Consider the following 144,179-nt stretch of genomic DNA (forward strand, 5'->3'; position numbering starts at 1 on the left):
TTATTCTGAGATTTATAGAATCATGGAATAACATATATAGTTACCTTCAGTAAGGAGATTCGGAAAATAAGCAGACAGGTGTTGATATTGCTAGTGACAGCTCAAGAAACAAAGACTCAGATTAATTGAATTGTCCCTAGTCTCATAGCAGAGATGAGTCTCATCCAAGCCTGGTTCTCATATTAGTGGACACCTGTTCTTTGGGCTGTCCAGAATGTTACCCTTTCCTTTAGGGCACTGCCCCTTCACTACATTAAACATAATTCTTTTGGGACTGTCAAAAAAATGTTTAGTTCCTTTTTTACTAGGCTAAAAGAAAATTATTGTTTCTTTAATAATTGCATATATAGTCATTGATCCATTCCCAAGCATGTTAAAATTCAAGTTTTAAAAGGAAGCAAAAAAGGATAAGTAGACAACACTTACTATCTTTAGTTAATAGATGATTCTGTTATATCTTTTAGGGTCTGGAATACACTGACGAGTGAATTAGACAAAAAACGTCATGAGAATTTGCTGGCAAGAGAGAGAATAGATCTATTTGAAATTAAATATGATTTTGAGAGTTAATATCGGGGGCAGAAGTTTGCAAGTCACCAGAATATGCCCTGGACCTGGTGTGTGTGTGAGTGTGTGTGTGTGTGTGTGTGTGTGTGTGTGTGTGTGTGTCTTGGTAGTGATGTTGTGTCATTGCCTCATTCTTGGCACTCAGTCAGTACTCAAGAAAACCAGATTGAAAATTTGGAATCTGTGCTTTAGTGAATTGAAACTGACCTTCAGTCACTAAGGAAAAATCAAAACAAAACACACAAGAATTTAGATAGGACATTTTTCTGCCAAAAAATAATTTTTCCTTGATGTTTTCCCTTAGTTGGGCCAATATTCCAATGAAAAAAATAGATAGGTTGGTCAAGAGTTCAATATAATTTTCTGACTTTTGACCTAAAGTGACATAATAAAAAATCAATGACAGAGAATTATATTTTTTTCATGGATGTATGTGTCACTACTTATCTCACTTAGACATATTTAAGAGAAAAAAGTAGAAAATATAACTAATGGTATTTTGTTTTACTTGAAATGTTAACTCTGAAATTAATTCTAATTTATTCTACAAATCTGTTTATTCTATAAATATAGAAACTAGTATTTATTCTATAAATATAGAAACTAATTCTATTTTTTCTATAAATATTTATGTCAGGTACTCCTGTAGGCACTGGTGACACATCAGTGGACAAAACAAAAATGATAACAAAATTACACGGAGATGAGGGTTTAAAATACTGTTAGGCTTCACACTCTTTTGTGAACTAATTTGTTTGCTGTAATTGCTCTCATAATTGTTGGTTAGACAGCTATTATAATGCCTTGATTTTGAAAACTTCAGTTAGGGTTTAACTTCCTGTTCTTTGTTGTGCCCAGTGGTATAGGTAGGAGAACTAGGGAAGCTAAGAGGATGTTAAATTGATCTTTGTGAAAACAGAGGAGCTGACTCAGATAATTTGGAGGAAATGGGGGAAAAGTGTCATCCAAGGAAAAAAGATCTATGTGACAGGAGATTTGGGATTTTTATAGAACGGACAACTCTGAGGGAAACTGGTCAAGGTTTAAACAAGATATTAGTTATCTTTGTGGTGTGAGGTGCATTATCAATGTCTCAGTGGTACTTAAGAAAACTTCTATTGCTTCAATATTTTGGGTGGGGATATTTTGTGGCCTTTGTTCCTCTTCCTACATCTCCTCCTCCTCTTTTTCTTCTTTTTTTCCTTCTTCCTCTTCTTTTATGTCAATTATTAATATGTAGAGAATAGCCATCGGGGAGGAACAAAACAACCTATCATTAAATTAGTTTAAACCAGGAAGCCATTAGACTGAAGTCCTACTAATACTTTAGCAGCCTAGTATGCAACCAAAACCTAAGCCTGTAAATGCTTCAAGGTTAAGCAATCAAAACCTAAGGATGGGGCCGTTGGTTGGCTTGGTTGGAGTGCGGTGCTTATGACACCAAGGTTGCCTGTTCGATTTCCGCATGGGCCAGTGAGCTGCACTCTCCACATCTAGATTGAAAACAATGCCTTGACTTTGAACTGATTGGTCCTGGAAAAACACCCTTTTCCCCGATGTCCCCCCCCAATAAAAACAAAACAAAACAAAACAAAAACTAAGGATAACCAACCACAAACAGCTAACTAGGCTTTTACAAATAATGCAACCACTTAAGCTATAACTAATCAAGTAATTTCCTTGCTTTGTTTTTACCTCTTCTCTATAAATCTTGTCCCCAGCTCCTGTAGGTGGAATATTCCTAACTTCTTCCAGTTCGGAGTGGCCCGATTAGAATAGATTTTTGCTCAAATGAACTCTTAAAATTTTTAATATATCTGAGTTTATCTTTTATCAGTAGTTATATTTGGGTTACATATAATTTTTGAAAACATTCAATATTGTAATATAATTTTATGTTTGGGAAAGATATTGCCCTCATAAATTAAACATTGTAAGTAATCTAGACAACACATTCTCGGCAGGGATTTTGAACTGGAGGTCAATTTAATATTTTTATAATTGTTTGGAAGAATATGGGTTTAGAAAGGCTGAGACACACTGAGCCACAAAATTTAATTAAACATAAGATTATTGTTCATACCTTGGAAAAACTGCTAGCCTAATCAGCTGCAACCTTAGTAATAGTAGCAGAAGTAGTAATGATAATGATAATAAGAAAAATTGTAGTAGCGAAGGCTTCTATTTACAAGGAGCCTACTGTGTATCAAGCACCGTTCTACACATTGCTTCACTGAATTCTCACAACTCTTCTGTGAGGTGGGTAAATTAGTTGCTCAATGTTACACCGATTTGTAGCCATTTTTTGACACATCTGTTGGGCATGGAATAATAGAGGAATAATATATTATCTGTCATTAGGGATTCTGACCCATTATGAGGATGAGAACAAAGAGCCCTTTACCCTCAGAGGGGTTTTTAGGACTTCTAGTGTTGACCTGGTCTCAGAATGGGCCTCTTGGTTCTATAACTCACCTGCTTAAGAGCCCACATGTGTCCTGAGGCACTGTAGAATCTTTGGATCCACCTAAGAGCAGAAACCTTTAGTCTACTTAGAATTCTCATTACAGAAGAAAACAAATAGCTGGATACTTTCATCATCACTTGCAAATACAACAAACAATAATGGTGAGGTTACTTCTCTTTCTCTTTCTCTCTCTCTGTCCCTCCCTCCCTCTCTCCTTCCCTCCCTTCCTCCCTCCCTCCATCCCTCTCTTCTTTTCTTCCTTTCTTCCTTCTTTCCTTCTTTCCTTCCTTCCTTCCTTCCTTCCTTCCTTCCTTTGAAATCTTTCATGTATCTATTCAACAAAGTATTGAGAGGCCCCTTTGTGCAAAGCCAAATGCTAGATGCTAGGACTGTATGAATGTGATATAATAAGAAATATGTATTTTAATCTTCCTCCCTGCTTCCTAGCACAGAGCTCTTAAAACCCTTGGGATTTCTTGAGTGACAGTGGTGATAGTAACATCTTTTTTTACTCATAATAAGCTTCTTTCAACCATTCCTGACTTTACCCTAATGAGGTGACTCTTGGAGGATGGGGGCTGGTTGCCAGAGGATCCAACCATGTGATTAGAGGTTTGCAACTTTCAGCCCTACCCCCAACCTACAGGTCAGTGAGAGTGGCTGGAGGTGGACTTAATCTCCACAGGCCAGTGATTTAATCAAGCATGCCTACCTAGTGGAATCTCCATAGAACCTCTAAACTATGGAGTTCGGACAACATCCAGGTAGGTGAATACATTGAGGTGCTGGGAGGTCGGTACTCCTGGAAAGGTCATGGAAGCTCCATGTCACCCGCCACCCCAAACTTTACCCTGTGCATCTCTTCCATCTGGATTCTCCTGAGTTGTGTCCTTTATAATAAACCATAAAGGTAAGTAAAGTGTTTTTTCTGGGTTCTGTGAGCCCTTCTGGTAAATTATCAAACCCTTGGAGGGGATCATGGGAAAGCTCAGTTTATAGCCAGTTGGTCAAAAGTACAGGTGACAACTGGGATCTTATGATTGGCATCTGAAGTGGGAGGCAGTCTTGTGGGATTGCTCCTTATCCTGAAGAAAAGGGTTTGTGCTAACCCTGGGCAGTTAGTGTCAGAATTGAGTTAAATTGTAGGATATTCAATCAGTGTCTGCTGAGAATTGGAGAACTGCTTGGTGTGGAAACACGTACACCTCTGGTGTCAGAAGTGTTTTGTGGGTTGCGAGGAAACAACAGTTTTATTTTAGTTAATATTTCTTTTAATGGTGTACAAAACACAGTCCTTGTCTCTTGAGGGGAGAGTGTCATTTCCACAGAGTGTAGAACACAAACACCATGAGGTTAGGAGCCATCCAGCCTTGTTTTTGCCGGATCCTCTGCAGCTACCCAGCTCAGTACATAGCAATAAGCAGGTGCTCCAAAAATATATTGACTCCATAATACAAGTCTAGTGTTACTTCACTGATGAAAGGGTACTCTTGAAGCCTCATCTGGTTCATGCTACCCTACAGATTGCCCAAGTTGGCCTCAGGAAAAACAGAACCAGTGTACATTCAGATCCTGAGAGTGCTCATCCAGAATACACACCTTATGAAAAAGTAAGGATATTCAGGTCTGGTAATGGTATACTGGGTTTGCAAATAACACATGTTCTTTTTCATGTTGCTAAAGAGTCCTTGCTAGGAAACGAAACACTTGTAATTTAATATGTAATGTTCTCAGAGTCTGTAGCCAAACCACCTCAAGCTGTGAACGCCTTAGCTCTGAAGAGCCAGTCAGGGTCAGGGCAGGGCAGTACTTGGCCTAATGCCCCTTTAGAATAAACCAAACAGCTACAGGAAGTGGTTTCCATGATTCAGTAGGTGGCACACTTCCTTTTGAGTCACAATTGAATCACAGCTGTGAGAGGCGAAAAAGCCCTTTCTTTTTTTTTTTAATATCCCATACTTTTCCCCTATTCCCAGTAGTAAATTTGTCACAGTCTGACATATAATATATACCCTGTTTAGTTTAACATGTTTAACCAAAAAGAAAAAAAGGAAAAGAAAAAAGCAAATCAATTATTACAAGGCAAGAAAGGGGGAACACAGCAAACTAAAATGAATCCAGGCATCATTATTTCATCAGAGGGCAATACTCTCTGAGCAGATTGAAAGAAAAGCAATAGGCTGATTTCACTGGGGTTATTAAAGCCCCTGGTTCTCTTGACTCAAATCTGACCCATTTCCAGTGGAAGCAATTAGATCACACTTACATAAACCGTGTTGCTTTAAATGGCCCCGCTCGCCTCTTCACTCACTGACCTGGCATGTCTGCTTGGACGGCTGTTCTCAGTGTTGGCCCAAGCATGGCCCTAGCTCAGCTGTGGGTGAAATGATTCTGTTCTGAATGTACTGAATGCTGCTGGCAATGCTGTGAATTGTTTTGAGGCTTAAGGAAAAACCTCATAGATATCAACAAGTCATAAAAACAGACATATTTCCCCTCCCCTTTTTCCCAGTGTGCTTTTATTCTTCAATATTTAAAGCTCTGGGAATGTAAATATTCATATTTTCACTGATGAATTAGAGTCTGCAGTGTCTTGCTTCCTTCTGCTCCAATTTTTAACGATTGGTTTCATGTTTCAGAACAAAGATTCAGAAACTCGCACTATATGGCCCATACGTACATCACTCTTTATGACTAATAATCAGACTGGAATCAGAAATCTTATGGCCAAGTTAATATTGCACAGCTCCTTCTGTGAACTATTCCTATAGTTTTTTTTTTTTTTCATTGTTTTTTTTTCAATTGGGGAAGGGGAACAGGACTTTATTATTGAGGAACAGTGTGTACTTCCAGGCCTTTTTTCCAAGTCAAGTTGTTGTCCTTTCAATCTTAGTTGTGGAGGGCGCAGCTCAGCTCCAGGTCCAGTTGCCGTTTTCTAGTTGCAGGGGGCACAGCTCACCATCCCTTGCGGGAGTCGAACCGGCAACCTTGTGGTTGAGAGGACGCACTCCAACCAACTGAGCCATCCGGAAGCTCAGCGGCAGCTCAGCTCAAGGTGCTGTGTTCAATCTTAGTTGCAGGGGGCGGAGCCCACCCTCCCTTGCGGGACTCGAGGAATTGAGCTGGCAACCTTGTGATTGAGAGCACACTGGCCCATGTGGGAATTGAACCGGGAGCCTTCGGAGTTAGGAGCATGGAGCTCTAACCGCCTGAGCCACTGGGCTGGCCAACTATTCCTATAGTTTAAAAAGCACAAGATTGAAAGTCACACAGGTCTGTGTTCAGATTCAAGCTCAACAAAAAAACTGTAGAGCTGTGTCCTTGTTTCAGTCTCCTAATTTCTCTGAGCCATAATTTCCTCAGTCTATAAAATGGGATTCTAACATCAGGACAATATACTATGAGAACAAAATACGGTTTTTATATAGTGCCTAGGACAGCTCCCAGCTCATATTTGGTGTTTAAAATAAGCTAGTGCCCTTTCTCTTTATTTACAATACCTTCCCATGGGGAGGAAAGAACAGCATTTGGACACAACAACTGCATGGGTACGCTAAGTCATGTCCTCTCCAAAGACGTCAGTCCCATCCAGCTCCTTTAGCAATTTCATCAACAACACCTGAAGTTCATGTGATACCAAGTGGTATCCTTAATGGAGTGATGAAGCCCAGCCAGGAAGCAGGCTTTAAAACCAAAGCCAGCTCTTCTGGACAGGACAGTTGTGGCTGATAGATGACAGCCAAATGTGAAGGGAGTCCTCATCTGACATGCTGTAGGGAGCGCCTAGAGGATGAACAGGGAAAAGAACCATCAACAGCATTCATAGCCTCACAGACCAGCCATGATAGCCTGGGTCAAACAAGGTGACAGCTGGCAGACAGGTAGAAATACTAACACACTGTTAGATTTGAAAAACCATTCTAAAACGTCTATCCTCCCGTATCTCTTTGATGCCTCCCATATCCCTTCAATTCCTCCCAGATGGCCATTCTCAGAGAGTGACGGATTTTAGAGAAGAGTAGTGGTACCCCCAAAAATTTAAGGTCCAGGACATCATCTTGTACTTACCTGCCATCATTTCTTATATTGTCGTTGCCTGGATACCTGACTGTCTCATCCACTGGACTGTGAACTGCTAAAGGCAAGGAATGCATCTTATTTATCCTGTAACAAACACTTACCTGTAGCTCAGTGCCTAACCCATAACAGGTGCTCAACCAATGTTTGCTGACATGAAAGAAAGAAATACAAAAAAGTCAAGTCAGAAAGATGGAGAAAACTTGAAACAAGAATTGGTAGCCGCGGGGGCCAACGTCCCATTAAGGAGGACTGGCTGGATAGACTCATTTTGAGGAAAGTAGCCAGAAGTCAAAACCACTAGTGTGACAATATGCAGAAAAGAGGATGGAAAGTGTTTTGAAAATCATACGTGTTCGGCCATCCAAGCTGGACACATGATTTCTGGAAGTGGGGCATTCATTGTTGGAGTGCAGTGCTTCTGGTTGTGTGTCTGCTGGAGGCTTCTGCTTAAATAACAACCAAGAGTAGGATGACTCAGCAGCCGGAGGATCCGGTGCTCTTGGGCTGCCTCCTTTAAGTGACAAATCACATTTCCCCGGGTGTCTGTGTTGGTCTCTGAAATGACACACCAATAGCTCCTTCCTTGCCAGCCCATCAGCAGGGGTGCCAAGTAACCCATTACTAATTTGGGAACTGACAGAAATTGTTTGACAGGCATGATCTCACACTCCAAGTGTGGAGTTCCTCTTTAAAACAGGCTCTTATCAATGGGTTTCATTTCTGAAATTTAGAGACATCTTACAAATTTCTGTTTTATCTTCCTATCAAAGCCTCCTGATCATTTTTAGGATAAAGTCAAAATTTGATATCTAGGCAATTGAGGTCCCACAGAAACAAATCTATACCTATTATCCCAGCATGATCGACTCTCACTTTGTTTTGTTTGCTGTTTTCCCTTAAGACTGGCTTTCTTCAGTTTCCTTCTTTGTTTTTGTCCCTGGCAGATAAACAGCAACAGAACAAAGCTTTAAGAAAGAGGCCTGGAAAGAAGAAATCCTATCTAGTAGTTATTTCCTGAAAATTGCAGAAGTTACCATTATGAAAATCTAGCAGCACAGCACTTTCATATTAGTCATCAAAGAGCAGTGTTCTCTGGATTTTTTGTTTGACAAATGCTAGTTACCTTTCAAGTAGGGATCCGAGAATCACTTAGGTACAAGGATCAAGAAGTATACTTGCAAGAGCCCATAAATTAAAGTTGTGAATTGGACTAGCTGCAAAGTGCTCTGCCTGAAAAGAACCAAATACAATTTCAACCTTTTATTTTTGAAGCACTCTAAGTGTTTAAATGACTGCAGGTCTGATTCAACTTTGTAAACCCAGGCTCAGATGAAGGAAGTAACCCATACTGTCCACAAACCCACTCTTTATCTCTAATACCATCCTTCCCACTCACTCCAAACAGATTTCCTGATGAGAATTTTCTCAGCTGCATCAGGTAGGTAGTCCTCCCTTATCCGCAGTTTTGCTTTCTATGGTTTCAGTTACCTGCCATCAACCTCAGTCTGAAAATATTAAATGGAAAATTCCAGAAATAAACAATTCGTAAGTTTTAAACTGCATGATGTTCTCAGTAGCGTGATGAAATCTCACGCTGTCCATCTCTGTCCAGCCTGGAACAGGACCCATCCCATTGTCCAGCATCTCCACACTGTATATAATTAGTCATTTAGGTTATCAGATCTCTGTTGTATATCACAGTGCTTGTGTTCAAGAAACCTTCATCATCTGAGGATCAGTAGACGTCTATGGCTATGTCACAATGCCTAAGTTATTCACCTCACTTCATCTCATCGTGTAGGCATTGTATCTTCTCAGATCATCACAAGAAGAAGGGTGAGTACAGTACAATGAGATATTTTGAGGGAGAGAAAGAGACCACACTCATAACTTTTATTGCAGTTTATTGTAATAACTGTTATATTTTATTATTAGTTTTTGTTGTTAATCTCTTACTGTGACTAATTTGTAAGTTAAACTTCATAATAGGTATGTATGTACGGGTATAAGAAAAACCAGTATTTAAAGGGTTCAGTACTATCCAAGGTTTCAAGAGTCCACTGGGGGTCTTGGAATGTATCCCTCTTGGATAAGGGGGAACTACTGGATAGTCACTGGTGACCCAGTATATTGTTCTCATATTTTGTGTTTCCTCAGAGTTTAGTTCAGTGGGTCCTGTACATGTAGTGGTGCTTAGTACCATTTACTCGATTCGAATTTGAAAGTGGAACTCTCCATGTGTCTCCAACCTCTGAAGATTCCACTCAAGAATAACAGGAAATTGTGGCTTTTGTATTTAACCCTCCCCCCCAAGAATTTTCATTGTCAATATAATTATTATTGGCAATAATAATTTCTGTTGGCAGATGGTGGTAATTTTACAAGTCCATTTTGCCTAGACAGAAACATTGTTTTACTTGAGATAAATGTTGGATAACAGAATTAAAGAGAAAAGATACTCAGAACTTTGTGTGATTCTAATTCACTTGCAAATTTTACTTTTTCCACTTTGAGACTTGCTATAGTTGTGAGTCCTTAGGAAATCCATTCGGATTGCTTATAATAATTTTGAACACTATAGAAAAATGAAATGAAACAAAACACCTTGTTTCATGAGTTTATTGTAGACATTTTATAACATGTAAATAAGCACACAGAAGAAACTGAAACATCTGTATTTTCACAACCCAGAAATAACCACAATTAATATTCTGGAGTTTTTCCACATATAAGGAATTATGCTGTTGATATAAGAAATGCACAAACCTGTAGAAAATTTTTATGACTTATTTGAGCTAAACTGACAACATTTGCCAGGGAGCAAGATCTCAAATGCTCCAGAGTATAACAGCTTTGCAGTTTCTTTTAGGCATTTGAAATTAAGAAGGGAACATAAGGAAGATTACATTAGGGTGGGAGAAAGCAAGTCAGGGACGGGGATTAGATTACAGGATAAAGATTATGTGCTCTCTTGAGGGGTAGTCATGCATTAGAAGGAAGGGTCTGAAAAGGGGCATTTCAAAGGTGTGTTAACCTAGATGCACAGAAACAATGGACAGGGTTTGCTTAAGGCAGATAAGCCTTTTATTAAAGAAGTTATAGGCCTGGGGTGTGACTACCTACCATGACCTGCCCAGTTAGGAATTTATGATCAGATCACCCTGTTAGGTTACTTTTCATAGAACTCCTTTTTCGTCCACATGCTGACCGTGCTACTTTGCTACCTACTTTTAAAATGTAATAATAGGTGATGTGCCTCTTTCTACAGCAATTTAATTGTTATAATGATTTTATTATTTTATGACTTTTTTAATATATTTAACCAAGCCTCCTTATTTTTCTCATTATTATATAAATGTTACATACACACTTTTGTAAATAAGTATCTGTCTGAATTTCCTATTCATCCCCTATAAGTAGGTTTTCTGAATCAAAGGTCATGATTTTTATTTTTTAAGGTAGGTAAAATTTCTCCTTAAGTAATTTGTATCAATTTATACTCCTACAAGTAGTATAGATGTTTTAGAATCACCATGACAACCTCCACTGCCAAATAACTTTAAAATAAAAGATTGTGTGTGTGTGAATTAAACATTTATTGAGCGTCCTGCTAAGTGCCAGGCACTGTTTCAGGAAGAGTGAGCAAGAGTGAGCTCACTCTGGAAGAGTGAGCAAGGGAGACAAGGGCCCTGTCTCAGAGATCTTAAATCTTGTTGATGGAATTGAACAATAAATAAATAATATAATTTCAGGCTGTGATACATGCTGTGAAGAAGAGTAAAGCAGTATATGTATGATGCATTTGCATAAAAATGGGGTCGGGTGAAGTTATCACTATTTTAAATAGATAGACAGGTAAGCCCAGTACAAGGATATAACATCAAAATAGAAATGGTTTCTACAACTAATACCTGATTATTTCAGAAAATTTTTAGTGTGAACAAGTATAAAGAGAAAAAATAACGTTAACTATGATCTTAGCAATTTGCTTTATATCTTTTCTGTATTTGTTTCATCACACACACACATGAATTCTGATGGAAAAATATGGCGAATGTTTAAATAAAAACAATTTATTACAGTAAAAAACACATTGCCATTGATCCCCCTCAAAATACCCTCCTTGCTTTAAACACACTTACCCCATCATTCTTGCCATTTTCTGAAGAAGTTCTGGAAGTCCTCTTTAATGAGAGTCTTTCGTTGCTCTGTCCTGGCTGCCTCGATGAACTGAATCGATTAAAAACATTTACCTTTCATGGTCATTTTGACTTTGGGGAAGAGCCAGAAGTCACATGTGCCAGATCTGGTGAATAAGGTGGATGAGGACACACTGTAATGTTTTTATTTGACAGAAATTGCCATACCAGGAGCAATTTGTGACACAGCCTTTCCCATTTTGATCAGAAAATATGCTGAATGCTGTTGCTGAGTGCCATCCAATGGAAAGGCAGGGGTCTTCAATACAGGAAGCAGTACATCAAAACTTAATTAACAGTGTGTGACAAGTTTCAACTTGTTTGGTGCAGTCAGGTGTGAGCTACGGTTCAGACAAGGTGTGTTTTAAACTGTGCCGCAAATCATCCTCCATCATGACAACGCTCCGTGTCACATATCGCTTCTGGTATATGGCAATTTCTGTCAAATAAAAACATTACGGTGTGTCCTGATCCACCTTATTCACTGGATCCGACACCATGTGACTTCTGTTTCTTCCCCAAAGTCAAAATGATTCAGCACATCGAGGCAGCCATGACAGCGCAACTAAGCGAGGGACAGGGAGCATTTTGAGGGGGATTAATGATAATGTGTCTTTTACTGTAATAAAGTTTTTTAATTTAAAGATTCACTGTATTGTTTGATTATACCTCATAACACATGTGCACATTTATGTATTATTAGGATATTACTTAAGTACTATGCATATTCACTCAGCATATGTAGTAGTCAGAAATTTGTTCAGCTAGTGTGTCTGATAGAGGATTCAGTGCTCAGAAACAGGGTTTTATTCTGTGGGCTAGTACTTACCAAGAGTTTTGCAATTGCAATATCCCTTGGTAGTTTGTTTTAAAATATTCCCTTTCTCCTAAAATGGCTGTGTGGCATATATACAGGTTTGTGTTTTTATTTAAAGTGGGTTAAAACTCAATCCCTTGGGTAGAAATATTTGCAACAGTCTAGAGATCATTGTGGAAACTGCAGAAGTCTCTAGGAATAACATTTTGAGATGAACATTACCAATAGGAAAAATCTTGCTAAAGCAATCTTGCAGATTCTTGGAGGATATCCTCCTACCTCTGAAAAAACCACAGTCAATCCCCTCTCTGTCAGGCCTCTAAATAGTACTTCTCTGTTCCACAAATTTGTAAAATGCGGAGTCTTCTCTGATGCTATTTTCTCTTCTGAGGCCACATCCATAACATCAGCAAATCTTGGTTTTACCTTCAAGTTAAATCTCGACTCTGACCATTTCCCACTACCTCTGTTGTTACCACCATGGTGCACACACAGCCCTTTATCTCTCACCTGGAGTATTGCAGTCAACTCCTACCTGGTCAAATTTTATGGATTTTATGCTTGCCTCTTCCTCCTGCACACCTCCCTCAAATAATATTTTCCTCACAAAACAGCTAGGGAAACTCAATGTCTATATCAGGATCTGGGCAGGAAACAGATGGCATACACAAATTGGGTAATTTGGAGAGAGTTTAATAAAGGAACGATTTTAAAAGGTAAGCACAGTTTTGAAGGAAACCAAAAAGGAATGGTGGAGTATCTCAGAGCATAGGAAGTGGTTCCCAAAATCCAGACAGGGGAATACCCAGCCCTTACCCAACCCATGCCCTCCTTACAGTCCAATCCCATTCCCCTGAGGCTACTGAGGCAGGGGAGGAGGGTAAAGACAGTGAATCTGGCAGGGCAAATAGAAGGAATTCTCTAAAAATGTAAATCAGATAGTTTCCTTCTTTGCTCCATATCTTCAAATGTGCATCTATCTCAATTGTTAGAAGGATGTACTTTTTCTCCCTTTCTGGTTTCTGTAAGGAGGGATATTCCTAAGTACATCCTGGCTTCCCTGTCTCTAGACACTCTGCTCCTGGGAAGATGGATTGATTTATCTGATGGATAAGTGTGGAGTGGAAAACCAGGCCTGGCCCTTCAGCCCGTTGGGAGTGAGCCTGCCCACAGAAAACAGGTGCTCTGCTCTGTGAGACTTTCTCAGACTTCCATAGATCTTCCTCAGGCTGTCTCAGCCCCTGACATCACTTGACACTCAGTTTTTTTCTGCCTAATATTGGGGTGCAGTCATAGCAAGTCCCCTTGGCTAAGTAACTGAAAGCAGCATCTAACACCTGCTCCTCTATCAGTAATAAAGCTGGTGTGTCAGCTTCCTCTTTAAAACAGAATTTCTTCCTTCATTCACTCATCAAGTAGTTTTTGAGAGCCTACAATGTGCCAAATACTATTCTGCTACTTTGGATACATTAGAGAGGGGGAGAAAAAGAAAATCAGATAAAAATTCCTTATTTTATTTCACCAGTCATTTAAAACCTGGGTAGGGGATAAGGGTACAATTTATTGAGACTTTCTTCTGAGGCCTTCAGCTTTATTCAGAGTAAAGTTCAGATTAAAATAGAAAGTTTCATTATAGCCTACAAGTTTCTTCCTGATACAATTCCTGCTCCTTCTGTCTTCATCCCCGACCACATTTCCTTTCATGGTAGTGCTGTCTTTCTTGCTCGTCTTTGAACACATAATATTAGGTTGGTGTAAAGTAACTGAGGTTTTTGCAATTATCTTTAACCTTTTAAATCTCAATCACTTTTGCACCAACCTAATACATTCTCCTTCTTCTTTTTTTGTACATGCTGTTCCTTCTACCTGGAACACTTCTCCCATAGATGGCCACATGATCTGGTCTCTCACTTCTGTTAGGTATCTGTTCAAACATGCCAGTGTAAAAAAACGTCCAAATGTGTGGAGTATTTTTATAAGGGTTTATTTGAGCCAAACTGATAACAATTGCTGGGGAGTAAGATCTCAAATACTCCAGAGAATCGCAGTTTTGCAGTTTCTTTTAGGCATTTGAAATTAAGGAGGGGCCATAAGGAAAATTACGTGAAGGTGGGAGAAAGCAAGGTGGGGGTCGGATTACAAAATAAGTAAGATTATGTGTTCCCAAACTTTAGAAGGAGGGGTCTGAAAAGAGGGCATTTCAAAGGTGTGTTAACCTACATGCACACAAACAATGAACAGGGCTTGCTTAAGGCAGAGATAAGCCTTTTACTAAAGAAGTTATATGTCTGGGGTGTGACTACTCACCATGACCTGGTAAGTTAGGAATTTATGATTTATTGCCGCGCTCCTTTTTCATCCACAAATGTCATCATCACAGTGAGGCTTTCCCCATCCATCTGTATAGAATGAATACTCCACATCTGTTTCTAGTCCTTCTCTATCTCCCTTACCCAGTTTTATTTTTCTTCCCATCAATTATTACCACCACCTGCATGTGTCGCATGTTTAGAAGAGTGGCTTACATGGAGCAAGCACTTTACATCGACAGTGACCATGACAATGAACGTGCACTTACATTATGTTTAGTTGTTTGCCAGGCACCTGTTCTAAGAGCTTTTTAACTATTAACTCATTAATATCATGTCTATCAGTTCATAACAACCCTCTAATGTAGGAACTGTGATCACCTGCCCTTCCAGATAAAGAAGCTAAGGCACAGAGAGATTATGTAATCTATCCAAGGTCACAGAGCCTGTTAGGGGTAGAACAGAGATTTAATTGTACCCTTGATGAGAATTACATAGCAAAAGAAGGACTTTGTTTTGTTCCTGTTCTATCTCTACAGCTTAGAATAATGCCTAATACTTCATATAAATGTATTAATAAATGAATGAATGATAGTATCTACTTCTTAGAGTTTTGAAGATTAAAAATATTAATACATGTAAAGGGTTTAAATTAGTGCCTGGAACATACTTAGAGCTCGATAAAGACTGAAAGAAAAAGGGAAGCTGTTCCTAGCTGCCTTCTTGTTAACCTTGGCCTATATTAACACCCACTATCTTCTGAACAGCAATTAGATATTGTAATGGGTTCTCAACTTAAAATTAGAAGAACAGTTTTCAAGCTATGTTCAAATCTATTATTGCTGGACTATGAGATGGACTAATAATGTCTTCAGTGCTAAAATCAAATAATGGAATTTTCCCAACTCTTAGAAAAATGTCAAATAAGTGGATAGAATCTTTAAAATGTTAGTTTTCTCTCATGAATGTTTCTTAAAACATCAGATTGCATCTTATCTGCTAGATATAAAAGTGAGTAAACAAGTAGCAAACAAATACTAACAGGAAAAGATAAAAATAGCCCCACTTGGAAACCAGGAAGTAGCTGTGTTTTATTTAGACATGTAAGATCACAACACCAACATTGAATATTCTTGAAAAATAAATAAATGCATAAATATTCATATACCTGTATAGATATTTGTATCTTGATCGTGGATACATAGACAAGTCTTTTTTATACTAAATCAGAGTTTTCTGGACTGGAATAAATATATCTGTATTTTATCGTGTGACACAAAGAGCACCTTGACCTCCAGGATGTTCTGCTTCCTGACCAAATCAGAATCATTGAACTTGGAAAGCAAGAAAAAAGAAAAAGTAAAAATCTGGCAAACCCAATGTCAAAGATTTCCCACTGGTTCACTCATTACTTATATGAGAAAACCCGTAAGGATGTTACTGATCTGTATTTTCAGTATAACTTTCGGTCTAAAGTTTCTTTTTCACCCACAGGGAACTCATTCAAGTGGTTAGAGTGCCAAGAAATGCAGTTGTACATTGCTGTCCAGGCACTGTAAAGATATATATAGGTCATTGTTTTTGTTTTTTAAAATATAACCATCAAAAAAAAAGTCATGATTGGTAAAGCCAAGGTGTATTTTTTTTTAGAAGTTATCCAGCAACCTAGTATTATCTTGCTTAATTATTTTTGCTGAGTAATTGTCTCAATGCAGGCACTGGATGGCAAGAAAAAGTTTGTAGCTTAAGAGTAAAAATGTGAAAATAACATGTCATTTGAAGGGCCTAATTACGCTTTTGGAAAGGGCACTGAACTGCAGCTATTTTCATTAGTGGGCATTGACTGTGCAAATTCCCACTTCAATCAGGCCTTGCCATTGCCCCTAAACCATGCCCTTCGTGTAAATATTAGTGCAATTTCTACCGCAAGCATAAATCAGGGGGATATTAACCAGATCTCCTTGAACAGTTCCACTGAGTTCCTCCTGGCGGTAATGAATCTCACCCAGCAGTCAGCTGAAACATGTTTATCTTAAAATATTTAAACATTTACTTGGTGCAAAATAAGGGAGCAACAGCGACATGTTTAATTGCAATTTTCTCAGCAAAAAGAGGAGAAATAGACCTATGCATTTACAGTAACTCCTTACCTTACAGACAGACACATTCCAAACCTAAAAAAGAGGAAAATACAAGTTAAAAATCCCCCATCTCGCCAAAGTTACAAAGTCATTTCTCAAAAGAATCAAAACAAAACAAAACCCTCAAAACTTGGAATGTCCCCTTTCCTGAATTTTCCTTTCCTCTTCAGTGTTGGTATTCTATTTCTCTCTCCACACTATCTTTCATCTTGGAAAATCCCCTTAGATCTTCACTATATTAAAAAAAAAAAAAAAAAAAAAGTTTCTGCCTTAGGCAGCGTTACTGAAACCAGTCTAGTCTCACCAGCACAAACTAGGCAACCAGGGCAGTAATTTGTCCCACTAACAGAACAATTGCTACTTACTCCAAGAATCAGCCAGGCTCCCACAGCTAAGAGCAATACAGGTTAGCAGGTCTTTAGATCTGTCTGGGACCCTCTTTATCTTCCTGGACTGGTTTCCACATCTGATAAGAATGTTGCACATAATATGCTTCAGAAAGGTGTTTATAGATAGATCTGGAACTGGGGAAACCCTTGCTTAAAATTTGGAAAAATACATAAAATCTCGCAAGCCTTCTCTTATTGTGAGCCTTGTCTTGCGATGACACCACACGAGCTGCTTCTCACTGGTGCTCAGCCTCATGAATGATGTGATTCACCTTCTGTTGCATTTTAAACACCTGGCCACACTGCACAACAAAATAAACAGATATTTCCATAGCTCTACTTCAGCCTAGTCTCATATATTGGTGGTTCATAAAACAAATAGTCTGTTCTGTTGTGACTCAAACTTGCCTAGAACATAACACAAGTGTAAACCTCAATATATCTGAAGAAATTTTATTTCTGCCTACATCTCCGTTCATCAAAAGCTGTGAACATGAAAAAAAATGTTATGTAAAATTAACCTCTATATTTCTATACAGAATGTAAAAGGATAGAAGACTTTAGTTAGCATTTCTAAAAATAAGGTTAGGAATGTTGCTCTTGCAATGTAATTACAAAACCACCAATGATTGTAGTGAGTTTGAAATTGCATTTGTATTATGTAGTAATGACACTGACAACAAATGTAGACATTTACAAAATTCAACTGCTATTCTAACACTTGGACACATCAGGTAATCAATCATAAACTAACTTCTAGGAAACTTTGAATACAAATTCACATTTTGCAGTTGTGCACTGTAGTTCACTCTGAATCATAAGTATATTGTAAAACACAAACTCAAGAATAGTTTCTATTTCTTAAAGATAACAATTTGCTTGGCCAGGACTTGTAAGTCTATGGTCACTTTCAAGCTTAAAATTGGTTGCTACTACCTACCTTCACTATATCTCATCTCCTTTATTTGATATAGTTCATGAAAGTTTTGCAGTGAAGGACATAGTATAGCATATATTCTGGAATCCTCAAGTTTATAGATGAAAATAAAGTTGGGAAGAAAAGCGGTGTCCAGCACTACTTATGGGTGAAGTATTTTTTTTATTTTCCATGCCCTCATATCCAATCGACCACTAAGTCTCGTCTCTTCTACATTAAAGATCTACCTTTCCTTCTCTTTGTTAATCTCCCCCAGTCCTAGTTACCATCCTCTCTCATCTGGACTAGTATAGAGACCCTTGACTGTTTTCCCACCTTTACTCTTGCCCCCCTATAATGTATTCTGCACATAACAGCCAAAGAGATATGTTTAAAATTTAAATCAGATTATCTAATTCCCCTTCTTAAAAATCTATAAAAGCATCCCACTGCACTTAGAGTACAATCTATACCCCTTGGCTTGGCCCACATTGTGCTATAGCCTCTAGCTCCTCATATCCTACCGCACTGATTTTCATTCATGGGGTCCCAGCCACACATTGGCCTTTTCCTTGTCCTTTCAATGTGCCAACCACTTGCTGCTCCCTCTGCCTGAAACAATTGTCCCTCTGATTTTTTTAAGTCACAGTAAATACTAATTGCATTTTCAAGCAGCAAAGTTATTGTTTGGCTTTTTTTTTTTTTTTTTTTGTCCTTTGAGCAGCTGGGTAGATATTGTTGGGACTTTACTTCCTAGTGACTTATACTCAGTTGAAGCCATATGACCAGTGCTAGCCAATGAAATGTGAACATAAATAAGATCTGCGCTGAGGCACTGGATCCTCTGGTTTTTTACAAGACCAATTCCCGATCATCATTCAGGTTTCGGTTCAAATATCACTGACTCAGGGATCCCAGTCACTGCCTCCATGACCCTGTTGTTGTTTTTTTCTCCATTACCTTATTTACTATTTGAAGTCATTTATGTGTTTATTTATTTAGTGTCCTCTCCTCCATTAAAAATATTAAAATATTAAGTTTCATAAGGCAGTGACCTTTTCTATCTTTTGCACAGCATTATCTCCTCTGCCTAGCACAGTGACACGTTCATAGCATTGCTCAGGAAATATTTGTTAAGTACATGAACAAAGTGGAAATAAGAAATATTCAACCCAGTCTCACTCTTCAAGACCTCCTTCAACTATCCTAAACCTCCTTTAGTCAATCATTAATCCATCCATCTACCCATCCAGTGACCAATATATTCAGTACCTTTCACTGATCACTTCCTATGAGCCAGGCACTGTCCTAGACAATGTGGAAGTGAGTAAAATGGGGTCCTGGCCATTGAGGCACTCATATCGTGGTGGGACAGTAAGATGTGTGAGTATGTAATTATGACACTATGACACCATAAAACAGAGATTGGTTCAAAGTGCTATGGGAGCGACATGGAGAGAAGAATTAGTTCTGAAATATTTATTGAACTGTTTCACTGAGAATATTCTATTATGTTATCTAGTATTTTGATATAGTAGAAGTGCTAAATTGTGAGGCTTATGTTTTGCTATGATTACAATGATCCTTCAAATATCCTCAGAAAAGCATTACCAGTCTAATTTAATAAGATGTTAGGAATGGTTTGGCAAATTCAAATGTAAATGACATGCCACTTATTTCAGTAGAAGTGCTATTCTGTTTGTATCCACAGAGTAGGATTGTCATTATGCCTGGGTAGTGCCACTGTATGTTGAAACTCTTGTTTTTACAAAGTGAATTTGTGAGCCTGATTAATAATTTACTGTCTTTGTGCTTTGGTTTTTCCACTGATATGATGCAATGTCAGAAACATTTCTTCTATTAACTTCAAACTAATAATGTTTGACTTAAGGTTTTAAATATTTAAAAAAAAAAAAAAGCCAAACCAACCTTTTGTTTTCTTGGAAGAATGGTTAAGTTGTCTTACAATAAATCCTGAATTCTCGAATCCCACTTTAATATTTAGAGTGCTCTGATCTTGAACAAACTAATCTTGATAAATCTCAATTACTTCAGGTATAATGGTTGTTTTAAGAACTAAGTGAGTTACTGAATGTGATTGGCACAATAGAAGCCCTCAATAAATAGTAGCTGTATTTGTATTATTAATGTTTCAGTTTTGAGATACTCAATTCTTATTATTCATGGATTTCATATTTGTGAATTTGTCTAGTGGCTACAATTTCTAAATAACTCTAAAACCAATTCTTGTGGCACTTCCAGTCATTTCCAGTCACGTGCATGCATAGAGCAGTGTGACAAATTTGAGTTACCTGCAATGTGTGTTCCTAACTGAAGTCAAACCAAGGGGACACTATGCAATCTTGTTTCTGTTCTCCTGGTGCAAAGAACTGTCCTTTTCATGGTCTATTTAGTGCTATATTTTTCTCATTTTTGTGATTTTTGTTGGAGATTTCACTGTTTAAAATGGCTTCCAAAGATAGTGCTGGAGGGTTGGTCCTGAGCACAAGAAGGCTGCGGTTTGTCCTACAGAGAAAATACAGGTGCTAGGTAAGCTTCAGAGGCATGAATAACAGTGCTCATGGTCATGATGTTATGATTAAATGCGTTGTCTTTCAACAGAAAAACACATACACAAAGTTATGCACTGATCAGTTGACAAAAATATTGTGACCAAAGGCTTGCAGTAGCCTAACCCTGTATTTTCCCTAGGAATAATAGTCCCGTGTTCACTGATTCGGAGGGTCCATGTGACTTTATAGAACATAGCTACCACACATTACGAGAATTGACTATATTTGTGTCAGAGCTTTGCTTGAAAAACACCTGCCATTCAGTGGAATTCTAGACAAACAATAATATAGGAATTCTCAAAATAACTTTATTTTTAAAAATATCAAAAGAATCTGCTTATATAAATATTTGCGATAACCCAGCAAATATTAAGGATCAGGGCCAAATCTAATTTGTGCCACTTGAACTGGGGTTCTCCTGATTTTGTCTATGTTGGTCTGGTAGGTGGCGAGATAAAACATAAACATGGTGTCTAAGAACATAGTTTTTACTTCCAAATATATGACCGGAATGAGAAGACATTTTAGAAAGAAGAAATTTTATTTCTCATAGAATAATCCCAGTCAAACCCACACCCAGGCCAGGACATGAAAGAGGAAGAATTGCCTTAAATGGAAGAGGGTTGTCACAAATTCTCTCCTCCAAGAGCATGAAAAGCCTGCAGGCAGCCACTGGCATGGGTTACTGGTTTGCATAAAGGTATTGAAAGCAATAATGGAAAGGGGATCTTGGGAGTGAACACAATAAAACATTATCCATAATTATTGTCTAAACATCTCTCAGAAAATTATCCTTGGCAGAGAATTGGGCCCAAGAAAGTGAAAATTGGGAAAGGAATTTGTACCTGGGAGAAAGGGCAGGAATAATCGAAACTAGGACAGTGGTTCTTAAGTAATAGTGGGATTTAAGAATCACACCAGAATCCAGCTAAAATGCAAATACTCAGCCCCTCCTCCTGAGATTTTCACTCAGTAGTAGTTACCTGAGCTCCAGGAATCTGCAGTTTTACAAGTGCCCCAGGAATTCTGATGCATATTGTCCTAGACCCCAGTTTAGGTGCTGATGAATGGGCAGCCAGCTTCGAGGAGCTGTGATACCTGAGATTGGATCCTTCCTCACTATTCACCCAAATAGATTCCTATGCATTATCCCAAGCATATAATGAATAATAAAGTGCTTCTCTGGGGAAAGAAAACTTACAAGGATGTGCTGAGCAAACTGGAAGGATGAAGGGTCCTGAAAACAAAATTTGTCTTTGTATAACTTTTCTATAACTGTTTCTGTTTCTTTCGGGGGCCTATAAGGTGAATGGAAAGAGGGTATGTGGATATTATACTGGAATGAGACATTCCACGATACAAGTGGTAATATTCACTGCTTCTAAATTTATGTTTTAATCTTGGTGATTCATGGAGAAAAAAAGTTAGGTCCCTATAACCCCAAACACTTATATCTGCAGGCCAAAGAACTTCTGTTCCCAATAGTAATACATTTCATATACTTCCCTGGACAATTGCCTGACTTTAAAAACCAGCTAACCAGCTGCACTCTTTCCTTACGGTCATTAACTATTAGCACTTACTCTTTTGTTCATTCATTCAACAAATCTGTGTGACACTTAGGAAATATTAGTGTTGACAAGTTTAAATTCTAATAAAGAATTTGTCTTCTTTAAAAAGAAGACAATAAATATAATAAAAGCTTGCGTGGAATATTTGAGGAGAGGAAGAGCAAGACTTCAGGTGTGGCTGGATGGTTTCTGTGTACGTGGGAGAGCGGGAGGAGATGAGGTCACTATGAAGAGGGAGGAGGTCCAGATAGTACAGGATTCCGCAGACTATTGTAACAATTTTGTCTTTCACTCTGACTGAAGTAGGGAGCCATTGAATGGTTTTGAGCAGGGAAGTTGCTTGATCTGACTTGTGTTTTTAAAGGATCACTCTGACTTCCGTGTTGAGAATAACTTGTTAGAGGGCAAGGATGGAAGCAGAGAAAATGTTTGAGAGGTTAGTGCAGTAATCCAGTAAGGAGGTGACAGTGATCTAGACCAGGATGTTAGTAGTGAAGATGGTGAGAAGTGGTTTCAGTCTTGGTATATATTTTGAAGGCAGAGCCATGGATGTTTCCTGACAAATTGGATATGGGATGTCAGAGAAACACAGAGTTCAAGGATGTGTCTCTGGATAAAGCAAATGTAGGACAGAGTTGGCATTAACTGAAATGTCATCCTGTGTTTTACCTAGCACGTCATTGTATTCAAAAGCCTACCAATCAGTATGAACTTAATCAGATAGAAGCATGAATGCACACGGGTTAAACATATAGCCTCTGGAGGCTGGTTACCTATGTTGAAATCTTGACTCACCACTTACTATCCGTGTGATTTTAAGCAAGTTACTTAACCTCTCTGTGCCTCAAATTCTTTTTCTGTGAAATGTGCATAACGATAGTACCTGTCTCATAATGTTGATAAAATTCAGTGAACTGATATATAAAAGCAATTAAAAACAAAACATATATATGTGTCCTAGCTAACAGTATCAGTTAGACACTACATGTAAAAACATTGTTACTCTTGTTCCCATACCCTATTAGAGTTGGTTTTTCCCATTTCTTTCCACAATGAGTCACTTGGAGACTTTTAGTTAGGAAGTTCTAAACCTTTCTGGGAACTTCAGAGTAAAAAGTAAGTGATTTTCATTTGCCAATTTGTCAGATGAATGTTAAAGGAACAAAAGAAATAACACTTGGGCATGCCAGAGGAAATGTCTACACATTCAAATATGACAATTAAAAACAATTATTCTCAGATTCATACTTCAGCCTTTAATTATTTTGGAATGAATAAAGAGGGGAAATGTTTGAAAAAGAGACCTTAGATACGATCTAGCTTAACCCTTCCTTTAGTCATTCCACATTGTTATGTAACCCAGATGTCAGTGCCCAGGTGTCCCCTGCTTGGGAGCAACTAGACCTCTAGTATTGACATAAAATCAACCCAAGCCCTTTTTCTAAATATGGGGGAAACTCAGCATCGATCTCAATATCTTCAGTAATCCTCGAAGGGGCTTACGTTTCTCTTCATCCTACTCCAATTTGCTGTTATCTGTTGAGATCTCAGTCTCCACCTTCTCTGATATCTTTTTTCCATCCTGTTTCTAACATTGGACACAGCCTGGTTTACTCCCATTTCACAAAGCACCACTAATACAAGGTCACATGTACAAAGATTATACTGGAATTCATATTAACAATAGTTACAGAGCTGCACAGTACAGCAAATAACCTCAAAATCATTACCAATCACTCCTCTAGCAGTTAGCCTCTGTCATAGAGATTTTCTATGTCTCCTGAGTTTATTGCTTTCCGTTATATTTTTAAGGTCTCCGATCTCTCTTCTCCCAAGTCATCTCCCACCTTCAAACCTTCTAATTTATATTTTATTGTGCAAAGCAGTTTAATATTTGAGCTAGGCTCTTCCTATCTAAACTATGCTATTAAGTTTCCCCTTCCATAGCAAGCAGATGCATTAAGATATATTGATAAATACAAGAGACATTTATTCTAACCCCCATCAATTGCATTAATTATCCTAGAAGGCAAAATCTGAGATTGATTCATTCAATAGTATTAATTGAGCTACTGAATCAGGTTTTGTGCTGGGTCTTGGAGAGGGAACAATGAGCAAATTAGGGCATTGACTGTATGCTCACAGACTTTTGGTCAACTGCATAGATAGATATTATTTTTAAAAATGTACACAAATGTGTAATGACATTATAAAGAATATTAAAAGTACAGGGGGCTAGGAGAGTTTATAGCAGATTGACCTCATGTGAAACTGGATTAAAGAAATCTTTCTGGAACTGAGATTCGCTCTGAAAGATAAGAAAGGATAAAGAGCGGTGGGGGCAAAACAGGAAGGACCTGAGGTATAAGAAATCATGATGATATGAGCAACTAAAAGCCCAGTGTGGCTTGAGAGGAGAGAGAGAAAGAGAGAGAGAAGGTAGATCCTGCAGGGTCTCGTAGGATATTGACCTTAAAGCAGTCTACAGCAAGGGAAACCACCCATCATTCAAGCTACTCTGGCTGCTCTAAGAATGAATTAGAAGGAGCAGAAGTAGAAACAGGGAGACCAGTGGGGACGCTATCGGAGAAGTCAAAGCAAAAATTTATGGTAGGTAGTCTAGGATGCTGGCAGTGCCCATGGAAGAAAGGGTCTGTGTTAAATTGTTTTCTGTCTCTGTGCACTAAATTATGTCCCAAGGGCCCAGTGGCACATTGCATATTTCAAATAAAGAGAAACAAAGATCTGTCTATATCAAGGTTTCTCAAACTCAGCACTATTGACATTTTGGCATCTCCTCCTCTCACCCAATTATGACAACCAAAAATGTATGCAGACATTGTCAAAAGTCCCCTGGGGTTTGGCAAAGGTAGAGGAGACATAAAATTGCCCCTGCTGAGAACCACTGGTCTATATGAACATAGATATTCATTTGTTTGAAATTATCTGGAAAACGTTAAGAATTTCCAGACGAGTTTTTCTGATAATAATTGAGATGAAAATCACAACAAAACTGAATGCTTTTGGAAACATTCTATAAAAGTTCAATTTGTATGGATAATATGGAAAATGGAAACTAATCTGGAAAAGTGGTTTTGTTCATTATCAAATTTGTGTTTCATAATTTCAAACTAAGTTTTTTACAAGCCTTCTATTCCTATGGGGGAAAAATACAGCAAAAAACCTGTTTTGCCTAAACTTTTTAAGAAGATATTTCTCAAGATTTTCTTCTTTTAACTCTGACATAATCTCCCAGAACGATTGAGATATGCTCCTGATTATTTACATAACATTTCCTTAAGAGGAAGCAGGCACATTGCAAACACAGATACAGACAGTAACTTAGAAGAATTTTGGCAGATGATTGTTTTTTCCTCTTTCTGAACATGGGGCCTGGATATTTTAGATTCATGCAAAAAGTAATCCATGTTTAAGGCATTAGAGATTCCATTTAACACTTTATAATTTAGGACTGGCAAAAAAAATAGTGTTGAATAAATTACTACCTAAAAATATATAAATTTGACTAGCTATTGTGATCACAGTGGGGAAAAAATTTAGCCCTAAATTAGTTTTGTAAACAGTTAATAACTTACTTTAAACAAAATAAAATTAAATTAGTATAAGGATTTTAATATAATTGGTCTGACTGAGAGTGGATCTGTTAGTGTTTTTATATTTCCTAAGGCTTTCCCTTGTCCCTGCCCCCACCCCAAGTTCCTACAACCATGAACTGTCCTTTTGGCAAACTGCTCTCAAAGGACTCATAGAAGGAAAAATTCTCTTGGATTTTGTCCTTTCCCTTCTATAGATGTGTTCAACTGAACAGTCTTATGATTCATGTTCTAAATCATTATTGGCAGTTAACTGGAGTTTACAAAGATTTATTGTTTTTAATTTAAAGCATTGCATTCTGAATGTAGATTACAAAATATAATCTTTGATAGGTCTCTTTCTTAAACCCCAAGTACTTCAGCACCATTACACAGTCCAGGAGCTCCTACCTATATTGTGTGAACTCTTCTACCAGGACATTTTTCCCTTTTAAAGAAATATTTGCTTGCTTTCCGTCAGGGACTTATAAGAATCTGAGCTTACAGACACTGTGGGATCCAACGAGAATTCCCTTTAGGCACTTACAGAATTTAAAAGCTTGGGAGATTTTGATCACTTGTTTTAAACAATTGATCACTGAAGTTAAACACTGAAATGTCACCTAGAGAGCATTAGAACATTTTGCACTGTCTTTTGCACGTCAACCTAGCAAAGCATGTGACTTTCTCTAGGGGCTGACAGGCTCTGATGAAACATACGTGTCACAGCAGACAGAGCATGTGTGCACAATGTGGCTTTCCCTCTAACATATACAATCCGTGTCTCACGCAACTGCAGTCCCTGCCTACAATCTGACAATCAACTTCTTCCTTCACAGTGATTTACATTAAGAGAAAACACTATCCTTGCCATGTCATTTTATATTTCATATGCACTGTGTCTTAGGGAAAAAATGTGCATAACTTTCCATGGGTGGTAAGTAGTGTCTCCAAATTGAATCCTTGGATCAGAGGGAACTTTCGGAAACTGGTTCATGACCAGATACTCACCAAAGAAGAGGCAAAAATACCACGTTGCGTAGAAAAGACCTGTTTTCTAGCCCTATGAAAACTCTGTGTGTGTGTGTGTGTGTGTGTGTGTGAGAGAGAGAGAGAGAGAGAGAGAGACATTTAACCTTTCTGACCCTGTTTGCTCTTCTATGATTAATATATTCATATACTTCAAGATGTCATTGACTTGAAGATGCACCATTTTTTTAGGTATTATTAAGAGAGAAAAAAATGGTGACAATTAAAGTATGACACAATTCTTTTTATCACTTAAAATTTTTTATCTTTGCTGTTTGAAAGAAAAAGGAAAATAGAAGCCACATAATTAATAAAGGTATTCCTAAAATTTCTTTGGAGTCTAGCTTTTCAGATTTACTTTTGAATGAGATTTATCAGTGCCTGCTTATCAGACTGCTTTACTACTGTTGTTACACATTTTTGCCCTAAGCTTCTGACACCTATTTACAAGTTTCAATGCTGTGGCTTTCTTCAACTACCAAAAGATATCAGCAGAAAGCTTTTATATAATAATTGCAACTCAGGTGGTCCTAAAATGACCACTGGAATTTCCCTGTCTTGCCACCAGAAATAACTAAAAGTTTGTGTTTGTACAGTCAGTGGCATCTGCATCCTGATTCCTGCCTGGCAAACAAAGGTCGCAAGATACTATCCGATTTCAGAGATGTTAAAAGGTGAAATAAACGTGTGTTTCTTAGAATCAAAATATTGATTTAAAGTACCAAATGTGGTTGTTGTGAGTTTGTAAAAAGACTTAGTAATTTAAAACATCATGCCTATGTAAAAATTTTTTATTTAGGTATTCCTGTGGTCACGGGAATAAAGAGATGTTACCACAGAGAATGTTATGCTTGCTAGGTTTTAGAAGAAAAATGTCAGACACAGAATCCAAGGGAGCTTCTTAAGTGATGTTATTTTACAGGGTTAAAGTGGTCACCTTGCCCCCCAAATATCTCTTATATGACTGCCAGGATCTCTGAAATTCTGAAGTATTTAAATTCTTTTAGGGAAGATGTATGTTAAAAACATACACTTTCCGGAAACAGGGATGTACTAATCTATTACTGGTCAATACCACCTTGGATTAAGGTTGTTTGTCAGAATAATTACGGAATTGACAGCCTCGTTAGAACTCATCCTTAGACATGTAATAGGGAGAAAATACTTGAAAAGTAATAAACATATACACAGTGACAGAGTATAGCACAAAGTAAATGTAAATGCTGTACATATTAACAATATCACAACTTATCTAACCCCAACAAATGACCATCTTAACTGACATCAAAGGACTTGAGATAGACAATTGATTCTGGAAATGTTTTGCATATCTATCAATTCATATCTTCAGGGCATTAAAAAATAATTCTGTGTTCTTTTTAAATGGGACTATTGTAGCATATTGGATAAAGAATAGGCGACTTTCTGAGTGTAACTTTTCGAAATTTCCTGTGCCTGTTTTATTCATCTGCTTCGTTCTCTACTGGCTTCTCTCATGATTGCCAAATGCACACTGCAATTTCTGCCATCACATCTAGATATAACAACAACTAGTGCAAGCAGATAGGCTGTTTCTTCCTTCTGTTTTACTTTAAGAGAGAGGAAACATTTCCCAGATGCTTTGAGGTTCCTTGGCCAGAATTGATTCACATGCTCTTCCTTAACCCATGACTGGCAAGGGGTGTTTATTGTGATCACCTTGCCAACTACAATTCACTCCTGAGTCACTTTTGAGGAATGGATGTCCCGAATAAATAGGAATTCTGTCAACAAAGAAGTAGGTAGGAATAGCTATAAACTGGGCCACCTAACAGTTCTGCTGTACTACCTACAGGATTATTAGAAAGCTACATGATATAACTTCTATGAAGTATTTAGTAATGATGATGGCTGATGATGGCAGTGACAAACACTTCTATGGCAGTTACTGTGTGCAACACATTGTCCTATACACATACAGCTTCATATATATGACAAGCCTCACAAAAATCCCATGAGGCATTTGTATTATTATTATTTCCGTTTTACAGATGTGGAAAGTGGGCACAGAGAGGTGAAGCAACTTGCCCAAGGTTTCACAGCTTGTAAGAGGCTATGCTGGGATTAGAATCCTGAAGTCTGTACTGGCACACATGTGCTTAACATATTCCTGGAAATAGTAAGAGCTCAACTCCTGTTGGCTATTACTATCATCTCTGCTCACCAATATTCCCCAAGCAACATTCACAGATTTTTTCTTCTTGTTCTGTCCTTCGAAGAGATGGAGAAATACAGGAAAAAGATATGATAGAAAGGGTTTGAATAAAAATTGACAGAACTGTTTTTTAAGTTTTATATCATAACTGATTAGTGGGTCATAAAATCTATTTAATAAGTCATGACCCGCATTTAAAAAAAATTAAATACACATATAAGACAATAGGATAGGATAAAACAGTGGAATCAAATAAATATCAAGGTACAGTCTATATAATAAGGTCACTTTTGTCTTTGTTTCAATTATATGTCTGTTTTGTATATGTGTTATACTTTGCCAAGTAAAATGTATTATTTTAGGTTGTGGTAAAAAAAAAAAAATTAACAACCTACTCTCAGCTCTTGCTTTTGCACTGCTGACTCCCATTCTGCTGCTAAGAAAAGTAGGACCCAGGATTTTTTCAGTAGTCTTACAAATATTCCTTAATTCTTCTTCGTGGAGTTTTGGTCTTCCTAAATATGTCTTTGCATTTCTCCTTTAAACGTTCATTCTGTTGTTCTAGTTTTCTATCAGAGACTTTAGTTTGTTGTTCTGAGAGGACAAATTAATATCACTTCGGTTTTGAGCACTCAAAACCAGCCTCAGGCTATGGCACTGACCAACACTCACAGATACACAGTACTGGAGAGTAGTTGCAAATGTCCTTACAAAGCATTTGGGATATGAATTTGGTCAGAATGAGAAGGTCTGAATTTCCTGTAAATAATAATTTCCTCACTGTAATGGGCTTAGCTCTCCTGTCTATAAGAAAGATGTTTCTGGTTGTAGGTAATTGAAGCCCAGAATCAAATTGGCAGTGAAGGAAACTTACCAGCTCACAGAGCCAAAAAGCAGGGGGAGGGCAGGCTTCAGGCGTAATCAGATCAAGTCTCCTGCTCTACTTCTTTTTACAGTCTCTCAATGCGGTCCCTGTCTCTGTGTCTGCTTCATTTTTAGCCTGGTTTCCTACACAGTAAATAAACAACTGAAGTAGTTCCACATACAACAACTTCCTGTGGAAAAGAGAATATCTGTTCTGACAACTCTTTGGTGAGAGCAAGGAAGTTTCCCAGAAATCCTCACAAAATTCTTCTTATATCCCTCTACTGAGCACTGGGTCATGTGCTATTCCTTGAATGCTTCAGTGTGGCCAAGCTAACCAGGGCTTCCTCTTTATTAGCTCATCCATACCTCATGGCTAAAAGGTGTAGGGTAGGGAAAACTATTATCTCGAAGGACATATAGAAAACTGGACTGAGACACCTCTTTTAGAAGTTATACAGCCAGGAAGACCCTTCATTAATTATGATCACTTTTTCAGTTGCTACTTCACATACAGAAAAAAATAGTTCGTATTGTAGGCTTTCTTCACAAAGATAACACCTTAACCGTAAAAGGGTAAGGAAAGCAGTACTGGTAACACCAACTTCTCTTGGTGCCTGTCAGCTCAGGCTGCCATATCAAAATACGATAGACTGGGTGGCTTAAACAATAAAAGTTTGTTTTCTTACACTTCTGGAGGCTGAGAAGTCCAAGATCAGAGTATCAGCATGGTTGGGTTCTGGTGAGAGCTCTCTTTCTGGCTTACAGATGGCTGCCTTTTTGTTATTTTCTCATGTGGAGTTGAGAGAGAGAGAGAGAGAGAGAGAGAGATCATCCTCTTCTTATAAGGCCATAACCCAGCCTTACGATTTCGTTTACCCTTAATTCTTTTCTAAAGGCCCTATCTTCAGAGAGTTACATTGTGCATTAGGATGTCAACATATGAATTGGAGGAGAGGCACATTCAGTACAGAGCAGTGCACAAATGTTAATCATTGCCCAAGTATTTTTGAGCATCTGTTCTGTACTCAGGCCATACCAGGCATTGTGATAATTGACAGTAGGAAGGGATAGAATGAAATACTCATTTGGGAGGCAAGACCCATAGATGATAAACTAGAACAAATGCTGTGAGGTAGAATAAATGCTGAGGAAATTCCAGAGTGGCAGGTATCAATGAGGGTTCGAATGGTCCAGAAAACGTTATGGAGGAGTTGAGGCTTAAACTGGGATCTTGGAATGTGTGGAAGGAAGTAAGAAGTGTGGGACAGGATTAAAACCCTAGGCCAGGAGGGTAGCAATGGGGATGGAGGGAAAAGGCCAGGTGTCACAGAGGTCTTAGGGCAGACTGGGAAAACTTCGTAACTCATTGGTATGGAATACATAAATGGGTCGGGAGAGTTCTTTTTAACAGAAATCAGAAATTCCAGAAGGAGGGAAGGTGTGGGGGTTCATAGGGAAGAGTGAGGCATTCATTTTAGAAATATCCATTTTTAGAAACTGGAGAATTTACTAAGTAAAATATCTGTAATGTCATTGAGAATAAGGGCAAAGAGATGAGAAAAAAATAGGACTGGAGATAATGGATATTTCAATCATTATCATTACATTGATAATTGAAGCTAAGGAGCTAAATGATCTCTTTGAGAAAATATGTAGAGAGATGTATGGAGAGAGAAGAGCTAATAGCCATTATCACCACCTGGCAGGGTCTAGCAATAGCAAATGGCATAATGGTGTAAGCCTACTGGAAATCTAATGGATTTAGCTCTGATTTTCTCAGGGTATCCTTAGTGATATGGAAAATGAACATTGGTTGGTTGGCTTGATGATTGAATGAATGAATGTTAGAAGTTTAAAATCCAAAATGCCTAGGGTGCATCGAGATCTTTTGAAGTCAAGGGGCTTTCCCAGTTCCACTTAAGTGAGTGTTTGGAGCATCATTGATGACTCAGACACTGAAGAAATGATTAGCTAAAATAAGGTTCTCCCATCACATGAAGGGGTTAATTAGTTTGATTTTCAGAGGAGTCATCTGACTGTCAGACTAGTCCAGGTACATTCAGTGAGGCATGCCCAGTGGGCAAGGCGCCTGGGAGAGCATGGCGTTGCACTGTGACCTAGTTTTCCCCTTGGAATCAGGTCCTCTCGCAGTTATTCTGCTCTCACTGACTTCTCTCTGTGGAGCAGCAGCTGCTGCTGACAGTCAGGCCATAGTTACCTCTGCGAAGACTACGTGCAGTGGTCAGCCTTTAAATTCCCTCCTCCTCCCTTAGAAACTTAAGGGTGCTCACAGTCGCACCCAGTATTTCACATCCTTCAACCTCTTCTCTCCTGCTAGCAATATTTACCATTCTAGAGTCTGGTTCTTGTGGGGGCCTGGTACAGATGAATGAATTTTATGCGAACTGAAGGCTTTCTGAAGACAAAGCCTTGGTTTAGACAAGGGTTAATTAGTAATATATGTAGTGTTATAACATAACGCTAAGGCTTTAAATCCAGACAGTCCTGGATATGAATTAGCAGTCTTTAATTTGATTGGTGTGTGATTTGAGATAGTTGCTTTCTTAAAAACGGTTCCTTCAAGTAAAAAAAAAAAAGAAAAAATAGACATAATAACTATCTTTGAAAGTGGCTGCAGGATGAATAAGACAGTGTACATAAAGAGACCTTGCACAGTACCTGGCATATTGTAGGATGGTATTTATATGACAGGCCAAAGAAAAATATACAGGTGCCATTTCTCTACTTCACAAATCACTCTGCCTGGGCTTAGGAAGAAGAAGATTAAGGCAGACAGACATACAGTCTTTCCTCTTCCTTAGGAATATATACTCCAAGCTCTACCTGGTCAGAGCTTTTCAATTTCTATGATGTTATTTGTAAGCTAGTACTTCCGCGTACTGAAGGATAGTACCTTAGAAAAGTAAATGAGTTAATAGACTTTCCTTAAATTGGAGCAATTTTCTTCTTCTTTATTGAATCAAGAAAGTAACTGTCAAAGAGACATAGAATACCCTAAGGTAACAAAACTCTCTTATGTTGTATTCCATTAGAGCTGAGCCAAGGGTATTTTGGAAGGAAATTTCACTGTGTAATAAGGGGGGGATTGTAGCCGAAACTTTATACAGCATTTTTCTCCAGGTTTTTCTACTTTGTATCATAGTACCATTGTTCCAAATGGAAATATCCCAGGTTCACCGTTTTCCTCTTGAAAGAATCTAGTGTTAACACTAAATTGGAGATTATCTTTGAAATAAACAATAATAAGATGAACAAAGAGATATTCAACTTTCCCTCAAAGGGACATTTCACCTTGCCTTATCATCTTCCTCCCTCCATTTATGTCAGAGTCACCAGTATCTTTACCATACATAAGCAGACAGGTGACTTTGCCATTGCTCCTGAGTATTGGCCAAAACTTCAGAAGTTTTACTGTCTTCAGACGTTTATACCAATTAAGACTCAGCTGCTCTTTCTGTGAATTAATGCTTGCTGTCGTTTTATAAAACCAAATATATTCCTTATTTACAAGTCATGTCCTGAGAAATTTTAAGTCTGTATCTTAGCATTATGAGTACATACTAAAATTGCCAAATACTAGGTATAATAAAAATAACGTATATTCATTCTAGAACTGGGAAGATTCTAGTTACCTTAAGTAAGAAAGAAATTTGTTCCTAAATAACCGAAGCAGTCCTAAATTACATAGTTTATGGGGCATTCTAAATGTAGGATCTCACCTGAATTTCATCCCCATTGAGTAAGACGTAAACATTTTTGCTAGAAGAAATTGCAGAAGTTTCACTTTTAATGATAAAGAATGAAGAAACTGAAGTCCATAGAGTTTACTGATGAGTGCATTGTGATCAGCTCGCTAGAGGAAGAATGGGATCTAAGGTTCTTGATTCCTGACACAGTGTACTCTGTAAAACACTGTGGTTATTAGGTGATATTGTGGCTAGCTTTAAAAGAGCATGGTGAACTTTTTGTGTTTTGAAATAAAGTAGTGGCCTACATAGTACTACAAACTGTTCCCTAGAGTGAAATTCAATTGTGTAAGTTTTAAGCTACACTATTACTTTAAATATAAGGACATTTAAAAATTTACAATAACATAAAATCTTGAAGACCAGAGAATGAACACAAAGCTATGGTATTTTAACTCTACTATATCAGGTACCCTAAATAGAAAGGTATTGCTGGAGGGTCCCAAAAGGCCTTAGGCCAAAACACCTCATCTAAGAAATAGACGAAGAAACAGGAAATGGGGTCCCAGAAAACTCAAATGACTTGTTCAAGTTCATTCAGCCACTTAGTTTCTGTGGACCGGAACATAGGTTTTGTATCTACCAGACGAGTATTTGCCCACCACAGTATCTCATCAGGCCAAAAAAAAGGAGGCAAGGAGAGGGTTTCCTTTGATTTATATTTATTTTACAGTTAAGGATGAAATCTGCTCTGTGATGTGAGGGATAGCTAACTGTATTTACTTGAAATAGGTAGCTTTTCTTTATAGGTACTACACTGTTTAGAGGGAAGGAGGATGTTCTAGGTTCAAAAAGATGTGTTGAAGCTCTAATCTCCAGTATCTCAGAGTGTGACTTCATTTACAAAAGGGTCATTGCACGTGTAATTAGTTAATATAAAGTCATGCTGGAGTAGGGTGGGCCCTTATTTTAATAAGACTGCATCCTTATAAGAAGAGGAGAGATTTAAAGAGGAGAATTGCATATGAAAAGACAGTTATACCAGGAGAAGATGGCCATTAGGTAACAAAGGCAGAGAATTCCAGGGATGCATCTATAAACCAAGGAAAGCCAAAGATTGCCAGTCACCACCAGAAGCAAGGAGAGGCAAAGAGTTTCCTCTCCAGGCTTCAGAAGGAACATGGCTGTGCCCTGATTTTGGACTTCTAGATTCCAGAACTGTGAGAGAATAAATTTAGGTTGTTTTAAGTCTCCTGGTTTGTGATACTTTGTTAAGGCAGCCATGGGAAACTCATACAGGGGCAATGCAATGAGGGCATTTATTGGGTTTTTCCTGATCAGTCTGTCTGCTCAAGGCACTCATAAAAGCTCACCAGCCAGAGGCATCTGTCCGTTGCTTCCTACACATCATGCACTCCTATGGCTGTTTGCTCACAAAAATTTCCTAGAGTTGGCAGTCCACATGGGAGGAAGAATAGTGCAGGGGAGGAAACATTTTCTCCTCTGCTTTTGTAATTTTTGAATTAATAATCTGGAGAAGAACGCACGTGTGATTTTGTTGTTGTAGGTTCTGGGTATGCTTTTATAGGTTGCCAGTGTACTGTTTGTTTCCATGATGCATATGCTATATCTTAGTTCCCTGTTATTTTCCTATTATTCTAAACATGTTGAGTATTGCTCTTTGGGATTCAGACCTGGCAAGATGTCTAGATTATAAAAGTATTCGTTGCAGTAGAAGGTGGAAATGTTGATTTCCTTAAAAAAAAAAAAACACAGCAAATAAAGCAGACAGTGACTGCTTATTCTAACTTTTTTTGTATTTCTATCATAATTTAAGCTACTAATTCACATCACAAAAATGACCTAATAAGTTCAAATTCCCATATTCAATAAGGATCAGATAACTTCCTTTTTGCAAAAATTCATATCATCAAAATTAATAACATTAGTGGTATCATCTGTTATATCTATGAGTTGGGAAAATTAACATCATCTTGTAAGGTTAAAAATTAGGGAAGTATATTTTAATCTTTCACATTCTTCTGTTCACATTGGTAAGACTGTCTTGTGTAACTAGTAAACAGAACTCTAAATTATAACAAGCAATGTTCTAACTCACTATTTTAACTTTATTAATGTTCCCTGAGACTTACCAGTGCCAGAGTTAATAATCGTTTTGTTTGGATTGGAAATTGATCTTGAGAATTTATATAAGTCTTGAACTTAGAAGTAGCAAAAATCCACTTTCAGTAGAACTAGCTTTGATGTATCAGAAGTTCTTAATATAAATGTTATAAACATTTTTTTTTTCTTGAATCACCTTAGGTTATATACTTTTAACATATAAATGCTAGAAACTATTATAAAGCAACATTGTTACTTTTTGGCTTTCTGTATTATCTTAACATCATTTGTCTAAATTGGTATCTGTGAAGCTGGTTTGAAAAAAAATATTATTTTCCTTATATGTTTAACTTCATGCTGTTCAATAGCCAAAGACAGTGATACTGGTTCTATTTCTAGTTGGGTGTGTGCTTTTGGATTTTTAAACTACTAGTTGTCTTGGATTTGAAGTGACCTTTCCATATTCATGTGTTTACCACATCTCCTGGTTATTTTCTTAAGTTTTCTTTTTTTAAAAGATTGCAGACTACATTCCTCAAAAGTCAAAATAAATTTTCTTACAGAAACAGTAAGTCCTCACTTAATGTCCTCGATAGGTTCTTGGAAATTGTGACTTCAAGCGAAACTATGTATAATGAAACCAATTTTAGGCTAATTGATATAAACAGGGCTTAAGTTCCCATGGCATATTTCTGGTCACAAAAACATCATCAAACTTCAAAATGAAGATCCCAAACAATAATAATATTATTTTAATCACAATTAAAATAAATGTGAGCTATATATACATTTAAGAAAGATGAATAAAAAAAAGTAAGATTATTATTTTCCAACCTGTTTATTCCAGTTCAGGGTGGCAGGTAGTGGGAGACTGCCGAAGCAACTCAGGGCTCAAGGCAAGACCACACCCTGGATAGAACACCCATCCATTGCTGGGTGCACTCACACAAATCTCCACTCACACTGAGACAGTGTAGACATGCCACTTCACCTCACATTCACATCTTTGGGTTGTGGTAGGAAACAGGAGGACACAAAGAAACCCACACAGACATGGGGAGAGTGTGCAAACTCCACTCAGACAGTGGTCCTGGCTGGAAATAGATTCCGCCCCCCCCCAACATTTTAATGAAACAATGTTATTTGAGAAACTGCTGAATCAGTAAGATTTTTTTCTCATGAATTGAAAAATTTATCTCCCCTCTGTATTGGTTTTGAAATTAAGAAATGAAAAGGCAAAATATTTCGTCAGTCATGGAAGTTTTGAGAAATGCTGATTCTTGACATAGGAACTTGAGTCCCAGGGGTTTGTAATTGCCATCATCTCAGTAGTTATGACATCCTAGCTAAAAAATATCAAGCCATAAATATGCTTTGGGATTAAAAATGGCATGATTATTTTTTATTTATCAAGTGTCCCAAATCCTCAACTCAGTTATAGCGTGGGATTTGTGAAAACAAAGTTGCCTATTCAGTGTTTTCATCTCACTTTTCTTTGGTGTGCTGCAGAGCTTCTCAAACTTTACTGTACTTACAAATCACCAGGGAATCATGTAAACAGGTATTTTGGGTAGATATTCTGGGATAAATCTTGATATTTTGCTTTTCTAACAAGCTCCCAGGTGATATTATTGCTGCTGGTTTGGACAACACTTGAAACAGCAAAAATGTAGTGACCTCTTTTCTCCCTTCTTCTGGAAATAGAATTCTATTGGGAAACCCATTTTACGTGGCATGAGATATGACCCAAGTATTGGCCAATGAGAATGTCCCCTAATAAGTGATTTGGGGATCCAGATGGTATTTCTTCTGTGAGCTATAAAAGTTGGGGTCATCTTTCCTGGCTCATCTAACTTGAAAGAAGAAGGTGAATATCAAAAAGGATGAGTGAACAGAGATGAGAGACAAGTGTGTCCCCAGAGTATTATTTGGATTTCTAGATCTAATATATTTTAAATATAGTTTATTTCTGGAATTACTAGTTAATAGTTTTTACTTAAGATAGTCTGTGTTTCTTCGTTACAATCAAAAGTCCTAATATACTGGGGGGGGGGTGCCAAAAAAAAGTATACATGACTTGTATTCATCTTTTGTTATCGGTATATATTACAATTTTAATGGTTTTTTCCTTTCTTAAAATGTTTATACACTTTCTTGGCACCCTCTGTATATCCCATGCTTGGCCATTCACTAACTATGATGACAAGGGTAGCTTGATAAGTATAGATGATTTAATGCAAAAGCAGAACCAGATAACCCTCACTCTTAAACTTGAAACGTACTTAAATCAGTCTAGAAATATTCTAATGTAAATGTAAAAGCAATGTGGTTAATTTCAGTGTTGTAATAATGGAGTTAGAGCATTCTTTCTTTATCTAAAGATGTATTATAACCTCATACTTTCAGTGATGAAAAGGACTTTGGATAGCTCGTACATTGTAGATGAAGAAATAAAAATTCACACATCTGTTCAAGGAACCTGTTAGTCACAGAACCCAGAACTTCGGTCTCCCCTTCTGATGTTGTAATTCCTCTTCCCATTCCTCATTGTACTGGACATTGTGTAGATCGTTAGCTTTTAGAAGAATGACTGTACTTCTACGAAATTGATTATAAACATATTTGTGTAAATCTTTCTAACACATTTTTACATGTGTATGTACATTTAAGAATATGGCAGAATCATGTTTAAGGCACAAATACAACTCAATAGCTCATCTATATATGTATAAACACTGAAAGAAGATAAATTCTAAATGTGACTATAGAAGTACTTATAACATTAAAAATCACTATAAGATTCAGATTCTTGAGACAAAGACTTATTTAAAGTTAGAAATTGTCTTCATAAAAGTAATGTGATAGCTTTTAAATTTGTGTGCTCTTGAAATACTACCTAGATACTTGGACATAACACAACAAGAAGAAATTGGTACCTAAGTAAAACTACTTTACCTGGTTTAGTTTATATATAAGACTGAAATTTATATTTCTAACAAGTTTTATAAGGAAGTATCCTAACTTAATGATTAAGTAAAACAATAATTAGTATTAAAAATTCCTTTAAGCCTTCAGTAATTTTCTAGATACAATTCTTATCCAGAATGGCTTCAAAGAGTTAAATTGTAGTCTTAATAGTGTTTGCATGTATGAGCTACTAATATGATTAAGATTCAAATAAATCTCCAACCAATTTTACAAAAAAGAAAAAAAACAAAACACTTTATTTTCCACAAGGAAGAGCAATAGGAAAAATCAAATCATTTCCCACATGTTTTCTTAACAGAGCCTACAAGGACATATTCAGCACCAAATAAAAAAGGAAAAAGAAAAACAAAAACAGAGAAATTACAAACAGCCATAGAGTATAATCTATAAAGCAAACATTTAATATTGCACTTTGTTTTGCTAACATTTTGGATTTTACTTTTCCTAATTGAAAAATCAGGAATCTATCTTGAATACTGGAATACAACTGTGAACCTCACATCTTATTATCAGGAATTGACCAATATTTAGAAAAGAGCAAAGTAATGCCTCTAAATAAGAAAAGTAAGGAAATACTTTAATGGAGAAAATAAAACTTTATTTGATAAAGTTTTATATATAGTTAAAATTTTATCATTTTTGTGACCCAGTGCCAATTACCAGAATATTGGTCATTCTTCTTGTGTTATTTATAAGAGTATATGGTGATAAGTATTCCAATGCTATGCGTTATCAACAATTGTTCCCTAGATATAAGAGAAAAGGGATCTTCTGACAATCCCCCCCAAACAAAAATGAAACCACCAAATGCCCTTTATGCCAAATATTCCATTAGCTTCTTTTGAGGGGGACATTCACAAAATGATTTAACAACAATAAAAAAATATTTCACCCCCATTTCCTTATTATCTAGTATTAGTTTGCTATGGGAGCCCAACCCTTTAACCGAATCACTTAAAACGCGATTCATTTTTACATTGGGCTTTCTTCACCCTGTCAGCATTTTTCAAACATGAATTGTCTTCCATGTTTTCTTAAAGGCCACTTATGGAAAAGCCTCTTTGTTTTGTATGAAGCTTTAAGACAGTATTTAACCTGGTCAAGCACCAAGCCAGAGTTACTATTACTTTCAGCCACTTTATTAACTGTGGGGTTAATGGCAGGATAGATGTAACAACCATTTCACACGCATGTTGCAACAGGAGATACTGATTTTCATTAAAAATATCAGAGCTGAATTCCTTCTAAAATAAGACAATCACTATACTTGGTATCTTGGAAAACGCCATTTTAAGTGTCATTGTGAATGCTGGTATATTTGTTATGAGCTCACTGTAAATTATCTTTAATATAAACTACAATTTACTGATGTGACCATTTTCCCTATGTTATCTATAATATACTTAAGTATGTAATTTCTTGTTTAGCAAAATGTTCTTTAGATAATGGAAAAAAATGCCTGCATTAAAAAAACCACAAATATAAAACATTTATTATTCCAGCACACATTCTAGCATTTATAATTTTGAAGTTATATACTTTTAGAATAAACTTGGGTTTTCAAGCTGTCAAGCTTGAGCAGGATAAAAAATGTATAAATTGAGCTCTCCAATGATAACCTGAACATATATACATATATTCCTGCTCATTAAAATACTCTGCACCAGGAAAAATGATTTCCAACATATGTGTTTTGGAGGTAATTAAGTAACTCTGTATAAAAATAAATGCACTTTCTCCTTTCTAGTGACTGGAAAACTTCCATACTTTAAAAATAAAAATAACTAATTTTTAAGAGCAACAGCCTTTAACTCTGCTGGTGCCTGCCATACTGCCTTTCTTTACTCCATTCATAGCTCTTCTATTTTCTTCTTATATGTAATGATAAAAAGGGAATGTGGGTGGGTTATCACTTTTGTGTATGTCCCTTTTCCAAATTTCCCTCTCCAAAATGCCAACCAATCAAACAAACAAAAAAATAACTCAACAGTGCAACAAAACACAAATAGCATTCCAACAGTTTGGCAAGTGATGCGTTCACCTGAGATTAAGTGATTTTAGGCAGTCAGTAACAAAATGCTGCTTTGCTGTAATAGTAGAAAGGCAACAAATTCTTAAAAGAAACCAAGAAGGTATACAATCTTGAAAAGTCTCTTATTAGCTTCCTCCTCTTATCTCTTTTCCCACATATCTGTTGCGTATCTACTACAGTAGGCTGCAAAACATACAGCAAGAAGGATTGGCTTGAAGGCATTTGATGTTTGTAAATAAATCCACAATAGGATCCAAGCTGAAGAGGTGATACATGGTCAGCCTAGTAGGACAATTCTGAGCATGTGCATACGCAGGTAAAGTCCAGGCTATATTAAATTAAAAAAAAAAGTCAGTGCGTTTTTTTCATGTTAAAGTTTTTTCAAAGCTTTCTTCTGTTCCTTGTCGTGCTGACCACAAACAAGTTTTAAAAGAATATCAAGAGTCTGGCATAAATGGGGGAAAAAAGCTGTAGTGACATCGAACTGCACAATGTAAGCATTGAGCATGTGCAAATTTTCAAATCAAAAGAAGGAAATCATCCCTCTTTACAACACGGTGTCTTGACACGTATGACCATAGGCTAAGAAGACTGCTCTTGGTATGTGCCAGTTTTAAAAAAGAAAAGCTTAGATCTTCAAGCATGTTGGAGCAGTCCTAGCATGTTGCTGTAGGCTTCTAACGCACGATCACTGGTTGTTTCATGTATTCGCCATTTTTCTGGGCAAAAGCAATTCCACTTCCTCTGAAAACGTGTCTCCAAGATACTTCTCTGTCCTCAGCCGGGAAGAGAGATAGTTCAGAATCCACATCAACTTGATTTAACCAAGTGTTCCTTCAACGAGAGGGGCAGGATGGTCTATCATCTGCTGACTGATCAGGATTTGGATCAATCTAGAAAGAAAAGAGAAAAAAAATTAGTTATTTGATAAGATCTAGTAAGATTGCAGCAAATGACTAAGATTTTGACTTTTGAGAAATTTATTCAGAAAGAGCATACACAGCTTGTATGGGAAGGAAATGGTACAAGTATTATGTACAAAGTGCCTGATATGCAATTATTAGATTAATAATAAAATTTATAAAGGCATGCCCAAATAGTTCTTTTACAAAAGCTAATGGTTAAATTTTATCGAGAATGGAGTTTTACTCAGCACTTAGTAGTACTTAAGACTCAAATACACATTGGAAAACATCTTTATAGGAAAGATCTTTTGTAAAGTATCCCTTTTATTCTTTTATAAAAAAGTCAACTCTTCTGTGGGCTTTGGGAAGAATGCAGTTACGTGTAAACAATGTTCACGGTGCTATGTGAGATAATAAATCATGGGTATAAAACCCCAGAGAAGGCTCAGGAGTAGTGTGTTTCAAGAAACAGCAATGCTGAACCCGAAATGCTCTAGAGGCTTCCTACCTTCTCTATCTCTGGAGTAACTTTTCATATACACATACATTTAATAAAAGAGAATATATTTTAGTTGCTTCTTAGGTACAGAGAGAATGGGCAAGGAAAAGCAAATTGTTGGGTTTAATACATTTCTTTTACTAAAAGATATTTTGGATAAGACCCATTTACTTGCATCTACATATGGGACAAGCCCAAGTGCCTCAGCCACTTTAGATAAAACACTTTTGAAGGACAAAAGCCAAATAAATTTTCTTTTTTTTAATGACTATGCTTTAAAGAAAAAATTAAAAGTAGAAATTTAAAATAGCTTTAATACAATTTAGAACTTTCCCTCTACTATGTGGCTAGATGTTAATTAATTAAATCACAACATGAACCAATTTAGGGTTTTAAGTTTTAAATGATCATCTTTAGTTCATTTCAAAAGGAGGTAGAATTTTCTGACGAATTGCTTAAAAGTGAATACTTAGATTTCCATTCTTTTAAAATGCCCATTGGACAGCTAAGCCTCAGATCCAATCAGAAGTGACTGACTTAATAAACAAGACAGAAATGTCTAAATAAAAAATGTAGTAATCAACTCTGTAACAAGCAGGAGAACCTTTTTAAACATCTAATGGAAAATTTTATGAATAGGAATAGTTGGATAGAAACACTATGTTTCATTAAGAATTTGCATGAATAGATTATGAATATCTTATAATCAACGAATAAAGTGGATCTCATATTAGTTAAATCCAAAGGAAAACTCAACTCTTCCAGTCATGGATTTGGGGGTTGTGGGGGAGAAAAAGAGCAATTTGTTCACGAGTGAAACAATCTCTTTTATTTCTTATTTGGGAGTAACATTTCATTGTAAAATAGCTGTCTGAACTACAGCAACCAAAAGGAAAAAAGTTAACAATTGTAGTGATTTACAGAATTATTTGGTATTATATTGGCATCAAGGCTAACTTTAAAGCTTCTCAAAACGTGTACTGAAATTGCTGGATTCCATCCCCATACCTACTTGCCTTTGCACGTGCCGTTCTTCCTGCCTGAACTATCTTACTTTTTGAGGAGTACTTATTTTTCAAGATTCAGCTTAATCATCACCTTTTCCAGGGAAGTGCCTCCTGATTCCCAAGGCTCAATAAGCTGCTCCTCCAATGAACTATGCATTCCTTTCACATTGTTATGTAATATTTTGCTTCTAAGTTTGTTGTTTTTCTTCCCCAGACTGTGAGCTTCTCCCAAGTAAATGCCATGTTTTCTTCAAGTAGGGCTTAGTTGTCATCAATATGAAATAAATAAAAATAATCTAACAGTGTAGGAATGTTGTTTAGATATTATTGCTTGCAAACATGTTATTTTCCCCTATGGCTGAGAATGTTAAAATATGCAAGGAATTAAAATGGAAAAGGATGATGAGTAGATAAATTCTAGCTATTTAATCAATGCTTGCAAAATACTAGTTCTACTGATACTTTAAAATATAAATTACTCCTTTAACAGGCATTAAGAAAGCACGAAGAGAGATCATTATCTTTACTTCCCCAATAATACAAGTGAACAGTCCTACCTCGGGGTCAAACTTAGTAAATACTGACAACCCTAATTTAACTTTTATTAATCTGTGGTTTTAAATTATTTGTTTCTCTATTATTATGATAATCAAAATCTAACTGTATTTTTAAAAAGTCTGCAATGCTGTTTCCAAGGAGAGCCAGCCCATTTCATACTTGAGTTGGTACTTACCTCTGAATAAAGAGGTGGAGGCAAGAACCGAAACTCTTGGATATATGCAAACAGTGGTCCTTGAAGAGCTCTTTCAAAGTCATCACAGGCACTCACTGGTGCAAGATTGTTTCGCCTTTGTTCTTCTGTTACCACTTCTGCATAGCTGGGTGGTGCTGAAGGAAAAAGATACACGCAATTCGAACAGCATGTTCTTATGCATGTCAAAATACACAGAATAGTAGATATTAAAAAGAAATATCAAAGTATAATAATAATTATTTGTTTTGTCCTCAAAACTAGGGGAATACACATTTTAAATCTAACATTAGGGGCACATTTAGTCTTCAGGTATATTCTAAAGTTTAATCATAAAATATCAGAATTATTTCAAAATTATGTTCTTGAAATAATAATAAGAGGCTAAGCTTAGATATGCATTATTAAATTACCTTCAGGTCTTTCAGGTAGGGATAAACCAAGCCAGTTCATATTCATGCTACACTGACTGCTTACGCTTGAGGTTCTGCTACCAAACGGATGTAGAGGAATGGTACCGATGACAAGAGGCAAATTAAGAAATAAATCCATGGCTCCAGGAATATCCACATATACCTAAACAATGAAAAGAGATGTTAGTTTTAGAATGCCAAATACTATTTCCTTTTTAAAAACTAACTTCCCAATTATAATGTCATTTGAGGCCCTCATTTACTTCATTTTTTACTTATATACATGAAAAGTTTCTCCATTATGTATAGTACTGCATAGTACATTTTCATATAAGGTACAATTAGTAGTTACAATTCAAACTAAAGTATATATCATACATGGAATATAAAAATCAAATTCTGTATGTAAGACAGACAAAATGATATCTTCAGGACTTTAAGACTTAAAAAAAAACCCTTAAGTTTACACATACCATTAGTGAATATTCCACACGGATTATACTACAGTCGAGGATAGATGGAGAAACAGGTGGAATTTTCAGCAACTTGCCATTCCACGTTTCTGTCTTTCCAGATGATAAGGATTCCCCACGCAAGTTAGCTACAAGCTGTTTTACTTCCTTCATTTTCCCTTTGGCATAGAAGGCCTGTGTTTGGTAAATGGCTGCCTTTGGCACTACCATTCGGGAAGAGCAGTTCTCAATCTCAGCAAATATCTGAATTGATTCACCTAGAGGGGAAAAAAAGAATTATCTGCTGTTAAAAAAAACCCAAACAAACAAAAACTCCAAAACAAACATAGATTCTGAAGCTAAAGTATAAAAGTTCAACAGACTACATGGATGAAAAGCTGTCTTTAAGAGTGATAAGTAACTTTAAGTTATAAAAATCAACTACTCACTTACAGTGGCTATTTTAAAAAGGAGACTATATTCCAATTTAGGAAAGCAAATTGGATAAACACAATTTATGTTATTTTACCAAAGAATGCTGTGTTTATGTTTAATTTAGTAGAAATATTGTAAATTTAATCAGAATAGCTAAGTGAAGAAAGATTATTTTGGGTGGGAATCCATTTTATACCTACCTGGGGTATAGCCCTTCCTTTCAATTTTGGCACTTAAGGATATTGGGCCTGAGGTACAGAACCAGCAACAGAGAGTCTTTTCTTTTGTGCCTGCTTGGGGTGACTGTAAGAAATAAATTTAGAGAGAAAGATCAATGTATGAGTTGGGACAGCTTAATAGAATGTTTTAAAATACAATCCTAAATTCTTAGAGAATTTAAAATTAAAAGCAGTGTTGCCTTTTTTGGGGGTACCCAAATATACTTTTTTTTTTAAAACTAACCAATGGCTTTGAATTATATTATTATTTTTGTTTTTATACAAGTTTCCATTCAATTAAAGAAAAAAAGAGTACAGGGCTTAATACCATATTCCATATACATAGTTTTAGCCCACATTATTTACATATACAGTAATTAAAAACCAACCAACCAAACAAAAAAACCCTTTCCACATTCCATTTAAACTGCCTTAAATAAAAAGGCAGATTGGAAAGCAACATGGTTATAATCTCAAATGTTAACATCTTTAAGAATGCAAAAATCAGTACGTAAAAGGAAACTATTCATCTAAAAAATTCTTATTTGTTTAAAGATGTTATCATTTATTTAAATCAATTAAAGTTTTTGAAGTCAAATTTAAATCTTCTGAAAAAATACAATTAAAAAATATTTCTTTTAAAACGGAATTAAGTTTTCTCATGAAAATGGTAATCTCCCCATTGTTTGACAACTATCCCTATATTGGAATAATGCAAAATAGTATACATTTTAGATTATGGTATTTTCAAGTTAAGTGATATTGTCTTATAATAATTAATACTACTGTTCCTCTTTTACTAAAATTATCCAGGGAACAGATTTATTCTGTTACTACTGTTATCTTCTAAATAAGAGATATTTAATACCACATATTGGTTTTTTAAATTTACTTAAAGTTATTACAATATCAGAAAATATGAGCATATTCTTTAATAGTTTGTATACCTTTGACTGTATTTTAAAAAATTATTTATTTATGGAGTTTAAACTATTATACTATTTTAAAACTATAAAATTATAGTTTAGGTAATTATTCTTTAGTATTTATATACCAAAAAGAAAGGATGAAGAATTCAGTCAATTCTTACCAGTAATGAAGGAGTGTTGATATCTATATGCTCAAAGACTGTAAATTCCTTCTTTAATTTTACTGGTAGAAGCCAAGGCCTGTGCAATTCGGCTTTCACCCAATAGCGCACACTGCCATGTCTGCCTTCGAATGAGGTAGCAAGTGGTCTGTGCAGAATATAAAGGTCAATATATTAATTTTATACCTCTTTTTAATAATTATACAGGTCAGCATAGAAGTATTAATATATTGTACTATTTATCAATGAGGTATCAAATATAAAATTTTAAAAAATTTCCAAAGGGATGTAAGTCATTGGGGAAAAAAACCTATTTCCAAATAACAATAGGTAATAGTTAAATATTACAGAAATTTTGCTTAAAAAAGCCAGAACACCACAATTCATTTAAACAAAGAAGAGTCTACTTTTAATGCTGGTGGCAAAATTATAAATATTTGGAAATGAACAATTCTTGAAAAGGTCAAGAATCTAATTTGAAAAAAAATTAAAAATGGCTTAACTATTTCTATCGAAAAATTCTAGACACTGACCTGTATCAAGAGGATCAGAACTGTTTTTCAGCTCTCCCAGATTTTATTACTTGTGAAAGATTTTCATAAGTTTAGCCTCTTTTTCATAATTTGACTAGAAAAATGCTCAATGTTCAGTTATTGACAACATAGAGACCTAGCTTAGATTAGTATGAGAAGTAGTGGTGCTTCTCCATTTTTTAAAAATTTTAGACTCTTGCATTAACTTGTATAGCACAGAGAAATAAAATGCAGTATATATGCTAGTCTAGAGTTTATTTTAAACTAGTTTGGTTTACAGATAGAATTTTAAATATGTATATTAAATTACTTCCATCCTTTTAAATATTCAGGCCCAACATGAGCCTTACTGTATTAACAAACTTAAAATATTTCTCAGAAAGTAGATTAGGGTATTATATTCAAAATGATGTTCCTAAGTACTATGGTAAATACTCTGAAAAATACCATTTATAAACTCTATCCACATTAACAACTCAAGTACTGGACTTAAAAGTATGAAATCATGTACATTTGGCACTTGATAAATTCTTATGTAATGTTTATTCTCCAGAACAATAAGTACAAGTACCACTTTGCATGTCTTCGTATCCATTAAAGGCATTATTAAATTTTTTTTATAATCTCTTATTAATAATTTGTTATTACATGAAGAATATACCACTTTCCTTTTATATAGATTTCAATCCTTATATTAAGGTATCTCTGATGGATGTTTACTTTTAAGTCTAGGTCGTATCTTTTGTGTGACCTTCTCAGTAGTTCTTTGCACAGAAGCTACTGAATTCTTATTAAAAGAACCTCACTTCCAAAGTTAGAATATTCCCAATTATGTTTATGTTCTTAGCTTACTGCTATTGGTTAACATTAGCTAGCAAAAAAGAACACTGAATTTTTATAAATTACTGAATGGGAGACTTGATATGTTCTACCTTTTTTGCTAATGCTAATTGATAAACTAAATATGCTAACTGATGATAAACTAAGTATGCTAAGTGCTTAACTATTTGACTAGAACCTTCCAATTCGCTCACATTAAATGAAATACCATTCAAGTTTTTAAAATCTCATAAATCTTGAAACAGAGTACTAAGAAGAATTAAGCTTTCCTTTCTATAATTTTGCCACACTAGATTAAAAAATAGCTTCTTTTTAGTATATTGTTTTCCCCTAGCAAGTTTCAGTAATGAAAAGGGTTTTTTCTTACAACTAAAAATATTTAAACTTGGAATAATTTTAAATTTAAAGAATGGATGTCTATGAAAAATGTCTGCTACTTCTAATACTTACGTCTGTGGAAGCTCGAAGCTGAATGCATATTCATGCCTTCCTGAATGAATAGTGTTGAAACCTTCTTCAGAATTATCATCATCTAAAACAAACAAAAAGAAGACAAAAAACTTATTAAACCTTTACACACTCTTCCTGGTGGCAAAACTATGAAGATGCTCATATGATAATTAAGGCCACAAGATTTGGAGTCAGAGAGATCTGAGCTCTAATTCCAACTTTATCACCTCCTCTACGTAAAATAAAAAGTCTTCAGTTGCCCTATCTGTAAAATGGTGCTAATTAATACTTATATCTCATAGGTGGTTTTTAGTGGAAAGTAAGGCATCTGTATCTAACATAGTAATATTCTCAAGTAAAGATTCTGACCTGAAATCTCATACTGAGGTGTTATCTTTGTTTCCAATAATTTACTCAAACTTATCATATTAAGATTATATATAAATGAAAACTGTTCATGTAAACCTTTAAAAACGTCAATATTGATACAGAAGATGTGAATGTTACTATTATAAAACCATTAGAAAACTTTGTCAAATAGATGTTGGAGTTAAAAAAAAGAACAGTGATTTCAATGTCAGTTTCACAGCTAAACATATAAATTCTTTATTGAACCTAAAATGATGACAATACCCAGTCTGTCCTAGCGACAGATAAAAATTTGCACATATATGAAATAAATCTCAGATTTAAAAGGTGTCTGCTTATTACCAGGCAACATTGTCCTACATCCTTGAAAAATGTCGTCTAACCAAGCTGTCCCCAGTTGATTGAAAAAAGGGATTACTTTTCATTTTATAACCAATTTCTTTTGGTCAAATATATTATTTTTTATAATGTCTCCGAAATATATTAACGAAAACGTGTAAGGGGGTTCGGGTTTTTTTTTTTTAAATGTTTTAAATGTCTGACTATGTAATTACATAAATGTCTTTCTTATATTTGTAGAAACCTTTATCATTAACCATGAGTGCAGGAAACTAGTATTACCATTTAATTTTCCCTCACCGAAGTATTGAATATACACAAAAAAAAGTGTTCTCTTACATCAAAGGAGAAAAAAAGCGCCTAATGGAGATACTTTTATTCAATCATGATGATTGCTTTTATCTCAGTACTATCTTCCTTATCCCCTGTGCAAATCTTCTGAACGAATTTTAGCACCAAAAACTGGCTGGTGAGTTGGGGTCTATTTAAATTTGCTGCCCTCGAAAGCACCCAAAGTTTGTCTTCCTCTCCTTTTCATCCTTTCTCGCTCCCTTTTTGTGCCAGCTCAGCAGTCTCATTGAGGCGAGCGGCGGCGGCAGCGCGGTGGTAAACAAGTGCCGGGCTGTCAATCAAGAACTAGACCGGAGCAGGAGAGGACCGGCCTAAACCGGCGCGAGCAGATCCTAGCCGGCCCGCCCGCGCGCCGCCGCCGCCCGCGCGCCCCGCTATACATAAGGCATACGTCGCCGGCGCTCGCGCAGCCTAGCTTGCTGAACGGAGGGCGGGGCGACCGTGCCGCGGCGCTTCCGCTTTATACGCCTCAGCTGGTGACCGGTTCGATCTGGCTCGGGCCACCCTGACACCTTTACAGTTGCGGTGAAGGAAACTGGGGCGGTGAGGGATTGGGGGAGGGGAGGAAAGGTTCCGGCAAACAATGAGGGGGCAAGGAATACTAGTCCAGGTTCCTACCCTGCTTTCCATGTTACTACCACTTTTCCTCCTCCTCCCCGCCAGCCTTTGCTTTCTCCCCTCAGACCAAATTAAGGTAGCCGGTCTGGTGACTACATTGGTCGCGAAACACGCTTTGTTTCAGCTAAGAGGAAAACAAGCGTTAACAGAAGCCACCTGACACTTTCTATCCGAAAAATACTAAAATGGGGTCCTGCGAACCAGGCACATGCAAGTTCCCTCAGAATAGGACTGTCAGCTGAAGTTGCGCCCAGGGCCATTCGGCACCTGTAAGGCCAGCAGGAGTTTCTCCCCTCTACTCCGTTGACACCCGAAGTCGTTTTTTTCGGGGGCCAAACAAGTCGAGGTGAGGGGGCGACAGAACGTGATGTGTGTGACAGGGGCCCTGGACACCTCCAGAAGCCGTGGCATGCCAGTAGGGCGGGGTCGACCGCTCTGGAGGGACCTTTACCGGCGCACGCCGGTTCCAAGCCTCGCCCCGGCCTGCGCTCTCCCCACCCGCCGGCGCCCAATCCAATCAGAGCCTGGCATCGCCTTAGCAACAGGCTAACAAACCCGGCTCCGCCTATCGCCGGTCACCTGGGGCGGGGTCTCAGTTACCAGGCTAGTTTGAGAGGTCCCAATTTTAAGTCATTGAAACTATTCCAGGCTAGGAGCTCGTCCACGTTTTCAGGAATTGTGGGGCATCTAGTGGGGGTACGGGGCACATAATCCCACGTAATAAAACCATGGAGTAACTCATGAAACTGTTTTTTCCCCCCATAAATCGTTATTCTACTTTTACCCCATTGCAAGCCTCAACTCCTTAAAAAAACCTTTGTTTGTTCTCAACCATTTTATAGAAAGCTGCAATGTCCAGAAAGGTTCAAACACAAACTCATGTATTTGCTTTTCTGCATATACCAGGACTGTCATTAGGCATGCATTTCTTACCAGCATTACTGCTTGGAAACATTAACTAGAAATTATTTCAGGATGCAAATTACCTATGTGTAACTGCATACCTAACTAAAGAATTGATTTCATCTTAATATTTTTAAAAATAGTACATTAATGCTGTAACTGAAAGCATCCTTCATATCTACACTTGGCTTAGTTTAATTAGCATTTCCTCCGGCATGTTTTTTAATATTACAAATAAAGGTAAAAATGTGCTCTACTCTTTCAAAAATAGTCAACATTTGAACTAAATACTGCATTAAAAAGGAGAAGTACAAAATTACATAACCAGTTTTAACATTATATTCTTCTTGGTCTAGGAATTAAGTCATCGCCACCACCTGACGCGTGTAACCAATCTGCTGAGAGCTGAATAAGCGCCCCTCCTCACCACCCCCCAGAACTGGTCCGAAACAGGATTGAACCGCTTCTAACAAAGGGTGGAAACTTAGAAAAACAAGCTTAGAGTCTCCTATATTTCCACAATGTAACGATTTAAACAATCGATTGGAAACCTCAGGACCTTTTCTCCCTTTGACAACCCTTTATCTCCCTTTTCTAATCAAAAATCAAATCCAATGTGCCGAATACTTTTCAATTTCATTTGACTTGCAGGGGTTTCATTGAATGCACGTTCCAAAGTTAGGCATGATGCTCGGAAAAAAAAAATTACTGATCCTAAATGGCTTCTAAAACTGATTTAAAACCTATCATAACGACAAATACTGTCCTTTAAAATAGAGAATGTCTGATATAATTTCTAAAGGAACTGGAAAGAATAGGGGGAAAAAACACGTGGGGTGTTGATACCATATGTCAAAATAAGCCACAGAAACCCTTTATCAAAGAACAATGATCAATTCTTTGAAGTCTTGTGCGTGTCAATATTAAAAATGAAATCCACCTATTAACCCACTTAAAAATGTTATTCCATTTCTTCATTGAAGCTTAGTTGTTAAGATCTAAGGTTGCAGAGTACAAGGACAAAATCTCATATTGGACTGCATGCAGCTTTTAGCAATTCAGTTGAAAATATATTAGTAAAATTATTGAATTGGATTTAAGCAGAATGTGTAAGGTGCACATGGATTGCAAATGCGTATGGCACACACCAAGCTGGGTATAGAGGTAGTTGAATAAGTGCAGTTTGCAGTCACTTTGCAGATGCCTGCATGCATTACGACTTAACACACGATGAATGTCAAGGAGAATCCAAATCTTCCAACTTTGCTAATCTTTATCAAACTGCTGTGTGTTATGCTAGGAGTAAAATTATATTAATTCAGAAAAATTGAAAAGGTACTTTCCCAAAGAAAACAGGTTTAATGATTTGAGTAATATAAAAACTTACCTCTTTCGTGTCCAATTAAGATGTCTTTATGGTTGAAATATTCTACTTCTTCAGTGTAATTCTGTGTATAGGCAGTGTTGGAGCCGGCGTTTCTAGATTCGGTCCAGCGTACTTTCGCATGTCCTCTTGCATGAATTTTAAGCGATTTTACTCTGATTTCCCCAGTAACTTCTAAATTCACCCTTCCTGAGACTGTATCCCCACTAGAATACACAGGGACATTGCTGTCATTAAGACAGTCAAAGCTTATTGTCAAACTCTTCACCTTTCCCAGCACCATGTTTATAACAAAATCTATAAAAATATAATGTAAGACAAAAAAGTCAAGATCACATATAAAATGTGATCTTCACTTAACACTGATCGATGTCTTTGCCGTGCAAAAAGCTTGCAGGCAAGATCAGTGATTCCTTACAAATAGTTCATTGAGATTTCTTAAAAAGTCAGGGCAGCTAGAAGCTGCTGCTCCGCGCTTCTGCTAGTCTCAGTGGTCTCCTTACAAAGACGGGCGGCTGGAGGCTGCCAGCTCACTTTAAGAGCAGCTTTGTGAAAAACAACCCCGGTGCGCATGCGCACGCCGCGGCTGTTGCCCGCCCTTCTGGTGCGCCCCCTCCCGCGCCTCGCTCGCTAGTTCGCTTGTTCGTTCGCTTGCTCGACTGCTCATACAGTAGGTGTACAGCTTGGGGAAGAAGACATTGGGGCTGCTGGGAGGCTGAACCTGACTTCCCTTCATTGTGGGCTCCTATTGGTAGGCAGGCAGGCAGGCAGGCTACCGTAAACCCTCGAAGTGCTATCTGGAGCCTGTTACTGAGCACACTCTATTTAAAGATAATGGCAGAGGGGGTCACTAGGGAAGAAGGGTTGGGTGGGGAGTTGTTGGTAAAGCCAAGTAAGGATGAACTGCTGAGTGACCAGCCCCAAGCATGCGTTACAGGCACGGCAGGGTTTTGACTACCGCCTGGCTGGGAGTAGGAAAAAGTGATGATTGAAGAGCGATGGGGGAAGGGGAGAAACCGGTTGGGCAAGCGGCTGGTTGCAGAGTATAATCTAACGAATTTCAAAAGAAAACGTAATAAAACCAGACAAGGAATAATATTCTTAGACAAGAGCATTCTTGGCTTAGATTTTCTTTTTTTGAAAAGCCACTGCTTTGTAGGCAGGGTGGAAATGAACTCAGTCGAGGCCAAAGGAACCTTAAAAGAGAATACTGTAAGGAGCAAGGAAGAGAAGCAAGTATAATTTAATCAGTAGGTTTTTGCTTTTTCCTCAACTTCTTTCTCTTCCATCTCTTAATTAGATAGCAGTGAAAAACAACCAAGTTGTTTGCATGATGACACCAGGGTGAAGAAGGGCTTGACCACTTCCTCGAAGGAAGAAAAAGTTTTTTTAAGACACCACCTACAGCTGGAGTTGCAGGGTATGACATGATTATAACTCCTGTGTCCCGAGGATTAAGAATAGAGTTCGGCCTTAAAAAAGTACCACCTTATAAAAGGTAGTATGACATAGTGTTTTAGCAGACATAATGTTTACAACAAGATCGGCAAATCTTTGTTAGAAATTAGTGAAGCACATAAGATGGTATTTAAAAAACGATTTGCAATATAAGTAGGACTTAATTCTGTAAAGCTTTAATTTTCAGCCTTGGACTTTCTCAACGTAATACTCGGTACATCTTAAAGACAGATAACATTTGTCTCTTTATTGTGACTATTTTGGTAACAAATGGCAATGCTTTTTATAAAATGACACTGGGATTAAAAGCATAACAACATAAATTTACCTAGATTCTTTACAATCAGCTGCCTGTAAGAGAAACAAAAATAATATATGAATCTGGAGCTATCTATACATAACCAAATATACTTTGGAAGAGTTTGGGCTGTTCATGTCTAAAACGTTTTGCACTCTTGTGCATATATTTGGATAACTTGACCCTATGATTCACAATAAACTAAATTCATTGAGCTTGCTGTTTTCTTACTTATTTGGAGGAAACAAAATTTTATTTAGTTGGAGTTTAGTTGACAATATATTGGACTCAACAACCTTCTATGGGGATATAAATATGTAAACTATTTGTACAGTTAATGTCAGGCCGTTTATCTCTGATAGAGTTGAGATGGTTAGGCTTAGAACTTAATTTGTGTATTTCAGTGGGGGAAATAGTCTCCTTTTTTCCCTCTTGGTTGACACCTGGTGGAAATTCTAGTTGTTCAAGTACTTGGGACCTTGTACTAGCTTTGATAACAGATACTACTTGTTTTTTTTCGCCACCTAGTGGTAAAAGTAGTGAATTTGCTAAGATGTCAGCTTTTCAGCCTTAAGATCTAATACAAGTTATTAAACATTCAAGTAACACTGGGCAAGGAATAAATTTAAAAGTGCAGTACACAATAAACTTTCATTATTAAATTTGTTTTAATTATTAAGGGTTAGTGATGAATAGCTGAATTCTTCAGAATGTTTAGTAAAATTTCTCCAGTTGAAATGTAACTTATTTCTGAAGAAACAAGAATCAGCTGTTTAAATAAACTAGACTTGCATTTAACCACAAATAATTCTAAGAGATTTACTTGTAGTTTGGAAAATCGTTTTAGCACATTAAATGATTCATTCCTATCACTATATTACATTATTCTTTCTGAAACTTTTAAGATATAATAAATCATTGTCTTTATGATTTATTTTTCTATTTCTCCTTATTTTCTTTTTACTGTGTCTTTCTAAACACTTTAAAACTGACAAGTTGCCAAGAATTTCTTATCCCATATCATTTTTAAGATCCTACTCACCTACCTTAATTGTCATCTTTCTTCTCTTTGGATTTGGTCACACGACTATTTCTTAAGTGCCTAACCTTGAGTTTGCTTCATTTTGTTTTCCTCCTCCTATTTATTCAAATTATGAAAACACCAGAAACAAACAACAAACAACTCTGGTGTCTCTAAATCTATCTTATGTTTTTATTTCTAAAAGAAGAAAAAAGCAACTAAATTTTGAATGTTTTCTCTTGTGATTTTTATAACCTCCCCTTTAAAGACTCCTTATCTAAATATCAACCTGTTAGTTTGAAAAGCTGTACTGTAGCCATTCATTATCTTGGGCTTCTGGACTTGCTTCACAGGGCCCTTACTGTATTTTGCATTATATTTAAGCTATTCATGTTTACCACCAAGGCTCTTTCCTACCGCATCTCAGCCTACATCTCAAATGCCACTTCCTACTCATCTGCTAACTCTCTATACTACTGTTAAGTACATCTTCTTGACAGGAGATGTTAGCTTGTCTTTGGTAACTTTTTTCTCTCTTGCCAATGTGCAGTTACATTCTGCTTTCTGTGCTCAGAACAACACCCCACTGCTGTATTATCTTCTTTCCCTTCTTCTAACCCCTTTACCAGATTCAGTTGGCACACTGAATAAAATCAACTAGACAGAAAAACTAGCGCCTCCTCCCCTTTCTATAGCTTCTTTGGAGCTTAAATAAATAGGACTCTTCTTCTTTATAATACTTTTTTTCCTTGGATTTTTAATTCAGTGCTGTTCCACCTTACTGTATAAAGGTTCAAACTCAATCTCAAGAACTCAATCTCAAGGTGTATAATATTGAGGCAGTAATATGTCAAAATTATTGCCACATCTGGAGTTAGTTCATTACTTATTAATATATCAAAATATTCAATATTGTTATATAAAAAAAGGCAGCCATGTCAACTGAAAGTTTTGATATGTGGTTATAAGAAAAACCATATTAGCAGTCATAACCTGTTTCAAAAAAAATGTGAAATCCGTGCTTACTTCTTATTTTAACTAACACCTTGAGTACCATAGAAGTTACGGAAGTTTCTCTGGTTTGTTTATTTTTCGGTATTCTGTATTTCAAGATTTTGTAATTGACTTAAGAATTTAACTTCTTCAAAATGCAACGAATTTGACTTTGGTGTGGAGACGAGGTAAGATTTGCTATAGTGTTAGCAAAATGAGTAAGATTTGTTTTTTATATTTGATAGTTAATTATATGGTACGTTCATTGCATTCTTCATACTTAATAGACATTAAAATGTATTCTGGATTTTTGTGAGAAAATTCAATACCAAATTTGGTTTCTCTTCTTGCTCATTAAGAAATAGTGTGAAATGTGAATGTCTTTAATCTTTTATGTTTGGTTTCTTGATTTAGAATAAAATTATTCATAATTCTATCCACCCAGAGATATACCCCACTATTAACTTTTTGGTACATTTCCATCTAGAAGTACAACTAGGAAGAGCCTTGTCAGTTAAACTATGGCAATGCTTCTTAATCGTGTAGACTTCTTTGACAATATATCTGATTAGTGCCTCTAAGGGACAGTCTCTTGAATGGATTTGTAACCCACAGGGCCTGCTAAATTAGATGAATTGGCAGTTTATTTATCCAGGCTCAAGTCATATCGGGCCTGCAAAAAGAATCAGAAATGCTAAATTTCTTTTCTGAACTATTTTTATGACTTGACGTAGCCCAATTTCATGTAATTTTATGTAACGAGGGTAAAAACATTATAAGTATAATAACTAATATTTTCCTGATGATATTGAGTTCTAGTGGCAAAGTATAATTGAAAGGAACCAGTTCTCAGTTTTTTATATCAAATTCATATTTGGCTAAATGGAGTTTCATATTTCATATCTTGCTTGGAGAATGTTGTTCTTCCAATCATCTACATTTTTTCTGTTGTTGAAGAGAAATTTATTATAAATGATTTTAAGACCTAAACTTGTTATTTACAGCTACTGCCTTCTCAATGCTGTTTAATGGAAGCATTTTTCAAGGATCTGCCTCCTAAGGTTAGTTTTATTTACTGTTGTTAATTATTATCCTTATGTTACCATAACTTAAAAATTGTGAGAGAGAATTATTGCTTCTCACCCATATATGATCAGCTCAGTTTACATGTTCCTGTATTTCCTATTGTTGGGGATTTTATTTGCTACCACACTGAAGAAGTAGTTATGATGAAGGAACTGTTTGTTGTGGAAAAGTTATAAGGAGGAGGGACAATTTAAATGTAAAAGTTTGCTGAGCACTCTCTGCCTCCAGAAATCTAAGGTTTCAAATGAACTTTTGTTTTGGGGTCAAGAAATGGGTTAGGTGAAAGCTAAACCTTAAATTCACATTTTTAATCTATGACCTAGTAAATTCACATTTGGATAATCAGCAGTTGGTTTTAGGGTTGTTGTTTGTGTAACATACGATGAATGTTTAAATAAATTTAAAAATAAAAATATGGTGAATATTTAAATAAATTTTTTACAGTAAAAGACACATTGCCATTAATCCCCCTCAGAATACTCCCCCTTGCTTCAAATACACTTATCCCATCATTCTTGCCACTTTCTGAAGCAGTTCTGGAAGTCCTTTTTCGTGAGTGTCTTTAGTTGTAATGTCTTAGCTGCCTCAATGTCGTGAATCAATTCAAAACGTTTACCTTTCATGGTCATTTTGACTGGGGAAGAGCCAGAAGTCACAAGGTTCCAGATCCAGTGAATAAGGTGGAGGAGGACACACTGTGATGTTTTTATTTGAAGAAACTGCCGTACAAGAAGTGATGACACGTGTAACACGGAGCCTTTCCCTTGGTGATCAGAAAATATGCTGAATGCTGCTGCCTAGTGCCATCCAACGGAAATGAGACAGGATAGTTAGCATGTTGCTAGGTAGACAGGGAGGTCCCTGGTGGAATAAACAAAAAAACAGCTATATCCTGAAACTCTAGGTCCTGGAATGTCTCCTTCACTCCAGGACAGGGACACGAGAATACGCCTTGAGGTTAATAAATAATTTCAAATCCCTTCTGCCCGGACAAAGGAGTAGATCTGATAGGAATGGGTTAGTTGTTAATCCCGTCAGGATGGGCAAACAGGACAAACCTAATAGATGAATTGAATTAGAAGGCTCCAGCCCCCTTCCCCAAGCAGGCAAGGGAAGGTATAAAAGTAAAAGCTTTTGCCTCACTCACTGGGCACCCCCATTCGGGACCTCCTCCCACTTGGGAGCAGCAACATCTTCTCCTGCCTCTAATAAACTATCTTCCTTTACGACTTTTTGCCTCTCCCTGGTCCGTGTGTCCATTCTTCGGCTTCACGAGACAAGATCCCAGCCCACACCCAGAAACTGCTAGCAGATCCAGCATCATTTGGGGACCCACAGGGAAAATATTCCTACTTTAGAAAGGCAGGGATCTTCAATACGGGAAGCTGTTCCTGGACCCTCAGTAACAGTATGTGACAAGTTTCAACTTGTTCGGTGCAGTCAGTCAGGTGTGAGCTACGGTTGAGAGAAGGTATGTTTTAAAGTGTGCTGTAAATCTTCCTCCATCATGACAAGGCTCCATGTCACACATGGCTTCTGGTATACAGCAATTTCTGTCAAATTAAAACATGGTGTGTCCTCATCTACCTTATTCACCAGATCTGGCACCTGGCAACTTCTGGCTTTTCTCCAAAGTCAAAATGATTCAGGACATCGAGGCAGCCACGAGAGTGCAACTGAAGACACTCATGAAAGAGGACTTCCAGAACTGCTTCAGAAAGTGGCAAGAACGATGGGATAAGTGTGTTTGAAGCAAGAGGAAGTATTTTGAGGGTGATTAATGGCAATGTGTCTTTTACTGTAATACATTTTTTAAAAATTTAAACGTTCACCATATTGTTTGATCACACCTTATAACCATCTTTTTAGTTCATATATAAACTACTTAATACATGTTAGTGGAAATATGAGGCAACTGAAGTTTTCTGCCACAAATTGATATATCTTTTTTGTGATTATGGATTTCAAATTATTTTGCTGTAGAGAATCTGATAGAAAGAAATTTATGATTATAAAATGATGGTCTGAACTTAAACCTTATTTTTATTTCATCAGTCTCGTGTGTTTTCATGTGGTTATATGGAAAAACTTCCCGTAAGATTCTACAATCTTACAATAAAAATTGTTTAAAAATAACATCCCATTATCAATTTATCACATATCAGTAAATGTTTATTGGGTGTCTATTATGTGTCAGGCACTATGCCAAGTGCTGGAAATATAAAAATGATTAACACTTAAGCACTAGATAAGACATAGAGAGTGACCTTGAGAGTGTCCTTATGAGGGTGAAGGGCAAGAGATCCATCCTCTGTTGGATGTGGGGTCAGACAGGGATGAGGAGAGTTATGGCAGACATAGTCCAGAGATGCCTCAGTGGTCAGGCTCACATTTAAAGAGTGGACATAGCACAGGTATGTCTAGTAATGACAGGAAGTCAAGAAGACTTTTTGGGGAATTGGGAAGCCTGGCTGGTAATAGACGATGGGAGGGAGGGGGTCAGGGTTGGTGGGATGAAGCAGCTTTTTTCTTTTATAGGTGTATAGGACATGTATATGCAATCCAAGAAATCCAGAAACCACCAGGTTGTATACTGAGTGGTGTGTGTGTGTGTGTGTGTGTGTGTGTGTGTGTGTGTGTGTGAGAGAGAGAGAGAGAGAGAGAGAGAGAGAGAGAGAGAGAGATTGATTATAATAGCTGGAATACTAGCATTTTAATATGATTGTTATGATATAACCATAAAATATTTTGTTTCACGTATTATCTTTGTTGGTCTTCTTAATGGCCTTACGTGGTAAATACTGTTGCAGTATATCCATTTTATAAACAAGGAAGCAAACTTAGAATAATAAAGTAACTTGCCCAATCTCATACAGCTAGGAACAGGTGGTGCCAGCTGAGCTGATGCTCCTAATCACTAGGCCATACAGCAAGCAAGCCAGTAGGCTTATTTATCAATGTCTCCTCCAGAAAAGCTTCTGTAACCATCCTCTCCTCCCCCAGTTTGGATTATATGTTTCTCTTAGGTGTTCACAGCACCTTTTAAAAACCCTATTCCTTAACAATCTTTTATGTAGTGTGTACGTTTATTGTCTCTTTTGTAATACTCCAAGACTCTCAAGGGCACTCTCCATGTCTTATCTAGTGCTCAAGTGTTAATCATTTATATATTTCCAGCATTTAGCATAGTGCCTGACACATAATATACACCCAATAAACATTTATTGATATGTGACAAATTGATAATGGAATGTTATCTTTAAACAATTTTTATTGTAAGATTGTAGAATCTTATGGGAAGTTTTTCCATATAACACATGAAAACACATGAGTCTGATGAAGTAAAAATAAGAATTAAATTCAGACCGTCATTTTATAAATGTATGTCGATTGCCACAAAATCACCATCATAATGTATCGTCTAATCGCAGTCGAAGTAAATAAGGATTCCTGGCCTGTGCTAAGGTAGAGTCTTATGGTTATAAAGTAATAATCATATTAAAAATACATATATCTCCTTTCAGCATTTTTCTACTTATGGTACATTTGGACCATTATTTATAACTGATGAGCAAAGAGTCTTCCAGCCTGCTTTTGATTGCTTAGGAAAAATACAGTTGTATGCCATAGCAGAGAGCAAAATACCTGACTGTAAGAATTTGGGGAAGTTAAATGAAATTTACAATATTGTTTGTCTATATTTTTAATTTAGTTTCATAGCTGACATTTAATAAAGTATCCTGAACAGATTTGCAAGTAAGTAATAGAAAGGTTTATTTCAAAGATCTCAATTATATATTTTATTTTCTGTGTATATTGAGATTATATATAGGTGATGTCTCTCCTAGAAATTACAATCACTAAAAACAAATACTTATTCATTCATAGGTTTGATAAATACAACAATTGGGTATGTGAAACTCTAGATACGCACACACATATACACACACACAGATGAGGTTGGACAATTAAGTTCTTGAACTCATCCTAGAAAAAGTGCTACATACATCATCGCTGAATGTCACTACAGTCACCTTCGAAGGACTCCCCTTGGGAAGCTATGCACCAATGCCAGCGCCTAGTCCACCCTTCAAAACAATTTTGGAACTCTTTATCTGAAATGCCCATTAGAGCTGTCATCGTATTACCCTCTATGTCCTGAATGTCATCAAAATGTGTTCCTTTCAATATATCCTTCATCTTCAGGTGAAGAAAGGCGTCATTGGGGGCCAAATCAGGTGAGTAGGGAGGGGTGTTCCAATACAGTTGTTTGTTTACTGGCTAAAAACTCCTGCACAGACAGTGCCGTGTGAGCTGGTGCATTGTCATGATGCAAGAGCCATGAATTGTTGGTGAAAAGTTCAGGTCATCTAACTTTTTCACACAGTCTTTTCAGCACTTCCAAATAGTAAACTTGGTTAACTGTTTGTCCAGTTGGTACAAATTCATAATGAATAATCCCTTCGATATCAAAAAAGGTTAGCAACATTGTTGCAACAAGTTCGCGAACTTAGTTGTCAGACTGCGCGGGTGTGTACAAATACATACATATATATATATGTATGTGTATATATATATATAGTGAGGGTACTAAAAATTCATACTAGTGGACACTTAGGTCAACGTTGCTCAAGCAGTAGTTTGCCGTAATCAGGAGTGTCTGGACGAAGTGTCTGGATGCTGATGGTAACCACTTTGATCACCTCTTATAATTGCAGAAATCAAATGTGACTTCTTATTGGTATATATTTGTTATTGATATATATTGGGTATTACAATTTTAATAGTTTTTTATTTCCTTTTTAAAAATGTGTATACAATTTTGGCACCCTTTGTATATAATTTTAAATAATTTTACATATGTTTTTAAAAATATTTTTTATTTTTAGAAGAAATGAAATATTTAGGTGGAAAATAATGTAGTATTTGCTATGGAGAAGCAAATTTTTGTGGATTTATGATGGAAATGAGATATAACATTCTGGATACTGGCAAGATATCAGAGAGCATGAACAATGGTGAGTGCTATAAATTAAATTTGTATGAATTTAACTCCTGAAAAGATAAATTAGTTTTCCCTTAATAATTAAAAGTCCTAGGCATGTGTTTAGTGTATTATTTTATATACTTACTAGACAAAGGAGATCTATGATAAAATTATACAGGTAGCAAAGGTGAAACATGATAGTTAAATTTAGAGAAAGAATATGGTCAGTGAGTAAACATGTACAATCATATAATTTAAAATTTTCACTTCTGGAAGCCAGAATTTTTAGCTTAAAATTTATAAAAGAAACAGAGTATAAGATAGTTAGAAAATACCCACATATTTTCTTCACAATTATGAGACTCAAAAGATCTTTAAATGTATTATATACAATGCCCAGTCTGTAAAGCCCATTAATTAGTTGAATTATTATTTTTACTAACAATAGAACTTTCCTCTTTGAAACAATGTTTAGTTATTAATAAATGACTATTTAAGTGTTAGAAAACATAGTTTTCCATAAATGTATACATTCAGCCTCCACTGTTTTATAATATGTTTAAGTATATTTTTCTTATAAATAACCATATTTGCTATACAGTATATATGTAGACTTTGCTGTGGGGCTTTGCTGTTTACTTACAAGGACAGGGAGGAAAGAAATACTCCTTACTTGAGTGGTGCTAATAGTTTCTGTTATTATCTCATTTCCCAGAAGATAACTTTCTATAAGAACATATTTTTTTTTAAGGATATAAATACAGTTGAAAAGAACTCTATCAAGGAGAGACTTGTTATATTTGTGTTAAGAAGAAGCAGTCTTTAACTCTATTTGCTTGATAAATAGGATACATAAAACAAAATTAAAAGATTAGATATGAAAAGAAGACAATTTTAAGGAGCTCTAGAAGGAAAAATACATTTGACTATTTACATAATTCTTTAAACATAAAATGATAACGATGGTAGGCTAAGCTCTTTACATGTTTTAGACCATGTGATCTTAACAATAATGCAGTTAACCTCATTTTGCAGCTGGGAAACTGAGGCTTAGAAAGGTTGAGTAACTTGCTCAAGGTCACACCCTAAATGGCAGAGTTACCTTTACAAAATTTGCAGTTTAAGAGGGAATATAAACAAATAGTTACAATAGAGATATGTATGCAATAGATGTTTTACCAATAGGATTAGTATAGGGTTAAGGAGCTACTAGCAAAGGTAATAAACCCTAGTGCAGTGCTGAGGCTGAACCTTCCCAGAAGAGTTGAGATTCACGAGAGAGGAGAGGGAAATCGGGGGATTGCTTAATGATCAATCTAGAGAAGTAAGATTAGAGGCCAGATTATCAGAACCATATAGCTAGCCAGAACGTATAATTGTCCTTTAGAGTGAAAGGGAGGCTAATAATAATTATGTTGGTACAACAAAAATAAACAAAAACTGTCTTGGGCAAACCAGGATGTATGGCAATGTAAGGAGTTTGGATTTTGTTCTAGGAGCAATCAAGAACACTGAAGGATTTTTAAGGGGAATAACATGTTATTTGTATTTTAGAATAACTCAGACTGATGTGTGGAAAATGGGTTGGAAGAGACTTGGAGACTAAAATAGGCTGTTTCAGTAATGCAGGAGAGTGGTGATGGTGGCCAGAATTGTGTACTATCAGAGAAGCTAGAGAGAATGGATAAGTTCAAGAGATAATTAGAATGTAGAAATCAATAGAACTGGTGTGTGATTATATATATATGGGTACATAGGAAGACACACTGATTGGATGTATTATAGTGGAGGGAAGGGGAGTCATGGATGACAATGCATTTCTGGCTTAGGCAACTCGGTGAGTGAATGGTGGAGCCTTTCACTGAGATGAGAAACATAGGGAAGCAGTGAGGATGATGATGAATTTATATTTGTTCAGTTTTATATTCATTTTTAATTTTTTTGATTTTTAAATATTTGAAAAAATAAGAAATGTACAGAATATATGCAGGCACAGTACGCAGACCTTTTTTTCCTGACCCATTTGAAAATAATTTGCCATTATGATGCTCTACTACCCCGAATACTTTACTGTATATTTCTTACAAATAAGGGCATTTGTCTGCATAAGCACAATACAACCATGAAGATCAAGTCATTGATATTAAATTACTACCATCTAATCCTCAAATTCCAATCAAATTTCACCAGTTCTCTCAGTACTGTACTTTAGAACAAACAGATACAGTTCGGAATCATCTGTTGCATATAGCTGTCATGCATCTTAAGTTTCCTTTAGTTGGAAACTAGTAGCAATACAGTCTTTCCTGGTCTTTAGTAACCTTGACATTTTGAAGATTACAGACCAGTTATATTATGGAATGTACATGTGGGCCTTTTCCAACCAGGATTTTGGAAAAGAATTAAGCCTAACATCCTTTTTGTATGAAAAAATTAACTTCTTTCATTACACTTAGACTGATGTTAATTATGTACCATTCTTCAGAGAGTTGAAAAACTAATCACCGTGTTCTGTGATTCAGTTGAAAAAGGCTGAATTATTAGATTTTGATAGGAAGACCTCTTTTCCTCACATTGGATCCTGTCAGATGACAATTTTGATTTGCCCTATTACTGATGGTCTCTTGATTAAGGGTATGTCTGTCAGGATTCTCAAATATTAAGTTAGTTTTTTTTCTTTCCTTGGAAATTAGTAAGTGTTTTGTTGGGGAAGTTCTTTGGGACTCATCAAACTTTCAATTTATTTATTTATTTGTAGTAATATTGATTATTATGGGCCTTAACTCATTACTGTCATTATTTATCTTGATGTTCAAATTGTTCCCAATTTAGCTACTGGAAGCCCCTTCCATGTGGCTTATGTGTTCTCTTTCCATGTCTCCATCATTTTTTGACTACATTCTTTCTTTCTGTCACAAGATATTAACAAGTTCATCTTGTACTTTTCTTGCCTTAGCCCTGGAATCAGCATTTTAGCCCTGAGATTTTTAGTGGAGAATAATATTTAGAAGACAAGATCTGGGCATTATGTGTGCTCTTTGCTTTTGGAGTGTAGTGTTTTAAGCCTTTCTTAATGAAGAGGGCTAGGACACACACACACACACACACACACACACACACATTTGCATATCTATCAAACCATGAGTATACACTGATACCATCAGTTCTAATCCAGTACCTCAGGGTTTGTTCTAATTTTCTCCTTTTCCGTATATGTAACCCCCTTCTCTGACATTGAGAAACCTGGCTCCCTTTGGCCTTATATTTTTTGCTCAATCCCATTGTATATAATCAATCTCTTCTTTCCACTGCTGTTCCCTCGCCTATGTAGATGCATTCTTTACCTGAGTGGGCTCTGCTACCCACATCAGGCTGTGCCTTTACATGGATGTACTCTCATCAACTCAGGCTTAGACTCTCCACACGGGACTGACCTTTGTGTGATGCCATCTTCATCCTGTATCAGGTAGGCTCAGATTTTTCTCATCCTGCTCCCACTTTTCCTTCCCCCGACCCTCCCTGCCCCTTCTTTCACAAACAGGACAGGTATACAACTATTTCAATTTAGTTGTGAATGAGAAGAGAAAGATAGGGCAGAAGCTAAAAGAAGACTCATTCAGGAAAGAATTGTTTTTGACAAGGTGCCAATCTAGAAGGTGAGGTAAAGACATGAAAGAGACAGAGGTAGTTGATAAAGCCGCTTCTCTCAGACAGTAGAAAGGGATGGGATCTAGAGTGCAATCCTGAGAATTCGTATTAAGTATGAAAAAGAGCATGTTCCCAATTCATTAGAGAGTGGGAATGAATAATAGGTTCAATACAGGTTGGCTTGAGAGTTTCCTGTCTGGCAGTGGAGTGAATTTCCATTGTATAGGTTTTACTTTCTCTGTGCAGCCATTGCTGAGAAGGAGTGGTGATTTAGTTGGAGATTTGAGGAAAGTGGAGAGAGTTCTGAAATAACGGTAGATAATGAGAAAGTGAAACAACCAAAAAAACCAGAAAGATTTCTGAGCAATATGAAAGATCTGGGAAAAGAAACTGAAAATGAGTTGAGACACAAACCTGAATAGTTATAGTGTTTTTTCCAGCAGCCTCCAGTGCTAGGAGTGGAGAAGGCAGTTTTTATCAGGCAAACAGTTAAATAGAAAGACATGGCACAAGTAAGTTGAGGATATTGGCTAGAGAGGTTGAAATGAATAGTTTTTTAAACTATCAGGAAAGTAAAGGAGGAGAAGAGGAGTCTGGAAGAGGGACAGTGGATGAGTTGTGGCCTACCCCAAGGTCCTTGTGCTGTTTGGTCTCAAACAATCAAAAACCAACTCTAACTTAAGGGTATATGTGTTGGGGAAGGAAGGGGAAAGATTTATTTTAAGTATATTGGGTAGCTCGCAGAATTAAAAGTCAGGCTGAACAATCATACCTCAGAAATACAGGAAGCCTATAGTTCTGGTGGTATAGGTATTAGGAAGCTTCTTAAGATGACCATGGTTGGGATCAATTGGCTCTACCATCACCTGTTCTTGTATTACTGCTTGGGATTCAAATACTGAGGAGAAAGGTTAATGTTTAAATGGCCTTGCTTGGGTCTTGTGCCCACCCACTTGGCCAAAAGATTGAGGGTTCAACAAGACTGCATCAAATGGGATAGGAGTAATTCTCTCAAAAGAAAACAAAGATGCTATTAAGAGAAGAATGGATGTAACTCTGGCAAAAACAAGAGATGTTCAGCACTGGTAGATTGCATATGGGTATTGAATTTATGCAGGATAAAACATGATTTGATATGGAGAGGAAGATGAATAAAATGCTAATCTTTTTTTTAACTGTTATTTTTTTAAATTACAAAAATAATGCATGTGCGCTGTAAAAATAATTAAAACTATCCCCTTCCCCCAAATGTTCAGCAAATGTGGAAGCAATGACCAAGATGACGGCAAAGGGGAAAAGAGGGTAGAAGGTGACAGCTTGATTTGAAAATCACTGTTTAAACATTTCCTATGGTTCAGATCTGTTATGTATACTGTGGATATGAAAGTGAATAATGAGAGTTTGGTCTCTTGCACATAGTAAGTTAAAGTACAAAACAGTGCATTGAAAACTTTAAGATCTTATGCAAATCCAAGGTTGGTTTTACTAAGAATATCTCTTTGGAAAAGACAGGTAAGTATGTGTCTTCAATTTTTATAATACAATAAAATCAAATGAGTTTTTAAATATTTTTATTAAAATATAGCTAACATACAATATTATATTAGTTTCAGGTGTACACCATAGTTATTCAATATTGCATACCTAAAGAAGTGATCACCATGATAAATTCAGCAACTTTCTGGCACCATACCACACTATCATAATATTATTGACTATATTGCCTATACTGTACATTATATCGCCATGACTTATTTGTTTATATCAGGAAATTTGGACCTCTTATTCCCCTTTACCGTTCCCCCCTTTTTAATTTTTCAATTATAGTTGACAGTCAATATTATTTTATATTAATTTCAGGTGTACAGCATAGTGGTTAGACATTTGTATAATTTAAGAAATGATCCCCCTGACTAGTCTAGTACTCAACTATACATAGTTATTACTGTATTTATACTTGACTATATTCCTTGTGCTTTTCTTTACATCCCCATGACTATCTTGTAACTACCAGTTTGTATTTCTTAATCCCTTCAACTTTTTAATTTTTCCCCCTAATCCCCTTCCATCTATCACCCCAACATGTACAGTACGAATATGACATCATGCATAGTTATTACAATATTATTGAATATATTCCTTATACTGTAGCTTACATCCCCATGATTACTGTGTAACCATCAATTTGTACTTCTTAATCCCTTCCCCTTTTTCACTCACCCTGAACCCTTCTCCCACATGGCAACCATCAATATATTCTCTTTATCTATGAGTTTGTTTCTGTTTTTTTGCTAGTTTGTTTGTTTATTTTGTTCTTTAAATTCCACATATAAGCAAAATCACATTGCATCTGTCTTTTTCTGTTTTACACTCCACTCAGCACAATACCCTCCAGGTCCATCCATGCCACCCCAGAGGGCGAGAACCCATTCCCTTTCATAGCCAAGCAATATTCCATTGTGTATATGTACCACCTCTTTATCCTTTCTTCCATTGACAGACACCCAGGCTGTCTCCACATCTTGGCCATTGTAAACAATGCCGCAAATGAACATATGGATGCACATGTCCCCTCGAAATAGCATTTGAGTTTTTTCAGATATATACCCTGAAGTGGGATTACTGGGTCCTTCTTTGTTGTTATAGCCTTTGTTTTAAAGTCTGTTTTGTCTGGTATATGTATTGCTACCCCAAATTTGTTTTTTTCGTTTCCATTTTCATGAAATATCTTTTTCCATAGCTTTCCTTTCCATCTGTGTGTGCCTTTCAATCTGAAATGACTCTCTTGTAGACAGCGTATGTAAGGATTTTGTTTTCTTATCCATACCCCTTCTATGTCTTTTGAGTGGAGCATTTAATCCATTTATATTGAAAGTAATTGTTGATAGATATGTAGCTTTTGCCATTTTATCATTTATAATTTTGATCTTTTTTTTTTCTATCTTAAAGAAGTCCCTCTAACATTCTCTCTCTCTCTCTCTCTCTCTCTTTTTTTGTACTGTGTGTTCTTTTATTTCTTTCTTTTTTTCTTATTGGGGGATGTTGGGGAACAATATGTTTTTCCAGGACCCATCAGCTCCAAGTTAAGTCTTTGTTTTCAATCTAGTTGTGGAAGGCACAGCTCACTGGCCTATGTGGGAATTAATTGAACAAGCGACCTTGGTGTTATGAGCACTGCACTCTTAACCAACTGAGCCAACTGGCTGCCCCCTCTAAGATTCTTTGTAATACTGGTTTAGTGGTGATGAACTCCTTTAGCTTTTTCCTAGCTGGGAAGCTCTTTATCTGTCCTTCGATTCTAAATGATAGCTTTGCTGGATAGAGTAATCTTGGTTGAAGATCCTTGCTTTTCATCATGTTGAATATTTTGTGCCAATCCGTTCTGGCCTGCAAAGTTTCTGTTGAGAAATCAGCTGACAATCTTATGGGGGCTCCCTTATAAGTTACTAGTTGCCTTTCTCTTGCTGCTTTTAGGATTCTCTCTTTTTCATTAACCTGTGCCATGCTTGTTATGATGTGTCTTGGTGTGAGCCTGTTGAGTTCATCTTATTTGGGACTCTGCAATTCCTGGTCTTGTATGTCTATTTCCTTTGCCAAGTTAGGAAAGTTTTCAATCATTATTTCTTCAAATAGGTTCTCAATCCATTGCTTTCTCTCTTCTCTTTCTGGTACCCCTATTATGTGAATGTTGTTGTGCTTCATGTTGTCCCAGAGGTGTCTTAAACTATCCTCATTTTTAAAAATTCTTTTTTGTTTTTGCTGTTTCTATTGGACGTTTTATGTTATTTCGTCTTCTAAATTGTTTATTCGATCCTCTGCTTCATCTAGTCTGCTGGTGATTCCTTCTAGTGCATTCTTTTTTCCAGTTATTGTATTCTTCACTTCTGATTGGTTCTTTTTTATGGTTTCTGTATCCTTTTTTATGTTTGTTATCTCTCTGTTGCAGTTCTCAATAAATTTCTTGAGCACCCTTATAACCGTTGTTTTGAACTCTGTCTCTGGTAGATTGCTTACCTCTGTATCATTTAGTTCTTTCTCTGGAGTTTTCTCCTGTTCTTTCATTTGGGACATATTTGTTTGTTTCCTCATTGTGGCTGCCTCTCTGTCTTTGTTTCTATGTATTAGGTAGGGCTGCTATGTCTCCCAGTCTTGGCCAGGTGACCTTATGTTGTAGGTACCCTGTGGGGCCCTGGCACAGTTTCCCTGGACATCTGCTCCAGGTGCTCCAGGAGTGTCCCTTGTGTGGGTTATGTGTACCTTCCTGTTATAGTTGAGACTTGATTGCTATTGCATGTTACTGGGTGGGATTCATCCTCAGGCTGATTGGCTGTGGGGTTTGGCCACATCCACAACTTATAGGCTGCTATGCGGGGTGCTTACCCCAATGAGCAGGATTTTGTGCCCAATGGGCTCTTGTGCCTGTTGAGACCACTTTGGGTGTGCTTGTGGGGCTAATTGGGTAGTGCTCTGTTGTGATCTGAGCCATCCTCCAAGTATGTTGGTTCTGGGGCCTCTTAGGAGCAGCTCTGGTGCAGGCTCAGGTCACCCACTGCCTGTGACTGGCTAGGGACTACCTGGTAGGAGCTACAAAGCGATCAGCTGTTGTTTGCTGCCTGTGCTAGACCTGGAGTCCACGCTGTGACTGAGGAGGTTTGCCACCAGTACCAGGCCTAGGGTAGCTCCACAAAATGCCAGAACACCCTGAGATCTGCTGCCACCTGCCGACTCCCTTAAACTTTTCACTGTGTTAATTGATTTCTAGTTTGTTCTCCAAAATGTGTCAGAAATACACAGGAAATAATTACAGTATTTAAGTAAATACAGTTAAGGTACTACATTTTATTAAAATAAATGAATACTTTAAAGTATAAAAATTTCCTATTGTTATTTATTCTTGAAAAACACAAAAATATAGAAAAATATATATCTGCTTTCCTAAACTTCCTTTCTGGAACACTGTGCTTGTTGAGTAAAGTTGAACGCTGCAGTCAGCGGCATGGAAATATTTGACTATAAAGGAATGTCGCAGCAAAAAGGTTAAGGTTCAGCCACTGATAAAGCCTTGTGTGGTACACAAGTTGGGCAAGGTGGGCTTTCAGGGTCATTTGAGTGGGAAGAGTTGTGGTTACCAGGTTAACATAGACTCTGGTTTGGTGCCAGTGCTAAGCCTGAAGCTACTCAGTGAAAATCTCAGAGCACACCGAAACCAGTCGCCACCTGGCTGGGGCTCATGGACTCTGATAGTTTTTCAAGAAAGAATGCAATTCTGGTGGGGTTGGCTGCTTATAGAGAAAGTGCTTCTAGTGTTGGGGGAGTTGGGTGAGATGGGATTCCAGTGAATCAGCAGTGTGGAGCAGCAGAGCTCACTCAGCCAATCAGGTTCAGTTTTAGCCTGTGGGGGAGGGCTCAACAGGGAAGATGGTGCCTGTGTGCCGGCTGCTCAGGAGATGGACCCCACACATGGAAAATGATGATTGTTCTCCAGCCCTTGCTACGAAGCCACACACTTTAGTCTGACCCTCATGAGTCAACGACACCCTCCAAGTTACTGTCCATCTGCCCGAGACCAAGGTGAGTGCCTGCGACTAAGAGAGTCTGTGCGCAGGCTGTTTAAGAGGACATCTGGGTTTCCTGCATCCTTCTGTTACACCTGGGTGGTTGGAACCCCTACTGTTTTTCACAGCCAGCTCTTGTGGGGTCTCCTCTTCCTGGCATTAGTTCTCTGGGCTGGGGAGACTGGTTTGAGGCTGGGGTCTCTTGCTCTTCTGGGGGAGCCTTTGCAGCCGAGATATCCCTCCTAGTTCTCAACTACCGCATGGAGGTTTGGGGCTAGCCTGTTTTGCGTCTCTGCCCCTTGTACCAGTCTCCAGGTGGCTTCTTCTTTATTTCCTTCATTAGAAAACTTCTGTTTAGCTAGAATTCAGATGGTTCTCCAGGTTGATTCTTATATTTAGTTATAATTTTAATTTGTTCCCAGAAGGAAGCAGGCAGTGTTTATCAACCCTGCCATTTTGAATCTCTTAATTGATTTTTTTAAAAAATTCTTTTAGAATGTTCTGTAATCCACACATTTAAGAATTTACTTTTTTTTGTTATTCTTGTTCTTCTCATTGTCCACTACTTTTGAGACAATATGTAACCCTTCCCTCCTGAAAAACAAAACAAAACACACACTCTCCCACCCTGCTTTTTTTTTTGAGAATTTTTATAAGAGTTTATTTGAGCTAAACTGACAACATATGCTGGGGAGCAAGATCGTAAATGCTTCCCCAGCCTGCTTTAGAAAGTCAACATGTTAGTGTAAACAGTTTTATTGAGTAGAACTCTACTTGGTGGATATTAACATAATAATGTTTTTATTTTTTTCCACTCACAATTCCCAATAGTGCTTTGTAGAATCTCCCAAGATAATTTCTTGGGCATGTTCCACAACTTTCTCATCACTTTCAGTTATTAAAAAAACAAACAAAAACAAAGCAAAACCAAAGTAATTTCACTCCAGTGTAAAAATCCAATCACAAATCTGATTCAAATATAATCCTCTCAATTCCCTCTACTATCATCTAAGTCCTGTGTTGGGGAGGAGGAATATGAGAGATGGCAGAGGTTGCTTACTAGAGATGAGGGAAGTACCCCTTCCCACAAGACCTGCATGATTCTATTGCTGCTGGTGGTCACTGAGGGTGTGGTGGTCTCATAACTGTGCAATTTTTAGGGTTAATTAGTTTTACCTTGGTCCACCACATCACTGCAGGCGCCCATAGTCGGGGTGCCCATGTCTTCCTTTAGTCTAGCCATTGATCCATATCCCAAACCCCTTAAGAGGAGCTGTCAGGTAACTTCAGGGCTTGGGCTTTCTCCTCTCCTTGATATTCCTTCATATAGACTCAAACATGGAAGTCCTCCTCTGCACCCTCTGATAGATTAGAAAACCTGGAATGGGTTGGAGGTTGCCTTCACCTCCTTAAATTCCCTATAGTATAACATGGTCTCTTTTTGTCCCATGTTCTTGGGCTCAGCCAGTAAGTGCTCCACCTTTAAAATCCCCAGGAAATAAGCAGGCACAATTCTTGGGGTTCAGATAGGATCCCAGATTTCAAAAGATATAAGTCAGGTTTTCCCACAGACTCCCTCACAGGGCTCACTGCACTTTGAAGGCAGGCTTCGGATTGGTCTCTATGTCTCTGACTCTGCAAGTATCCAGTTAAGTAGTAGGTGGTCAACCTTTTCTCCTTACCAGCACTTATTCTGTATTCCACTGAAACTCTGCCTTCACTTGGCTTCTGGTGGGTTGTGGTGAAATATTTTTCTGCCCACCCAGGGCTGAGCTGTTGGTTGGGAGTAGCAGAAGTGGTTCCCCTACCATTGACTAAGTCCCTCAGGGAAGCTTTTGGTCTAAATGGTCAGAGAGGTCTTTAAAAGCATGGAATCCCTATGCCTTTTTTCCATCACTTTTTGGTCAGAATAACCAATTCCAAGAAAACAGGAAAAATCCCATTCAACATTCTACTATGAGCATAAAACTAGACTAAAAGATATCCTTCATTCTTATTTGATATTGTAGTCTACAATGAAAAGAAAAAAAAAACACAACAAATTCTTAGCTAAAGGAACTAGCAAACCAGATCTTTTCAGTGTCTAAGATTTTAAGTTAGGGATGTTTAAAGCAGCATTGATTTAAAAGGTCATCAGAAGTACTATTAATGAATAATATAGTTGTTTTGTCTGACTTCCTATTGGAATATGGCAGGTATAAGATGGCTGTCAGAGTGACGGAGAGGAGTTAGGCCTGTTATTGACTCATGGCTCAGGCAAGAACATAGCTCAGTAACAATATTTAACTTTTTATTAGAAAGGCTTTGTAATAAACAGGAATAGCATTGACCTGAAAATAAACATATTTCTTCTCTAAGACCTGTGAAAGACATTTTTAAAATTTAAGTAGATGTTAAAATGTACTTGTTAATCTTGCGCCTTCTAGTTCCCTTACCAGAGGTTTGAATAGAGAAGTATTTTAGGTTCTGGCTTAAATATGAAGATGATTTCAAGCATTCCCAATGGCTAACAAATACGATTATTATTCCCACAGCAGTACTGTCTTCAAACTTTCTCAGCTGAATTCTCTCTGAGTGACATTTCTGCTATCCATATCTTTCTTGTTAATAACTCAATAATAGAATAGGTTAATTAGAGATAGGTAATCTTACCTTGCATTAATCATCCTTCTGTCAGAATAAATTAACCTTCTTCACTCCTATTTTCTGGAATTCCCAACCTTCATAGACACTGTTCTTGAGGCATTAGATAGCCTCATAAAATTTTAAACTCATTTGAATTTGGGAATACCCATTATTGATAGAGTTATTAAACTTAATAATCACAGAGATTTACTCTGGGATCATTGAAGATAAGCCTAATTCGGGCACCTCAAAGGATTGTTTCTTCCTAGCTGTGTGATCTGGATAAATGTACTTATCATCTCTGAGTCTTCACTTCCTGACTTATAGAATAACTATATCCAATTCAAATTATGGAAATCAAATGGGTTAATATCTACAGTGGATTCTGAAATTTACTGCTGAAGTTTTTGTTATTTTAAAGTATGTTCAAGTCAGAAGATTTCACTTTTTCCACTGTTGGTGTTAACAGATCCCTGATATCACTGAGTCCTTTTCCCTGGCTTCCCTGTATCCTTGGCAGGGATAAAAATAATGGCAAAAAGTTGTGTGAGATAGTATTCTGACCACTTGGGGCTCCCGTAATTCTTTGGTGTATGTGTGGCCCAGATAGCAGATCAGTTCATCAAAACATGGAGCTCATTGGGCCAGCCACAGTGGAGATTCATGGCACCCCATAACAAACAAACTGAAAAAACTAGCATGCATTGAAATAAATCAATTAACAGTATAAACATACGTTCATCTGCTTCCCCCCATCCTCTGCCTCCCCCTGCCCCACTTCAAGCCGTTGTTTCTCTGTCTAGCTGTGTAGGACACAGCGCCCTGGCCCATGCTGGTATTATGAGCCTTGTGCTCCCCCACTGCTGAGGCAGTTGGCAGACTGACGACGGCTACCGGCACACGGTAGCCCACGGCAGCCCAGCTCCAGGGAGAGCCGTTGTTCACAATCTTAGCCTTAGAGGCGCAGCTCACTGGCCCATGTGGGAATCGACCCGGCGACCTTGGTGTTAGGAGCACAGAGCTCCAACCACCTGAGCCACCGGATGGGCCCAGTTCCTCTGCTTTTGAAAGGCAAAATAATGCAGTGAACTTCATTTCAGATAATTTGGGAAATATTCAAACATTTGGCTTTAATTAGAAAGGCAAGAAAATATATGAGAACTAAGTTCCTTTTGGGCAGGGTTTGTTTATCCTTTTCATCTTGAGTTTGAGCCAAAAATCCTCAGTTTTGACTAGTTCTTCAATGTTTCTCCAAATTTGGGCAGAGTCTTTGGCCTATTTAGAGATAGATGTAGTTTAGTTCAGTGTTAGATAAGAGGGATGGTGGCTCATGCATGTCCATCTGGACCCACCAAAATAAAGAGCAGGAGAAAGTCACAGGGTGGTTAATGCTGTGTTTTGTGGACAGAGGGGCACCACTAGTGAGTGGGTAAATGAGTACTTCATGAGGTGGAGGAACTATCATTTTTTGGAGTTTCTTCTGGGCAAAGAATGTAGCTATTTAGAAAAAAAATACTTCAATAAACTACTGAAGAGTAGTTGTCAGACCCCCACCTCCCACCCTTCCACCAGTAAGGGAGAATTTGCTTTCCACAGAGGGTCCTTGTTTTGGTCACTTCTCTAAAGAGTTGGTATGTAGTAAGTTTGGAGGTAGAATTTAGGAGAGGGCCACATTTGCGGGTATTTATGAGGAGAATGGAAGGTGAAATTCTGGGGAATTCTGGGAGGAGTGAGGAGCCAGCTTTCTGGACCCTTTAGAGAGAAGAGAAGTAGCCACTTGATTAAGGAAAGACTTTGAAAAAAAGCATGTCCAATGAGGGTTTTTTAAAATTAATTTTTAAAATAGATGATAGAGACACATATTTCAACAAAAGTATAAAAACATGGACTGTCAGGTCTCCTCAATATCCTGGTGCCTCAGTGCTCCTCCCTCCCCCCGCACCAAGTAACCACTGTTACTGTTTTCTTATGTGTCCTTTTCAATTTTTTCATACACATATAAGCAGATCTATGAGTAATGATTTTTATTTTACTCCTCTGCTTTGTTTTTTTACACTGAATTTAGCATCGTACATACATTGTTCTGTACTTAGTTTTTTTTTTTTTTTTTGCTATACTACATTTTTTGGACATCTTTCATATCACTATGTAGAGAGGTTTCTAAATATTTTTCATTCTCCCACTGTATTCTATTTTATTGATGTACTATAATTAACCTATATGGACATGGTTTTTTTTCTGATTGTTTGCATTTACAACAATATTGTAATGAGTAAACTTATACAGAATTTGTGCAGCATTAGTACAGCATACCCAAAGAACAAATTTGCAGCAGTAGTATCATTGGACAAGGTATATACAGTTATACATTTGCTTGACATTGCTACATTTCCCTCCTAAGGAGTGTACCCATTTATAATCCCAAAAGATAGGGAGGAGGGATAAAGAGAGAGGGGCACAGAAAGAGGGGGATAGAGAGAGAGAGAAAGGGAGAGAGAAAGAGGAAGAAGGGGGGGGAGAGAGAGAGAGAGAGGTAGAGGCTCACACACATGCACAAGGGTACACACACACACACACACACACACACACACACACACCCCGCTACCTACCACCATAGTTCATTGCTCACCTTGTTTCTTATCTCTTCTGATTCATCTGTTGTTTGCCTAGATTCTTTTTGCCACGTGTCTTCCTCAAATGTGGCACCCCAGTTAAGACTTGACTGGTGTGATGAGAAAGTGTGATGCCTTTGGAGCCAGACCACTTTTCTCGAGTCCTGGCCCTGTCACTTTCAAGCTGTGAGACCTTGGGCATATGATTTAACTTCTCTGTGCTCCACTTTCCTCCCTGGGAAAATGTAGATAAAAATGATACCTACCTCATACTTAGGATGTTGTGGAGTATATGAGTTAATATAATTAATATTTCTAAGGCATTTGAGAAGTATCATAAGTACCAGTGGATGCTACTATGCTGTCCCTCCTGGGATGTAGTGAATCATCCCTTTGTCCAGTGTCTCCATGCCTATTAGTCACTTAGTAGCCCTCTCAGTTATCAGATCAACTGTTACAGTGTTGCAGTGCTTGTGTAATGGCCCCACAGCACAAGAGTAGTGATGCTGGCAATTCGGATATGCAAAAGAGAAGTCATAAAGTGCTTCCTTGAAGTGTAAAGATTAAAGTTCTTGATAAGATAGAAAACAAATTGTATGCTGATATTGCTAAGATCTATGGGAAGTATGAATCTATCAGTGATATTGTGAAGAAGGGAAAAGAAATTCATGCTAGTTTTGCTGCTGCATCTCAGACTGCAGAAGTTATGGCCACAGTGTATGATACGTGCTTAGTTAAGGTGGAAAAGGCATTAAATTTGTGGGTGGAAGACATAAACAGAAAACGTGTTCTGATTGACGGCAGCATGTTACCTCAGAAAGCTTTGACCCAATAGGAGGACTTCAGCAAGGGATCCCTGAAACGAGTGACACCAAGCCATTTACTGCAATAATGAACGGTTACACAGATTCAGAAATAGGTTTGGACTGAAATATATAAAAATTACTGGAGAGGCTGCATCTGCTGATGAAGTGGCTGCCACATTTCCAGCTGTGTTGAAGTTGATTAGGGTTCAGTGCTATCTGAGATTTTAGGCAACCAGTGGGGTTCTTGGAATGCATCTTCTGTGGATAAGGGGGGACTTCTGTAATGCTTTCTTTCTTCAGAGTTACACAGGCTCAAATAACTAATCATTTAGTGCTTAAATAGTGTTATTTTCATGTGACTGTGGTTGAATGGGTTACACGAAAGTAAAAACACAAGTGAGAGTAGCATTACACAAACATGATTAGTTTTCTGCATTTCCCTGGGACCAAGTCTGTTAGATGAAGGTTCAAGTGATAGCCTCCCTACCAGTGGAGGATGTTGAAATACTCTTCTTTCTCATCGCTGAGTTATAGCTTTGTTTATATTGCATTTTTTAAAGACCTATGGAACATTTTGGTGTATTAGATGTTTAAAAACTTTGTTATGCAAATCATTAAAAAAAAAAAATCCTCCAAGGTTGGAGGTGAGGCAGTAGGCTTGTTTTTAAGGTCTCTTTTTCATCTTCCCTCTATAATGACTCTCCTTTTCCTCTTTCTGCATCCTAATCAACCCTGTTTCCCCAAAAAGGAGACCTAGCTGGACAATCAGCTCTAATATGTCTTTTGGAGCAAAAATTAATATAAGACCCAGCACAATTCTGAGTACAATGCAGTCATATATTTATATTTATATTATATTAATGTAGAACAGATTTTAAAATATATAGTGACAACCATCTTTTCTATTCGATAGATTAAACAGCAAAGCAAAAGTGTGGTAGCATCGAATAAAGGAGTCTTGACCTGTAGGAAATTATTTCCTGTGATTCTTCAATATGGGTATTCATAGAAGCACAAAAGTCAGTAAGCAATTGACTAACTTCCAGCTCTAAGTTAACTTTTGAATGTTCTTTGCATGGCACAAATATTTTTGGGAGCTTGGCGCCATCTGGTGGTCAAATGCCAACTTTTCAGAATCCCTTTAGTGACTTTTTTCAAGAAATACTGCAAATTGTTTTGAACTTTCTAATCAATACCATTAAATAAGTAAGTACAATTATTTCAAATGTTAATGTCAAGAACTTGTGCAGGTAAAACAAAAGCATGTTTCTATACAGTATAAACTACCTATATGACAGTTTCAATCTTGTGTGAGTTTATATTTATAATTGATTTATATTTGAGAGCCTTACACAAATAAAACTGCCACCTTTTTCTTAATATAAAAAAGACCCTTTTCCAAAAATAAGTTACACTTGTTTGTGTTAAATAAAATTGTTTTTTCCCCATGTTTCTTTAAAAGATTCAGCCAATGGTGTGTGTGTGTGGGTGTGTGTGTGTGTGTGTGTTTACTATCAGAAATTATTTCTAAAATACAAAGAGAAAGGGAAGGCAGCTGGAAATATCCTTGTTAATGGTCTGCGCTGTATTCAGAATGGTGATGGATACTTTCAGTAGATGGTCTTATTTACTCCCCACAACCACACTTCATATTAGGAAGTGTTGTCAGTCTTACTGCTCAAGAAATAGGTATAAGAGGTTAAGAACATAAATACTAATGTTTTGGGAGAAAGCCAAGTTTATTTTGATAGAACGATTGCAATTGCTCATTTATTAACCTATGCCAGAAAAGCTGAACTAATAGATTTTTTTCAGTTTTTTTTTCTTCTGTAGTAACTCATTTTATCATTTGTTAATTAGATTAGGTGGGTATTTGATTTAATTCTACCTTTAGGATGATGAAAGTCACAGGGTTGTTTATGTTCTTTCCTCCTACACTTTGTTCATTGTTTATCCTCAGTAACCAAAGAAAGCAGTAAGTGTATAGTAGGCATGAAATGGGTTTTGAAGGAGGGAGGGGGGAGAGAGAGACAAAGAGAAAGAGAAAGAGAAAAGGGAGAGGAAGGCAGGAACAGAGAGGAGATAATCTGCTGATTGGCACATAAAAGATACAGTAAGAAGTTTCAAAGTTTCCCCTGTGGCTTTGAGGTGTTGTGGAAATGTGATGGTGGAAAGTTCACATTTATTGGAATTTGCTATATTTCATGCACTGTGAAGCATACTATACCTATAATTTTATTAGTCCTAAAACCAACCAAGTGCCCTATTTATTATTGTTTTCATTTTTAAAGATGAGAAAATTGTGCTCATCATGGTTAAGTAATTTACCCAAAATCACACAGCTCACAGGTGGCACAGTCAAGATTTAAATCTTTATCTGTCAGACTTATAAGACATATTTTTTAATGGGTTATTTACTCATTTATTATGCAAACATTTATTGAATGATGTTGTATTACTCTTCTCAGATGACCTCATTTCTTCTCATATCTTACAATATCACATATAGGATAAATACTCCCCCCAAATATTTCTTTAGTCAAAACCTTTTCTGAACTCTAAACTCATATGCCCAAATGCTTATTTGACATTCCCCATGTGGTGGTCTGTATACACTTCAACCTAATATATACAAATCAAATTCTAGATTTTAGCTCCAAATTTGTCTTTCCTAAGGTCTCCATTTTCTCTGCAAATTATGCAACTATCCATATATTTAATAAAATCAGAAAACTGGGAGCCACCCTTATCTCCTTTGTTTCTTTTTTTAACCCTCAAATCCTAACCTCATATTTTATGAGACTATAAAATTTGTCTCCTGCCTTCATCTCTACCATCATTTCTGTCTTGCTTCCTCTCTGCTAGTCATGCAAGCAAGCATTCTGGCAATTTTGAGAACGGATCAAACTCTTTCATACAAAAGGATTTTGCGCTTGCTATCATCTTTCTGGAATGCTTCCTCTATCTTTTCTCTGAGGTCTCAGCTCAAATGAAACCTCCTCAGAGAAATTTGGTCCTGACACACAATAATTAAAAATAATAAACAATTTCTAAGTAGTCCCCTTGTTATTCTCTTTATTATAGCACTCTAGTCATTTTCTTCTCAGTACTTGGAACAGTCTGGAATTATTTTATTTCTTTGTTTACTTGTTAAATGTCTGTCTCCATAGACTGTAAGTTATGTTAGTCATCAAATTTGTCTATCTGGTTCTTTGCAGCAAACGGGTGACTTAGCACTGGGCTTGATACCTACAAGGTATTTGATAAATATTGGTGGTATCAACAAACAATTTTCAGCAGAACTTCTTGAAACCTAACTGTGCGTTCAGAATGCTTGCTCTAAGGTGCACAATTATATCCATTTACAAACAGGGACACTTTTGTGTCTACCAGGATTTTGTCTTCAGCCTCTTCTGTTTTCCCTCACAGCTCTCCAAGGATTAGAGACTCCTAAATCTTACCCGTTAGCCCAGACATTTTTTTTAATCTTAGGCTAGTACCATGAGTATTCTGGATACAATGCAGGTAACTTAAACACACTTTTTTCAAAGCCAAACTGCTATTTTGTCCCCAGACTTTTTTTCTCTCCTGTATGATGTATTAAGATCAACATCAGCACAATTCATGCAGTCCACCAAGCTAGCAGTTTGAGTTTTCACTGACTACTGCTCCATTCATTCCACATCTAATCAGTGAAGTCCAGCCAAGATACGTCTCACAGTCTGATTCCTCATTTCACCCCTGCTGCCTGTGCTTTTTAGCTCATGTCAAACTCTGTCTCAGAGCCCTTTCATCTCTTTATTGTCTGCAGGATAAATTCTAAATTCCTTCCTATAGCATACTTATCCTTTAAGAATTAGCTCAAATATGATCTATGTGAAGCTCGTTAGTCGCTCTCACTTCTGGGAACCCACACCGCATTGTGTACACATTTAATTGAGCACTTACTATGTTGAATTATTGTGATCTGTCCATTAAGTTTTGGATTTCTTAAAGACAGGATCTCTCTCCATCACCTAGAAGGTGCTTTGTGCATGTAGGTGATGTTCAGTAACTATTTTCAAAATGAATGATGATCATGGAGGTTAGGAGGTCAGAGGTCAGAGGTAGGATAAAGCACGGTTTACACTTGGAAGATTTGTGCTTAGGTCCTCTGAGTCTTTTGCCTGATACAGTGTTGGCAAAAAGGGGTCCTTTGGAAGAAGACTTTATACCCCTCTATAATCTACAACATTTGTTCCCTCTATCCTTTAAATCAACCCCAAATAAATTTACAATCTAAAGAAAAGTTCTTGTTATGCAAACATAAACCAAGACTATCCCCACCATCTAACCACTTCACTTATTTAGATTGTATTATGTAGACTTAACAGTTAATTTAAATATGCAGGTAGTACAATGCATTTATGCCTGATGAAAAACTGTGATACAGTAATTTATATATTTTTTTGGCAGTCATCAGATACAAGAGTACTCTAACAGGTTAGTGAGATGAATGCTATCAACTTTTAAACAAGTCTGAGATAATTTGTATGACTTGCATTTTCATATACATGTTCACTTGATTTAATAACTCATTAGTAACTCCAGCATAAAACAGTAGACTAAAATGGAAATAAACTATTTTCAAAACACTAGGGTTTTTTTTTGTATTAGATTGGTTATTAAATATCATCATATGATATTCTTGTAAATTGAATGTTATAGCCCAGGGGATTTTATAAATGTTTGGTAATATCTTCATAGTCTAAAACAAGAGTTGGCAAACTATCGCCAGTAGGCCAAATCCAGCCTACCACCTGTTTTTGTATGGCTGCAAACTAAGAACAGTTTTTGCATTTTTAAGTAGTTGAAAAAAAATCAGAAGAAAAATGGCATTTCGTAAAACATGAAAATTATATGACATTGAAATTTCAGTGTTCATAAAGTTTTATTGAGAAACAGCCATGCTCATTTGCTTATGTATTGTCTATTGTGCTATAACTGCATAGTTGAGCAACTGCAACAGAGATTGTAATGGCCCGCAAACCCTAAAATATTTACTCTCTGGAACTTTACAGATAACATGTGATTGCCCTGGTCTAACATATAGCAGAGACTGTCCATATCCCCTCAAGTCCCACCCCTGTAGTGCATAGGTCTTGCCACTATCTGAAGGCTGTCTCTGGTCTGCGTACCCTTGTCTGTGTTCTCAGCAGGTCAGAGGTATCCATGAATCAACAGCTTTGAGAAACAGCCCTCCACCAGTGATAGTGGATAAATACCCCAGCTCCCTCGTTCCAAGTTTGGGCATATTCTACACTAACTATCCTAGTCCTTCTTGGGTATCAAGTCTCGTTGCCCACAGTGCTAATTGCTTTGATAAAAGCCCCTTCACTGACTTCCCACTCCACATAGTATTTCCTGGGATATCCTCCCAAATCAGCTACTAGCCACTTGTAGTAGAATCTTTGTCGCAGAGTATGCTTCTGGGGAAAATCCAAACTAAGACAAATGTGAATTATTCATGTACATACATTATTTAGGGTGTCATTTTGATATATAACCTACCCATGTGTGATGAAAAATGTATAACTAAACATTTGGGCCATTTTTTTCTTACTACTAAAGTAAGGACAGGTTTTATTAATTGATAGTTAGATGCTGTATGACGTTTATCAGCCATATTTATCCTGAAAGCTGCAGCTTGATAATTTTCTCATATTTTTGAAGCATAAATGCTTATTCTAAGAGAGTGATTCTTGAAGTACTGAATTAATCTTTCGTATTGCAAAACCTTCCTTTCATCTTTTGTAAAATTTATATTTTTTTCTTTTATACTAATAAAACTTTTCTGCTACCTTTTCAGAAAACTTCTGCTCAGATTTGGTTTGTATTGATAATATGTGGAAGCAACCTCAATATAAGGGGTAGCCATGATAATTTTTTTCCATATAATTAGCTGTAGGTTCAGAATGTTTAAGAAGAAATATTTCATAAGTCTGTGGAAAATGTCCATATATTTTCATTGTATACCTCTCATGTTTTTTCCCTAGTGGTTAGTGAAAAATCAGTAAATAGTGTCAGAACTAAACCTCTGCCATTTATCTTTTGTTCAACCTACTACCTTGAATAGATCTTTAATATTACTATTTAAGTTATATCACATTTTTTTTCATTTGCTTAATGAACATTGTGGGGACAAAGTCCCAGAGAGCAGTTTCCAGGCTCTCGGCCTCACGTGGAAAGGTGCTGACCCGGGTAGTAGATGGCCGTCAGCTGTGCCTAATTGACCGTCAGCTGTAACCAGTTAGCCAATTAGCCACTGATATAACTGCCGCGGCTGCATTGGTTGGTTAGTGAGTCAGTTGGTTGGTTGGCAGGCAGAGAAGCGGACGGCAGGTTGCAGATCGTGTGGCTCCCAGTAAGACTATAGTGGTATGACTCCCCTACCTATGGCTCTGTGGGTGTTCCTTTTTGGCCTAGCCATATCCTGGGTTCTTATGTGGGGAGCGGGAGCAGAGACCCCGCCTGATGCCTTGCATGACAAATGGCGCAGTGAGAAGGGTCTCCCGCACAACATAATACTTGATACCCTTAAATTGTTACAAAGGATAGAATGGATATTTAACTATTTCATTGCATTAATTGATTTCAAGTTTTTTTTTTCCAAAATGTGTCAGAAATCCACAAAAAGCAAAAGTTGATATTTTATAACAATTTGAGCTGCTTTGTATATAAATGACATTATTTTATGTATAAAAATTTAGGATCATTTGTTTACATCATATCATCATGGCAAAATGGTTAAGAGATTAAATTGAAAAAAACTGGAGGAATAAAATATTTGATTTGTTTTGACCATATGAAATGTTTTATTGTTTAAACCAATAGACTGCCTCAGATTACTTTGAGACTTCCCAGTTTTTACGTGTGTGTGTGTGAATGCAGTATATGGCTTAAGGATTTTGGAGATAAATGATCATACTCGTATGAAAAGAAGTTGTTACTGTCTTTAAAATACTACCTTTTTTTTTTTTAAATAAATTTTATTGGGGAGTATTGGGGAACGGTGTGTTTCTCCAGGGCCCATCAGCTCCAAGTTGTTGTCCTTCAATCTAGTTGTGGAGGGCACAGCTCAGCTCCAAGTCCAGTTGCTGTTTTCAATCTTAGTTGTTTGGGAATTGAACCCGCAACCTTGTTGTTGAGAGCTCACACTCTAACCAACAGAGCCATCCAGCCGCCTAAAATACTACCATTTGTGTAAGACAGGATACTTACATATATTTGTATATGCCAAGGACATATTTAGAACAATACACAGGAAGCTAGTAGCAGTGATTTTCTTTCAGAAGGGGGATAGGAGACTAGGATCAGAAGTGAGAGGGAAATGTGCTTTTCACCATACACTTTTTTGTACTGTTGGTGATTTTTTTGGACCATTTATATGACTAGCTTAAAAGGAAGTTAAAAAGAACTAAAAGAAAGAAAGGAAGGAGAGTACTGACATTAGAGGGACCCAGGTTTGGATATCCATTAAGCCACTTACTAACCACATGATTATATTCACATTACTTAATCTTTTGTTAATAATACAATAGGATTTATTTTATATGATCATAATAAAATACAATTATAATACATGTATTAGCATAATGCCTAGCATAGTAAACATCCAATAAATGGTTATGTGACTATATATAATTATTTATATTTAAAGTAATCTTTTACCCTGACTTCTACAGATGGTAGGCTCTTTACTTATCCACTCACTTGACGCGTGATTTTTGAGCACTGTGTTATTGACAGGCACAATAATTGGCCTTGGAAGTCACATTATATCACTTCTGCCATACTGTGTTGGTCATACTGTGAGTCACAAGATTCAATGGGAGCGGATGCAGACTCTGTCTCTCAATAGAAAGAGTATCAAGAATTTTCAGTTATCTTCAGTCTACCACAGTCTGCCTTCTGGTTGTATATTATTTACATCCCTCCCACTTGCAAAATATATGAACCCCCTTCCAAAGTCCTACAAAATGTCATTCTGCTACAGTGGCAGCAAAAAATCCAGGAGTCCTTCATGTAAATCAGATCTGGATGTGGCTAAGGCTCCTCATGTGTGGTTGCTTGGGTACAGCTTCTTGAGTGCAGACCCAGTTACTCTGAAGACCTGTGCATTAGAGACTGGTTGTCTGTCCCTCTTTCCCACTGTCAGTCCTTCCCACCCCCTTCTCCATACATACCCTGGTAGGACAGAGATAGGATCACCATAGTAGACATTACTATTAAAAAGGAGAAAAGAAGACTAACAGCACTTAGTGGATATGATAGGTGTAATAGAAAAGGTTTCCCCAAAGCTGTCCATGTCCTAATTCCCAGAACCTATGAGTATGTTAACTTACATGGTGTGAGGACAGTGTCCCAGAGAGCTGTTTCCAGGCTCTAGGCCTCACATGGAAAGGTGCTGGCTGAGTTATTAGATGGCCATCAGCTGTAATCAGATGGCCCTCCACTGTGGCTGAGGGGCCATCAGCTGTTACCGGTTAGTCATTAGCCACTAATATAGCTGCTGTGGCTACGCTGGGGGTAGATTGGTTGGTTGGTTGGTTGCTTGGCAGGCAGAGAAGCAGACTGTGGGTCGTGTGGCTCCTGCTTCCTGTGTCTCTAAACAAGCCTCCGGCAAGAATATAGTGGTATGACTTCCCTATCTAGGGCTCTGTTGGTGTTCCTTTTTGGCCTCACCATATCTTGCATCTTGTGCAGGGAGCAGGACCAGACCCCGCATGACAGATGGCAAAAGGGACTTTGTAGATATGATTAGGGTTAAGGACTTGAGATAGGAAGATTATTCTGTATTGCCAGGTGGGCCCAATCTAGTAACCTGAGTTCTTAAAAGTGAAAGAGGAAGGCAGAAGAGTGAGTCAGAGAGGGGCTGCTGCCTTTGGAGATGGAAAAAGAGGTCATGGGCCAAGGAATGTGATGACCTCTAGAAGCTGGAGACAGCCCCACATTTATAGTTGGCAAGAAAATAGGGAACTTGTTCCTATAATCTCTCTTAGAGCGTCCAAAAAGCCCTGCCAAAACTGTGGTGGTATTTTGTTGAAGCTCGTGAAGGATTTCTGGTCTAGAGAACTGTAAGATCATAAATTTGTGCTGTTTTAATTCACTAAATTTGTGGTAACTTTTTATGGCAGCAATAGGAAATGACTGCCCTGACGAATAGCAATTCTGAAATCCAGTTGGGCCAGTTGCTTGATTAGGTATAAGTCTGTGCTCTTGGCTCCATCCTCTGGGATCTTTGGTTCTGCCCTATATGTCATCCTTCCTTTAACATGGTCCATGTGGTAGTTGGGCGACTAAACCTGCTTTCCACCCTCTGTAGAACATTTGTGGCATTATGGGCTCTTATTTGTTGTCTCCTTTAGTCTAAGCCAATGGAGTTTCTTCTGTTATTACAATTTTCTTAAAAATTTTGGGGGGGCTTTTTATAAATCTTTTGGTGGTTTACTCCATTAATTAAAAGCTGCGCCCACACATCTATTCAAGACTGGTTATGCTCTGGCTTGATTGACAGTCACAGTGCTGTGGGAAAAGCACATATTAGTTATAGAAGCCATTTGTATAGTGGAGAGGGTCAATTTTTTTTTTTAATCCTGAAGTCTTGACAAAAAAGTCTTATAGCCACATCCTTGCAATAATTTTTATCCTGAATCTTCTTACTTTCAGGACTTCCTGCAAACAACTTTGGTACTTTGTACAGCCTTTCCCTTTGAATTAAATCGTAGCAAATATTCTTAAATGTATTCCTGTCTGTTCCTGCCTGCTAGCTGATTAAGAATATGCTGTAAAGCAATTTTTCTCAACTTTTGACACATATCAGAATCACTTGGGACCTTTAAAAATGTTGATGTCTGGGTCTTCTATGCAAAAATTTTAATTAATTTGGGGTGTGGTCTGGACAGTAGGATTTTTTAAAAACATTTTTAAAAATTAGTTTCAGGTGTACAAAACAATGTACTAGTTAGACATTTCACCCTTCATGAAGTGATATCTCTCCTCCCCCAATCTATTGCCCCTCTGACATATATATCTATTAGAATTCCATTGACTCTATTCTCTATGCTGTACTCCATATCCCATGTATGTATGTGTATATATATATATATATAAAACTACAGTTGACATACAATATTATTCAGCCTCATCTTCAGGTGTACAGTGCAGTGGTCAGGCATCTACACCGTCCATGAAGTGGTCTCCCTAATAAGACATGTGTCCATCGGATATGCTATAAAATCTTTACAACATTATTGATTGTATTCCCCAAATTGTCTTTCACATCCCATGGCAATGTTGTAGTTACCAATTTGTGCTTTCTAATCTCCTCCCCTTCTCCCTCATCCTCACCATCCTCCCATCTAGCAATAATTAGTTTTTCCTCTATATCTCTGAGGCTGTTTCTGACTACTTTGCTCATTTATTCAGTTCTTCAGATTCCAGATATAAGTGAGATCATACGGTATTTGTCTTTCTCTGACTGACTTATTTCACTTAGCATAATGTTCTCTAGGTCCGTCCAAATCATTGCAAATGGTAAGATTTCATTCTTCTTTATAGCTGAGTAATACTCCATTGTATAAATGTACCACAGTTTCTTAATCCAGTCATCTACTGATGGGCGTTTTGGTTGTTTCCAAGTCTTGGCTATTGTAAATAGCGCTGCAATAAACATCGGGGTGTATAAATTTTTTCGAATTAACATCTTGGATTTCTCTGGATAGGTAACCTAAGAATGGAGTTGCTGGGTCATAAGGTAGTTCCATTTCCAGTTTTTGAGATACCTCCATACTGATTTCCACAGTGGCTGCACCAATCTGCAATCCCACCAACAGTGCACAAGGTTCCCTTTTCTCCATATCCTCGCTAGCACTTGTTGTTTGTTGATTTATTGATGATAGCCATTTTGACTGGGGTGAGGTGGTATCTCATTGTTGTTTTTATTTGCATTTCTCTAATGATTAGTGAGGCTGAGCATTTTTCATGTGTCTGTTGGTCATCTGTATATCCTCTTTAGAGAAATGTCTCTTCATGTCCGCTGCCCATTTTTTAATTGGGTTGTTTTTTTTGGTGTTGAGTTGAATGAGTGTTTTATAAATTTTGGACACTAACCCCTTATCAGATGTATTATTGACAAATATCTTCTCCCATTCAATAGGCTGCCTTTTTGTTTTATTGATGGTTTCCTTTGCTGTGAAAAATCTTTTTAGTTTGATGTAATCCCATATGTTTATATTTTCTTTTACTTCCCTTGCCTGAGGGGATAGATCTCTAAAAATATTACTCAAGGTAATATCTGCAAATTTAGTCCCTAATTTTTCTCCTAGGAGTTCTATGGTTTCAGATTTTACATTTAAGTCTTTAATCCATTTTGAATTTGTTCTCGTATATGGCATAAAGAAGTGGTCCAGTTTCATTTTTTTGCATGCGTCAGTCCAGTTTCCCAGCACCATTTATTAAGTAGACTGTCTTTACCCATTGTAAATTCTTGCTTCCGTTGTCACAGTTTAAATGACCATATAGGAATGGATTTATTTCTGGGCTTTCTATTCTGTTCCATTGATCTATGTGTTTGTTTTTATGCCAGTACCATGCTGTTTTGATTATTACAGTCTTGTATGATTTGATGTCAGGTAGTGTGATACCTCCCACTTTGTTCTTATTTCTCAAGATTGTCGTGGCTATTCAGGGTCTTTTATGGTTCCATATAAATTTTAGGGTTATATGTTCTATTTCTGAGAAAACTGTCATTGGTAGTTTGATAGCAATTGTGTTGAATCTATATATTGCCTTAGGTAGTATTGACATTTAAACTATATTAATTCTTCCTATCCATGAACATGGTATGTGTTTCCATTTATTTGTACCTTCTTTGATTTTTCTCTTCAGTGTCTTACAATTTTCTGAGTACATATCTTTTACTTCTTTGGTTAAATTTATTCCTAAGTATTTTATTGTCTTTGAAGCAATTGTAAATGGGATTGTTTTCTTGATTTCTCCTTCTGATAATTTATTATTGGTATATACAAATGCAACTAATTACCAAACATTAATTTTGTATCCTGCTGCTTTACTAAATTCATTTATCAGTTCTAATAGTTTTTGGGTGGAGTGTTTGGGGTTCTCTATATGTAGTATCATGCCATCGGCATATAATGACAATTTTACTTTCTCCTTTCCTATTTGTATGCCTTTTATTTCTTTTTTTGTCTGATTGCTGTGGCTAGAACTTCCAGAACTATGTTAAATAAAATTGGTGAAAGTGGGCAACTTCGTCTTCTTCCTGATCTTAAGGGTAAAGGTTTTAGCCTTTCCTGGTTGAGTATGATGTTAGCTGCGGGTTTACCGTATACAGCCTTTATTATGTTGAGATATGATCCCTCTATTCCCACTTTGCTAAGAGTTTTTATCATAAATGGCTGTGGGATTTTGTCAGATGCTTTTTCTGCATCTATTGATATGACCATATGATTTTTATTTTTCATTTTGTTAATGTGGTATATCATGTTAATTGATTTGCGGATATTGAACCAACCTTGCATACTAGGAATGAATCCCACTTGATTGTGGTGTATGATCTTTTTAATGTATTGCTGAATCCGGTTTGCTAGTATTTTGTTGAGGATTGGTCAGTGAGATTTTTAAAAGCTCCTTAGGTGATTCTAATATGCATCCAAGATTGAGAACAACTGCCTTTAAGTAACGTTTTACTATTGTTTGTAATCAAAGCAAGTTTTTTCTCTTTTTAAATATTAAAAAGCTGACATTCAATATTATATTAGGCTTAGGTGTACAGCATAGTAGTTAGACATTTATGTAACTTACAAAGTGATCCCTCCAATAAGTCTTGTACCCACCTGACACCATATATAGTTATTAAATATTATTGTCTGTATTCCCTAAGCTGTACTTTCCATCCCTACGACTGTTTTATAACTGCTAATTTATACTTATTCCCTGCACTTCTTTTTTACCCAGCCCCCCCCAAACTCCCTCCCATCTGGCAACCATCAGTTTTTTTCTCTGTAGTCTATGAGTTTGTTTATTCATTTATTTTGTTGTTTAGATTCCACATGTAAGTGAAATCATATGGTATTTGTCTTTCTCTGAGTTATTTCACTTAGCATAATACCCTTTAGATCCATCCATATTGTCCCAAATGGTAAGATTTCATTCTTTTTTATGGCTGAGTAATATTCCACTGTATATATGTACCACATCTGTATCTGCTCATCTTTTGATTGGAGCATTTAATCCATTTACATTGAATGTAATTATTGATAGGTATGTAGTTAATGCCATTTTATTAATTGTTTTCTGATTGTTTTTGTAGTTCTCTGTTCCTTTTTTACTCTCTTGCTCTCTTCTATTGTATGTTGATGATTTTCTGTAGTATTGTGTTTGGATTTCTTTCTCTTTATTTCTTGTATATCTCTTAGATTTTTGGTTTGTTGTTAACATGTGCTTCAGCTGTACCAAGGTTATTTATAGCAGTCTATTTTAAGTTAATGGTTGCTTAAGTTCGAACACATTCTAAAATCAGTACCATTTTTACTCACCCCCTCCGTGTTTATGTTTTTGTCATAAGTTTTTACTTCTTTTGTGTGTGTGTATGTGTGTATCCCTTAATCTATTGTTGTAATTAGTCACGCTCTTTCTACTTTTGCCTTTTAATCTTTGTACTAGCTTTAGTGTTGGTTTATCCACTGCTTTTACTATGTGCTTGCCTTTCTCAATGAGAATTTTTTTTCTTTGCAATATTTTTTTATTCATATTTTTCATTTTTTTCCTTTATTCAGAAATCCCTTTAACATTTCATGTAATCCTTATTTGGTGGTGATAAACTCCTTCAGCTTTTTGTTGTCTGGGAATCTCTTTATCTCTCTGATTCTAAGGCCTTGCTGGGTTGAATAATGTTGGTTGTACATGCTTGCTTTTCATCACTTGAATATTTTGTGCCTGTCCCTCTGGCCTGCAAAGTTTCTGTTGAGAAATCAGCTGACAGTCTTATGGGAGCTCCCTTGTAGGTAACTAACTGCTTTTTGCTTGTTTCTTTTAAGATTCTCTCTTTGTCTTTAACCTTTGGTATTTTAATTATGACATGTCTTGGTGTAGGCATCTTTGGGTTCATTTAGTTTGAGACTCTGCACTTCCTGGACTTGTATGTTTATTTCCTTTGCCAGGTTAGGTAAGTTTTTCATCATTATTTCTTTAAATATGTTTTCAATTCCTTGTTGTCTCTCTTCTTATAGTACCCCTATGATGCGAGTGTTACGCTTGATGTTGTTCCAGACATCTCTTAAACTATCCTCATTTTTTAAAAAGTTCTTCTTTTTACTGTTTCGATTGGTTGTTTTCCATTACCTTGTCTTGCAAATTACTGATTTGATCCTCTGCTTTATCTAATCTGCTGTTGATTCCATCTAATTTATTTCAGTTTTTGTATTCTTCATTTATCATTGGTTCTTTTTTATGTTTGCTATCTTATTTTTTATGTTTCTTCTCTCTTTTTCAAAGTTCTCACTGAGATAATCTATTCTTCTCGTAAATTCATTGAGCATCCTTAGAACCAGTGTTTTGAACACTGCATCTAGTAGATTGCTTGCCTTGTTTTGTTTAGTGCTTTTTCTGGAGTTTTGTCCTGTTCTTTCATTTGGGACATGTGTCTTTGTCTCCTTATTTTAGCTGCATCCCTGTGTTTGTTTCTATGTATTAGGTGTATCTCTATGTCTCCCAGTCTTGGCAGAGTGGCCTTAAGTAGTAGGTTTCCTGTGGGGACCAGTGGTGTAGCTGGTGCTTCAGATATGTCCCTTGTGTGGGTTGTGTGTGATCTCCTGTTTTAGTTGAGCCTTGATTGTTGTTATCATGTCAGTAGGTGGGATTTACCTTCAGGCTGACTAGCTGTGAGGACTGGCCATGATTGCAGTGACCAAACTATTATGTGAAGGCTGACCCCAGTGAGTGGGATTAACTTTAGTGGGGCTCTGGTGCCTGCTGAGTCCACCCTTTGGGCGTGACATTTGTGGACTAATTGGGTGGTGCTCTGGTATGATCTGAAGCCAGCCACCAGATATGTTGGTTCTGGGGTCTCTTGGGAGGTGTTCCATTGCAGGCCAAGTTCAGCTGCTGTCTGTGTCGACCAAGGGCTACCTGATAGGTTCTATAAATGGTCTGTGGTTGGTAGCTGCCTATCCTGGGCTTTGAGGTGCCTGGAGGTGGTTATGCTATGAACTGAGGCTGACTGCCACTAGCTCCAGGTTTGGGGTTGCTTAGCAAAAGGCATAGGGCATGCTGAGGCCAGATGCTGCTTGTTTGGAGTTTAGGGACCTTTGAGAGATTTTAGAAAAGTCCTCAGTGTGGGCCCAGGCACGCCACTTGTGTGGATTAGCCTTTGAAAGAGGTTCCAGCTGGGCATGTGAATTGGGTGGGGTGAGGTCTCAGAGAATCACCAGGGTGGATTGAGACAATATTAGCCAGGTTAATGGAGACTTAGATTTGGTGCCAGCCTGAACCTTGTGTGTGGGGAGGGCTCAACCAAGGAACATTGTTGCCTACCAGAACTTCCGCCTGTGCCTGCTGGCTGTGTAGTGAAAGGGCTCAACAAAGGAGCAATGGCTTCTGCTGGCACTTTAGTCCCAAACAGAGCTGCCCCTGTAGCCCTTGCTCTGCAGCCAGGCAATTCAATTCCTGTCGTATGTCCCTGGCAGTTTTTGAGCTACTGTGCTTTTGCTGGAGCTTAGGGCGAGTATGTGTGTGTGAGCAAGTCTGTGCTTGGGCCCTTTAAGAGAATGCCAGAGTCTACAGCAGCACTCTAGCTCACCTGATTTTCACAACCAGCTGTTGTGGAGACTGGTGCTTCAGGCTGGGCAGCCTGGTGTGGGCCTGGGACCCCTTGCTCCTGAGGGGTTACTTCTGAAGCTGAGATATGACTCCCGATTCTTAACTGCCACATGTGGGTGTGAGACCAGCCTGTTTCTACTCTCTGCCCCTTCTATAGGTCTGTATGTGACTTTTTTTTTATATCCTTATTTATAGGCGTTCTGTTCAGCTAGTCTTCAGGTGGTTTTTAAGGATGGTTTTTCTATAATTTAGTCGTAATTTTGATGTGGTTGTGGGAGGAGGCAAGCACAACCTTTACCTACTTTGCCATCTTGACCAGAAGTTCAAAGCAAGTTTTAAAACATCTATTTTATCTTGACCTCCTAAACTTTTTGTTTTTAATAGGCATTTCCTAAAGGACCAAATAAGTGATAAAGAAGTATTTTTTGGTCTCCATGTTTCAGTAAATTATTACATTCAGAGTAAAAAGCTCATGTAGCTTTTTAATTTTTATAAAGTCATTGTGACACAAATCAGAAATTTTGTAGCCATCCTAAGAATAGTGTGAATAGATGCTTTCAATTAACTCTATGGAAATACTGTTTTTATATCATGATTTTTAAATCTACCTTCTCTATTAGTTTCTTTGGAAGTATTATCAATTCTTCAGTAAACCATTTAGTTTTTGGTAGAACATTACATTTTATAAGAATGAAATAACATGAATGGTAGGATGTCCCCCTACAACCTGCAAATTAATGCATTCACATTTGCCTGCATTGCTATGGGTAGCTTTAAATGTAAGACATTCCGGTTCATTATATGCATTCTTTGTGAACAGTGTCTTTTTAAAACTGATTTTGGTTTGAGTTAGAAGGAATACTTTTCTTGTTTGGCAGCTGAATATGAATTTACCTATTGAAAATAAATATGATCGAATGTTTCATTGACTTTTCTGAATAACACGATAATTTGGTCAGCACCGCTATCTAAAAAGGCCTGAAGAAAAGCCAAATTATAAGAAGCAATTGCTCTGTTGAAGAGGAAGTTATTGGCAAATTCATTTGATTGACTCCATTTAACATACAATTAAAAGTGGGTGTAGATTTGTCTGATACTTGAAATGCTTCTGTGTCTCATGACTTGGTTACAGAGAAATGTTATAAAAAGAAAGGCTGCTGATGTGTTCTACATTTAACATGTGGTTTCACAACCAAAGCTACTGTCCTTGTGTAGGAACTGCTTCCTACAGTGGCAAATGGATTTGAAGGTGCAAGACCAGGGAGCATATTGTGATGTGAATGTGTTCTTGGCACTCAAAATACGAGTATGTAGGCAACAGAGAGAAACAAGGTTTGAAATGCATAGAACCAAAAACTAGTCATGTATGGAAAAAAACTTCATGAGAGACTTTGTCAAATTTGAAAAAAAATTGTAAAAATTTACTCGGCATTACATATCAGGCATTGTGAAATTAAAAGAAACTTTTAGAATCTATCAATAATAAAAGCCAAAAATCTGCCAACCTTGCTGGAAGAAAGATTGAATTACTTTTCTCTTCTCTATTTAGAATATATGACCTAATTGTTGTCATTTGAAAAGGTGGTCAAAGAGTACGCAGATGAAAAATGTAGGAAACAGTGTTAAAAAGTCTGTCAGATAGCCAGCTTTTCGAAATGAATAATTCATTATTTATTTTCTCATCCTAAATAAATATTCACTTTTGTGACAATTTTCAAAAACTTATAACTTCACATGACACACAAACATGCATCTGCGCCTGTCATTCTCATTGAAGCAATTCACCTTACTGTATAGACTTTTCCTTCTCTCATTCCAGATCATAACTTACATCTTATACTGTCTCATTCCTTCACGCCTATCTTTAAATCTGTGATTCTAGTAATGACTGGATCATATCAGAGCTAAATGTCTGGGTCTATGCTACGTACTACTTGGGATTCATCCCCAGCACATGACCCTCTACCATGTTAATGGCTATTCATGTGCTAACTTACCATGGCAGCTGTACGTATTTTAAGCGAGTTGATCTCAAGAAACCAGGCCTTAAACTGCTCTTGTGGTTATTAGTGTGGGAGTTTGGGACAGTGTTAACTGTTACATAAAGGAAAAAAGCACCATGGAGGCTTTTGGCACCTTGAAAGTCATAACTATTTCCTCTTCCTGTGTTTGTCTCTATTTAGGGGCTAATTTGTTGAGCTGGGATTGATTGATCCAGAACACTGAAATGGAAACATTCAGAAACTAAAGAGGAGAAGAGGGAGAGAGGGGGAGAGAGGGATGTGAATGTGTTCTTGGCACTCAAAGTATGTAGGCAGCAGAGAGAAATAGTGGCGAGGGGGAGTAAGGAGGGGGGAAGGGATGGTAGGAAGATGGAGGGAACGGGAAGAAGGGATTTTGATTTGCAGATTTGTAGTTGGGCAAAATAAGTAGGTATTAGCTCTGAGGCTCGTAACAGGGACCCACAAACTTACTTGGACATAGGACACGATGATAAGTCTTTCCTACTGATTCCATTAGTTAACCTACCTCAGGAGGTCACTTTACTTCACTGGAATGTAAAAGGCCATTCCTAATAAGTAATAATTAAGGTAAAAAAAAAAGGCAGTGTGAATGATGACAGTTTCATAAATGATCCAGTCAGTTTAGATCGTGGCTTATAAAGCTTTTGAAAACTATTATAGTAGTTCTTTGGGTAAAGAAAAGCAGAAACCTCAAGTAAAAATCTCCTAGGTGTTAAAAAAAGTTAATGAAATTTAATTTCTAATATTGAAGGAGTATGGAAAAGTAAATGAAACCTGTATTGATGTTTTAAAATTTAAGTGGAAAAAGGTTATGTTAATTCAGAGGTTTAATTATATTATTTGGCTCTAGGCAATTTTTAAATTGTGAATGATATGGTATTGGGAGAATATATTTTTTTATAAACTTTATGCCAACGAAGTGTAAGTGCTATAAGTGGTAAATGCAGAGTAAGTAATTTCCATTGTGGGAAATCACTATTTTGGCAAATAGGACAGAACTTCTTTGCATAGTACTTGTGTAAGGATATTAGGAAGCACTGCTTTTGAAAGCGATTTTAAAATTCTTTTACGAAGTCATGATATTAAGTCACATCGATAATAAGGTAGGTTCTCTCTTTAGAAAACATCTGATTTTGGGGTATGATAGTTCAGTAGGGCAAAGTTATTGTTGCAAAAATCCTACACTCAGTCATACTCCAGCTTCATGTTAGCTGTGTTTCGTAGTATGTGGCTGGTACGAACTCCAGCCTGGTTATTGAGCAAATTCTATACTTCTGTAATTTGAATTTTCATGTACTGTTTTCTCTCACCCCTAATTTTCTTAGTATAAGTTCTGTTTGAAGTGTTGCAAAATTCTGTTCATGTGTTAGTATCTGTTCTTTGACCTTTTCTACTTGTGAAATGGTATTGTCACTTACCTACATTGGATAAGTGTGATTGAAAGTTTTGCTTTGCAAGATATTTACAAACATTTTTCCTTAAAGGGCCCAAGTTTATATAATTAACTCATTTAGTAAGAGACTATCATGAGAGGGACTCAAGTGTACAAAATAATATGTATATCACTGAGGCTTCAAGGAACAGTCACTAGTGAGTTTAGGCTAAAAAAGGGAAAGAATTGGTTCAGAAGCACAAGAGGGATTGAACATTCAAGGCCTTGGGAAGATCAAGAACCAGAGTGGCTCCAGGGATCTCTGTGGTGAGAACTCATGGATAATCTCTTTAGGGCACTAGACTTGAAATGCCATGACTCCAGATTTCTTTGATCCTGTGTGACTCCCACGCAGGTTTCAGATCCCATGAGAGAGAGACTGATTGCAAACTTGGGCCAACAGTTTGTTCTGGGTTAACTGCAGTGGGAAGGAATCTTAGGATGTCATTGTCTGGATCATGCACTCTCACCCTTGCTGGCAGATCCATCAGGACTCCATGGAATAAGAACCCTTAGAAAGAGCAGGGTACCATTACCAAAATAAATCAAAAGGGAAGGGGAGGGTAAGATAAATAACAGATACTTATTACAAGTCCACTGGGCATAACACCAGAACTTGAGTCAATCTCAAAAGAATCAGGTAGTAGGGTAAAATAATTTACCTACTAATGGTTTTCTTGAGCTGCCATAACAAAGTACCACAGACTGGGTGGCTTAAACAACAGAAATTTATTCTCTTCACATTTCTGGAGGCTGGAAGGCCAAGTAAAGCCTCTCTTTTTGGCTTGAAAATAGCTGTCTTCCTCTGGTATCTTCACATGGTTTCTCTTCTGTGTGTGTCTGTGTCCTAATCTTCTCTACTTGTAAGGACACCAGTCATATTGGATTAGGGCCCATCCATATGTCCTCATTTTACCTTAATTACCACCTTAGAGACCCTGTCTCCAAATACAGTCATATTCAGAGGCACTGAGTGTCAAGATTTCAACATGTGAATTTTGAGGGAACACAATTCAGGCTGTCATGCCTACCTAGTAAGTTGTAGGTTAAATGACAATGCATTTAAGTCGCCAGCATAGTCTTCAATCAATGATAGCTAAAATATTGTTACATAGTCCAGACATTTCAGTTGACAAGGTGTCAGGTTATTGTGCTGGGTAGTCTGATATAAAGATGGCTAAATGATAGCTCTTGGTTTTAGGAGGCTCAGCAATATGTATTTTGAATGAATTGTGTTAATACACACACACATAACACACTCGTGTGCTACATGTCTACATATAATATGTAGCAACTGGTAAGCATACTGACTTTAGACGACACACATCAGTTCTTGGTTTGGCAAACTGCACCCTCTTTTTTGTTCTCAGGAAATTCGTAATTCTTCATCCATTCAGCCATCCCTTGAAATACCTATTGATTAATGGTCAAGTTCTAGAAAAGGCCCAGAGTTGACACCATGTTAAGCAAGCCAAGAATAAAACTTAAAATGGGAATTTTTTTGTATTATATGTTTTTAAAAAAGAATTAAAATTTTTTTTCAAGTACAGTTGACATACAATATTAGTTTCCGGTGTACAGCATAGTGATTAGACATTTATATAACTTATGAAGTAATCACCCTGATAAATCTAGTACTCATCTGACACCATACATAGTTACTACAATATTACTGACTATATTCCTTTTGCTGTACTTTACATTCCCATGACTACTTTGTAACTACCAATTTGTACTTCTTAATCCCTCCCCCTTTTTTACCCATCCCCTCCCATCTGGCAACCATCAAAGTGTTCTCTGTATCTATGAGTGTTCATTTATTTTATTCTTTAGAGTCTACATCTAAGTAAAATCATATGGCATTTGTCTTTTTCTGACTTACTCCACCCAGCACAATACCCTCTAGGTCCATCCATGTTGTTGCAGATGGTAAGATTTTCATTATTTTTATGGTTGAGTAATACGCCATTGTAAATATGTATTTATCCATTTAACCATTGATGGACACCGAGGTTGCCTTCTTATGTTGGCTATTGTAAATAATGCTGCAATGAACATATGGATACACATGCCCTTTGAAGTAGTTTTCAGTTTCTTCAGATAAATACCCAGAAGTGAGATTAGTAGGTCCTTCTTTGTCTCTTATTATATAACCTTTGTTTTAAAGCCTACTTTGCCTGTTATAAGTATTGCTTTCCAGTTTTTATATTTTCATGAAATATATTTTTCCATCCCTTTACTTAGTCAGTGTGTGTCTTTCGATCTAAAGTGAGTCTCTTGTAGGCAGCATATGTAAGGGTCTTGTTTTCTTTTCCATTCAGCCACCCTATCTTTTGTTTGGAGCATTTAATCCATTTACATTTAAAGTAAATGTTGATAGAGTGTAGTTGTTGCCATTTTATTGTTCATATTTTTTATTTTTTTTGTTTTGTTTTTCATCTTAAGGAAGTCCCTCTAAATTTCCTTGTAATACTGGTTTGATGGTGATGAACGCCTTTAGCTTTTTCTTGTCTGGGAAGCTCTTTATCTGTCCTTGATTATAAATGATAGTTTTGCTGGGTAGAGTAATCTTGGTTGTAGATCCTAGTTTTCCATCACTTTGAATGTTTTGTGTCAGTCCCTTCTGGCCTGCAAGGTTTCTGTGGAGAAATCAGCTGATAGTCTTATGAAGCTCCCTTGTAGGTAACTAACTGTCTTTCTTTTGCTGCTTGGAAGATTCTCTATTTGTCTTAAACTTTGGCATTTTAATTATGATGTGTCTTGCTGTGGGCCTCTTTGGGTTCATCTTGTTTGGGACTCTGTACACTTTCTGGACTTGCATGTCTATTTCCTTTGCCAGGTTAGGTAAGTTTTCCATCATTATTTCTTCAAATAGGTTTTCAATTGCTTGCTCTCTCTCTTCTCCTTCTGGTACTCCTATAATGTGAATGTTGTTATGCTTGATCTTGTCCTAGAGGCCCCTCAAACTATCGTCAGCTTTTTTGGATTCTTTTTTCTTTTTGCTGTTCTGATTGAGTGTTTTCTGCTACTTTATCCTCCAAATTGGTGATTCTATCCTCTCCTTCCTCTAATCTACTGTTGACTACCTCTATTGTAGTCTTCATTTCAGTTATTGTATTCTTCAATTCTAACTAGTTCTTTTTTATGCTTTCTATCTCCTTTTTTATTTTTCTTATCTCTTTGTTGAAGTTCTCACTGAGATCACTGAGCATCCATATAACTAATATTTTGAACTCTGAATCTGGTTGATTGCTTGTCTCCATTTTTTTTTTTTTTTTTTTTTTTTAGAGCTTTGTTCTGTTCTTTCATTTGGGACATGTTTCATTGTCTCCCCATTTTGGCTGCCTCTCTGTGTTTGTTTATATGTATTAGGTAAGGCGGCTATGCCCCACTGCAGGTCAAATTCAGGCACAGGCTGTGCCATGCCTGGGCCATGTGGCATGAGCCACAAATCAATCTGCACATGGCCACCACCTGTGCTGAGCTTGGAGCTGCCTTGAGAGGCTAAGCTGCAAACTGTGGCTGGCTCCCATTAAGATTGGGCTTGGGGCTGCTCAGCACAAGGTATAGAGCATGCCAAGGCCAGATGCTGCTTATTGGGATTTTGTGAACCTTTGAGAGATTTTAAGAAAGTCTGCAGCAGGAGCCAAGACAGGCTGTTTGTATGGAAAAACCACTGGAAGCAACTTGTGTGGACCCCAAAATTGGGTGAGGTGGGGTCTCAGGGAGTCACCAGGGTGGGGCAACCCATGTTAACCAGGTTGATGGAGACTCAGATATGGCAACTGTCTGTGTCTGCATGCTGGGACAGGGAGAGCTCAACAAAGAAAGAATGGATTCTGCCAGGACTTTTGTCTGGGAGAAAGCTACCCCTCCAGCCCTTGCTCTGATGCCATGCTGTTCAGTTCCAAACTGTATGTCTCTGGAACCTTTTGAACTACTGTCTCAGTGCTAGAGCTCAGAATGAGTGAGTCTGTCAATGAGTAAGGCCTTTTAAGAGGAATGCCTGGGACCATTTCACTCAGCCACAATGTCACTCTGGCAATTTCACAGCCAGAAATTGTGGGGATATCTCTCCCCGGCAATGGAACGCTTGGTTGGGGATTCTGATGTAGGGCTGGTTCCCCTTACTCTATCAAGCAGACATCCACAGCCGAGATACCCCTCCCAATTTTTAATCATCATGAAAGTGTGGGACCAGCCTGTTCTGTGTCTCTGCCCTTTCTGCCAGTTTTGAGGTGGCTTCTTCTGTTAGTTGTAGGACTTTTGTTCAGGTAGACTTCAGGCGATTATCTATGATGGTGGTTCTGTAGGAATTTTGATGTGGTCATGAGAAGAGGCAAGCACAGTGTTTACCTACTCCACCATCTTGACTGGGTATTATATCTTTTAATATCTTCTTTTAATGACTTTTGTTCACAGGTTTTCATAGTTCTTAAAGTTTTTTTTTTTGGTGGGAGGGTAGATTTTATTTTAGGTAAGGCATGTATTTGCTTAAGGAAGTCTTTTGTATATGGTATTTCTGTTTCTTAGATTTCTGACATTCACCAAGTTATTTTTCTATGTATTAAAAACTAGTAAACCTGATCTTTAAAAACACTCATATATAATATATTAATACATGCTCATTGTAAAAATTAAAACAATATATAGAACTACACAGAGGAAAAAGTCAACATCTCTGCTCACATTTTCCCTCTTTAACTCTTGCCATCCCATTCTCCTCTTGAACAGCAGGAATGGTTTATAGGTTTGGTTTGCATTTTTTATGACCTTTTAAGAAATTATATTCATAATCACGTAAGAATATACACAGGATTTGGGGACGTTTCATTTGGACAGGAACAGAATTATAATGTTGTTCTAAGTCTTTTTTATTTTTTCTTCCACTAAAAATATTTTCTGTTTTGGATGGAATTTTAATATGAAATTCTACTACTGACTCACCTTCTCTCCAGAACTCTTGACTAAGGAACAACAGCCCAGTTGAGGGTGGGCAAAGTACAAGTAATGACTTCTAAAAGAGAACAGCTGGGCAAGTGCTCACATTTTCAGAAGGAAGGTTTCCCTATGAAATGGCAATTATCCATGAGGAAGAGGCCTAGAAATCTAAGCAGGGCTTCTTGCTCCCTGCTTCCTGACTAAGTGCTATTACCTAGCCAGACTATGGAAAAGCATGGCTGACCTACCTCTGAGGTCAGGCTCCACTCTATGACCTAATAGCATAGGAACAGGAAGTGACAGAAAAGCAGTGGAAACTGTTTTTGTCTTTAAGGAATAGTGGTGTTGCCACTAGTAAAATTTAATCTGAGAGTAAGGCTAAAGACAGTAGCAATTCTTCTTCTCATGGGAGGCATAAAAATAGCTGGGAAATGGGTGGAGAGATGGCCTGGGAGCATAGGTGGGAATATGCCTTTTTCCATAGCCTGATATGGAAAGATGAAGCAGAATGCTAGCAATTTCATCTCTAGCAAATATGTCTTGGAGGTCTACCATTACTGGACACAGACATTTAAATCATTTAAAAGTCTTATATTGCATTTATATAGGATTTAGAGTTTTAAAAACTCTTTAGTAATTTCCCCCTCATTTCACTCTTGCAACAACGCCATGTAGGGCTTCTTTGATAGATATGGGAGTAAACCCTTAAGGGGGTCAAGGCATTTGTCCATGAATTTAAGATCTATGGATGCCTGGTTCAGTTTTCTTTCAACTATAACATACTGCTTCTTCTTGAATTCTAGTTTACTTAAATTAGATGGGAATAATTTGTTACGGATCAAGAGATTTGTTAAGAACCCTTTTCTAATTAAGGGCCCAATTTCAGCACTCTGCTGTAAATCTTATTAACAGGTATTTATTGAAAACTACCATTAACATGTTTATTTTATATTAGTTTTTAGTTTTTGATTCCTGTCATCTGAACCCAACCGTATATTCAGGTTAATTTTCCATCTTATTAGTGTTGTTGGGGGTAGCATTTGCCTATAATTATAAAGCTAAAACAGACACTCATTTATCTAGTGCTCTTGCAGCTAAGATATGTGTACATGATCTAGATTTGGCTAATCTTTTTCACCCACCGGAGACTTTGAATTGGTAACTAGTAGCCCAAGAAATAGGGACAGAAAATCCTCTATAGTGTCAGGTGGCTGAAATGGAACTGTCAATATCTAGCTTGTAGAGGGAGTAAGGGCAGCAGTGGCACTAAATGCCAGTGGCAGCTTTGCATGTTCTGTGGCCTGGATGATGGTGGTGGTGTGGTCTCTGGCATTCAGCATCCAGGAGTTAAGGTGCCTTGTTCTGACTGGGGCTGTGTTCCTCAATATTGATTAGCCTTCTTTATTTCTGCTCCATGTCTAGGCCTAGTTCTCCAACATTACAGTGGTTGTATGAGCTATCAAATAACCTTTCACTTTAAAATTTACATTCAATAAATTCACTCTTGCGGTAGACAGTTCTGTGGATTTTTGAAAATATGTAATAAAGTCTTGTGCCCATCATCACAGTGATGATAATAGAACAGTTTCATCATGCCTCAAATTCTCTCTTGCTGCTTCTTTGTAGTTACCCCTCACTTATCCCCAAACCTTAATCTTTTCTACCCCTGTACTTTTCCCTTTTCCAGAATCATAAGGTATCACTCAATCACCTTTTAATAATATTTCATTCTGATAATGCTGATATCCTTTAAAATTTTTAAATAAATTTATTTTCTATTTAAATAATAGCTAAAATTTTGTGGATGCTTAACATTTGCTTTTTTCTATTCTTACTAAGTGTTTTACATAAAGAAACTCATTCAATCCTTACTACACTTCTAATAAGTAAATAGTGTTTTTATCCTATTTTACATATGAGAAAGCTCAGGCATATAGACATTAAGCAACCTGTCTGAGACCACAGAGGTCATAAGTGGCAGAGTCAGGATTCAGATGCAGGCAGCTTGGTGCCAGACAGAGGCTTTTAATTCCTATCTATAGTCTTGTAAATCAGCCAGAATTAGTTTTTGTTCCTTGCATCTATGAAAATGAAACACAGAACTGGTGAGCAAAGGCTCAAAGGACACACTCTGATGAATGTTTTCACTGAGTTGGGGAAATAGACATTATTGAAATAATGCCATCAATAAATGCATAATTACAAATGTAGATAAGTGAAGGAAAGGATCACAGTCCTTTAGAGTTCATCATACATACACCTGCTCTAGACTGGAAGTCATGGAAAGTTTTCCTGAGAATGTGATACTTGAACAGATCTGAATGTGTTACTAGATCAAGACTGTGGGCCTCTGGAGCAGTTGGAGCTTTCCAGAGGAAGTCACAGGTGCCGAGACCCTGAGGCAGGAGGCAAGATGGCTGCACTGGCGCATGCAGAGTAAGGGGGAGCCCCACTGTTAAAGAAGGTAGGTGAAGTTCGAAGTAGGTAGGTGGCCAAATTACTCAGGTAATTTCAAGTACTCATGGCCATATCAAGTACTCATGAAGCTTTGCCTCCTCTGTTTCTAGATAACACTGGAGAATCTTTTCTAACCCACACAAAGCAAGACAATAAAACACAAGATAATGTGCATAGAAGACTATGCTTTGTTTTCTCGTGGAGCAGGACTCATGATTGTAAGATAACATGCCCAGGATCTCTTACATGTTGCCTGGAAGGTATTGCTGGACCACTTGCCTTACTTCAAGATGTTTCTGGGAATATATTGGGATCTACTGACGTGTACTGGCGCATTATGAGGTTGGCTTCTGCTCATTGTTTGGCCCAAAATTGTTACAGGATTTCTCCAAACCTCATGCCTGTAAACTGTAGGGTATGCAAATACCTTGTATTTGGTGTCTTTGAATATTTGGTAGGTATCTCAATAAGCACAACAAAGTTAGCAAATACACACAATCTCGTCTCTCTGCAGGCTTCATAGACCAAGACTTCAATGAGCCTTGGCAACGTTAGAGTGCAGCATCATTTTGTAGATAAGGACAGGTTAACCCAACACAAAAAGACAGATTAACTTGGCTAGGGTTGCAAAAATAGTGAATTGAAGTGTCAAGACTAATGCTCATGATTTCTAACCTCTAACCTACTTGAGAATATTTTGACACATTCATTTCTAAAACAGATTGACAGAAATCATTGTTTAAATGGCTTAGTAACACTGATGGATGCGTTCCTCTTTGGTAGAAAATAGATGTAGGCATCCAAGAAACATACAGTTGAGTTTTTCCTAGATACTATATGTGCATTTACAGTCAACTAATTTAAAAATCAGTAACAGAATCCTATGATAAATTGTTTTACTACTTTTCATAATTTTACATTTGACTAATCTTTTATAACACCCAAATGTATGGGCATGAGTTTGTGCTGAGAGGAAAACTTGCATAAATCTATGAACTCAGGAGGACCTTAAGGCATTCAAAAATAAGTTAATATTCTGAAGTGTATTAATTCTTTTGACTACCCTGACCAGTTATGATCCTCAGAGACATATACCCCAATTTCGAATCCAATTAAAATGGTATTCACTAGTAAATTAACCCATGTACATTCAAATCTTGATATAAAATGACATAGTCTCAAGACACCAATTAATTAATCAAACATGCAAAAATATGTCAAGAAAATTATTAATCTATCTTTTCTGATATTATATCTCAAAGGTCTTCAAGCCCTTTATATATTAGAACCATTATATACTACATCAATTCTTCTTCACTTCATTTAAAAGATAACATTGAAAGCATATTTCATATGCTTGTTTTAGATGCAGTGAAAAAATGTTCTTTTCAAAGCATATGGTGATATAATTAGGTGTCTGAATACAGCAAGATTGGAAAGAGAACTGTAGGAACACAATTGGACCAATGCACTACTCTGGTGACCCCCCCCATCTCAACCCCTTCATCTTCCTCCCACATCAGTGTCTTCTCTGGGTTGTCATTGTTTTAATAAAGAAAAATCTTATCTAATCACTATGTTGTATACCTGAAACTAATTTAATACTGTATTTGAAAAATAAAAAAATAAAATTAAAAAATTAAAAAAAAATTTTGTTTTATAAAATAAAAATTGTTTTATGAAAAAAAGAGAAAAATCTTAAGCAATTGAGAATGAGAAACGTCTGCTTTCACCTACCGTGTTTCCCCGAATGTAAGACAGGGTCTTACATTAAGGTTTGCTCCAAAAGATGCTTTAGGGCTTATGTTCAGGGTATGTCATCCTGAAAAATCATATTAGGGCTTATTTTCTGGTTTGGTCGTATTTTTGGGGAAATGGGCAGATAGAATTCCAGGACTGCTTCCCTTTCCCTTGCACTGTGTAAAACTATGTGACTCATGTCCCCAGCCTCTCATTGAGGAATTTTGGCATCTCTCCAGCATCACTGACATTTGTATAATGTTCTGTAACTGAAGTCTGCTTTTATCTAGGGCTTAACTACTTTGCTTCATGCCACCTCATGGATTATCTTCTGTTAATAGTGAGAGGCCTTGCATTTCTTTTTCTTCAATAAACGGGTTTGTTTTAAAATGTTTCTTCCTATTTTGATGTACTCAATCTGTGAAGAAGAGAAGAAGTTTGAAAATAGATTCTATATGATAAAATAAACATTGGTTATTTGTTATGAGAAATTTAAATTAAAAAATTCATGTTTTGAGGTCTGGAAAACAAAGCATCATGGTTTCAGCTGGGTTTTAGTGTGATCTTGCATACTATTTTTTCTAACTCATTAGAATATACAAACATTTACCAGTGTATTAGGGGTAGTAGGATTTGTCACATTTTAAACAAATTCATGAGTATATTTGAATAATGAACCTTTTGTTTTAGGACACCAAAGCTTTATATTTTATTGATAACCAGAGTCTGGACTTTTTTTTTTTTTTCAGTTTAAATTTTTTCTTTTAAGTACATGGCTATAATGAATATTATATGTTTATCTTAGGCCTATGCTGTTTTCCATAGAATTCGTTGATAATTGCTATGGTAAGTTTCACTAATTTTAAGTCCTATTTTTATATCATTTATAGTATGTATTCTTGGTTAACAAGTAAAACTTCAGCAAACAAATGTGGATTGTATGGCAATAGAAGATAGATGCTATTGAGAGTGATGACTCATGATTGTTCAATGGATTTTTCACCTTGCTTCTGTGGTACTTTCTATTGTCACAAATGCCTGTGATTGGTCACAGGCTCTAGAGGCCGACTCCAAACTGTGCACTGGGTTCTTTAGTACAGTCTGGACTGCAGTTCGGTGGGCGACACCTTGGGGCAGATGGGGAGACAAGTGGCGACATGGTTGTGGGAGGGGTGGGGAGGAGGACACGGATGCTGCCGGCCCCTTCAGCTTCAGCCCAGAGTCCATGCTGGAGGACATGTAAACCATCCTTGCCCAGCCTTGGTTGAGGACGTTGCCCCCTTTTTCTCTGTTGGTGAAGACTGAAGACATGAATAATGTTCTCTATCTTTTCCAGCACAGTTACTTTCTGTCAGCTTGCTTTTGTTTTGTTTGCACCTTGTATCAGAGGAACAGTACTTTCTGAGGTGAAATGCTATATAATGAGCCAAATCCTATTCCCTAGTTCAATTTTTTGTAAACTTTAGCTTATGTCAGAATCACCTGGAGGCTTGTTAAGATACGGATTGCTAGGCTTCATTCCCAGAGTTTTTGATTCAGTAGGTCAGGAATGGGACTGCCTCATTTGTCTATCAAATGCGTTCCAGGGTGAAGATGACATACTGGTGTGGGAATAACATATGGGGTCTGAGAATGACCCCTGTAGTGCAAATCTCAATATCTGTCCTATGGTCAGTTATCTCTGTCCCAGGGGAGACACTGAAATGTTCTACTGCTCATTGAGCTAGGCCCCAACCAGCTCCCAATCACCCAAGTTCTTTCTTTTTTTGCCATAGGGCTCACCACTTTAATATCTCTCTTTTAGATGCTTCTACTGCAAACAGTGTTATTAAAGATTTTCTTTTTCTCTGCATGAGGCCTGGTTGTTAAAAAGAGTAACTCTCCTTTTCTTTCTTGTGCTTGAAGACAAGCATCCAGGTCCTTTACTCTTTGTGGTTAAAAACTAATCATTCTGGAAAAAAGAATTTAACAAGATAAATACACTCAAGGAAATTCCAAAGTTTGCAAATTCTCCTGGCAGTGATCTCTGATTCACCATAGTCCCAAACTCCCTTTAAAATGGTAGCTGGAAGCCTCAGTGTGGTTTTCTCTTGGCTTTTGTTCCCAAGGATGGAGCTCAGCAAAGGTAAAATTACCTTCTGATCTCGCTACATGGTCTCTTTCCTTCATAAGACCTTATCAGGGAAGAGTGAAAAGTATACATCTTTGAGAATACATCCATGTCTCTGTCTTACTTAAAAATTATTATCCATTTGGTATTTTCTCTCTGAAAGGTAATCAGCTATTTTGTTCTTTGAAATGGCATAATGAGTGGTAAAGTATGATTTTAGAACCAGGCGGGTTCCGATTAAATCTTAATTTTGAATCTTATTAGCTATGTGATCTTGCATGTCAACTAAATAGGGTGAGCCTCATTTTCCTCACTTGTAAAGTGGGAATGCTAATAACTCATATAAGTATTTACAAGAGACAACAGTTACCTCAGCATAAAACCTTAGAAATATGAATTTTCAATGGTTGGCAACTATTATTATTAGTATGATAGTAATATTATTAACAAAACTACTACCATGTTTCCCCAAAAATAAGACTGAGTCTTATATTAAGTTTTGCTCCAAAAGATGTATTAGGGCTTATGTTCAGGGGATGTCCTCCCGAAATGTCATGCTAGGGCTTATTTTCTGATTAGGTCTTATTTTTGGGGAAACACAATAAGTGCCTAAAATGTTAGGAATACTAAATGACTTTATTCTAAATGGACCCCTGGTAAAATTACAGAATCTCAGATTTGGATGAGACCTCAGAGGAACTTTCTCTCTATCATTGCTTCAGCTATTATTCCTTGAGCACTTACTATGTGCCAGTCACTGTGCACTCTCTAACCTATAGTCTTTGATACAGCACGCTTGATCCCCTGAATAAACAGTTATAGAGGCAGACTACTCACTTCTCTAGACTGATCCCCATTCCACTTTCAGATTACTTTAGTGGTTAGATATTTGTTTCATAATTTAGTAAAATCTGTACCCCTATTAACTTCCACCCACTGAACCATTATACGTTAGTCTAGAAAGCAACACAAAGCTCATGTCAGTGTGTGAGTTAATAATATGAAGTAACTTCCTTTAGGAAGTTTGAAATAAAATTTATTCTTTGAGAGTGAAATTTTAAGAACAGTACAAAACAAGACATTTCAGATATGTACATAGCCACCTTAAACATGTGAATAGTTTCTGGCCTTCAAAACTGAACTCTAACCAAGGGGTTGCAAACTCGGAAGCTCCAGAGAACTGGACAGTTAAAAACAGTTCAAGGCCTATATCAAGTAAAATTTTTAAGCACCATCAATCAGGGCTATTATTTTGCTGATTGTTAGAGCCAAGTCATATTGATAGTAGAAATATACTTCCTCAGATACACTAGATTATATTGTCTATGGAAGAAAATTAATACTTGATGTTGTTATGGGTTGAATTGTATCCCCCAATAGGTATTCAAGTCCTTACCCCTAGTATCTGTCAATGTGACCTTACTTGGAAGTAGTGTCATTGAAGATGTGATCAAGTAAAGACGAGGTTATATTGGATTAGGGTGGGCCCTAATCAAATGACTGGTATCCTTACAAGAAGAGGCAAAGTGAGACACAGACAGACACAGGAGAATGCCATGTGACTATGGAGGCAGAAATAGGATCAATTCATTCAAAAGCCAAGGAACGCCAAGTATTACAACTACTAGAACCTAGGAAGAGGCAAGGAAGGATCCTTCCCTAGAACTTGCAAAGAGATCATGGCTCGGCTGACACCTTAATTTCAGGCTTTTAGCCTCCAGATCTGTGAGAAAATAAATTTCTGTTGTTTTAAGCCATCCAAGTTTGCAGAAACCCTAAGAAACTAATACAGTTGGCATTGGGTTGGTGTGTTTGCCTTTAGATAATTAAGGTGGAAATGTGTTGTAGCTACTGTTTGTAGAAAGATTGATATGGAATCTTGGCACTTACTCTCTTTCTTGTGCTCATGGTATCAAATGCCATACCTCTCCTTTTGGGGAAGGCAGAAACTGGAGCAGAGAAAAATGAGCATTAATTTCAGATTGAGGATCCAGGCATCAAAGTTCAGTACATACAAGAAAGGACAATGGCATGGGACTTATCTTGTCCCACTCTATATAGTAGCTCACAACATGGCAGCTTCCTTCTTATCAGCCAGCAAGAGGGAGATTCTCTTAGCAAGATGGACATTGCAATCTTAAGTAACACATCATATACATGTAATCACGAGCATCCCATTACCGTTACTATATTATTTAGAAGCAAGTCCTGACCACATTCAAGGGATTGCTGGGTCATATGATAATTCTATTTTTAATTTTTTGAGGAACCTCCACACTGCCTTCCATAGGATATAGTTTTTTTTTAAAGTTTATTTTGTCTGGTATAAGTATTGCTATGGCAATTTTTGTTTCCATTTTCATGAAATATCTTTCTCCATCCCTTTACTTTCAATCTCTGTGTGCCTTTCAATCTGAAGTGAGTCTATTGTAGGCAGTATATGTAAGGATTTTGTTTTCTTATCCATTCAGCCATCCTATCTTTTGATTGAAGCATTTAATCCATTTACATTTAAGGTAAATGTTGATAAATATGTAGTTATTGTCATTTTACTATTCATATTCTTGATTTTTTCCCCCCATCTTAAAGAAGTCCCTCTAAGATTCCTTGTAATCCTGGTTTGATTGTGATGAATGCCCGTAGCTTTTTCTTGTCTGGGAAACTCTTTATCTGTTCTTCTGAATGTTAGCTTCGCTGGATAGAGTAATCTTGGTTATAGGTCCTTTCTTTTCTTCACTTTGAATATTTCGTGTCAGTCCCTTCTGGCCTGCAAAGTTTCTGTTGAGAAATCAGGTGATAGTCTTATGGGAGCTCCCTTGAAGGTAACTGCTTTTCTCTTGCTGCTTTGAAGATTCTCTCTTTGTCTTTAAGCTTTGGCATTTTAATAATGATGTGTCTTGGTGTGGGTCTCATTTGGTTCATCTTGTTTGGGATTCTCTGTGCTTCCTGGGCCTGTATGTCTACTTCCTATGTTTGGGAAGTTTTCAGTCATTATTTTACAAACAGGTTTTCAATTCCTTTTTCCCTCTCTTCTCCTTCTGGTTCCCCTATAATGCGAATGCTAGTATGTTAGATGTTGTCCCAGAGGCCCCTTAAACTATCCTCATTTTTTTGGATTCTTTTTCTTTTTGTTGTCCCGATTAAGTATTTTCTGCTACCTTATCTTTGAATCACTGATTCAGTCTTCTGCTTCATCTAATTATTGTTGACTCCTTCTAATCTTCATTTCAGTTACTGTATTCTTTATTTATGACTGGTTCTTTTTTATGTTTTCTATCTACATTTTTATGTTTCCTATCTCTTTATTGAAGTTCTCCTTGAGATTATTGAACATCCTTATATACAGTTTTGGAACTCTGCATCTGGTAGATTGCTTGTCTCCATTTTGTTTAGTTCTTTTTCTGGAGCTTTGTTCTGTTCTTTTATTTGGGACATGTTTCTTTGTCTCCCCATTTTGGCTGCCTCCATGTGTTGGTTTCTATGTATTAGGTAGGGCTGCTATGCCTCCTGGTCTCAGTAGAGTGGCCTTATGTAGAAGGTGCGACCCAGTGGTGCAGTCTCCCTGTTCTCCAGAGTTGGGTGCTCCAGATGTGTCCCTTATGTGGGTTTTGTTTGCCCTCCTATTGTAGGTGAGCTTTGGTTGCTGTTTGAAGGCCATTGGGATGGATTGACCCTTGGGCTGATTGGTTGTGAGGACTGGCTGTGACTACAGTGGAGGAGCTGTGGTGCAAGGGCTGATCCCACAGAGCAGGGTTTGCTTTAGCAGGGCTCTGGTGCCTGCCCAGTCTGCCCTTTGGGTGTGTCATCCTTGGAGGCTGCTGGGTGATGCTCTGGCTTGTTCTAAAGCTGGCCACCAGGCATGCCAGCCCTGGGGCCTCTTTGGAGGGGATCCACTGCAGGACAAATTTAGCCGCAGCCTGTGCTCTGCCTGGGTACCTGATATGAGCCACAAAGCAATCCACAGATAGCTGCTGCCACACTGGGCTTGGAGGTGCCTCAAGAGGCCAAGCCTCAAAACGAGGAGGTCTCTTGCCAGTGCCAGGCTTGAGGCCAGACGTATGGGACATGCTGAAGACAGATGCTGCTTGTTTGAATTTTGTGAACCTTTTAGAGATTTTATGAAAGTCTGCAACATGAGCCAAGGCAGGCTGTTTATATGGAAATGGCACTGGAAGTGGCTTGGGTGTGCCCAAAAGTTGGGTGGGGTGGCATCTCGGGGAATAATTAGTATGGGATAAATAACAGGTGATAGCCAGTTTGATGGAGACTCATATGGCATCTGCCTGAGTCTATATGCAGAGACGGGGAGGACTCAACAAAGAAACAAAGGCTTCTGCCAGCTCCACCATCTGGGAGAAAGGTGTTTCTTTAGTTCTCATCCTGAGGCTAGACAGTCAGTTCCTCTTTTTATATCCCTGGTGCCTTTTGAGCTGCTGCCTCAGTGATGGAGCTCATAGCGAGGAGTCTGTCACAGTAAGTTAGTGTGTGGGCCCTTTAAGAGGAGCACCTGAGAGTGCAGTCACCCTTTGTCTCATTCAGTCACAATCTCTGCTGGTTTTCACAGCCAGAAGTTATGGGGACTTGTCTCCTTGGCACTGGAACCCTGGTGCCTAGTGTGGAGCTGGCACCTCTCCTTCCTCTGGGGGTACCTCTGCAGCCTAGAAATCTCTCCTGGTATTTAATGGTCACATTCGGGTGTGGGACCAACCCATTCCGTGTCTCTGCCCCTCCTATCAGTCTCGAGGTGGCTGCTACTGTATGTCCGTAGTTGTAGGGCTGTGGTTCAGCTAGAGTTCAGGCACTTTCTCAATGATGCTTGTTCTGTAGTTTAGTTGTAGTTGATGTTGTCCTGAGAGGAGGTAATCACAGCATTTACTTACTCTGCCATATTCTGTAATCTTTTTTAATAAGGGTGTTTCTTGTCATCCACTCTGCACTCTTTCTCCCTTCCTGCAAGTGACAATGTGAATATGATGCTAGTGAGTGGTGTTGACCCTGCGGATGAAGATTACTCTAGGGGGCGACAGAGGAACAGCATGAAAAGACTGCATCCCTCTGTAACCCTAGAGCAGAGCCACTTTGCTAGTCCTGAAATGAAGAAAGACATCACCTTAAAAGCAAACTTTTATATAAAAGAAAGCCATTACGTAAAAAAAAATGCTTATAGTAAACACTAGATCTTCTAATATTAATCTTCTTGGCATTTTTAAGGATTAAAAAAATAATGACTTTAATAGGTAACTGTTCTAGTTAGCTATACTGCATAACAAATTATTCTACAACTTGGTGGCTTAAAACTACAGGAATAATTTTATTTTTTTCTCTCATGATTCTGGGGGTTTATTGGGCTTAACTAGGTGGTGTTTACTTGGGGTCTCCATTCAGTGGTAGTCAGATAATGTCTGGAGATAGTTCATCTGTAGACTAACTCCCTCACTTGTGTGTATATTGATATTGATGCTGGCTCTTGACTGTGACATCAGAGTGGGCTATTGACCAGAACACCTTCATGTGGTTCTCAACGAGGTCTTTTCTCTTCCTCATGATATAGTGACTTATTCCAAGAGGGAGTGTCCCAAGAGTCCCTGGTAGAAACTGTATTGCCTTTTATAACCAATCCTCTGAAGTCACATCTGTACTACCATAATCATAGACCTGCCCAGATTCAAGGAGAAGGGGACATGTACCCTCTCAGTGGGAGGCGTGACCTCTCAAGGTAACATTGCAAGAAGAGCACCTGGAATGGGAGGGCTTGTTGTGGTCTTGTTGGACAGTACTATCAGTCACAGTCCACCCTTTGGCCATAACAATTTAAATCCCTCCCATGTACAACGTATGCTTATCCCTTCTCTTTCCACTGAGTCTCATATTATAGCATTGTCTCAAAGCCCAGGATCTTGTCATTGAAACTGGGCCCACATGCAGGTGATGTTTCTTGAATGTGGTTCCTTGGGTACATCTCCTTTAGTTCCCTTTCTCTCGATTTGAAGACCTGTGAATTAAAGAGACAGACTATCATCCTCCCACACCCCAACATACAACTGTGGGATAGTTCACTGAGGGTAAATAAGAGGAACAGAGTGGTCACCTATAGCATGTTTCCAGAGCCTGGATTAAGACTCAGTCCACCTGCCTGGCAGGTGTTTCTCATGATTCTTGGCTCCACTCTCTGGGCTCTTGGTTCTGCTCTCTGTCATCATTTTTTTTCCCCAATAAGAAAACTTTAGTTTGCAATTGAGTAGCCTTATCAGCCTGCTTCCTGCCTATAAAATAGAAGGGATTCAAAGTTCTCTTCTTACCTAGTATTTGGCCTTTTTAGTCCAAGTTGTGTGTTTTTGTGTATTTAAATATATAATTTTATAATCCTATTACTTCAAGCTAAGCCCTTCTCCACCTTGGGCTCAGTGTGACTCTCAGTGGGCTCAGGGATGACATCCTTAAGATTCTGAAAGGCTCAGTTATTTAACTGAGAGAATCCACAAGTCATGCTCTGAAGATCCTTAAAAAACTTTGGCCTGATTGAAGGGTTCTGTGAGGTATCACATTAGATCTTTCTAAAATCTTAACAAATAATTTTACTGTTACATGCCCTCAGTTTCAGTTTTAGACCCTGTTTTCCTGCCAGTGCACTGGATTTCATCTCGGCCCAAACGTTACCTTTCATTTTAGAATCATTTGCTGTCAAGAGAAGCTGGGGATATGAAACAGTTTTATTTTCAAACCCAGCAAGTCTTAGCTCTCTATATTTACCAATGCATTCTTTAGTTTATCTCTTTCTTTTTGCATTTTATCATAGTCAGTTAGAGGAAGCCAGGTAACAATTGCAATATTCTGTCTGAAAAGCTCCTTAGCTAAATCTTCAAGTTCATTGGTACTTTTCCCATTTTTCACATTAACATAGGTGACAGTGTTGCTAAACTTTGCACCTCTACGTAATAGGTGCACCCTTTCCACCTTCTTCCACTGACATTTCCCTTACTTTGCTTGAGCCCTCGCTGACAGTTTCCTTGAAGCCCTCTAGGCTTCCATTAATACTTTAATGGAGGTTCATTAGGTTTTCACTAATAGTCTCCTCATTGTTTTCCCCCTTTTTGTTCGCAACCTGGTCCCAAGGACAATGCTACATGTCTTAGGCTTTTGTTACAGGTGCCAAAATCTTTCTTAATTATCTAAGGGTATGAAAAAAATCACTCCAAGGCATAATAGCTTAAAACAACAACAATCTGTTTATTATTACTTCTTAAGGTTCTAGGGTAGACTGAGCTCAGTTAGGCAGTTCTTATTTGAGATCAGTCTTGTGGTGGCAGTCAGATGATGGCTGGGGCTAGAACCTTAGCTCAGGTTATTTTTGTGGCCACGTTGGAAAGTATAATCTCACACATATCTTAAATAACAATCTGTCAGGATAGTTTAAATTTAAGTCCTACACAGAAACACTCAATGGTTAATTACAGCAGAGAAAAAGAAAAATTACTGAAAGTATATAGTGTAAATTGTAGGATAGAATGTAAGGAAAACCAGGCTCAGAAAATGTGAATCGAAAGTTAGCAGGAGGTACTAGCAAGGTTGCACTGGATGAAGGATGAAAGAGGAGAAGGACGTAATCATCAGAGGAGATAATCTACCTTGGCTTTTACCTTGAAATATGGAGGTGAAGGGAGAATGTGCCGACTTTGTCGAAAGCTTACTAACTTCATGATTTCCTGCATTTAAATTTTGCTTTTGCTTCTGCTTTCCGTGTAATAACCACCCCACCATCTCCCCCTGTTAAAATTTACTCACCCTTAAAGAGTCAACTCAAATGACAATATTCCATACTGCTTTGCTAGCTTTGCCAATCAGAATCGATGTCTCTCTCCTTTAATAGTGCACTGTTCTCTTCTTTTGTGAAACTTATTGCACAGTGGTTAGCATTCAACTATGTGTTACCCTACCTTCTCAACCTGACCAGGTATGAGGTACTTGAGGGCAAAGGCCTTGGCTTAGTTTTCTTTACATTCCTAAAGTGTCTCAAAGCTCAGACATATTTGTTGAATGAATAAGATTGGTGCCAAGTTAGAAATTCCACAAATAGCTTAGTGATACGTTCTAGATGAATATTTCCTTTTCGTTGCTTGAAAAACCCATACAGATCATTCTCTTGCCTTAGCGTGTTATTAATTAAAAGCTTTCATATCAGACATATGTAGAAGCTGTTTTTAAATTTAAAAACTACTTTAGTTTGAGATTATTGATTGATTTTACCTCAGAATATTGAATACGATGAAACAGCAAAATCTCTCCAAATAATTAGTTTTCCTGATCTATAATTTTAACCAATGACCTAAAGTGATTTTTGTTTTCACTATTAGGTATGAGGTATGATCAAATATATGGTGAATATTTAAATTAAAGAGAAAAATTACAGTAAAGACACATTGCCATTAATCCCCCTCAAAATATTCCCCCTTTCTTTGAACACAATTTTCCCATCATTCTCGCCACTTTCTGAAGCAGTTCTGGAAGTCCTCTTTCATGAGTGCCTTTAATTGTACTGTTGTGGCTGCCTTGATATCCTGAATCAATTCAAAACATTTACCTTTCATGATCATTTCGACTTTGGGGAATAGCCAGGAATCGCACGGTGCCAGATCTGGTGAATACAGTAGATGAGGACACACCCTAATGTTTTTATTTGACAGAAACTGCTGTGCCAGAAGTGATGTGTGACACAGAGCCTTTTCCATTTTGATCAGAAAATACCCTGAATGCTGCTGCTTAGTGCCATCAAACCTCAAACCGAAAGGCAGGGATCTTCAATACATGAAATGGCATGTCGAACCTTACTAACAGTGTGTGACAAGTTTCAACTTGTTCGGTGCAGTCAGTCGGGCGTGAGCTACAGTTGAGAGAAAGTGTGTTTTCAAGTGTGCCGTAAATATCCTCCATCATGACAATGCTCCATGTCACACATCGCTTCTGGTATACAGAAATTTCTGTCAAATAAAAGCATTATGGTGTGTCCTCATCCACCTTATTCACTGGATCTGACACCATGTGACTTCTGGCTCTTCCCCAAAGTCAAAATGATTCAGGACATCGAGGCAGCTACAACAGCACAACTAAAGACACTCATGAAAGAGGACTTCCAGAACTGCTTCAGAAAGTAGTAAGAATGATGGGATTAGTGTGTTCAAAGCAAGGGGGAGTGTTTTGAGGGTGATTAATGGCAATGTGTCTTTTACTGTAATAATTTATTTTTTAAATTTGAACATTCACTATATTGTTTGACCACACCTCATAAGTGCTTTCAGTAGATTACAAATAGCTTTGCTATTAGATCAAATACATTGTTTTTCTTTAGTTAAATGTGAATGTGTAATTTTTAGATTTATTAAATTATTATGGTTGAGACTTCTATTTACTTTTATGCTGCTATTTTAATGCTCAGTCAAGACAGAAAAATGAACATGTGCAAAATCATATTTTAACCAAATAAAAATATATGTACAATAGAAGGTTATAAATTTGAAAATAAAATTTATTTAAAAGTATGGTAGCCAGCCTTTAAGATGACCCTCAAAGATCTTCACTTCCAATATTCATGACCTTGTAGTACCCTCCTGTATTGTGCCAACTTTGGTTTGTGTGTCTAATAGAATATGGAGGAAGTGACAGCATGTGACTTCCAAGGCTTGGTCCTAAAGGACAGTGCTTCTTCTGCTTTGCTCTCTTGGATTAGTCACTTTTGGGGAATTCAGCTCTCATGTCATGAAGACATTTAAGTAGCTTTCTAGAGAGTTCCACATTAAAAGGACTGATAGCTCTAGTCAAAGAGTCAGTGACAACTTGCCCATCATGAGTGAGCCATCTTGGAAGTGGGTCCTTCAGCCACAGTTAAATCTTAAGATGACTGCATTTGTGGCACCTAAATTGTGACTTCATGAAAGATCCTGAGCCATAACTGCCCAGCCAAGCCACTCCTAATTTTCTGACCCACAGAAACCTCAAGATAAAAAATTATTGTTGTTTTAAGCTATTAAAATTGGGGGTAATTTGTTACACAGCAATAGATAACTAGTAAAAGGAGATGGTTGTTAAACTTGCAATATGCAAATAAATAGAAGGCAAATAACTAAGATGAGATTGAGGACACTGTAAAGGTTTCTTTAATTAGATAACCGTAAAGCTCAAAGCTCATAGTGCAGATATTTTTCCAATAAGTAGTATAGTTGTCAATAACTAAGTAGAAAATGTGTTGGACATAGATTTGGCAAAGAAATCATTGTTTTTTTACTGTATGATGACTTGAAGATGGGTACCATACTGTACATATGTTCAACTGTGATAGCTGAAGTTGTTTTTCTATTACAGACTTTTGCAACAGGTTTTACCAATATACATTAAATATATAGCTCTATAAATAAAAGATGTGTCAACTTATAAATAAAAATGTTTCAGCAAAAATATCGTTTTATTATTTTTGAAAGTTCAGCATCATAGCTAATGATGCATGGGTTTTATGACATTGCTGGATACCTCTCCATATGGGAAGCTGAGCCTGCACAGGCGTGGTAATACATGCATCACCACATATTCACTAATGAAGCAAGGTAAAGAAATAGAAAAGCTTTTCATTCCCTGAACATGCAGCTGGTGTTTGATGCCAGATGTAGAACTGTTGATGTTCTTGCCAAGTTCTCAGGATCATGTCATGATTTATTTAAACTCAGACAATCAAGAATATGTTGATTTTTCTAAAAATAGTCAAATTCGAGACTGAGTAGTAGGTGAATAGAAATATATCTTTTAAAATAAACCACTGGCTGTGTATTAAATATGAAATTGTTATTTACGTCTTTCCTTATTTCTCTGTAGGTTATTGTGGTTTTCCTCTGAAGAAAGAGTTAATGATTCTACATTCTAATCCCTCAACTCTTACAGAATTACTTTATAATGAGGTACATAAATTCACTAGAGCTGTAATTGAAAAAAAACCTCTATGTTCTTTTGAAACAAATGTTACAGATGCCTATCCAAAATGGATAGTAAATGGCATGTCTTCTTTTAATAGTCTCAAGCATTTCCTTTGATACTTTGTAATTTATGATATTAGAATTGATTGTAAGAGAGACCAAGATGTAAGGTTTCTTCCAGAGGGTTATCACCACCATCTGCAGTATTAGGACATGAAACATTACAAGGCTTGGAAATTTTTTCCCCTTCACAGGAAACTTTTTATCTATCAGTAGAAACTACAGGGGACATTCTGGGTGACTTGTCACCATCAGGGTAATTTTGATCTAGAACTATTGAAAAAAGGAACTAACTTTTATCGAGCTTCTGCTATGTGCCAGGCATTCTAGTATCATATATGAAGGTTAAAATAACCTGTGTTTTAGTAGCATAACTTCCCCTTCTAACCAGAGATCTGTAGTGGATATTTTTTTTTTTTTTCAAATTGTGGCAAAATCTACATGATATAAAATTTACTGGGGCAGCCAGTTGGCTCAGTTGGTTAGAGTGCAGAGCTCATAACAACAACGTTGCCGGTTCGATTCCCATATGGGCCAGTGAGCTGCGCCCTCCACAACTAGATTGAAAACGACTTGACTTGGAGCTGAGCTGCACCCTCCACAACTAGATTGAAAAAACAACTGCTTGACTTGGAGCTGATGGGTCCTGGAAAAATATACTGTCCCCCAATATTCTCAATAAAAAATTAAAAAAAAGAATTACCACTTTAACTATTTTTAAAGGGTACAGTTCAGTGGCATTCCATACATTCACATTGTTGTGCAACCATCACCATTATCCATCTCCAGAATTCCACAGCAGGCATTTAAATCATGCAACACTTTTCATAAATCAAGCAGCAAGCCCTTCATCTGTTAAGTGAAAAATCACCCAGGAAAAGAAGAATGATAAAACTTATATATATATATATATATATATATATATATATATATATATATATATATATATATATATATATTTTAACCTAATAGCCACTCAATAAATATTTTGGTACCTACTAGAAAAAAGATACCATAGTAGGCAGTTTAGAGGACATACAGACTAATGAGATGAAAACCCCACTTTCTTGTGGACTGGCATTCTGCATTCTGGTCTTGAGTTCTTTAGGGAACACATTCATTTAACAAGTCTAGAATATCTTCTCCATGCCAGGAGCCAGGTAGTTGACATGTAGTGGAGTGTAGTTGCAGCTAGCTTTCTTGCAACTACATTGAAATCATTATCAGTATGGCCCTCTTTTCCTCCTCAGGTTGTGGGAAGAGAGTTGGAAGAACAATCCCAAAATCTATGCAGAAATAGTAAGAGCAGCCTTTTATTCAATGTTTATTTATACAATGTACTTTGTAAATATGTATAATCTTTTTGAATTCTTACAACAACCCTAAAAAGCAGGTACATATATCATTTTTATTTTATAAATAGTGCATTTTAAGCACACATAGGTTTAATAAGGCCTATCTCTGGTCACACAGTGATCGGACTGGGGTTTAAGCCCAGATCATCTTATTATAGAAGCTGCATATTTAACCCTATCCCACCCTGCTTCTATTACATGTGGACATGTGACTTTCATGGAGCTCCTTCCAACTTAATTATTCAAAATAAATACTCTTCAAAGGAGGAGTGAGTGGAGGAAGGGGCAAACAGAGGCCAGGAGTGTTACTCCATGTGGAAGGGTTTCCTACCACAAAGCAATACTACAGTTATAAAAGGTCATTGGTGAAAGTCAGTAAAAGGTAAACTTTCCTCCAGGAAAGTTTCAATGAAAAAACTATTATAGAATTATACACTTGATACCCATGTAATTTTACTAACCATTGTCACCCCAATAAATTTAATTATTAAAAAAAAAAAAAAACTTCCTGCAGGAAAATTTCCAGTTAAAAAAAATACACAAATTGATGATAACCATGATGTGGGTGACATTCTGGACCTGTGTAGTGCGTAACTGGCATGACCACATGTGGCCTCCTAATACTCTGTCAATGGGCTGAATTGTGCCCCCTCCATCCTCAAAATTCATGACTTCATTAGAGTACTTTGCTTAAAAGATTTATTTTTATTTGATGATACACAAACCTCAGTTCTGGACCATTTTCTGTCATTAGAAATCCCATGACTTTTCTTAATGCACTAGATTCAATATGCCAGCCAAAGTCTAATAATTATATGTTTCCTTTGTAGAATTCCCATAGAGTGTGGGTTGGAAGATAATTCTTTTCTTTCCCCTGTTGGTCATTATGGCCATTTATTGAAACAACCAATATGCAGTGCAGCTGCAAAATATCAACTTGGGCTACAGCCATAGTTATGTTCTTTGGCTCAACAAGCCCCACAAGTTAGTGAAACAATTACGTGATTTAGGACAGTTTGAACTCAAGGGTAGACTGGCTTGATGGTTAAAATGATTAAAAATAAAAAAGAGGAAACTGTGAAATTCCTATACAGCCCCTTTAGCTGTTATTTTTTTCCAACTCCTAATTATTCATGTGCCAATGCTAAGACTTTTACATATATTATATCATTTATTTTAATTATTACCCAACCTTGTAAAGTTGGTAAAATTATTGGCCCATTGTTTTAGATGAAATAACTAACTGGCTGAGTGAGCTTAAGCAACTTGCTACAGTGACCCAGCTATCACTAGAATCCACACTTTTCCTTCTTTTGTACTGGTTACAAAAATGCTACATTTATTATAGATAATGTATACAATAAAGTATCAAGAACAAAATAAAGAACAATAATAATTCTCAAAGCCAGAAATAACCATGGTTAACATTTTGGTGAATGTCTTTCTAATGTTTATTTTCCATGATTATATGTCTTACAAAATGTTAGGATGTTGTATATAGTATTTTGTAAACTTCTTAAAATATTTTATTGAGTAGATTTCTATAGCATCACATTTGATGATTATATACTATTCTGATTTATTAACATCTTATAATATATTTAACCAGTCTTTACTTTTGGACATTTAGTGTATTGTTACTTTGCTATTAAAAATAATGTGACAACAATGGAATTGTGTAACAGCAATATACGATGTCAGAGGGGTAACAGATTGGGGGAGGGGGTTATAACTTTGTGAGGGGTGAAATGTCTATTACATTGTTTTGTACACCTGAAACGAACAAAAACAAAACAAACAAAAATAATGTGACTAAATCTTTATACACAGTTTTTTTATATGAATGATTATTTATTATGACTATATTTCTAAAATGACTATAGTAAAGGTAAAATATTTTTTTCATATTAGTTGTAATAAAGTATAAATTGTTAAAACTTATAATTTGGCATAATTCACATTGTCTTTAAATTTTATAGAAAAAATAGTTTTCTCTGATTTCACGGATTTCTAAGGAAAAATTCCACTTTTCTCTATGTTTACGTAATTTCCTTGTATGGACAGTGTCTTCCCTAAGACTAGTGAGGAGGTCAAGCAAGAACTAGTCTGAGGTCAAATCCAAATTAGAGATGAAGCATGGGAAAAGAAAGCAGCAGAGAGATGTAACAAAGTACTGAAGAAAAAACAAATTTAACTTGTTGTTTAATTAGATATGATGAGGGTGGGTGAGGAATGAGGTGAGATGACTCATGTTTGGAGCCTGACAGAACAAGTGTACCCTTAGCAAACAAGGAAGTCAGCAGAAACTGGTTCTTGGGGAAGTTTAATTTTAGAAATTTTAAGTTTGAGGTGATGCCAGGGCATCCAAATTTAATCCCTTTATTGAATCTTTCATTGCTGAGGATAACTAGCAAGTCCATTCCATTATCAGAGAGCCCTGCTGTCAACCAATCACCTATCTAACTTTCCTCTGTGAGATTCAAGACACTGGAAAATCTGCAAGAAAAATAAATTTTTCCTGTTGTTACTGATTACTTCTAACCCTAAAATGTCGGTGGGTCACTAATGGCAACTCATAATGGTTCTTTTTACTAGATCAGGAAATCTGTGGATCAGAAGATCCCATTTTATCAGCCAATACAATTATACAGTTATGTAAGTGGAACTGGAATGCTGGGAGAGGACAGGGTTAGAGAGAGGTGGATTGATTTATTTGGGAGGTATTTGCATGGGAGTAAGTGGAAAAGCAGTAAAGCAGTAGGTTTTCTGTGTTTATGCTTTAGCAAGTTCTGTTTTACATTTCTCATTGTGTTGGTGGCTGGCAGTGTCTTCTAAGATAGATCATAGTGTACATAGTGCACAGTGAGTCATTCTACACTGTTTTCTTCCTTAGTTCTACTCTGCATTTATTGCTAATCAGCTTCCTCTTATCTCTCACCATGTTGCCAGTGTTTCTGTCTAAACATTTCTCCTGTCTCCACTAAGGTCAGAGAAAAGAGAAATAGGCTGAAATCACTATCTAGTCAACAAGGGTTTGTGGAGTAACTTGTCTGTGCTTAGCATCATTCTAGGTATTTCTATCATATCACATGAGTGATTAAAGTTAGATGAAAAAGCTTTACCTTTATAGCACAATTGATAAAAGTTAGAGTGAGTTATTGAGAAAGGTCATACATTCTGAACATGGAAGAAATGGTTAGGTTGGATACTACCTGGTAATTGATAATGGAACATAAGCTCTTACATGTTCTTGATATACTATGAATATATTTTCAGTTATGTTTCTTGCTGACATATGGGTCAAGGATTGTTTTCCACTTCTTTCCACATATATGTAAGCAGAACCCTTGTCATTTAGGTCGTGTCTTTTTTTATATATGACTACTTGTATATTTGCCATATACTCCATATTGGCTTGTATATTGAACAAATGAAAGAACAAATTCCATTCTTTCCCCTAAACCTTTTTTTTTGTTATTGTGGAAATAAAGTATATACTATAATCACTTCTGAATCATGTTCTTTAAGTGAGAATTGTAAATAATTTTCTTCCTATATACAGCAGATATTATGCAAATGACATAACCTTTTTTATTTACATTAAATAGAGATAAAGAGAAAATAGTGTCTTAATTCAACATGAAGTATTTTTGTTTTGCATAACTAAGACATTTCCAGTTTAGGGAATAATGGTAATTCAAGGTTCAGGCAGGAGGTCAGTGAAGAACTAATGTAGTTTCTCTTTTTCTGCAAGTTTCTATGAATAGACCAGAAGCCACCTCTACAGGATGTTTGGGTGCACGTGAGGCTAATTTGAGGCAAATCTGCTTTATCAAGTACCACAGTCTTACCTCTCTCCAGCTGGAGCCCAGCCCCTGAGTGCAGAGTTCTTACCTGCTTCCTCTCTAGCACTGTCCTCTTCAAAAGCTCCCACCCTAACTTCTGCCCCTGCTGTTTCCCTTGGTAGCTCTGATGGAAGTAGCAGAAAGACCTGGTATGAGCAGGACGTGGAGGGTATATTTTGGGGCAGTATTTTTCCTGTTTATCATCTCTGTCCTAACTACTCTCTTTGTGTGCAGCTTTACTCTTAATTATAGCAAAAGCTAAACAAGGTGAACTTCAGTTTAGGAACTTTTCAGTTCCTAATTTTTGAGTTAGAGAAGAGTTGATCAAATAATTTTCTTGCATAATTATTGGTACTTTTTATCCTGCTTTTTGGTGCACATCTATTTAGTTAATTGATTAATTATCTAATCACTACTGGCAGGATAATGGACAAGTAATATCTCAAAGCTTATTTTCCTATCTAAAAGTAGGCACAGCCACACTTCAATTCCAGGTTTGTTCTGAGAACTAAACAAACAAGATCATGCAAAATGTCAAGAACACATATTTGATAAAAGAATCAATTCAGTTCAACTTGCCACCAGTTTTGTGATGTGCTAAATCCACTGGTAATTCTGAATTTCAGAGTTTTGGGAATGGCTCAAATAATTTTATATCAATTTACTATAATAGTAACCATTTTTTTTTTTACAGCATACAGTGATTAGATATTTATTTAACTTACAAAGTGATCCAATAAGTTTAGTACCCCTCATGTCACCATACATAATTATTATAATATTATTGACTATATTCCCTATGCTGCACTTTATATCCCCATGACTATTTTGTAACTGCCAATGTGTGCTTCTTAATCTCTTCACCTTTTTCACCTAGCCTCCCAACCCCCCACTCCTATGTGGCAACCATAAATTTGTTCTCTGTATCTATGAGTGGTTTTGTTTGTTCATTTATTTTGCTTGTTAGATTCCACATATAAGTAAAATCTTATGGCATTTGTCTTTCTCTGTCTGACTTATTTCACTTAGCGTAATATCCTTTAGGTCCATCCATATGGTCACACATGGTAAGATTCATTTTTTTTTTTTATGGCTGAGTAATAGTCCATTGCATATGTGTACCACATCTTCTTTCTACAGTCGTCTGTACTTAGTTTGCTTCCATATCTTGGCTATCCTAAATAATGCTGCATGAACATAGGGATGCATATATCTTTTTGAATTAGTGTTTTGGATTTCTTTGGATAAATTCCCAGAAGTGGAATTGCTGGGTCATAAGGTAGTTCTATTTTTACTTTTTTGAGGAACCTCCATACTGTTTTCCATAGTGCCTGCACCCATTTGTAATCCCACCGATAGTGAGTGAGGGTTCCCTTTTCTCCACACTTGTTGCTTGTTGATTTTTTGATGGTGGCCAATCTGACAGGTGTGAGGTGATATCTCACTGTGATTTTCACTTGCATTTCTCTGATGAGCATCTTTTCATAGGTCTGTCAGCTGTCTGTATGTCCTATTTGGAGAAATGTGTATTCAGGTCCTCTGCTCATTTTTTTTTTAAATTAAAGTTTATTAGGGTGACAATTGTTAGTAAAGTTACATAGATTTCAGGTGTATAATTCTGTAGTACATCAACTATATATCACATTGTATATAGTGATATATACCACCCAGAGTCAGTTCTCCTTCCATCACCATATATTTGATGCCCTTTACCCTCATCTCCCACCCTCCTCCCCCTTTACCCTCTGGTAACCACTAAACTATTGTCTGTGTCTATGAGTTTTTGTTTCTTCATTTGTTTGTCTCGTTCTTTTGTTGTTTTCAGTTGCGTATACCACATATCAGTGAAATCATATAGTTCTCTATTTTTTCCATCTGACTTATTTCGCTTAACATTATAATCTCAAGATCCATCCACGTTGTCTCTGCTCATTTTTTAATCGGATTGTTTGTCTTTTTGGTGTTCTGTGAGTTCTTTATATTATTATGGATATTAACCCCTTCTCAGATGTATCACTGGCAAATACCTTTTCCCATTCAGTAGGCTATCTTTTCATTTTATCGATGGCTTCCTTTGCTGAATAGCCACCACTTTCTGAGGGCTTACTATGTGTGAAGCTCTGTGTGAAGCACTTAATATTAATTTGCTTAATTTTCACTATAGCATCAGGAGGCAAGTTCTATTGTCTCTATTTTATGAAGCTTGGATAAAAGTAACTGGCCTAGTGGCAGATGTTGAAGTATGTTTGACACCAAGGTCTGTACTCCTGACTACTGTACTGCCTCTCTGTGAACATCTAAATTCTGGTGTCGTATTTTGAAAGTACAGTATGCAAGCTTGAGCACTTACTTTTCTATGTGATTTTGAGCATGACTGTGAGATGGCAAATGTTGCAATTGGAGTGGAAAAAGATTATGGACTTGGAACTCTATGATGGAGTATACCATGAATCGGGGCATCTGGGGACAGTTCTTCCTTTCTAAAACATTGGCTAAAAACCTGGGCTCTGGCATCATATTTCCTGTTTGTATCCACTGCTCTGCCACTTAGTAGCTTTGTGATCTAGGGCATGCTCAGTTTCCTCATCTATAATATGGGGATAACATTATGCCATTTTATGAGTTAATGCATGCAGATCCCTTAAAATAGTGGTCGACACTTGGTAAGCACTATTAAATATTATTAGTATTTCTGTGTCCGTCATGTTATATCTCTCTTCTGGCTGTCTCTGGTTGCACTCTTGCTACGGGATGCATAGATTTACTTAAAGATGTGTTGCCCAGCTCCAGGATCATAATCTGCTTTTGTAGTTTTTAATAAAAGGAAAAGTTGACTGTTACTCTTAAATTTCTTCTGTCTTCAGAAATAATTATTGTTTAATAATTCATAGGATTAATAGTCTTTTAAGTGTTTAATTCTGACTTCAAATTTATGAAATTGAAACCTGTTAAAACATCAATATTAACAAAAACCAAACGTATTGAGTGACCCAATTGGCCTTATCTTTAGTCATAATTTCAGATTTGAAGTAAAAGGGAATTTAAAATATGTGGCTATATAGAATCTTTTTTAATTTTGTGCATGTGTTGTGAGTCAGAGTCTTAGCCTTTTTTGCAAGCATAAGGAATAGTTAATAAAGTTATGTAAAGTGCATCAAACTTCTCAAGAGAGAAGTGTTATATTAATACCTGCCTCACAGTGATGTTCTCAGACTTAACGATAGAAAGTTTGTAAATTGCCTTGGTACTCCCAGTAACATCCTGATGGAGTATCATTTTGTTTTATTGCAAGGAGCTCTAAGTTACACAGAATGCAAGTTAAGGGTGAAATAATATCCCAGTCTTTATTTTGCAATTGGAAGTATGTAAAATAAAGAGAAAAAACATTTTGTTCCAAATTTGACTGGTAGAGTTGATCATTTATATATTTTGTCTCTATATTACTTTGGGGAGAGGGGCGAATTATAATGCACAGTTTAATTGAGCACCCATCATTAAAGTATATAATGGCAGAAATAATGATCGTGATAGAGACCTTTAAGAACACTAGTATTCAAATATTCAAAAATTACATTTCAGTTTTAAAAGAGTCAAATCCTTTTTTATATGATTACTATTAAGATTGGCATTTTTGAGACATGTCTTAAATCAATACCTGTAATACTAATAAACATCAGTAAGGAGAATAGTATTGTAAACACATATTCTTGCTGTAGGGTACGTTTTAAATGTCTAAACACTAATCAATATAGAGAAATTAAGTATTGACTAAAATAGGTTTATAATAAGTAATTATTGGTTTGCTCTTTTAGAAATTAGACATTTTCACTTTGGGAATAAAGAGTAAATTTACTGTCATGAAATTAAAGTGTTTTTGACCTTTTTGTGCAACTTTCCTCTCTCTATGAAATGATTAGGTTTAAATATGATTGCACAGCTGTATTATGTTGCAAGCATCAATTTTTAATTATTATAAGGTCAATGTTAGAACAAATGTGATTAGTACAGCACCTCAGTGCACTTATTTACTTTCCACTCAAAAACCACCCTGTGTTTACCAAAACCAAAGTGAACCTCTCTCTGCTGATATGACTAATTAGATTTATGTCAGATCATTTTTTTACCCTTCAGTATTCATCCTATGTATGTTATTTTGTTGATTCTTTCAGTTTTTTAAAATATAAATTGCTTTATTTATCTCTTCCCTTCATAGCAGGATAATTATTTTCCTCCGTTAGTGTGTATGTGTCTCTGTGTGTATAATCATACATATTAGTAACTTTACAATTCTCCTGCCTTTGTATAACATAATATCTTAGCCAGCTTGGGCTGCTATAACAGAATACCATAGATGGGGTGTCTTAAACAACAAACATTTATTTCTCACAGTTTTGGAGACTGGGAAGTCCAATATCAAGGCAGATTCAGTGTCTAGTGAGAGCCCTCTTTCTGGTTTGCAGATGGCCATTTTCTGGTTATGTCATAAAATGGCCTTTCCTTAATGCCTTTTTCTATGGCATTAATTCTGTCATGAGGGCATCACCCTCATAACCTCATCTAAATCTAATTACCTCCCAAGGCCCCACCTCCAAATATCAAGACTAATTTATATGAAGCCCATCTAAAGAGAAAAGGAGTTTCCCAAGAGTAAGCTGATTCTAAGTGGTTTTGTGAGCCACGTATTCTCCTACTCTAGCTCCCCTGCTGCCTCTGCTCTCACTACCTACACACCAAAATATTTATGAATAACGTACTTATAACCATGGATGGAGAAATTCTTTTTCTTTTAAGCAGGACGTTGTGAAAGCAAGCATGAAATCTGTTATACATTAAAGTTTTAGAAAGACTGTGAATATATGATTTAATAGAACATAAAAGTCACGGAAATATTGGTGATTAATGTTAAAATCATGCTTTATTCCTCTCAGCTATGGGACTTGGTGAAAAGTTTTTTGAACCAAGAAATATCGCCATTTTTAGAGATCACACATCTGATATTTAATATTTATTAATTTTTCAGCTTGAGATTAGTATTAGAAAGTAATTAAAAAACAGAGTAAAGGGAGAGAAGGTGATGGTGGGATGTCGAAGTAGTCAGACAAGACCTCCAGAAGCTCATGATGTGAGAACAGAGGCCTGGATGAACTGTGGAATATTTGGTGGAAGAACATTCTAGGTAGAGTGAAGATCCCACTAACTCATCTCCCAAGGCCCACTCTAAAAAACATTTCTCCTCATACAGGGCACTCCTCATACACCCAAATACCTTCCACTTTTCCAGGCTCAGGGCAGTTATCCTCTTGCCCCAAATAGAGCTATTTCCCATCCATCCACACTACGCCTCTCTCCAGATTCAATGGCTTCTCTAAGCAGAAGCATTTCTAAATGGAACCTTGTTAATTTTACCTTTCAGCAAGACATTTCCCAGACCTCCAGGAGGCCGAGCTTTGTTTGCTCTCTGGTAGGGGTAAGAGGACATTATTTCTCATTCTTTTGGATCTTCAAAGGAGCAAGAAGAAAACACAAGTGATTATTGTTATAGATTATCTTGCCACATTATGCACTATTAGATGTTTTGAAGTCTGGTTGACTATAGCGTCTACTAAAGCTGTGGAACCAATCTTAAAAAAGGCCTGAAGTAGGTTTTCTACGGTGAGTATCTTTAGGGTAGAAGGTTTTGCATGGTCAACTTATATGATTGTCTTTAGTTGTAGTTTATAGAGAGTCCTGGCACAAGTGACAAAATGCACAGTAGTGTCAAGCCACTTAGTTTTTCAGGGCCTCAGTCTATCATCTACCCCTATCTTAAATGACCATAGTGAAGATTAAATAAACTAATGAGTTTGAAGGTGCTTTGTTGTGTAAGATGATATTAGATAAGAATAACCATGTGGAATTAGAAACAAATTGAATCTTGAATCCTGGTTCTGCTGCTTACTAGTTGTGGTTAAGTTTCTTTTCTGAATTTTGACAAAATCTTCATTTGTAAGTTGAAAATTCATTCAAAAAATGTTTTGGTAGTTTACATAACTAGACACTATGCTAGGTGTTAGGAAATAATAATAATGGTAATAATATTCATGACCTCAAAAGTCTGTCTTGCGGAAAAAATAACTTACCTGCAGCATCCAGTGCATAATTTAGTGCATAGAGAGTAGAAGTAACTATTCTTAACATGTTATATGAACAATTATATTTTTAGTTCAGACATTTTTTGAACTCTAGACTTGTATATCCAGCTTCCTACTTGTTATCTCTGCTTGGATATATTACAGATATTTCAAATATAACATGTCCAAAAAAACAAAACCTCAGTAGTTTTTTTTGTTTTTGTCTTTTTGGTGTTATTTTTTGTTGTTGTTGTTTGTTTTTTTGCTATCATCCTTACCTCAGTAAGTAGCAAAATCATACTTTAATTTCTTAGGCCTGAAATCTCTTAATCATCTTTTACCCCCTGATTCATCTTACATGCTGCATCCAATTTAGCTGACATACCCACCAAGATTTTGTAAATAAAGAAACAGAGGCTTAGAGAGCTTAAGTTATGTGTACAGGATCCCACAGCTAGTGGGGACATCAGGATTCCAGCTCAAGCTCTTCTGATTTCAAGTCCAGTACTCTTTCTATTTTATTATTATGCTTTTCATTATACTATTTTGAGGTATCAGGGCATGAGTAAGGATTCTTCTTTATCATTTTGGGTAACTACTGGTTGTTGATCTAACACTCAGGTAATAATGATCACCTCTAACAAATACCAAAGCACATAAATGCAGCCAGAAAAATTTAAAGTACCAGTCAAAGAAAACTATTTGTGTCTGAAAATCCGATTTCAATAAGAGGTGAAAGGAAATTTATATTATTGAATAGAACACTGATGGAAAGCAAATTTTGTGTGAGCTTACACTGTGAGGTACTATCATAAAAACCGTATGGCATCTTCAAGAATCTATTAAAAGCCACAACATAAGCAATAGAGGGAATTGGAAGTCTCTTCAAATATCTATTCTGTGTAGTCATGTCATGTCCAGGAAATCTCCTGGACAGTAGGAATAGCAATTATTTTTTCCAAGCAAAATAAACACTCTTCTCTGTTGCCAAACTTTAGTAAGAAACATAGCAGGCAAAGGGTGAGGTGAAGAGAAAAAAGCAAGAGAGAATTTATTTATGCTGATGTAAAGAATGTGAAGTATAATAATGATTAAAGTAAAACAGCAATAATTAGACTGGCATTCAATGTTGAAAGCAGCAACCTTCTCTGTGATTTCTCAAACACATTTTAAAATGAAAATCTAGGCACCTAAGAAAGTGATTTGATTAAAACTCTTCACTTTCGACATGGGTAATTACCACAATAATTTTTTATTGCAGTCTCTTTGAATATTAGTTATCTATTTAATTTTATGATGCCTGACACCAACACACCTAATTCCTAGAAGTTGATATGGTAATACACTTATCATTAGTGTTCACTGATGTATGAATTAAACGTTGGTGTAAAAGATGCTTCTCATAGTCACGGAAATGTTAATTAAATTGGTATGTATAAAAAAACTTCTTTTTAATTTAAACATTTACAATAAATACAATACACATTAGGAGATTCGAGTCATGCATTTTGGGGTAGGTTCCCTGTTAGAGGGACACCTATCCCTCTCAGATAGGTGTCTGTTTTTCTAATTATTTTAACACACCTTGCATGTAATAAGGTAATATTAAAAGATTGTTTACAGAAAGATAACTCATAAGGCCAAAGGATGATGAACCTGCCAAAAAAAGCTCGTACAGTTTTTAACTCTTTTAAAGCTATGGTATAAAGAGAGGTGGCCATGTTGCTGTTCGTCCTCTTGGTGGGAACATATATGGTCTGTTGTCTTCATCTGTGTGGGCTGTGGCTTTGGTGGAGGAGGAGCAAAAGCAGCATTAGAGGAAGATTTGAAACCATGATAATGAACCCAGTTCTGAAAGTTATGGAAATGTTTAGTCCAGAGACATGGACATAGATGGATGTATTAGCCATCTTTATTTTTTTTCTCTGAAACGTTGGTGAGTTGGTGTCCTTGCTGTACTGATTAGTAAATATTTTGAATTTCACCACTGCCTCTGTCTACTACGTGATATTTTCCTCAAGCGTGTCAAAAGCCATTATAATGAGCAAGATTTTTTAAAACAGAGAATATAATTTCCATAAAAAGCAGTAGGGATTATGAGTAATATATGAGGTGTGACAATTAAGTTTGCAAACTTGCCACTGTGCACTTACATTGGCAGCACTGTACAAACAGCGTGGTAAGGTTTCATAACCTTGATTTATCAGTGTCTCACAGCTGTGTTCGTGCTGACATGTGGTGGTGTCTTGCTGAGTGGCGTTCATTATTGTTCTGTGTTTTTTTGTGCTGTCGTGAGAATGTCTGAGCTTGAATTAGAGCAATGAACAAACGTTAAATTTCTTGTTAAACTTGGCAAGAGTGGAAGTGAAATCAGGGACATGTAAGTCCAAGTTTATGTGGATAATGCCATGAAGAAAATGGCAGTGTACAAATGGATTAAACGTTTTTCTGAGGGGAGAGAACGTGTCACTGATGAAGAGAGGTCAGGGTGGCCAGGAAGGAGCAGAACTGACAAAAACATTGCAAACATTTATCAAATTGTGCATCAGAATCATAGGCTGACTGTGAAAAGCATAGCAGACCAAGTAAACATCAGTAGAGAAACAATTAGGAAAATCTTAACTTGGAATCTTGGCATGAGAAAGATGTGTGCAAAAATAGTCCCGAAGGAGCTCACCAATGAACGAAAGCAAAGGAGAGTCGAAGTTCGCCAAGACCTTTTGGAGAGGCAAGACGATGTTTTGGGCCATGTTATCACTGGTGATGAAACATGGGTGTACCAATATGACCCTGAAACAAAGCATCAAAGTGCACAATGGAAGTCAGCCAATTCTTCACGACCAAAAATTTCCGTCAGTTCAAATTAAGAGTCAAAAAGATGTTGTCAATCTTTTTTGATATCAGAGGGATTATTATGAATTTGTACCAACTGGATAAAGAATTAACCAAGTTTATTATTTGAAAGTGCTGAAAAAGTTACGTGAAAAAGTTGAAAACAACCTAAATGTTTTGCCAACAATTCATGGCTCTTGCATCATGACAGTGCATCAGCTCACATGGCACTGTCTTTGAGGGAGTTTTTAGCCAGTAAACAAGTAACTGTATTGGAAAACCCTCCCTACTCACCTGATCTGGTCCCCAATGACTTCTTTCTTTACCTGAAGATAAAGGGAATATTGAAAGGAAGGCATTTTGATGACATTCAGGACATCAAAGGTAATATGATGACTGCTCTGATGGCCATTCCAGAAAAAGAGTTCCAAAATTGCTTTGAAGGGTGAACTAGGCACTGGCATTGGTATTTCCCAAGTGGAGTACTTCGAAGATGACCATAGGGATATTCAGCAATGAGGTATGTAGCACTTTTTCTGGGATGAGTTCACAAATGTAATTGTCAGACCTCATATATAATACATAGTTCTGTATATATGTCCAGAAAAGTATCTTCAACATATATAGTCTAGAAAAATATATTTTGCATATATATTCTAAAAATATGTGTAATATTTTATGTATCACTACTTACATAAGTTGATAGTTATATATGGAGTCATATATAGAACCTCAATGCACTGATGTTGTAGTTTAAGTTTATTTAAGGGATTTTTGGTGTACATGATGGCCTGGCAACCTGTCTAGCTTACCTGCCCCTTAATTCAACTTTGGTTGGATGTCATGTTTTTTGGAAAAATATGCAATAAAAGCAAGTGGAGTTCAAATGTCTGCGATACAAGGCTCTTAAGTTCATCCCAATCGTAAAATACTATGATAGAAAAAATCACAAGATAATTTGGTACTCAGGGATATACAAAAAAAATTTTGATTGAAAATTTTCAGCTAACCAGTTGATATGTTTTTGTATGTGCTTGAAATTAAGACACAATGGTTATAGCTACAGACCAATTACCAGAAAGAACAGGCAGTAAAACTCAAACACTGTTCTCCTTTCTGTTGTACTGTCTCTCAAAAGATTAGTATTAGTTCTTGATTATAGAACGTTCCAAATAAAAATGATTGCATTTTGACTTTTCAGAATAAAATTTTTAAAAAATTATGAAGTTAATATTTAGAGTGGTGAACCAATACTTTCTTTCATTACTAACATTTTGTGTGACTTCTACTTAAGACAGAGGCAGTTTGCTGAAGAGGCAGTTTGTGTGAAGTGTAAACAGCGTGGTTTGTAAATTTGCAGATTGGGTTTCCCTGCCCTTGCCTCTAGTCAGCATTTTATTTAAAACCATTTAACCATGAAAATTGCTCTCTCTCTCTCTCTCCCCCTCCCTCCCTCTCTCCCTCTCTCTCATTTTATATATACACACACACATATATATATGTGTGTGTATATATATATATATATACAGACACACACACATATATATACAGACATAGATACATATACATATATATGTATAAACATATGTATATACATTTTATATGTACACACACACACACATATATATATATATTTATGTGTATGTATGCACACACACACACACACACACACACACACAGAAGGTGCCCCCAAAAATGTATACACATTTTAAGACAGGAAAAACTGTGTTAAAATTGTAATAATCAATATATACCAATAAGAAAAGATATATCATGAAGATACATGATGAAAGATACAAGATGCAAATTCCAAGATACAAATTACAACATGAGTAGGGGGTTATATATTATGAATTTATTGAAATAAGTTTAATTTTCTACCTTCTAGTTGAGTTGGAGAGATCTTGAAAAAATTAATATAAACCTTGGAAAACCATGCCAACACTCCTTTCCCCTTACTCCCAACACACACACACACACAGACACACACACACACACACACACACACACACACAGAAAGCCACAGTAAACTTTATTTCAGGTTTCCTGCACTGGTTATTTTGATGGAGATGTGATAACTTATAGGTAAAGGAAACACAAGGAAAATACACACATGAGGAAAGAAATGAAAGGAAGGAAGGAAGGAAGGAAGGAAGGAAGGAAGGAAGGAAGGAAGGAAGAAAGGAAAGAAGGAAGGAAGGAAGAAAGAAAACTTCTCAATGAAAAATACCCTGAAAGATGTAAAAGTGTGTGTGTGTGTGTGTGTGTGTGTATGCGTAAAAAGAACCATGAGGTAATTGTCACTAAAATGTTAACGGTGGAGGTTGCAGTGTTGTGGAATTTCTAATAATTTTTGCTTTCTGCATTGTGCTTTTCTATATTGATTAAATTTTATTTACAAAGAACGTTATCATTACATAAGCAGAACAACAACTGATGAAGTTGTTCTTACTGGAGGGCAGTCAGACCTGAGGGATAAGAAGAAGATAAGGGGAGGATTTTACATGTGCACAAGAAGATACTAGGTTACTATGGAATGCAGCAACTGTTAAAAGTTTTGTTTTCCTAACAATTATTAAAATGTTAAGAAAAATAATAATTTGTTACAGAATATGAAGCTTTTGTTTTCTTTTAAGTTTTGTAGAAAAAGAGGGATAAGCTTATAACACAGGGAGGACCATAGTTTTTGCTGCTTCTGTAAATGGGATGCTTTTGTACTGTCAACTAAGCTTGATCTGTGTTTCACACTGTTCTTTTCTCTGTTTGGTTCTGTGTTAGAGTTGCCTCAAGAGAAATGTGAATGAGATTTTGGGGTAAAAGTGAAGATATTACACTCTTTATATATGTACCCAATGAACTTATGAATCTGGGTGAGTAGATTTAAACATTGCTAAATAGTTGTTTTTTTAGTGCTGGTGATAAAACAAAATGAGGAGAGAGAAATGAACTCAAGAAGCAACTGTTTTGAATAGAATTTAGAGAAATTTAAGGAATAGTTTTAAGCAAAAATAGAGGAAATATAAAGAAGTCAGGACTTTCTGTGTTAAAAAAAAATAGTTTCTCTTCTTCAGTCTCCTAACAAACGATTCCTCAAGTCAGAGCAAAGATCAAATCCAGGATGGTACAAATAAAGATCTCGAGAGTCTGCCTCTAAGATCTTTTGTTGTAACTTGAAAAAAATTTAAGAGTGAACTTAATAGGACTTCTAAGAATATTCTGGTATGCCCTTTCTGCTAAAAATAGAGCCCCTGAAGAGTCTTGAGAGTGTGACTGTTTGATATTTTCAACTAGATAAAAAAAGCTTCTAAGTATCTTAAGATCATTGTCCCATGGAATGCTTAGGCCAAATATATATATATTTTTTTTGGGGGAAAGAAATTGGCATGTGTCTTTTGTTGAATGGAGTGGATAATGATTAGACACACAGGAAGCCCACACAACTTTGAAAGGAATTATAGAAAGTTGGAATGAAAGGGATGAGATAGTACAAAATGAAGAAAAGTTTTTGTTCTCCTAACCTATACAGAAAGCAAGCTGAAAAAAATCTACTTAGTTACAAGGATGACTGTTCTCACGGGGAAAGAAGGATGACTCAGAGGACAGAACCAAAATCCCAGAAGTAGCAGCCAAAAGCTTCAGTGAATCATTCTCAGGAAACAGGACTATGCCATACAAGGACTTGGTGACAATGGCTTGGGAAGCACCAGAGACATAAAGGAGACAGTGAGTTTTGTGGCTGCAGGGTAAGGGCTGAAGGGACAGGCACGATTGTCCCTGTGTTGAGCCCTCTTCCAGTACAGCCAAATCTCAATCTGTATTAGTCTGGTGAACTCCATTGGCTCCACTCTGATGACTCCATGAGACCCTGCCCCACCCAACTCATGCAGCACCAGAGGCTCTTTCTGTGGCAGGCAGCCAGCCTTGGCCTGTGATGCAGTCTTTCTTAAAAAACTTCCAAAGGTCTACATGCCCCAGGCAGATGGCAGCTGGACTGGGTGTGAACTCTGCTTTATGCTGAGTGGCCCCAGTCTCAGCACAGACACCAAATCTGAATCTGCATTAACTTTGTAAACATCACTCGCCCTAGCCTGGTGATTCCCCGAGACTCTGCCTCACCTAACTCGTGTACCACTGATGCTCCGTCAGCAGCTGAGCCTTACAGGCAGCTGACAGGTAGTGGCAGGCATTGGGGTGACCTTTTGTCTTTTGCTGAGCTGGCCCAGGCCTGGTACAGGTGGCAGCCAGCCTAAGTTTTCAATGTGGCCTCTCCCACATGCCTATAGGGCCAGCATAGGCAGCTACCAGCTGTGGATCGCTTAGTAGCTCTTACCAGGTAGCCTCAGGCTGGTCACAGGCAGCAGCTGACCTTGGCCTGCATCAGAGCCCCTCCCAAGAGGCCCCAGAACCAACACAACCACTGGCAGGCTTCAGACCACAACCGAGCACCATCAATAGGTATAGCCAAAGGTAGGTACCAGAGACCTCTGGGGCAAATCCTGCTCTGTGGGTTCAGCCCTTGCACAGCAGCTCGTATGCTGCAGTTGTGGCCTGTCCTCACAGCTAGTCAGCCTGCGGGTTAATTCTACCCACTGACGTGTCAACAGCAATAAAGACTGAAGTAAAATAGGAGGGAACACACAATTCACACAAGGGGCACTCCTGGAGCACCTAGCTCATGTGGTCAGGAAGACTGCTCAACTGGGCCCTGCAGGACACCTACTACATAAGACCACACTGCCAAGACTGGGAGACATAGCAGATCTACCTAATACATAGAAACAAACACATGGAGGCAGCCAAAATGAAGAGACAAACATGTCCCAAATGAAAGAACAGGAGAAAATTCCAGAAAAATAAATGGAGGCAAGCAATCTACTAGATACAGAGTTCAAAACACTGGTTATAAGGATGCTCAAAGAAATTAGTGAGAATTTAAAAAAGAGATAATAAACATAAAGAAGGACATAGGAACTATAAAAAAGAGCTAGTCAGAAATGAAGAATACAATGACTGAAATTAAGAATACATTAGAAGGAATCAACAGCAGGTTAGATGAAGCAATGGATTGAATTAGCAATTTGGAAGACAAGACATCAGAAAACACTGAATAGAACAGCAAAAAGAAAAGAGAATAATAATAAAAAACAAAACAAAACAAAACAAAACAAAAACCAGGATAATTTAAGAGACCTCTGGGACAACATCAAATGTAGCAACATTTGCATTGTAGGAGTACCAGAAGGAGAATAGAGAAAGAAAGGGATTGAAAACGTATTTGAAGCAATATTACTGAAAACTTCCCTAACCTGGAAAAAGAAATAGACCTACCAGTCCAGGAAGTGCAGAGAGTCCCAAAGAAGAAGAACCCAAAGAGGTCAATACCAAGACACATCATAAGTAAATTGACAAAGGTTAAAGACAAAGAGAGAATCTTAAAAGTAGCAAGATAAAAGCAGTTAGTTACCTACAAGGGAGCTCTCATAAGACTGTCAGTTGATTTCTCAACAGCCACTCTGCAGGCATGAAAAGATTGCCACAAAATAGTTAAAAGTGATGAAAAGCAAGACCTACAATCAAGACTACCCTACCCAGCAAGGTTATCATTTAAAATTGAAGGCAAAATAAAGAGCTTCCCAGAGAAGAAAAAGTTACAGGATTTTATCACCACCAAACCAGTATCATAAGAAATGTTAAAGGGACTTCTTTAAGAAGAAGAAGGTAAAAAAAGAACCTAAAGATGAATAATAAATGGCAGTTACTATGTACTTATCAATAATCACTTTAAATGTAATTGAATTAAATGCTCCCATCAAAAGAAATATGGTAGCTGAATGGATAAGAAAATAAGACCCTTACATATGCTGTCTTTACAAGAGACACACTTTAGATCGATAGACACAAATAGACTGAAAATAAAGTGATGGAAAAGATGTTTCCTGCAAATGGAAATGAAAAAAAAAGCTGGGGTAACAATACTTTTATCAGACAAAATAGACTTTAAAACAAAAGTTATAATAAGAAAGAGGGATATTTCATAATGATAAAGGGATCAATGCAACAAGAGGATATAACCCTTGTAAACATTTATGCAACCAAACAGGAGCACCTAAATATATGAAACAAATATTGACTTACCTAAAGGGAGAGCTCAACAGTAATAGTCCTAGTAGGGGATTTTAACATACAATTGACATCAATAGATAGATCTTCCAGACAGAAAATCAATAAAGAAACAGTGGCCTTAAACGACACACTAGATCAGAAGGATTTAATTGATATTTTTAGAGCATTTCACCCCAATGCAGCAGAATATATATTCTTTTTAAGTGCACATGGAACATTTTCCAAGATAGATCACATGTTAGTCCACAAAACAAGTCTCAATAAATTTAATAAAATTGAAATCATGTCAAGTGTCTTCTCTAACAACAGTGGTATGAAGCTAGAAATCAATTTCAAGAAAACAACTGAAAAACCCACTAACACATGCATAGTAAATAATATGCTACCAAGCAACGAATGAGTTAATAATGAGATTAAGGAAGAAATCAAAAGATACCTTGAGACATGACAATGAAGCACAATGACTCCAAATTTATGGGACACAGCGAAAGCAGCCCTAAGAGGGAAATTCATAGCAATATAGGCCTACCTTAAGAAACAAGAGAAATCTCAAATAAACAATCTAACCTTATACCTAAAGGAACTAAAAAAAAACCAGAAACAAAGCTCAAAGTGAGAGAAGGGAATAAATATCAGAGTAGAAATAAATGAAATAGAGTCTAAAGAAAAACAATACAAGAGATCAATGAAACCAAGAGCTGGTTCTTGAAAAGATAAACAAAATTGATAAACCTTTAACCAGACTCACATGAAAAGAAGTGAGATGACCCAAATAAAATCAGAAATGAAAGAGAAGTGACAACTGACACCACAGAAATACAAAGCAGTATAAGAAAATATTACAATTATGGCCAACAAATTGGAAAATCTGAAAGAAATGGATAAATTCCTAGAAACATACAATCTTCCAAGATGAATCAAAAAGAAACAGAAAATCTGAACAGACCTATTACTCTAACGAAATCAAATGAGTAATCAAAAACTCCCAACAACCAAAAGTGCTGGACTGGGTGGCTTCACAGGTGAATTTTACCAAACAGTTAAAGAAGAATTAACGCCTGTCCTTCTCAAACTATTCCAAAAACTTCAAGGGGATGGAAGACTCCTAAGCTCATTCTACGAGGGCACCATTACCCTGAATCCAAAACCAGACAAGGACATTTCAAAAAAATAAAATTGTAGGCCAATATCCCTGATGATCATACATGCAAAAATCCTCAACAAAATATTAACAAATCGAATTCAGCAATACATTAAAAAGATCAAGTGGGATGTATTCCTGGGATGTAAATTTGGTTTAATATATGCAAATCAATTAACATGATACACCCCATAAAGAAAATGTAGGATAAAATGTAGGGTTGTATGAATAGATGCAGAAAAAGCATTTGACAAAATCCAGCATCTATTTATGATAAATACTCAGCAAAATGGGGGTAGAGGGAACATACGTCAATATAATAAAGGCCATACATGACACACCCACGGCTAACATCATACTTAATGGTGAAAAGCTAAAAGCATTTATTTATCTTAAGATCAGGAACAGACAATGATGTACACTCACCACTTTTATTCAACATAGTATTGCAAGTCCATGGTATTGGAAGCAATCAGACATGAAAAAGAAATAAAGGCGTCCAAATTGGAAAGAAAGAAGTAAAACCCATTATTTGCGGATGACATGCTACTATATATATAGAGAACCCTAAAGATTCCACCAAAAAACCCCAAAAAACAAAAACAAAAAAACCTATTAGAACTGATAAATTAATTCAGTAATGTACAGGAAACAAAATTAATATTCAGAACTCAGTTGCATTTTTATACACCAATATCAAACTATCAAGAAGAGAAATTAAGAAAACAATTTTATTTACAACTGCCTCAAAAACAACAACAACAAAAAAAACTAGAAGTAAATTTAACCAAGGAGTTAAAAAGCCTGCATTTGGAAAATTATAAAACATTGAAGAAAAAAATTGAAGAAGATACAAATAGGTGGAAGCATATTCCACCCTTATGGATAGGAAGAATTAAATTGTTAAAAAGTCCATACTACCCAAAGCAATCTATAGATTCAATGACATCCCTATCAAAATACCAATGACATTTTTCACAGAACTAGAACAAATAATCCTAAAATTTATATGGAATCACCAAAGTCCCCAAATAGCCACAGCATTCTTGGAAAAGAAGAACAAAGTTGGAGGTATCACCTTACCTGATATCAAAATACAAGGCTATAGTAATCAAAACAGCATGGTACTGGCATTAAAACAGACACATAGATCAATGGAACAGAATAGAGCTGAGAAATACATCCACACCTATATGGTCAATTAATCTATGACAAAGGAGACAAGAGTATACAATGGGGTAAAGACAATATGTTCAATAAGTGGTGTTGGGAAAACTGGACAGACTCATACAAAAAATGAAACTAGACCAGATAAACTAGACCATATAAAAGAATAAACTCAAAATGGAAGACTTAAATGTAAGACTTGAAATCATAAAACTCCTAGAAGAAAACATAGGCAATAAACTATCTGATACTGCTCTTAGTAATATTTTTTTCTGCTATGTCTCCGCAGGCAAGGGAAAAAAAATAAACAAATGGAACTACAACAAACTAAAAAGATTTTGCACACCAAAGGAAAGCATTAACAAAACGAAAAAACCTACTGAATGGGTGAAGATATTTGCCAATGCTATATCTGATAAGGGGTTAACAACCAAAATTTATAAAGAACTCATACAACTTAACACTAAAAAATTTAACAATCTAACTTGAAAAAAAATGGACAGAAGACCTGAATAGACATTTCTCCAAAGAGGATATACTGAAGGCCAATAAACATATGAAAAGATGCTCAACGTTATTAATCATCAGAGAAATGCAAATTAAATCCACAGTGAGATACCACCTCACACTTGTCAGAATGGCAATCATCAGTAAATCAAGAAATAACAAGTGTGGAGAAAAGGGAACTCTTGTGTAGTATTGGTGGGATTGCAAATTGGTGCAGCCACTATGAAAAACAGTATAGAGGTTCCTGAAAAAATTGAAAATAGAACTACCTTATAACCCAGCAATTCCATTTCTGGGTATTTATCCAAAGAAGTGCAAAACACTAATTCAAAACGATATATGCATCTTTATGTTCATTGCAGCATCATTTATGATAGCCAAGATGTGGAAGCAATCTAAGTGTCCATTGAAAGACGACTGGATAAAGAAGATGTGGTACATATATGCAATTTGTTATTACTTGGTCATAAAAAAGAATGAAATCTTACCATATGCGACAATATGGATGCACCTAGAGAGTATTATGCTAAGTGAAATAAGTCAGAGAAAGACAAATACGATTAAGTGAAATATGATTTCACTTATATGTGGAATTAAGAACAAAATAAATGAACAAACAAAACACAGACTCATAGATACAGAGAATAAACTGTTGTCAGATGAGATGGGGGTTGGGAACTGGATGAAAAGGTGAAGGGATTCAGAAGTACAAATTGGTAGTTACAAAATAGTCATGGGATGTAAAGTACAGCGTAGAGAATATAGTCAAAATATTGTAATAACTATGTATAGTGCCAGGTGGGTATGAGACTTCTTAGGGGGGATCACTTTGTAAATTATGTGAATGTCTAACTACTATGCAGTACACATTAACCTAATATAAAATGATATTGAATGGCAACTGTAAATGAAAAATTTAAAAAATTAAAAACTTGAACTAAAACCAAAAAAACTAAACCTGAGGAAACAGCATTAGGTACCTGGACCTAATTTAAATGACAAAATATTGGCCCTCAAGCCTGAGCCTGATGCTGAGTGGGATGCAAATGTTGGGAGTCTTGAGAGAGTGAGTGGGCGGGGCATGAAGTTTGGTGGCTAAAGGCTGGACGGTAGTAGATAGAAAAGATTACTCTTATGGATTCTGTTCCTCTTTATATACACAGCTCCTATTCATGCCAAGGGATGGAGTTTAATTTTCTTCCCGTTGACTATTGGCTGACCTTAGTGACTTGCTTGATTAATTAATGTGGTGAAAGTGATGTTATGGGGCATGGAGGCTAGATGATAAGAAGCTTTACAGCTTCTGCCTTATTCTTTTGTAATGCTTACTTATGAGACATTTCCTCTTGGAAACTAGGAGCTGCTGCTGCTGTTAGAAGTTCAAGCCACACAGAGATGCAACTTGTAGGCACTGCAGTTGAATCTCTAGCTGAGCTCCCTCCAAGAGCCAGCATAATTGCCATCTTCCATGAGCAGCCCAATTGATCCTTAGCCATTGTCTTACTCCCTGTTGCATGACAGACCCCAGTAAGTGCCACCCAGCAGAACAGTCAATCCACAGAACCATGACAGACTGTAATGAATTGCCTTAAGCCATTAGATTTTATGATGGTTTGTTACATAGCAAGAGATTACCAAAACAATAAACATTTTCACACCTCGCACACTTCTTTTCCTTCACATGGGGTACCTTGCTTTGACATTTTCTTAGCATTCCACAAGGAAATCTTTCATCTGGTCTCTACTTCAAAATTCTAAATAAAATTCACTCTCTCCTTTCTTGAGTGATTAACTTGTTTCTGACTCCTCTGCACTTGAGATATAATTTGTTTCATGTTAACTTGCACTTAATTATGTTTTGTTTTCAAAGGTCCTTGATTCACTCCCAAGTGTTGTATCCTCTGCTTTTTCTATTCAGTTGTAGATTTCTTAAGATAGACTCAATCTCTTTATTTCTTTCCTCATCCCAACCTCCTTCACAGCCTCCAAATTTATACTAGTCACTCAATAATTTTAACTCTCTAAACCTTTTCTAGAATGCTCTTTAGAATTGGAGGATGAGTTTTTACACTCTTAGCCCTAGCAGTCCTACTGAACTTGCTTGGTATAAACTATTAATAACCACGTGAAATTTTCTGTTCCATATCATATTAATGGTTTGGAAATCTGGGGACTTGAATTACCTTGAGGTGCCATTAACCTGTTTTCTTACTTTTCCCTAATCTTGTCTCGACTTGGTCTATCTTCTAGTTTTCCTTATTCCCTACTCCTGTGGCTCTGGAGTTTTTCCTA

The 144,179-nt window shown here is 37.0% G+C and overlaps 1 protein-coding gene and 2 long non-coding RNA genes across 8 annotated transcripts; 1 reads left to right on the forward strand and 2 right to left on the reverse strand.

The window, feature by feature from the left end:
* Positions 1 to 6,162: 6,162 nt before the first annotated feature.
* LOC117025158 (uncharacterized) lies at positions 6,163 to 7,547 on the reverse strand. 2 transcript variants are annotated; one of them, XR_004423555.1, is made up of 3 exons: positions 7,464 to 7,547; positions 7,103 to 7,166; positions 6,163 to 6,817 (listed from the first exon to the last, which is right to left on the reverse strand). It is a non-coding gene; the product is annotated as an uncharacterized LOC117025158 (long non-coding RNA). The 2 variants fall into 2 exon arrangements; XR_004423556.1 differs by having other exon boundaries at positions 7,103 to 7,169; positions 7,464 to 7,527.
* Positions 7,548 to 38,739: 31,192 nt separating this feature from the next.
* Positions 38,740 to 52,633, reverse strand: ARRDC3 (arrestin domain containing 3). Of its 2 annotated transcripts, none has more exons than XR_004423523.1 (8): positions 52,124 to 52,633; positions 48,157 to 48,238; positions 46,334 to 46,481; positions 45,226 to 45,328; positions 44,612 to 44,868; positions 44,139 to 44,301; positions 43,708 to 43,900; positions 38,740 to 41,456 (listed from the first exon to the last, which is right to left on the reverse strand). XR_004423523.1 is itself a non-coding variant. In XM_033110420.1 (8 exons), the coding sequence occupies exons 1-8, from the start codon at positions 52,401 to 52,403 to the stop codon at positions 41,400 to 41,402; spliced, it is 1,245 nt and encodes a 414-aa protein (XP_032966311.1). In that variant the 5' UTR covers positions 52,404 to 52,632; the 3' UTR covers positions 38,740 to 41,399. The 2 variants fall into 2 exon arrangements, 1 of the variants encoding a protein (XP_032966311.1); XM_033110420.1 differs by having other exon boundaries at positions 43,708 to 43,862; positions 52,124 to 52,632.
* Positions 52,634 to 52,712: 79 nt separating this feature from the next.
* On the forward strand, positions 52,713 to 105,551 carry LOC117024833 (uncharacterized). Of its 4 annotated transcripts, none has more exons than XR_004423524.1 (7): positions 52,713 to 52,790; positions 53,421 to 53,618; positions 56,895 to 56,951; positions 61,866 to 61,994; positions 65,295 to 65,429; positions 103,819 to 103,949; positions 104,053 to 105,551. It is a non-coding gene; the product is annotated as an uncharacterized LOC117024833 (long non-coding RNA). The 4 variants fall into 4 exon arrangements; XR_004423526.1 differs by having other exon boundaries at positions 53,421 to 53,540; XR_004423527.1 differs by lacking the exon at positions 52,713 to 52,790 and adding an exon at positions 52,795 to 52,871.
* The last annotated feature ends 38,628 nt before the right edge of the window (positions 105,552 to 144,179 follow it).

Source organism: Rhinolophus ferrumequinum, chromosome 7 (genome assembly GCF_004115265.2).
Source record: "Rhinolophus ferrumequinum isolate MPI-CBG mRhiFer1 chromosome 7, mRhiFer1_v1.p, whole genome shotgun sequence".
In the NCBI taxonomy this organism is placed as follows: domain Eukaryota; kingdom Metazoa; phylum Chordata; class Mammalia; order Chiroptera; family Rhinolophidae; genus Rhinolophus; species Rhinolophus ferrumequinum.

Excerpts from the sequence above, each read along its gene's own strand:
- ARRDC3 (XM_033110420.1), bottom strand. The coding sequence starts at position 52,403 with ATGGTGCTGGGAAAGGTGAAGAGTTTGACAATAAGCTTTGACTGTCTT. Across the intron at positions 48,239-52,123 it reads CTTAATTGGACACGAAAGAG|ATGATGATAATTCTGAAGAA; the intron begins GTAAGTTTTTAT and ends TGTTTGTTTTAG. Across the intron at positions 44,869-45,225 it reads AAGGAAGGGCTATACCCCAG|GTGAATCAATTCAGATATTT; the intron begins GTAGGTATAAAA and ends TTTCCCCTCTAG.